At 36.0% G+C, this 144179-nt stretch overlaps 2 protein-coding genes across 2 annotated transcripts; one reads left to right on the top strand and one right to left on the bottom strand.

Moving 5' to 3' along the window:
- Positions 1-70586: 70586 nt before the first annotated feature.
- Positions 70587-74506, bottom strand: LOC143625721 (uncharacterized). Its single transcript, XM_077095982.1, has 5 exons — positions 73792-74506; positions 72540-73632; positions 71741-71975; positions 71163-71693; positions 70587-71012 (listed from the first exon to the last, which is right to left on the bottom strand). Exons 1-5 carry the CDS (start codon positions 74504-74506, stop codon positions 70587-70589), a joined length of 3000 nt encoding a protein of 999 aa, XP_076952097.1.
- A 36854-nt stretch (positions 74507-111360) lies between these two features.
- Positions 111361-123209, top strand: LOC143625716 (alcohol-forming fatty acyl-CoA reductase-like). Its single transcript, XM_077095976.1, has 10 exons — positions 111361-111461; positions 111544-111647; positions 111718-111920; positions 112013-112113; positions 121289-121481; positions 121594-121758; positions 121862-121943; positions 122090-122362; positions 122486-122613; positions 122923-123209. The coding sequence occupies exons 1-10, from the start codon at positions 111389-111391 to the stop codon at positions 123092-123094; spliced, it is 1494 nt and encodes a 497-aa protein (XP_076952091.1). The 5' UTR covers positions 111361-111388; the 3' UTR covers positions 123095-123209.
- The last annotated feature ends 20970 nt before the right edge of the window (positions 123210-144179 follow it).

The raw sequence follows: 144179 nt of genomic DNA, 5'->3' as shown, positions 1-144179 counted from the left end.
AAGCTTTAAGGTTGAACGTTAGACTTACATGCCATCCGGACGTACAAGCCTTACATTCAGGGTGTTTAAGACTTACTTGTATGCCCCACCCCTGTAGTTCCCTGGTGCCCCTTTAAGCTTTAAAACAACTTTAATTTTCTACAATTTCATATATAAAAAATATGTCTTTTTTATAGTATTTTGTCGATCAAGACACTAACAGGCTTGTGTATGACTGAGTAATTGTTTTTCTGCTTATCATTCAGAGAGATGTATCTGGGACATGCAAAAATCTTCAAAATGACTCTCCACAATAAGTTGAGCGGATTTAGTTTATATCACTTCAAACTTTTATTTATCATGTAAAGCTACCATACATATCAATGACTGTTTAAATGCCTTTTTAGCTTAATAACTTCACACGTTAGGCACACATAATCAATTTATCTATCATTTCTCAAAGGTAGGATCAGTTTTCTTTTGAAAGAATTTTAAGCTTCTAATGAGCTTTCGCTGAATAATAATATCACTTCCCAGATGATAATTTCTAAGACAATTTTCAAATTCAATCACCCCAGTCAACTTCAGTTTTTAGGTGAATGGCTATCCCATGTGTCAACAGGTAGACGATAGGACCAAACACATAATATTATATGTCCCTCAAACTTAGGTGGCCGACATAATTTTTAGTGAAAAACTTAAGAAAAACTTGATGTTCAGTCGCCCCCGTCACTTTCACTTCTAAGGTTAATGGCTATCCCGTGAGTCAAGAGTTGATAATGGGACCAAACATATGAGATATGTCCGTTGAACTTGAGTAACCAATGTAATTTTAAGCAACAGAACAAAACACATTTTTTTAAAATGACACATACATACACACACTCTTTTTGTATTTTCTTTCCCCCCCCCCCCTAAATTTGTACATAAATTAAGAGAAAATCAGAAAATATTTATGTACAAAATTTAACCTCAAAAGTATTCAGTTTTCAAAACGTAGCATCTTATGAAACCCTACAAGCATATTGAATCTGTCTATTCTGACACGTTTCGTAAATAGGTTCGCCACATTATTATCAGTGTGGACTTTTTAAAGATGAATTAACTTCCGGTCGTAACAGTCACGAATAAAATAAATTTTGATATCGATGTGCTTGGTTTTAGAATGCTAGACCAGGTTTTTAACTATGGCAATTGCAGCATCATTATCACAGAAAATAGGAGTATCAAGAAATTTCAAACCATAGTCCAGCAGTTGATGTTGCATCCATATGACCTGAGAACAACATGCAGAAGCAGCAACATATTCAGCCTCAGCAGCGCTTCTAGACACCATTTGTTGTTTCTTGCATTGCCACGAAATGAGCCGATCCCCTAAAAATTGACATCCAGCAGACGTCGATTTCCTATCAATATCATCACCTCCATAATTGCTATCAGGAAAAGCATACAGATCAAATTCTGAATTCTTGGGATACCAAAGACCGAGCTTCGCTTGCCCTTTCAGATATCTAAAAATTCATTAATCAGCAATTAAATGAGAGAGTTTAGGAGTAGCCTGGAAACAAGCACACTGATAGACTGCGAACATGATGTCAGGGCGACTGGAAGTAGGATGCATTAAGGACCCGATCATCGACCGATAGTACGTTTGATCTACGGGTTTCCCATTAGGATCTGAAGACAGAAGAGGTCTTTCAGCCATAGGAGTCGCTTCTCTTTTGGCATCCTGAAACTCAAACTTTGCCAGTATGTCCTCAACGTATTTTCCCTGATGTAGCAGAATCCCTGTCGAGCTTTGATGAACTTGCAGACCCAGAAACATTGTCATATCTCCCAACGAGTTCATCTCAAACCTTTTCTTCATCACCTATTCAAATTCAGAACAGAGAGCAGTGCTGGTAGAGCCGAAAATGATGTCATCCACATAAATCTGAACCAGGATCAAATCTTTTCCAACAGTCTTTATGAACAGTGTCTCATCAATGGTTCCACGCTTATAACCGTGCTCCAGAAGATGTGCTGTCAACGTCGCATACCATGCTCGAGGAGCCTGATGAAAGCCGTAGAGAGCCTTGTCCAACTTATAGACATTCGACGGATACTTGGAATCCACAAAACCTAGTGGCTAATCCACATAAATTTCTTCCTTCACTTTGCCATATAGAAACGTTGTCTTGACATTCATTTGATAGCTGTGAAACCCATGTACGATGCATAAGCCAAAAAGATCCGAATGGCCTCATGTTGGGACTTATATTTTAGACCGACGCATCGAATTATTATTATTATGGGTGAAAAATTATTAATATTTTTGGTCTCAACCAAGGATGGATGGCTTGAAGACCAAGACATGCTAGACTAGTATAAATAGATGTATTTGTTAATTTGTCTAGGATGAGTGTATTGTGTATTGGGTGAGATCTAAGGTTTTATCTCTTAGAGAGAGCCGCCGTCTCCAGGATGAGCTCTCCTGGAGGTGGCTGATCTTTATTGTATGTATGTGTGTATGTATGAGTGCTCTGTATGACAATCTTTTGACTAATGAAATCATACTACCACTTCTTTATTTGTGTTTCGATTACATAAATTTGTTCATCCAGTCTATTTTTCATTGTAATCGATTCAGGCTCTCTCCCAAACACCACTCATCTGTCCAAAACACTTTTCAAGAGTGAATACGATTCGATCCTAGCTCAGATCCGAGCTCCACCGTTAATAACGATCATTATTCATGCTTCCGCACCGGGGCTCGGGTCTTGTCAGTTGGTATCAGAGCAGGGTTGCCGAATCGTTCAGACTAACCATTGAATCTGATTCATTTCACTCTTGAATCCACCATGGACGTAAACCGATGAGGTTTGTTGAAAAATTTTTGGGTTTTGAAATTATTTGATGATTTGGGTAAAATTTATGTGGATTGATGTTTGGGTTGATGACTCGTTCGGAGATTCAACATCAATTTCATGTTTATTTGGTCATATCGGTCCAGATTTGATGTAACAGTGTTTTTAGCTCGTTTTGGGGCAAAACTGTTATTGAAGATGATTTTCAGATCTGTAACGGTTGTTGACAGATTGAAGATAGATGGTTGATATCGAGATGACTGGGATATTGCTACAACGATTAATTTCAGATGAAGAAGCTTGGTTCTTGATCTGAAAATTAGGGTTTTATGTGCTTGAAATTGTTCTGATATGAGTGTGCTGCTTAAACAGTAAAGGGAATATTGAAGAACATTGCTGCTGGTACAATCTGATATGTAGAAGTCAAGAATGAACAGGTATTAGGAGCAATCTAATATTTTTTGTAGCAGCAGATGGAAGATGCAAACGGAATATTCAAGAAGGTTCTGTATTGGAAAATCATTGATTGATGATGCAGAAAAGAAGTTTGGATGTCTCGAGCTTGATAAGAATGGTCTCGAGTATGTCATAAATGACTAAGTGTTGCTTCAGGCACAGCTTATCTCGAGCATATCTTATATCGAGCACATCAAGTTTGGATTCGAGCACATGAACCCTGAGCACATCCTGGTTTATCTTAGAATCTATCTTTTGGTCTTGAGCACACTTTGTTTTACTTGAGCAAACCTTCTTCGAGCACACTTTGGCTCCTGAGCAATGCCCATGAAAAGAAGAGAAATACAAGTGTTTTCGAGCACACTTTTGCTTTTGAGCATGCTCAGGAAAAGAGAAAAGGACCAAGTAATTCGAACAAGGTCTCGAGCATGGTCTTGAGCATGCTTGATGAAAGACTAAGTAATTCGAGCAAGGTCTCGAGCATGGTCTTGAGCATGCTTGATGAAAGACTAAGTATTTCGAGCAAGGTCTCGAGCATGGTCTTGAGTATGCTTGATGAAAGACTAAGTAATTCGAGCAAGGTCTCGAGCATGGTCTTGAGCATGCTTGATGAAAGACTAAGTATTTCGAGCAAGGTCTCGAGCATGCTCGAGTAAAATATATATATATATATATATATGTATATATATGTATATATATGTATATATATATATACATATATATATATACATATATATACATATATATATATATATATACATATATATACATATATATACATATATATATATATATACATATATATATATATATTGAGTGTGCTTGTGAAGGGATTTAAGGGACTTTGTCTTATGTGTGCTCGTGAACTGATAATCCATGCTCGTGAATGAACTACACTTGAGATTTTTGGTGTCGTTGACCGTTTGACCAAGCTGAGCTATATGGAAGATATATACCAAGGGTATTTTGGTAAATTTTTTCCAATCATCAACAAGCAAAAGGAAATCAAATCCTTATCAATTTTTCACAAACTTCATCAAAGAGCTTTACAAGAACAAGTGTTGACCAAGCTTACGGATTTCATCCCTTATGAGCGTCAACCAACATAATATTTTGTTTATCTTTGTTTACTACATAATCAACAATCTTGATAAGGATGGTCAAGGTTGTTTCACCCATACTTGATTTGAAGACACAAGTTTCAAAGACAATCGCAACGAAATTGGGGTAGTAAAAATTATTGAATTTCATTGCAAATTGCTTGCTTCAAATCAAGTGAAAAGACTCAAGTTAAGGATAAGTTGATCAAGATAAATAATCCAAGATTCTTTAGAGATGTTTCATTGTTTGTGAGTCTTCAGATTTCCTAGTACGGTTGAGAAGATAGAGTCATCACTAGTAACATGGTGAACGGATGATCAGTAGAGTTTAACCTCCTATGATGACAGTCACTTGACAATCAAGAACGGGTTATGGTTGACTTGAATGCTATCTTGATTCAGGGAATGGTTTGAAGATGATTTACAAGGGAAGAAACAGATTTGAAGAATGGAAGATTATTTGATGATCACATTGAGTTTATTTCTTTTTGTGATGACCTTGTTACTTGAAGTTGATCTTTGAAGTTCAAAGCCTCGTTCATATGCCCATACAAATGTATCCGAATGTGATATAAGAGAAATGATCTAAAATGAATAATGGGAGAAGCTTAACATGAGGGGGAGAATTTCAACGAAAGACAACAAGTTTTTGAGGTGATCATGGAAGAAAATTCGATGGCATCGGTCTAAGGGGGAGATTGTTGGGACTTATATTTTAGACCGACGCATCGAATTACTATTATTATAGGTGAAAAATAATTAATATTTTTGGTCTCAACCAAGGGTGGATAGCTTGAAGACCAAGACATGCTAGACTAGTATAAATAGATGTATTTGTTAATTTGTCTAGGATGAGTGTATTGTGTATTGGGTGAGATCTAGGGTTTTATCTCTTAGAGAGAGCCGCCGCCTCCAGGATGAGCTCTACTGGAGGTGGCTGATCTTTATTGTATGTATGTGTGTATGTATGAGTGCTCTGTATGACAATCTTTTGAATAATGAAATCATACTACCACTTCTTTATTTGTGTTTCGATTACAAATATTTGTTCATCCAGTCTATTGTTCATTGTAATCGATTCAGGCTCTCTCCCAAACACCACTCATCTGTCCAAAACACCTTTTAAGAGTGAATACGATTCGATCCTAGCTCAGATCCGAGCTCCACCGTTAATAACGATCATTATTCATGCTTCCGCACCGGGGCTCGGGTCTTGTCACCTCAAGACGAGCCATTGGAGCGTACACCTCAATATAGGCCAAACCCTCAACCTGATGAAAACAACGAACCACAAGCTTTGCCTTGTTTCTAACAATAACCCCCGAGTCATCCTGCTTGTTGCGAAAAAACCCATCTCGTATCTAGCGACTTCTTCCCAGCGGGTAGTTCGACTAACCTCCAAACCTTGAGTTTTTCAAACTGATTGAGTTCATCATGCATGGCGTCAACCCAGCTTGGTTCTTGTAGAGCCATGTCAATTTTCTTGGGCTTAATTTGTGAGATAAAGCAAGAATACAAGCAGTTGTTGATTGTTCCAGTCTGACTTCTGGATGAGACGCCAGCTTCAAGGGGACTGATTATACTATCAATGGGATGATCCCGTTGAATTCTTGATGGAATAGAATGATCAGGAACAGAACAGTTTGATGGTAAATTGCTTGGATTTTCACGGGGTTCTGTGAGAGGGTTTCTCCATCCCGATGTTACGGTACTATGCGAGTACGAGGTAGTGGCAATATACTCGTTTGGAATAGCATCCGGGAATAGAGTACTATCGAATATCTGACGAATGACGCTCTCCACATCAACTGGTGACATCTCTGCTGAAATGGATTCTTGTGGGGATACAGTCTCAGTGACCGTCTCTTCCAGATTCTCTGATGACGGCTGAGTGTTGTCTGAAGGTTCAGACGGGTCCACACTCAGGATAGGAAACTCTTGAGTATTAGCAGAAATATCTTCTTTATCATCAACAACAGTAGAAATTCCTCCCCTAAGTTATCTGAATCAATCACAGGAAACAGATTGAATGGCTTAAACAGCTTGTCATAGTCAAATAACCAGTCATGCTCCACGCGGGCATCTGTCTCATTTTCTTCAAGCCAACGCACATCATATGATTCTACGATCTGTTTCGATGCCTTGTTGTAGACTCTGTAGGCAGTTCGACCAGCATAACCAACAAAATAACAATCTGCTTTGGCTCCAAACTTAGGAGTCGATTCAAGATTCAACAAAGTGCAAGGACATCCAAAAGCTCGGCCCAGAAGAATAATGGTAACTTTGAATCACATAACATCGTTCTTGCAGTTTCGATCAAAGTACGGTTCCTTCTTTCAGCAACACCATTCTGCTGCGTGGTACGAGCTGAGCTTTACTGACGAAAAAAATCCCTTTTTGGCACAAAAAAGATTCTGTTTAGAGTTCTTGAACTCCGTGCCATTATCACAACGAATTCCCTTGAGCTTGAATTTCAATTGATTTTCCATAAGCACCACGAACTTCTTGATCAAGTCAGCTGTCTCACATTTATTCGATAAGAAAAACACCCAAGTGAAATGAGAGTAGTCGTCGGTGATAACCAGACAGTGATTACTACGAGACAGACTCAAGACATGAACTGGACCAAACAAGTCAATGTGAAGCAACTGAAAGACGCTGGAAATTGTATTTATCAGCTTTGTCTTGTGTGTTTTTTGATGATGCTTGCCTAACGCACAAGCCACACACTTCTCGATAGTCACAAAATCTTTAACTGGAAAACCTCGTAAAATATTGTTCTTCGCAAGACGATTTAGGGTTTTGACATTTGCATGACCAAGGTGACAATGCCAGAGCATGGAATTACGTTCCGACACTTTAGAAAACAAACATGTAATTTCGTCGGGAACGTTCTTGTTCATGTCAATCAGGGAAGCATTATCTTTCCTCTGAGATCTGACCAGGACCCGCTCCTCTGGTATAACAATACCAGTTTTCATAATCAAGCATTCTTTGTTGTTAAAGTGAGCAAATAAACCCTTGTCACAAATTTGTGACACGCTTAGCAGACTGTGCTTCAGTTCTGGAACATAGTTAACATTTTCAAACTTTAAAACCCCATTACTCACAGTAACCTTTTAGGTAATCTTCCCTTTCTCTCCTCCCGCGAAGGAAACATATCCACCGTTAAAGATTTGAATGTCACTTAGCTGAGATATATCCCCCGTCATGTGCCTGAAACAGCCACTGTAAACAAATCATGGTCTGATAATATTCCACCATAGCTGTTCCTGCACAATGTGCGAGATTAGTTAGTTTTGGGTATCCGGTTCATAGTAGTTCTGGGTAAGCCAGACTTGGTTAATCGTGTTATGGGTTGCCATGACATATCCTCATTTTTATTAAAGGTCGAGTCAGAAGACGATAAGGACTTTTTTACCGTAGACTTGGGCAACCACTTGTATTTTGGTTTTAAAACTTTGCGATTTACACAAGTGGTTGACTTAGCATCCGGTTTGCGAATATAAAACTCGATCGCCTTTGACCTTTTAAACGTTTTGGGTTTTGAGGCCCTCTTCGGCCTTGGAACCGAAATCGAGTTTCCATTCCCCCTTTGATTCACAACGGGCTTGGTTCTATGAGAATTTGACCTGTCAGCCTTGTCTCTTCGCCAATTGCCATCAGAGAGCCTTGTTATATTAGAATGAAAGTTTTTGCAAGCATTCTGATGCATGGTCCAATGATGTCGTCTACAGTAAGGGATATACAGGAGACGAGAACAGTTTCTAGCAATGTGACCGGGATTACCACGGTTGAAACAAGTCTGCCTTTTAACATAAAGGTCATTGTGCCCGATTCCCGGTCTTGCTCTGTTGTGTAAGTTTGTCTTTCCCTCATTGAACTTATCATTTGAGCTTCTACATTTATTATCACAAAAACTCTTTTCTTTTACAAACTTACGTGATAAATATTTATTATGATTTTTAAACTCATCAGATTTATTAATAGACAGATAACGGCCTTTTGAAGTTTGAAGAAAATTATTCAAACAATTGTCTTCGCTCTTAAAACCCGAGCCCACATACACATCAGTAATATCAATGTTTTAAATAGCCAAAATAGGCAAATTAGAAAGAACAGCAGAGTCAATGGGTGAGTCATCATCCTCATCGGTCCAATCCTCAACTATGACTTCATCTACACATGAGGTAGACACATTAGAATCGTTCGCCCCGGAGGTTGATTCAGATGCCAAGTCTAAACCAGCCGTACCCTTTTCAGTTGTAGGAGACTTACCATATTGCAAGTACTATTCCTTTTCTTCTTCTTCCTTGGTGAGAGGAAGACTAGTATAATTATTGTTATATGGAGGGGGAACCACGCTATATCCAATACCCACACCCTTATTTTCTTTCCTTTTCAATTTATTTTCAATCATTGACTCAACAACAGCACAAGAGACATCAAATTTTATAAAATTGAATAAAGCATTTTTGAATTTATTTGTTAGTTTTGCTATCTCCAGCTTCGATGCATCTAACTTAGTGGTTATTTCAGCAATTTTCTTTCTAGTATCTAGATGGTGACAGCATTTTATACTAAAATCCGATTGCAGTTTGGAAAAATCTTATTTTTGTGCCTCTATTTTGTCTTTTAAAGCCTTTTCAAGTTTCTTAAGTATTGAATTTTCATATTTAACACCCTCCATCTCCATGATTAAGTTACTGTTATGTATTTTATACAAGCCTACTTTATCAATGCATGATTGAGAACAAAGTACAGGACTTGCCTCAGTTGGTTTGGTGGAGGTGAAGGCCATGAAGGCATGCTGAAGATCCTTGACCTGCTCCTCAGCTTCGTTCTCCTCTTCCTCGACATCCATCTCAGCAAAATTTGCAACTTGATTATTCAAGTTCAGTGCTGCCATATGATCTTCCCAATAGAAGTTCTGAACCACCAAACCATGCTCACCCGCACTCGAACTAGCCACATTCTCTTCTCTTCCACCGTTTAACGGAACCATTTCCCTCTCTCTATTTCCTTCCTTAGCCGGATTGGTACACTCACGAGCAATATGACCTGGCTCATGACAGTTGTAGCACCTCAGAGAACTTTTGTTGAATCCCACTTTCTGATTTGCAGGCTCATTTCTGTTTTTCCTGCCTGTCCTCTTAGTTAACTTCTTGGCTCTAAAAACAGTCATGGCGATTTACCAAGAAATATCCATCTCCTCCACATCATCAGGATATATCCGATCCAGCTCAGTAGCCACAACGGGTTGTACCAGGTCACCAGCAAGAAAAGCATTATAACAGTTCATAAAACCTGCCTTTAAAGCTATGTTCTCTTGAGTCCCTTTAGAAATAATAGGAGTTTGAATAGGAGACTGGCTGGAGGTGGCCATAGAAGCTTGCGATTTCGGTGCAGGAGTTGGTTGTGGAAAGAAAACCGTAGTAGCTGGTGTAGGTTGTGGAATGGGTTAACTTTGAGATGACCTGAACATGGAGAAGGTCTGCTGAGACCGCTACGGTTGAGCTGGCTGACTTTTGAACAATGGGAAATTATCTTTTGAAACTAGAGGATTGTTAGACGTAACGCCATAACTAGCAGTATTGTAGGTACTTGCTTGATTGATAGCACGCTGCTTGTTGTCCATGTCACAAGCCTTAATAATCGTCATCACCTCAGAGAGAGTCAGTCTAGCAAGATCCTTGGTCTTCTTAATAACAGCCACATTTAAATCCCAGCTCTGTGGTAGAGAGTTGACTAGCTTGTTGTTGATCTCAGCAGGTGTGAGATTTATATTTGCAGACTTAATCTCTGTGACTAACGAGATGAGCCGGTGAAGCTGTTTTTCAAGAGACTCTCCCAAAACATAGTTGAACATGTTGAATTGTTGTCTTAGGAGATCTTGCCTACTTCTCCTCATGTCTTCATTTCCTTCAAACACTTCAATGAGAGCCTCCCAGAGTGCTTAGCATAATTCAAATCTCTAAATCCCAAGGCAATCTTAGGTGAAAGTGCCATGGTCAAAGTAGATAGAGCCTTCTCATCTTGCTCAACAATGTCAAAATCAGCATCTGTATACGACTCAACTGGGTTTGTCTTCACTTCTTCAGAACTCTCTCTTTGATATAACCTGAGGACCTCTAACTATGCTTCTCCACAGTTTCGCATCCTTTGCTTTCACGTACTTCTCAAATCTGAACTTCCGCTCAGCAAACCCTTCTGATGTCAGTAGTCGTGGTACGCAAGTGGTAGTTCCCATGATAGAATCAAGCTCTTGATGAAGAGTGACATTGGAAGATGCACTAACACCTGATTGATCCATAAAATCCCTGACCGAGAACTTGATAAAGTGACCGAAAATAGCAAAATTCTACAGAAAACAAAGAAAGTTGACCAAGAACTCTCTACAATCTCTGATAACACACCAGGTTGCCCGAGAACGACGAAATCTACCCGAGAACTTGAAGATCCTCTTGAAAACCTTGAATTCAACCCAAGAGCTGAAGAAGATTTACCGAGAACTTGGAAAGGTTTTAGATATGGTAATCCTTGAATATTTAACTAAATCCCGAGAATGATGGGATCCAAATTAAACATGAGATTTTAAAAATCTATTTCAAACAAAACTTTCACCAGCCAAAGAACACGAAGAACAATCTTCTTCAAGCTCAAAAAATCCTCAACCAAAGAAAAACACCCGCAAATCACCGGTAGAATCCTTGATATCACCAATAATCGAGTCTAGAATAGGTCTCCCGTGACGGATCTTTCAATTTGATTTCAAGATACTCAATGATTAGGCAGAAACTAATCACCAAGCCAATTTTATGTAACAAGAAAGAACACACGTAAAACAAATAAACAAGCTTCAAAACACATGTACATTATACGTCGGGTGTTTAATCCATTAACAACTTACACGGGTGAATAATACGTTGAACGAACAACACTAACTTCATTAACATACATGAATATATATTCTAGCAACTAGGCCGAAAATAAACTAAAGCCCACCAAGATCAATAGATCTCGGTTTACATACAAAAGCCCAACTAAGCCCAAAACTGAATCCAACACTACAAGAATAAACCACAAAATACGACCCAACAATCTATATGACTATCTTCAAAAAGACAGGCTGGCAGGACAACAGGGAATGACTTATCAAAATTCTTACATGAACAACAATCAAAAGGATTTCCTCAGTTAGAAAAAAAGAGAAAATGACATTATTTTGACGCTGAAAAGGTAAGGAAAGAGAAAAGATTGAGGGAAGTAAGACTTTCAGAATACTCATTTCTACAAGAAAAGAAAAAGAGGACTACAAAGAAATAAGGACCGTCATCAAGCACCAGCACACAAAAGAAAATATCTAGCTCTAGCTCAACTCAAAGAACATTAAGAGAGAGCCTTGATATGAGGAGGGAGATGTTAGTACCAAATTCACAAGTTCAAGAGAATGGAAGAATAACAAGCATCACATTCAACAAGAAAAGTGAGACTGTGTCTCTACGAAACTCTGAAGGAAATGTGATTGCTATTGTGGAGCACGATTTAGAACTACAGTTCATACACATCCAATATTTGACTGACATAATGGAGGTGGGGATACCACTGGACTCACTGGATGGTGTAGAACTAGACATGTTCAAGCAACAACAGTGCTCGGAGGCTGGAGTAAGGATAATGAACTACAAGATTTAGGCTGAAAGGGAGTATTCTTGGAATTGTTTTGTAGTCTTTATCCTTTTATGTATTTTGATTTGAATTTTTTAATTTGATAACTTTGTAATTTTTTTGTAATGCCTTAATGGCAGAATTATGTTTATGTAATGTAATGACTATTTCCTTTCATGTGATTCTTGTGATGATATTTTGACAAATGTGTAACTAAATGCAGGTATGTTTTGCTGCATCTGAGCTTTTTCCAAAAACCAAACCCGAACTAAAATTGGACTGGGCTTTTCGTTTTTGGGCCTTTAGAATCAGAATCTTGGGCCAAATGGGCCCATAAGACTTCCGATCGGCCAAGCATACCCCACCCCCATTTTTTTTATAAAACTTGTTATGTAAGCTTGTTTATTCATTTTATTTGATAAAAATTTGAGGTCCAAGCAGCTGCAACCAAAATTTCCAGAAACCTTCTAAATCCTAAGGTAAACCACTTAAATAAGCTACTTTTACACTTGTTTAACCTTATTAATACCATAAAAACATGTCTTCATTGCTAAAAATCATTCCTAATCATGTAAAAATCCCAAAAATGGTCCATAAACATGTTTTGATCATACACTTGGTAAGGAGTTTTGATAGTTTTTTGGCCATAAACACGGATTAAAGGGTTGAAACGGCATTTTTACGGTTCAAAAGTTCGTTTTTGTGCACTAGCCGAAACCCTAAGTTAAAGGCTGTTATGTTGATGAAAAATTGCTTGGTTTGTGATATAGGACATTTATCTAGACTACATAGGAGCACAAGAGCTTGAAAAGTTGATTAGAAAGGCGGAAACGAACCAAAACCGCTAAGGTAATGCCGAAACACTCGCTTACGGGCTGTTTAGGTTAAGGTTGTGATGTGCATATTATTAGGACTTGAAATTTTTCAGGAACATCAGGTACCAGGTCATTGAGCCCCTGTTCAAATTTGGTAATTTTTCGACCATCCGAGAATATTTGGCGAATTTATTACCGAATTGAGATGTTTATTTGGGAAAAATAGCTAAATTACTTCAAAAATTATGATATATTTTTGGGAACTCTGATTTGATGTATTGTGATCATATATGAATTTTGGGATCATTTGGAGAAGTCTAAAGGTGTTTTGTGTATATGCGTTCGTATGAAATTTTATAGCCGAATTTGGGTCGAAAAGAATATCGCACGACCTTTTTACATTCTGGAATTGATACAGGTTGTTTTGGGACATGATTTAAGTATTCAAGAATTTTTATGGAATTTTTGGATATTGTTTGGTGTAAACGGACGATTTTCAGGTGAAATATAGCTGATAAAATGAATTTTTATAAATTCATAAATCAGTAAATAATTCCAGAAATATTTTTATAAACATCTACATATTTTAATTGATAATTTTACAAATTTTCATAATTTAATGATTAACGGTTAATTAATTATGCTAATTTAAAGATTAAACAAATTTAGTTTTCATAAAAACCGGCAAGTTCGCGATTAACGAACTTGCGAGAATATCTAAACACCAAGAGTGATCAAAAATCATATTTTTGGACTAATTAAGTAAAAACAAACTTTTCTATGAGAAACCTGGACAATCCGGATGGATTGTGCGCGTTTCTTCTTAAATCAAACTGAATAAACGGAAACGAGCCCCGTGGCTAATCCGGGACCCCAGTATGTGATCCTTCTTTATAACTTAATCATTTTATTAACCAATACATTTACCCAAGCTTATTTTCCCATAACTGTTTTCTGAACGTGTAAACGAACAACATGGTCCAGCTGGGAAAACAGGAATCTGAGCCAAGTTCAGTTCTAAGTATTAGACATTAAACAATATCACAACCTAAGCCTATTGCCACTTTTTGGGCGTTCCAGCTATACCCAGATTAGTTATACAACCCAGTTTAGTATTGAGATTATAATAATATTAAAATATTAATATTATTATAATATTGATTATAGGGAACCGTGATTGCAAGTTATACAAACCTCGAACCGACATGCTGTTGATTATCTACTAAACAGTGAGTTTCATGACCCCACTTCTAAACTGTTTTATGAAATTTTGGGGTGAAAAGCATGTTTGATTACATATACATACCTGAAACATGTATTGATGTGAATTATCTAAGTGCTAACACACGAAAGTCCCCACGATCACAGTGATTAACTTCGAGCCGGTGGCTTGGGAATAGTACTATTAGTTTGACAAACCCAAACGGAATCGGCCTGGTTGCCGTGTCACATAGCGTCGTTTGCACAGGACCATATTTATATATACAGGCTACGTAGTGTTAGACATAGCTACCGGGGCATGTTGTGGGCGGAAGGGGAGCCACAATGGTTGAGTGAGCGTGGGAAATGGATGCACGCAGCACATACAGTCAAGGCTTCACTGTAGCTTAGCATAATTACATCATTTACATACATACATACTTATTTCATGATTACAAGTGTTAACTTGTGAATACTCATAACTGTTTTCTTGAAACTCGTGAAACTCACCAACTCTAGTAGTTGACCCGTTTTAAACTACTTTTCAGGTGTACCTAAATCGGAATGATTTGGTGATCTGTTACTTGCCCAAGGTGTGTGGTTGATGCTATGTTAATAGAAGCAAGGAAGTTAATAGTAAGATCGTATAGTTAACGAACTAGTTTGGTTTGTATCACCTGGACTGTAAAACGATGACAAAACAAGGAAATGTAATATATTGTAAATTAGTTTGTAATGTTTCTTGTTGATACCAGAGGTGTCTGTTACATTCCCGTTTTACGCTTCCGCATTGTGCTAGTCGGGGTGTGACAGAAGTTGGTATCAGAGCCATTGGTTATAAAGGATTAGGTTATCCTTTAGGGTACCAAAAATATAACTGTATGCTCGATTAACTCTGGGAAAATAATTAAATAATAAATTAATATTATATTTTGATGGATGCCGGGATGAACTTGTTGGGCAAGTGAGTTATTGTGGTCCGGAACATAATAACAGACTTGTTTGTACGAGGGAATTCGGGGAGAAGTCGCGGAACGTGTTGTTAGGTAAAAGTGGCAACATATGTGTATAAAAGGTAATGTGTAAGTATATATATATGTAACATTCATACGTGCTTATTTGGAACAAAGTGTATGAATACGTGTACGTACGATACTGTTGATGACGATAAATTTCATTATGAATATTATATTCATTTATATTCAGTATTAATTTTAATAATAATTAAAATTAAAATTTTAATAAAACTAATATTATATTCTAATATAATTAATATTAAATTTGGTTTAATTAATTAATCTTCTCAACAATAGTTAGCGCTAGCAATAGATATTATTCTTATAACTAACCTTTGTGCAGAGTCATGTCAAGAAATAACGACTACGTACCGGAAGAAGAACCGGTAATCTCTGTTGAGGAGGAGGATCCAGAGGAGGAATCAGAGGAGGACCCAGAAGAGGAATCAGAGGAGGATGAGGAAGAGGTGGAAGAAGAAGTTATTTGTAGAGAGCTACCCAGGAATGTGCCTGATTTGTCCGGCTACAGAGGCGATAGTTATCCACCTAGGTTACCACGCAGGGATCAAAACGAAGTTAACAGTCAGTATCGTTCACCTGCTAGAGTAGCCAGAACACCCACTCCACCTATTCACCTGTCGTCGACGACTTCAGCTACTGCACGAGTCCGATAGACTGCTCGTATTCGGGTAACCCTGATTGACCCTACCTCGATTCCATTTAGATCTACCCACTATCGGGGAGGACCTTCACTTCCTAGGGCAGATACTTCATCTTCCCGTTCGTTGAGTATACCAACTCCTCGCCCTGATCTCCCAAATGCAGGAAACAACTCTTGGATGGCTATCCTGACTGACCGTGTCATGGAGCACTCGATAGCCATAGCTCACATTAACCAGGAAAGGAGGGACGTGACCCAGTGCTTATCGAAGTTACAGCAGATAGTGCTGAACCTGCAGCAGTCAGATGGCTACCATCGCTGGTGTTTGGATAGGGTGACAGTTTGACTGTGGAACTGTTACTGGATGATTACAGTGTTGTTGTTTTTATGTTTGTGGTTAGTCATATCGTTTGTACGGATAGATGCAGGATGTTACAGATATATGTACGTGATCTTTTTATACTCCATGTATATATAGAGTAGTATGTTATGTTAACATGGGGCTCAATTTTGTACATTATTACAAGCACTGACCCTTATAGGGTTAAGTATAACAGTCACTTAGTGACAGATTTTGATATATACATGCAAGCACTGGCCTTTATCAGGCTAAGTCTATGTACCTTTTATTATCAATGTACAGAACAATTTGTGAAATGTCAGTATGTTATCTGGTTTACCTGTACAACATTTATTGTGATTATTATTACACAGTGCCATAGTCTGGAATTAGTATTAATTGGCTTATATTTGTTTATCATTATAGAATGGTCCCAAAGAAAGCAACCCCCATGACTGAGGCAGAAATAGCCGAGATGATTGCTCGGCAAATACAGGCAGTAATTCCACTTATTGTAACACAGGTGACTGCCGGTGTAAACGCAAATATGCAAACAAACCAACAACCGATTAATAATGCTTCTCCAACCAACACTGAAATAGTTACAAATAATAATAATCCCCCACCTAATAAAAATGCCCCTCCCAATGCAAATAATCCCCCACCGGTTACAAATAATGTCAACAACAATAATCTTCCACCGAACCCAAACAACAACAATAACAACCCTAATCCCCCTCGAAGGGAATATTCTATCAAAAACTTTATGGCCAGTAAACCAATCGAATTCAAAGGTATCGAAGGGCCAAACGGGCTGATTAAATGGATAGAAAAGACGGAATCTGTACTCAATATTAGCAATTGTCCACCCGAAAACATTGTCAAGTATGTTGCCTCTACTTTTACGGATCGTGCTTTGATGTGGTGGAACACTACAGTTCAGATAAAAGGGCAAGATACAATTAACCGCATAACATGGGCTAAACTCAAAACATTTTTGCCCAAAGAATGAAATACAAAGGTTAGAACACGAACTTTGGAGTCTGGAAATGAAAGGAGCGGATCATTTGGGATACACGAACCGCTTCAATGAATTAGCCCACTTAGTACCCTGGTTAGTAACTCCCGAGGACAAACGAATCGAACGTTATATTTGGGGTTTAGCCCTGGAAGTGAGGAGTTTGGTAAACCCCGTGGGTCACACATCGTTCGAGAATGCCGTGACTCAAGCCGGCATTGTGACTTTTGACTTGGTAAAGAGTGGAGTATTGAGAAAGGCTGGAGAATCAGTGGGTATGAAAGGAACCGACTACGGGACGAGAGCACAAGGAGGATAATCAAGCAAACATGCACGTCCAACAATAAGAAATTATGCTATAACTGGTTTAGATATCAAACAAGACAGGTATAAGGGACCCTTGCCCAAGTGCGATAAATGTAATTACCATCATATGGGAGAATGCAGACTGCCAGTATGTCAGAAATGTGGAAGAACTGGGCATTATGCCCCTAATTGCAGAGCAAGTACAAAAATTGTGAACCGATCAACCCAAACAACTCAACCTCGTCGTCCACCGCCACCCAGACCTCAGCCAATCCACCAACAACCTATCCAGCAGACTGCAGCCGCAACCACCTACCGTGCCTGCTAAGAATGTGGCAGTACAGAACATATTAGAAGAAATTGTCCTAAGCTGAATCAAAGAATGGTTGCTAGACCGAACCAAGCATCAACTTCAAGTGCGCCTTGGGGACGCGCGTTTGTTATCGGGTCTGGAGAAGCACGACAAGACCCGACCGTAGTAACAAGTACATTTGTTGTTTCTGATCAATATGCTTCTGTATTATTTGACACGGGTGCCGATAGAAGCTTTGTTTCCACTAGTTTTATGTCCCTGGGTAATATGCCAGTTAGTGAACTAACAAATCCCTATACTATAGAACTCGCTAACGGTAACTCTATAACTGTCAACCAAGTAGTCCAAAACTGTTCCATTATTCTTAATGACCTACTCCCGGTAGAGTTAGGAAGTTTTGATGTTATTGTCGGCATGGACTGATTAACCAAGAATAAAGCAGGGATTGTGTGTAACGACAAGACAGTTAAAAATCCCTTTTCGAATGGTGAAATGATTATGGTACAGGGAGAGAAGTCTGGTTCGATATTACCTCTCGTGTCTCATCTCAAAGTGTTGAAATGTTTACGCCAAGGTTGTATGGCATTTTTAGCAAACGTGACTATAAAGAACCCTGATGAGAAATGCATAGAAGAGATGCCCGTTGTATGTGATACCCCTATGTCTTTCCCGATGATCTACCTGGATTACCATCGAACCGACAAGTTGAATTCCGTATTGACTTAATTCCAGGATCAGCCCCCATTGCTAAGGCACCTTACCGATTGGCACCCTCTGAAATACAAGAATTATCTAACCAGCTACAGGAGTTGTTAGATAAGGGTTTCATTCGTCCTAGTTATTCTCCTTAGGGATCACCGATATTGTTTGTATAGAAGAAAGATGGAAGTCTTAGAATGTGCATTGATTACCGGGAATTAAACAAAGTTACCATCAAAAACCGATACCATCTTCCATGAATAGATGACTTATTTAACCAACTTCAAGGGGTAAACTATTTCTCGAAAATTGACCTTCGATCCGGTTACCATCAAGTTAAATTTCAATAGGAAGATGTGTCTAAAACGGCGTTCCGAACTCGTTATGGCCACTACGAATTCTTAGTTATGCCGTTCGGACTGACTAATGCTCCCGCAGTTTTCATGGATCTTATGAATCGAGTTTGTAAACTGTATCTCGACAAATTCGTTATTGTGTTTATTGACGACATTTTGATATATTCGAAAACCAAAGAGGACCACGAGCAGCACTTACGAACCATCTTGGAGTTGCTGAGGCAGGAAAAGTTGTATGCCAAATTATCAAAGTGTGAATTTTGGCTACAAGAGATACAATTTCTAGGGCACGTTGTTAACCGACACGGTATCCATGTAGACCTGAGTAAGATTGAAGTCATCAAAAATTGGCAAGCCCCAAAGTCACCGAAAGAAATCCGCCAATTTTTGGGTTTAGCTGGGTATTATCGGCGCTTTATTGCTAACTTTTCGAGCATAGCCTAATCTTTAACCCTTTTGACTCAAAAAGATCGTGCTTATGTTTGGGGAGAAGATCAAGAAGCGGCTTTTCAATTGCTAAAACAGAAACTATTCCAAGCTCTAATACTGAGTCTTCCAGAGGGAACTGATGATCTGGTAGTTTATTGCGACGCGTCCCAGAAAGGGTTGGGATGCGTACTAATGCAAAGAAACAAAGTCATAGCATACGCTTCTCGACAATTAAAGGTGCACGAGAAGAATTATACCACCCATGATTTGGAACTGGGCGCGGTTATTTTCGCACTTAAGATCTGGAGGCACTATTTGTATGGCACCAAATGTACAGTATACACCGACCACAAGAGCCTACAGCATATTTTCGACCAGAAAGAATTAAACATGAGGTAGAGGAGATGGGTAGAGCTATTGAACGATTATGACTGTGAGATTCGATACCATCCGGGCAAGGCTAATATAGTGGCAGATGCTTTGAGCAGAAAAGACAGGATCAAACCACTACGGGTCCGAGCACTTGGAATGATCGTCCAAACCAGTCTCACCGAACAAATTCGTATTGCTCAGAATGAAGCTCTGAAAAGAGATCACTTGGAAGATGAAAACTTACATGGGACTTAACAAAACTGTGAAGAAAGAACTGTCGAAATTTTATATTACAAAAACCGAGTTTGGATTCCCAATTTCAGCAATCTGCGTGACTTGATCATGGACGAAGCCCATAAGTCCAAATACTCCATTCACCTAGGAACAGATAAGATGTACAAGGACTTGAAGGAGTAATATTGGTGGCCCGGTATGAAGAAGGATATAGCCACATACGTCAGTAAATGTTTAACTTGTGCGAGGGTTAAGGCTGAATATCAAAAACCTTCGGGAATGTTGCACCAACCAGAAATACCACAATGGAAATGGGAACAAATTATCAAGGATTTTGTAACACACCTCCCTAAAATTTCCTAAGGAAACGATGCAATATGGGTGATAGTTGACCGATTAACCAAATCCGCACACTTCCTTCCAATCCGAACCACTTACACAACCTAAAAACTTGCTCACATTTACATAAACGAGATCGTGTCCCGACACGGCATACCCGTTTCAATTATTTCTGTTCGTGATAGCCATTTCACCTCTCGTTTCTGGCAAGCCGTACAAGAAGCTTTGTGAACCCGAATTGACCTAAGTACCGCCTACCATCCCTAAACCAACGGTCAATCTAAGTGAACCATTCAAGCCTTAGAAGATTTGCTTCGCGCTTGTGTACTAGACTTTAGTGGGAATTGGGATCAACATCTCCCACTGGTTGAATTTTCATACAACAATAGCTATCACAGTAGCATTCAAGCGGCACCATATGAAGCGTTGTACGGGCGGAAATGTAGATCACCCTTGTACTGGACTAAGGTGGGAGATACCCAAATTACACGATCAGATCTGAGTTTTACAGCAGCAAATCACAGTGAATCTTCAAGCTTCTTCACAAACCCTCAGTCCCGTGGTCTTCAGTGAGCTTACTCAAGCTCTGATACCACTTGTCAGGACTGTCCGTCGGGTGAAACCTTAGCAAAGGTTTGACAAGAACACACCGACTCAAATACTCAAAAGACCGATTGAATATCCCGGCGGAATCAGGATATTCAATGATTGAGAATGAGGAATTGTGAACAGATATCAAACACAAAACAGTAAATGATAATCAGTAAAGGCTTATTCAGAGACAAAGATTCACTATATTTAATGATACGTCAAAGGTATAGTGAATGGAATGTCTAGGGTTTTGTGTGACGGCGGCTGTTTTTCGTAATCAGTGAGTGCCTGCCAATTCCGTCTCGAAATCTGTACCCTAAAGGTACCCTAGGACCTCTATTTATAGACTCTGACTTTCCTTCTATAAGTCCTAGTTATTACATAATGAAAGATAAATCTAATACAAGTGTTTCAGTCCTCGAGCAAGGTACATACCTTGCTCGAGCAAGCTTCCTATACTAGGTGTGGTCGATGAGTGTCTTCGAGCAGACTTTACTTAGAATATATTCTCTTTCGAAGAATACATATTCCCTTCAAGTAAGCTTCATTCCTCTTGACTTGTCCATGCTTTGCTTGAACTAGTCCATCGAGCAAGCTCATTCTTCTTGATGTCTTCAGCTTTTCTTATTCAACAATATTTAGCATGCTCGGATGTAAAGCTTGCTCAGTAACTGAACTGTGCTCGAAGTCTTTGCTTAGATTCACGTGGCATCCTCTTATTGCATCCATCCTCGTCCCCATGTGCTCGATCATCCTGTGCTCGTAACACTTGGCTGGAGCATGTATGATCAAGCTGTTTGCTCTATTGGAAATCCATGCTCGATAGAAGAATACTCTTGCTCGTTGAAGTGTAGCTTGCTCGAAGCCTTCAACACTTAGAAGAATCAACCATTTAAGGTTCAGAACCTTGCTAGAAGTAGTAAAGACCATGCTCGATTGTCTGGGCTTGCTCGTATTCCATACTTAGCCGTTTTCTGAGGAAGTTGAGAAGATTCCAATCTTCCTTATCAAAAATCCGACCCAACAATCTCCCCTAGATTGGAACAAGCTTAGATGCACCAAAACATACCTGCATAGAGTTACACATGTATCAGATTTCTAGATAAATCATTTAATAACATGTCATTTCATTACATAATTGGAATTCTGCCACATGGGCATTACAAACTAAATTTTTACAACTCAAACAAAATACAAAGACAAACAGAAATAAAAATCAATCATCCATTAGCTCCATTCTGTTATCTTCTTCCTCTGTTCTTGGCTTCAGCTCTTTCTTTTAGTTTTTTCACATATGCATCTCTTTGCTTCAGCATGTCAAGTTCTGAGGAGTCAGAGGCATCACATGGAAATCTTGCACTAATTAAATCTTGTAAGTCTTGTGGATGCATATAATGCAGATCTCCATCCTCCCTTATGACTGCAATAGGTATCCTTGACTCATTTCTCAAAGTGGTCGAATCATCATTTTGATTGTATGTTATGTATGTGATTCTTCCAAATTGTTGCACTCTTGAGTTGGGTTCCTTCATCACTTATCTCGTAGCCAAGCACTCTTTTAAGATCTTCCTTTTCTGATGAGAGCTGCTTGCTAGAGTTCTTTGTTTCTTTGATTCAGAGAGGGAAAGCTCAGATACGTGAACTTCACTGATTCTCTTCCTCCTCTTCTCCTTTTCTGCTTGGCTCCTGATCTCTCTCTTCTTCTGCTGCAGAAATGGGAATCCCTTTTCTGCTTGTTCATTCAAAAACTTTGAGAGATCATTCCTCAGTTGACCAGATGGTTAACTCCTTACTTGATTGTCATATAAAGTCAGCTCATCCATCTTGGTCAGTTGTTCTGTTGTAAAGTTTCTCAAATCATCTCTGAAGATGATGAGATGTTCTGCTTCATCTTCAGTCACAACCCTTAAGGTCTTCGATCTTCTGTCAAAATAGAAATGTGTGGGCAAATTCAAGTTTCTTGGCTGCACAGGCCTCACACTCTCTGACCTCTAGGTTCTGCTTGAGCTCCCCATTTCAACTTTCTTAATCTTATCCAAACCCTCTTCAACATACCATATCTTTATTGTATCATCTGTTTGCATTAACAGTCTTGACATTTTTACTCCCTTTTTGTGGAGGGCATTCATCATTTCTGCATGAACTTCTTGTTCTGCCCTCCTTCTTTCTTCCTGCAATTTCCTCTGTGTTTCAAGATACATCATCTGCTCTCTGTGGTATATTTCCATTAGCTCAGCAAGAGGCATGTTCTGAAACTGTTCTTCTGATATCCCTTTTTCCATCACAATTTTCTTTAACATTTCCATCCTTTGAGGGTCCTCAAACCACCTCTTTGCTTCTTGATCTTTCTTTTCTTTTTCCTCCCTTTCCTTCTGTAATCTCATTTTTAACTCCTGCTCTCTTTCAAACTTTTCTCTACTTTCTTGATCTTTGTGAGAGTCTTTAATCTGTTGAATTCTTCTTTTCAGTTCTTCAGGAAAGAGATTTATCAAGAAGTTGTAGCTGTAGCCATACAGCTGAAGGAATTGATATCCTTATGTTTTGCTTTCAAGGATTCATACTCTGTTTCATCCTTTGCCTTCTTCTATGTTCTTCTCTTGCTGCTGTCAGATTCTGTAAATAACTTTTCTTTCTCTTCCTTTCTCTTAGACACCTTTCTCACATACTCAGTTAGATCCTCCATGAGAGCCCTTTTATATAAACTATCAATCTTGTCAAAGGTTTGTAAGTTCAGGAATGCAGGCTTGTGACCAGCCTTTATCAATACTTCTCTTTTTCCTTTCCTTACTCTCCAACCCTCAGCTTCTTTTGCCACATCCTCTTTTGATAGTCTTTGAACATACAGAGGATCATAACCTAAACTGATCAAATATTCAACATCTTCATTTATCTTTTCAGCTTCCTTCAATTCTTCTTCATCTTCACTTTCACCATCCAAGTCCACCACTTCTTCAAGGTTATGAAGAGCCTCAATCATTGGTTCATCATTTTGTTTGGATTGAACTCTCCTTCTTTCTTCTAGCTTGTCTCTCCTCATCTTATACACCATTTTCTTCACAGATTTTTGTCTTTTGGATTTTGGTGTCTCAATATCAGTTGTGTCTTTCCTTTTTAAACTTGATTGAGTTGGAGTGGATGTATCGGGCTGCTCCACTTCTGTTTTTGGTTCTTCAATAATTATCTCCTCATCCACAGACTCAGATTCTTCAATAACATCTTCATTTCTATGAGTTTCTTCAATTTCTTCAGTGACCTCTTGAATGATGGGTTCACTTGGTTCAACATGTTCTTTAGATCTTGATTCTCCTTTGCTCAGATTTATAAAGTCTTGTTGAGCCTTTCTTGCTGCCATCACAATCTCTGGGTGATGTCTCTCTGGATTATTCAGAATCAGTGTAAGATCCTTCATTATATTCAACTTAACCATAGTGCTTGCTGAGACTTCAATGGTTTCCTCTTCTTCATGAATAACTTTTCCCAATCCCAGTTCATCTTCATTTACTTCACCCTCTTCAGGCTCAGTGATCAAAAGCTCTGCATCTTTTTCTTGTTCATTCATTTCAGGCTCTTCAGCCACTTCAGGCTCAAATACATCTTGTTCAACTGATATGGGCTTTTGTGTATCATCATTTTGTCTTGCTTTTAGAGCCTCCATTGTAGCTTTAATAGCATCATCAGCCTCCTTTAATTTCCTCTCTTCTGCCTCTTCTTTTTCCTTCATGTTTATTTAGGCTTCTATGACTTCTTGTGGGATTTCCTCTTCTTCTTCCACCATTTCTTCCCTTTCAAGGGCCTCCAACTCTTCATTCATTAAATTAATTGTAGTTTTCACAGATTCAGCTTCAGCCATGTCTTTATCAATAACATCTTCCTTAAACAATAGATCATCAGACTGAACTGCATGCTTGGGTAAAGGATGTAAGTCATCATCTGTGTGGGCAATCCCTTTTCCCTTTTCTTTCCTCTTCAACTTTTCTTTTTCAGATTCATCTTCTCCAGTTTTCTCCCCCTCAACTTCTGACTCATCATCATAGATCTGATTGATCATGTTCAGTGCATCAGATGGTCCAATCTCCTGTTCAACATCAAGATTCTCCCCCTGTTTTGGTGCATCTGAGGTCTTTTTAACCTCAGACTGCCCCTCAAGAGTTTGAATTTTCAATAAAGCCTCCTTTAATGCAGCTTCTAGGGCCGAGTTCTTTGCAGTCAAAATGGCATTCTTCTCTCTTAGCATTATGTTCTCAAACACCAGTTTGGCATTTTCACACACAATATCATAATGACTTAGACTTGATGGTGGGGTTTCAGCAGTAGGTTTTGGAGCTGGTTCCGAGAATGGTTCAGATTCTGCGGTTTCAGGGGATGGAACGGTGTATGGTTCTGGGACTTAGGTTGGGAGAGTAGGTTCAGTTGGTGCTGTAGTAAGTGAAGGATTGATAGGTATATCTTGTTCAGTCGGCTCAGTTGTGGCAGGGGAAATACGAATGTCAGCATTATCAGTTGGCTCATGAGCTTCTTGACCAATTTCATACACAGTCGTGCGCTCCACGGGTCGCCACTGTCGATGGACAAAAACAATACAAGTTAAAGAGTCATTCAAAAGCAGGATTCAGTAAATTTTGGACGAAACTCAAGCCCCTCTCATCACCAATCCATGTCGAATGGAATAACTCGGTTACCTCATATGAATACTCGGAATATAAGCTACGACCTCGTATGTTGTTAACACAGCATTAGTTTTAGCTAATATTATGGCATCTTTTTGACAACTTTGCCCATAGTGCATAAATAGACAATGACCTCTGTTCCAACCCCATCTCTACCAGCTACAATGCATGAATCCTCTATTACCTAAATAAAAAGCGTTACAAAGAGTTAAATATAAGTCATATAATTAGAAGTAAATTACATTATTGTGTATATTATTCACCTCTATTGGAAGACGGGAAGCTTCGCTTGATTCTTTCATGTTTGTCCAAAATGAAAGAGGTTCTACTTAGAACTACAGTAATGTTTCCTTGTATCTGAATTAAAAAACAAATGACCGAATCAAACCATTAATCTAAAAAGAACAATACTGATAAGGAAAGAAGATTATTATCCTGAGTTGATTTTGAAGATTTCAATTCAATTCATCATGAATTCATAATCATAAACTACACAATAATAATAATAATAATAATAATAATAATAATAATAATAATAAGTATAATATCCATTATCATCAACAACAATCAAAGAAAAACTTAGAGCGGCAGTCCATCTATTTTGCACTCACTGAGTAACTGAAAAGCAATTCATCTGGAGATGATAAAGACCATCGGTGGGTAGTGGGTACAGAAGCGCATTCAATCGTTCGGTCCATTCATTATCGCATTCAATCGAAAACAATAGGCCCACGTTTCAATTGAAGGGGTGCTAGCAATTCTTTATTAAAAACACAGGAATTGAATGAGTAATGAATGGATTGATGAAAACCGTATTGAAAGGAGAAGGAATGGGTGAGAAGTTGGACCTGATGAACATCGCCGGGGGAAGTTGTAACTGATAGCTGACGACGGCGGTTATTAATTTTATTGGTGTCTCCAAAATTAAGTTTAGGGGTGTCTTAAATTACCATCTTGTTCATCTTATATGTTTTATAGGTTATATATATATAGATATTATTTCACAACTTATTTTTATATTTATTGTTATTTAATATTTATTATTTATTTAAACTTCCATGATAAACCATGGATATTTCAATTTATGTATTTCATCTTATTTATAACGATTTTGTGGAAATAGGAAAATCCCTTGTAATTTGTTAATACTCCAATGACCCACCTTATATTATATATAATTTTGAAGATTTATTTGGAATTGAAATATCTCGATGATACGAGAATATCTGTTTCCCAATTTAATGTTTTAACAATTTATTCGAATATGTAAATTTTTGCATTTCAATTAATGTTTCAATTACTATTTACCACTTACTTTAATATTTTAATCTTGTAAGTTGAATTTATCTCATATCAACTTCATAGTGGCAATGCTACAATTTCATATCATTTTTTCTTTAAATTTCATAAGTTCCTCGTCTAACCAAAGTTGGGATAATGTTGTGCATATGGTATTCCATTGGTGTTTTTCTTCAATAATCTGTGTTTTACGGTTTGACTTTCAAGCTTCAAGACCATTTGACTCGTGTTTTCTCATTGTTCGTATTATTTTCGGGTAAGTTGTCTACATGAAAAACGTTGGTTTTTATCTAAATAACAAAAGCCCTCAATCAATTATACTGATTGATGGGGTTTTATCGGTCAATTGATTTCCGACCAGTTTAAGGGCCTAATAGTCAAATCCTTTGACTATTCAATTTCTCTAACTTCTGGTTGGAACTAGCTTTCAGGCTAGAAGATGTTTGTTTCGAAATTTTGTATGTACTGGTCAAAACCCAACTCCCGACTTGGAGTTCGGATTCTAGACAGTACCAGATCGCTTAAGTCTTTAAAATCTCATAACTTGAGTTTTATAACTCCGTTTAACCTGATTCCATTTGCAGTGTTCTCGGTTTTAATTCTAGTTTATTGTCTCAAAGTTCTAGATTAGTTCGTGTCGGATCAGTTAGCTCGCTTAAGGCTCGGGACTCGTTTAATATCTTTATTTTATCGTGTAACTAGCCTAATTAATAAGATGGTAATCACTACCCTATTTTTACATATTTTAAACATTTTGGGGGCCTTATACATACCTTATAATACTTTTACATATCTTATTTACATCACTTGCAAATCTCAAATATTGTGTTGTTAATCAATTGAATGTTATATGCTTACTTGTTTACTTGTTTATTTTGTCGTATTCGGAGAGGTCCATCATAATCACATTAACGTATTAATGTGCTGAAAGCGGTCTTTTAAAACCTATCCTAACTAAGACACTCTAGTTTAAAATTTATAAATCTAGACTATCCTAATGCTAGACCAATAGATAGGCAAGTGTACCTATCGACTGTAGTAAAGCCTAATGAAGTCCGGAGATCGAACCCACAGGCAAGTGTACTTAAATATAATGATAAAATTGATTTTTGTGGTTTTAATTATTAACTATAAACTAAAAAAATATTTAAACTAAAACTGACACGAAAATTAGACACGAACAAATCCGGTTGAAACTTATATAGGGGAAACAACTACCTAGGCAAGGAATCCTATTAATCAACTCGTAAACTCTTGGAATTGGATTTATCATTGGTAACAGGATTCTAAAAATATGAAACTTAAATAACTAAAGTATGCTAAATCACCTCCCAGTCTCACCAAACAATACCTAAGAACCCTAAATATCATGTAAAGCTCTACGGTTTAATGGTTCGGATCACCTTCCGGTCTCACCTTACCTAACTATGCTAAGGTACCCAAAGATTAAATCATCTCCCGGTCCCTATAATCACAATATACCCTAAGACGTAAAGGGGTATTCTTATTAAATTAGATTATAATTCTGATCTGTAAGAATCTAAAGAAGTGTAGGGTAACTCACGCCCGTGCAATCACTACCCAAACCCGCAAAAGACCTAAACAGATGACACTCAATTACCTCCCAGTCTCTCAAGTGGCAGAAGGTATCTCTACACTCTCAATTACCGTTCCTATGTTAACAATAAACCATAAACTAGTTGTAAACACACAGTAAACAAACTAATACGCATTCATACATGAAAGGTGTTCCCAAAGACGCGTATGGAACAATAAGTTGATCATAAATTAATACTAAATACGCATAAGCATCATAACCAAAGACAATAAAAACTTTTACTAAAGCAAAGACCAATCAATAAACAATCCAAAACCAAAAATAAAACGAGTCTAAAAGGTATTCATCCAAACCCAGACAGTATAATAGAATAGCCGCTCATAATATTTGATGAAACAAAGATAAAATAAATATTACGGTTCATCGAAAAGGAATATAGTTGAGCTACTAGCCTGAGAGATTAAATTAATTGAGCTGTGTGGTAGGCTTCTTTAATATTTTTTACTTTCCTATGACCGTGAACTTCTTATCAGTTAGGATGTGTTTTGTTTCCTTTTCTCTAGCAGCAACCACCCTCTAAAACCTTGGTTTGAAGCCAACTGCAGTCAAACCCTCTTGCGTCACAATACGCCTACCTTTCGTAGGTTTAAAGTTTTTTTTATTATATTATATATTCCAAGCATGTCACAAGACTCATGTGGGCTGTTGACCTAAATGATGGGCCTCCAAATGTTTTTTTGTAGTAAATAATCTATTTGAACATATGAGACTAGAAATAAAAGTACTCATTAATTTCGCTGCCTATTGTTGAATCCAATTACCAATCTCAAAAGTCTTTCTTCAATTCTTGTGGCCCACAAAATTCCATGTTACGTAACTATTCAAAACAAATATAACGTTGGATTAACATATAATTTTAAAATCAAACTCAATTCATTTTTTATGTTACACGTTATTTAAGTGAGATAATTTATTAAATGTTTATAATAATAGTAATAACAATAATAAGAATCTACCATTTAATCATTCGTTTGAAGCTTAGTACAAATACTTCATTTTAACTTGTTTTTCTTGAAACCAATAAATCTAAATGTGAACCAATTAGGCCAATTGTTTAATAGAAACAACTCAAAAGTTACTCAAAAGTGTAGGAAATAGTTATAATATTTATATATAATTGAGACCATATCAAATGCCCCCAAACTTAAACTTTTTTCGTCTCTGAAAAAGTAATTTGTAATGGGATCAGAATTCAAGATCGGTCTTTAAAACATATAGGCTATCTTTTAAGCAGATAAACGCAAAAACCTTGATTGCCGATATTGTTGTCCACTTAAACCTAGCCACCAGCTTATTAAGCCCCCAATAATATTTAACAATTAATTTCAAGATATAACAATAAACTTATGGGTCTCACACCTGAAGAGTTATACATCCACCTACCCCGATCTCAAGCATAACCAAGACTAATTAAACAAGGTTGAAGCAAACTGGTTCAATCTATCATTTAAGCTAAGAACCCTTGATGGTAAGAAGAATATATATTTAGATGGAGTTTAAATGGATGAATGGTAAGATGAGGTCGTACGAGTAATTCCTAATCATAAATCTATATTTCGGATTTCGGTCCAGCATTGTGTCACCCGAGCTGCTACCCAGTATATGACGGTCTCAGGCCTGCACCCTTTATATTCCCTAATAATATTGATTGACTAAAACCTTGAACCCCAATAGTGTATCCTTAGAGCTACCATCTCCTTGGTAACACGTAAGCTCTTGACCCCCATCTAGTATGTGCCTTTTAGCCTCTTTTACTAATTATTTTTTTCTCTTTTTTACTTTTATGATAATGCTTCTTTGGCATTTTGCATTATACATAAATTTCTCTTCTTTTTTTATTTTTTTATTTTTTTTACGAAACAATTGTACTTTTTTTTTACATTTTTTTACCTTGTGCACTTAAGCATCTTTTACCCTAAAATATATAACTATTTTTTAAGCTCGTTTAAAAATTGGACATGGCGAGCCGCCGCCACTCTTTATTTACTTTCATAAAATAGAGTGGTGTGCTAGTTTTAGTGCATTTAATTTTCACCACATCAAGGTAGTCATATTACGGTAATACTCCCTATGCCTTATCGAATTTTCAGCTTCACTATCCCCCCCCTCAAGATGAGCACCCACAAGGTTTATGATTTGTTAGATATATTAATAATGTTTAAGGGAAACTATTCAAAGCTAGTTGGGCCTACCGACACATCTCAAGCTTAGTGCGTTTTCTTTATTTAATCTCATATATAATAGTAGTTTTAAAAACCCATCTCAAATTTTTCTATCACTTTCCATTATTTGCGAAAATTTTCATTAAATTTTCGGGACATTTTCAATTTTTTTTATTTTTTAAAATTTTTTTTAAAGATAAAAACGTCAGTTTCCCATCCACATTGTCCTCAATGAGACAGGAAAAAGACAAAAAATAAAGCAACCATTCAAATGTAAGTTAAGTGAAACAGACTCCTCTGGTAAATGTGACGATAGTGCCTCGCGAGTCGTGTCTCGTGCCCTCTAATTCAAACATGAACAAAACCGTAGCTTAATAAAGTCACCTCTCACGAATGAAAGCAGCGATTCATAAGTAAGCGGGAACGGCAACCCCACACTTGAATCGAACCATGTATCATCAATCAGCCAATAATATCCCTAGAGCAGCAACCTGAAAGCAAACCAAGAACTAAGCAACATAAGAAAGCAAGGAACCCAATAAAATAAAAAATTAAAACAAAAATATACTACCGGATTACCTCCCGGGAAGCGCCAAGTTTACTGAAAAGTCTTTAGTCGGACTCGCTCCTAAAATCTCAATCAAGAGGCTTTACTTTTATCCAACCCCGGTCTAACCCATTTAGTTCCACCCGTCCAACATTTTTAATCAAATAACACATAGTGAAACTAAAAATTAATTTAAAACATTCAAACGGGTCGGGCTACCAATACTTAAATTTACCTGGACCAAACTTAATGCATGGCATATAATGAGGAAAATGGTTTATCTTGCATTTCAGGTTGTCATATAACTCTTAATGCACCATATTTGAACCCTCAAAATGTGATGATCCAAGCATTTTCGCGCCCTCGTCTGTGGCTTTGCCGATTTTGGTGGCAATCCACTACCTTGTTCCTCCACAGACCCGTTAACGCTCATATGCAGTGGCGACTCAACTACCTCTAGATTCTAATCATCCTCTGCTGCCACTTCCTGTACTTTTTTGTTTGGTGCACGCTAGATTTCCATTGCTGACTTCCCCATGATTAGTGTCTCTAAGTAGATAAGATCGCCAACAGGGTTAAATTCTTCATCTTCTTCATAAACTAGTAAACCCACCAAATCATCTCCAAACTCCTCCTCCCAAGATGGTACATGCTCATCCTCTTCGTCATCTTCCATCTGGTTAAGTGACTCCTCAACAACATTTTCACTCAGATTCGTGTAATCCACTGGCTTCAATTGCATCTCCTCTATCACCCCCTCATCACATCACCCCAGAAGTCATCATCCGTTGGTTCTGCTCAATAGTTACAAAACATGGGATACTGATCGGTAGATTTAACTTCTTGCTGAACCTGAGGCGGGACTGACTTGTCCATTATCGTATCTGGTTCCAAAGTGATATCCTCACACACTACCTCATCCTCTTCATAGACGACCTGCTTCTTGTTGTTAGAAAAACTCTTAATTTGATCCTGCACTTAACTCCTCTAGCCTAGCTTCTAGTTCTTCTAATTTACGGAGTCTTTCTATTTCTATCAACTTCTCAAGCGTGACTTCCATTGCCTCTAATATTTGGAGTCTGTCTATTTCAATCAACCTATCAAGCCTGGCTTCCATTGCCTCACATTTACGAAGTCTTTCATGTTCCTCTTCTTCAGATATTTCCAACATCATCTTTTTCCAACATCTTCGATATAAAAACTCCAAAACTGATTCGTCTATTAAACATATTAACTAGACTCGATAAAATAAAACAGAAACTAAATTATCCTAAAGACGACTAGACAGGCAAAATCTATGACACGGACTAACAAGACACACCACAACTCAAGACACAAAAAGACCAATTAACCAATTAAGTTCAATCAAAGCTAGTTACACTATCGCCTAAGCGTCCCCGGCAACGGCGCCAAAAACTTGATGTGCTAAAAGCGGTCTATTAAAACCTAACCTAACTTAGACACTCTAGTTTTAAATTTACAAATTAGGCTATCCTAATGTTAGACCACTAGACAGGCAGGTGTACCTGTCGACTGTAGTAAAGCCCAATGAAGTCCGAATATCGAACCCACAGGACACTAGCGATACCTAAACTAGACTTTGACTAATAACTTAAATATACTGATTTAATTGATTTTTGTGTTTTTAATTATTAACTATAAACTAAAAAAATTACTTAAACGAAAACTAACATGAAAACTAGACACGAACAAATCGGGTTGAAACTTATATAGGGAAACAACTACCTAGGCAAGGAATCCTACTAGTAAACTCATAAACTCTTGGAATTTGATTTACGATTGGTAATCATATTCTAAAAATATGAAACTTAAGGAATAACTAAAGTATGCTAGATCACCTCCCGGTCTCACTAACAATACCTAAGAACCCTAAATATCATGTAAAGCTCAACGGTTTAATGGTTTGGATCACCTCCCAGTCTCACCTTACCTAACTATGCTAAGGTACCCAAAGATTAAATCACCTCTCAGTCACTCTAATCACAATATGCCTAACGCGTAAACGGGTATTCTTATTAAATTAGATTATAATTCTGATATGTAAGAATCTAAAGAAGTCTAGGGTAACTCACACTCGTGTAATCATTAACCAAAGCCGCAAAAGATCAAAACATACGACACTCAATTACCTCCTGGTCTTTTAAGCGGCAAAATATAAGGTATATCTAAACTCTCAATTACCGTACCTATGGAATATGTTAACAATAAACCAAAAACTAGTTGTAAACACACTGTAAACAACCTAATACGCATCCATACATGAATGACGTTTACAAAGACGCATATGAAACAATAAGTTGATCACAAATTTTTTCCAAATACCCATAAGCTTTATAACGAAAGAAAATTAAAACTTTTACCAAAGCAAAAACCAATCAATAAACAATCCAAAACCAAAAATAAAACGAGTCTAAAAAATATTCATCCAAACTCAGACAGTATAACAGACTAGCCGCTCATAATATTTGATGAAACAGAGATAAAATATATATTACGATTCATCGAAAAGGAATATAGTTAAGCTACTACCCTATGAGCTTAAACTAATTGAGTTGTGTGGTAGCTTTCAATCTTTAATTCTTTTTTTTTTCTATGACCGTGAACTTCTTAGTAGTAGGGTGTGCGTTTCGTTTCCTTTTCTCTAGCAGCCACCCACCTCTAAAGCCTCTGTTTGAAGCCAACTGCCGTCAAACCCTCTTGCGTCACAATTCCCCTACCTTTCGTAGGTTTAAAGTTTTTTTTATTATATTATACATTCCAAGCATGTCACAAGACTCATGTGGGCTGTTGACTTAAATGATGGGCATCCAAATGTTTTTTGTAGTAAATAATCTATTTGAACATATGAAACCAGAAATAAAAGTGCTCATTGATTTCGCTGCTTCTTGTTGAATCCAATTACCAATCTCAGAGTCTTTCTTCAATTATTGTGGCCCACAAAATTCCAAAACAAATATAACGTTTGATTAATATATAATATCAAAATCAAACTGAATTCATTTTTTTATGTTACACGTTAGTTAGGTGAGATAATTTATTAAGTTTTTATAATAATAGTAATAAAATAATAAGAATCTACTATTTAATCATTCGTTTCAAACTTAGTATAAATACTACATTTAAACATCTTGTTTCTTGAAACCAATAAATTCTAAATGTGAACCAATTAGGCCAATTGTTTAAAGGAAACAACTCATAATTTACTTAAAAGTGTAGGAAATAGTTATAATATTTATATATAATTAAGCCCGTATATAATATCCCCATACTTAAACCTGTTTCGTTCCTGAAAAAGTAATTTGCCATGGAATCAGAATTCAAGATCGGTCTTTAAAACATATAGGCTATCTTTTAAGCAGATAAACGCAAAAACCTCGATTGCCGATATTGTTGTCCACTTAAACCCAGCCACCAGCCTATCAAGCCCCCAATCATATTTAACAATTAATTTTAAGTTATATCAATAAACTTATGGGTCTCACATCTGAAGAGTTACACATCTACCTACCCCGATCACAAGCATAACCAAGACTAATTAAACAGGGTTGAAGCAGACTGGTTTAACCTATCACCGTAAGCTAAGAACCCTTGATGGTAAGAAGAATATACATTTAGATGGAGTTTAAATGGATGAATAGTTGGATTTCGGCCCAACATTGTTACACTCGAGCTGCTACCTAGTATATGACGCTCCCAGGCCTCCACCCTTTGTATTCCCTAAGAATATGGATTGACTAAAACCTTGAACTCCAATAGTGTATCCTCAGAGTCACCATCCCCTTGGTAACACGTTAGCTCTCGGCCCCGTCTAGTATGTGCCTTTTGTCCTCGTTTACTAATTATTTCTTTTTTTCTCTTTATTTCTTTTATGAGAATGCTTGTTTGGCATTTTGCATTTTACAAAAATTTCTGATCTTTTTTTGTTGACGAAATAATTGCACTTTTTTTTAAACATTTTTTTTACCTTGTGCACTTAGGCATCTTTTACCCTATAATATATAACTATTTTCTAAGCTCGTATAAAAAGTAGACATGGTGAGGCGCCACCACTCATTATTTACTTTTATAAAACAGAGTGGTGTGCTAGTTTTGTTGCATTTTATTATCACCACATCAAGGTAGTCATATTACGGTAATACTCCCTATGCATTATTGAATTTCCAGCTTCACTCTACCCCCTCAGGATGAGATCCCACAAGGTTTATTATTTATTTGGTATATTAATAATATTCAAGGGTAACTTTTCAAAGCTAGTTGGGACTACCGACACATCCTAGGCTTAGTGCGTTTTCTTTATTTAATCTCATATATAATAGTAGTTTTAAAAACCAATCTCAAATTTTTCTTTCATTTTTAATTATTTGCAAAATATTCGTTAAATTTTCGGGACATTTTTGAAATTTTGTTTTCCTTTTTTTTTAATTTTTAATTTTTTAAAGATAGAAACGTCAGTTTCCCATCTCCACTCTTAAATGCCACATTGTCCTCAATGAGACAAGAAAAAGACAAAAATAAAACAAGCATTCTAATATAAGTTAAGTGGAACAGACTCCCCTGGTAAATATAACGATATTGCCTTGCGAGTCGTGTCTCGTGCCGTCTAATTCGAACGTGAACAAAAGCATAGCTTAATAAAGTCATCTCTCACGAACGAAAGCAGCGATCCGTAAGTTAGCGACAACGGCATCCCCACACTTGAATCGAACCATGTATCATCAATCAGCCAATAACATCCTCGGGGCGGCAACCTGAAACCAAACCAAGAAACAAGCAGCAACAGAAAGCAAGGAGCCCAATAAAATAAAAACAAAAACAAAAATTACTACCGGGTTGCCTCCTGGGAAGCGCTAAGTTTACTGAAGAGTCTTCAGCCGGACTCGCTCCTAAAATCTCAATCCGAAGGCTTTTCTTTTATCCAACCCTTGTTTAACCCATTTAGTTCCTTCCGTCCAATATTTTTAATCAAATAACACATAGTGAAACTAAAATAATTTAAAACGTTATACTATAATAACCTATACTTAAACTTAGACGGACCAAACCTAATGCATGGCATATAATGAGGAAAATGGTTTATCTTGCATTTCAGTGTTGTCTTATAACTTTTAATGTACCATCTTTAAACCCTCAAAATGTGCCGATCCAAGCATTTTCGCGCCCTATTATGTGGCTTGGCCGATTTCGGTGGTGAACCACTATCGTGTTCCTCCACAGACCTGTTAACGCTCATATGCAGTGGCGACCAACTACCTCTAGATTCTAATCATCCTCTGCTGCCACTTCCTATTCTTTTTTGTTTGGTACACGCTTGATCTCCATTGCTGGCTTCCCCATGATTAATGTCTCCAAGTTGTAAGCTCGCCAACAGGGTCAAATTCTTCATCTTTTTCATAAACTGGTAAACCACCAACTCATCACCAAACTCCTCCTCCCAAGATGGTATATGTAAGAGCATGAAATGTCTAGTACTTAGGTCTTGTGCCGTTAGGTCAAAATAGCATGTAATGTAGCATTGTACGTTAATGTTTAGAACACAAAAAGAGACAAATTATGCAACGCATAAGTCACCAAGCAAGCCTATAAATAGGTTGCTTGGCATTTATGTTGATTTTTCCTTCTGCCCTACTGGTTGAGTTGGTCCAGTTGTACCTTAGCTTCATATTGTCAAATCTTATGTACTTATCACTACTATCATTGAATAAACAAGGAGATTAAAGAGATGCTTTCGGGTTTTTCACTTTGTTATGATTTTCGCTCATAGCATCATAGGGTAGATATTGTTATGGATGCTCGTACATGTCACTCTGAAGACCCTTCTTGGACTTTTAATTGGTATCAAAACCTTGTGGCTCATGATTTACCTAGAAAAATTCAAAAACGTTTCTTTTCTACACTTTTTTGATCATTCCAGACGATGTAGCCGTTCAAATCTCACCAAAACTTCACTTATTGTCATATACATGGTGTTGAACAACATACTCAAAATTCAGATCATTTCTACATTGTTTTCCCTGTAAATTTGTAACATCCGCTTTTCTGAGAATTATAAATAACAGAAAGTTCTATAATTAATTGTGTGTCGTTAACTTAATTGGGCGTGTTAATGTTTGGATAATAAGTGGAATTAGAAGTGTGAGTGGGTTGTGGGGCCCATAGTCCCCTATATAAACCCAACCCCTCCTTCCTTTCACCACTTTCTTCCCTTCCACCACACACGCACACTCAAGAACACACATATTTTGTCTCAAGACCCGAATCCGAATCCGGGCTAAAGCAACAAAGATCTTGTTGTTCGAGTATCTCAAACATCAAGAAAACGTCCAGATCTTCGGGGTTGTCTAGATCTGAACCGAACCCGGAGCAAAAAGGTAAGCTTCGGCCAAAGGGTTAAGTTTTATGGTTAGAATCTACATGCAAACCGATGTAATGATAGATCGGGTTGTGAAATGTAAGAAAAACATGAACTTGGTGAGTTTTAGCCTCACGGGTGTATTATAGAACAAAAAAAGGTGACGTCTGGACTATGAGAAACACGGGTATACAAAGTTGGTACAACCCAAAACCCATAAAAATAGTAGAATAGGGTCGTAAGGAGGAAACAAGAAGAAAAATGGCTTTAAAATGGTAAAAACGACGAAAGGTAGGAATTTCGCATCGCACAGCCATGCGAAGCGAAATCAATATTTTCGCATCGCATAGTCATGCGAAGCGAAATTCCATGCGAAGTGAAAAAGTCATGCGAAGCGAAATTCTTCCATGTGAAATTTCATGAAATTCATTTTCTGATGCATTTTTGTTAAAGGACTGTTAGTGAAAATAAAAATTTTTCAAGTTGACCTAGCACCTCGACCCCAGTCAGGGGCTCTGCCCCTTGGACCCTGCTAGGGGCTACCGCCCCTAGACCCTACTACCAGGGGCGTTGCCCCCGGACCCCCATTAGTTGAGGGTTTCACTAACTTAGATGTAGGAAGTAGTAGTAACGGATTATTGACACGCGTTATGTGTTGTACAGTTAGCCGTGTGCAACTAAGGAAGGGCATTACCATTAACAGCAAGAGAAACCGACTCCAGGTGAGTTCTAGCCCCTATTTTGTTATGTTTCCGGGGCTGTGTGCATACTCCTATGTAGTAGATAATACACTTACTTCATTGGTAAGTGAATGATATGTGTATAATTGTGTATTGAATGTATTGTTACATAATGATTGTATGAACGAGTACGTATATATATATTTATAACTAGAAGATATGTAAAGTATGCACGCATGATAAAGGTATGTTAAGACAAGTACTTATGTTATGTAAGAATGTTTAATATTAAGTATTATGTGAAAAGTTTTTAATTAACTTTGATTTTAGAACTGTGTTTATGAGTAAATCCAACACCAAAGTAGGGTTACCGGGGACAGGGTCGTACAAAATTTTGTCAAAAACCTTCATAACCAACTTATGCGCCACATAAGTACCTTACAACATATACGGTACATAATTCATTATTAAACCTTCATGCCGTATATATATCCTCTCCACATTACTTACATGTTGAAATGTCAACGTATAAGTATTTATCTACTTGTAAGATCATTTGGTTCATACATACTTATGCGTTGCATACTAGACTTACATGTTGATATATGAGCGTACACGTTATCGTCATTTATAAGCTATGAATACTTGTGCATTGAAGATTCTAGATCTTGAACTTGGAGAGAAGACATAGAAGTAAGTGTTTGCTCCATGTAATTGATGATTTATGGATCAAATACAATGAGTTTTAAAAGTATTATCATGCTGTATTTGCGGATTCATCATGAGTGGATATGGGAATTGGAATGAGATAGTAGTGGATTAAAGATTGTTGTGGACCTCATGAAAGATAGAGGACTTAATCTTAAAGCCGATGGGGAATAGACTTAAACTGTCAAATCTGTTGAAGATATCGCCCATGGGGAATAGTCTTAAACTATCAAATCTGTTGAAGATATAACCTTAAAAGTCAAATCATTCAAACAAGATCGGGAAAGCATAATGTCAATGGAGTCTTTTATCTTGATGATTGAGATGATGGTTGACCTAAATCTAAGCAATATCCAAGGGGGAGTTTGTTGAAGCACAAAATGTATATTTCCTTAGATTCCACAAGACAAGTACTATCCTAGGGGGAGATTATAAGAGCATGAAATGTCTAGTACTTAGGTCTTGTGTTGTTAGGTCAAGATAACATGTGATGTAGCATTGCACGCTAATGTTTAGTACACAAAAAGAGACAACTTATACAACACATAAGCTATGCAGCCAATAACTTATGTGCCGCATAACCTATGCGCCGCATAAGTCAACAAGCAAGCCTATAAATAGTTTGCTTGGCATTTGGGTTCATTTGTCCTTTTGACCTATTGGTTGAGTTGGTCCATGTTGTACCTTAGCTTCATACTGTCAAATCTTATGTACTTATCACTTCTATCATTGAATAAACAAGGAGATTAAAGAGCTGTTTTCGGGGTTTTCACTTTGTTATGATTTTCGCTCTTATCATCGTAGGTAGATCTGGTCACCAGATTGATCCCGAAGAGATGGAAATGATTGACCTCAGATGGTGCATGGCGAGTCATTCGTAGAGCTCAACGCTTTAAAGAAATCACCGACAAAATTGTGCTTGAGGATTCATTGTCAAAACTTGGCTTTAACAAGTCCAAAGCTCGTTGTTTCAGGTGTAAAAAGAAAGATCACTTTAAACGGGAAAGCACAAGTAAAATTATTGATGAAAACGGGGAGAATCCTTTCGGAAGAGACTATTACAAACAAACAATTATCATCATCCAATTGAAGCCGAATCGTCCAAGGAAAAGAAGCCAACTGAAGCATCTACTACACAACCTAAGGCAGCTACAACACAAGTAGATAAGTAGATGAGGGTTTTAACTAGAACACGGTGTTCCAAGCTAATGTGGCTGTGGTTGTTGAAGAATCAGGTTTAGAATGTGATGGACAGGTTAAGGTTAAACAGATTCAGAATGTGGAGTTGGTAGATATGGTTGTTTGTGATTAAAGTTAAGGATATATGGTTAAATGAGAAGGTGTTTGTTACTGAGAACAAACATGATGAGATGAATGAGGATGATGATCAACTTGTTGCTGATCAAGCTGATGATTTTTTGCCACGCATGTACAACAAGATTCATCCGGTTCCATCTGATTACCTTACTTCTTTATTTCCTCCTGATATTGTTAAAAGTTTTGCAGGATGGTTCAACAGTGAGGAAATACCGTTTGGCAAAATTGACTTCGGGAAGAGCACGAGGAGGAATTAGCTGCTATGGAGGAATCAGCCAATGTGGAGATCAAGGATGATCAAGGTTATGGAAAAGTTGAAGAATTGACTGATGAAGAATCTGAGTTCTCGACTGATGAAAGTTTACCAACTGAGCACACACTTGTGGCCAATCAGGTAACATCAAACTCTACTATATGTGAAAAATGTGAGTTACCTTGTGATGAGTGTGATTTCAAAGACTTAGAGATAAGAGATCTAAGAAAACACTATGGTAATGCCTTAAATATGTGAAAGAAGCATATGATAAACTTCAATCGTGTGAAAAAAAACTATGGGATAGAATCCTACAAGATGAAAAGACCATCGTAATGCTTAAACACACAGTTGAAGACAAACAAATTGCCATTAACACACACATAGATGACAATGCGGCCCTCAAAATTTAGTTGCAAACACTCAAGATTGAGACTGAAAGAGTCAATTTAAAAATGGTCAGTTAATCTGCTTCATCATATGTCCTCGATCATATCAAGCCTAAAAAGTCTTCAAAATCTGAGGATGATGTGATCGAGAACATTAACTCGTCTGTGGATTATCATGCGGTTCTGCCACCAATGTGGAATGCCTACGTTCCTAAGAAACCTAAGGGTTTCAAAAAGGCGTTGAACGTGGAAGTCAAAACTCCACTCCCCGATTCCACCGTGTCTGTTGATGAAGTTATCAATGTTTCTGAGAAAGTTGAGAATGATAGTTCTGGCTGTGATGGTTCAACTGGAATAAAAGTTTATGAGTCCGTGTTAACCGAACAACCTGCTAAGGTTCATCTGTCGGAGAATGTGAATGTTGGTAATTCTAAATGATTTTCAAAAACAAGTTTCTATAATAGGCAATCTCATAGAGTTAACAAACCGACAAAGATTAACAAGATCGTATTTGTTAAAGGAATAACTACTGAGTCCAAAAAAGAAGCTATTTTCGAAATCAAACTAATCAAGAGTTTTATCGGTTAAAAGCCGAACGTGAACATGCTGAAACAACACCTCAGATCAATAAATTTGTTGATCGGAGGCGGTGTTTCAATTGCAATGAGGTTAGGCATATATTCCATGCTTGTCCAAATAGGTTGAGGCACGATCGCGTTCAGCCTCGAAAAGTTGTTTATAAGAAACTGGGCCTAGGACATGTTGAGAAACCATTAGTTGTTTTAAAATCCGAGCCGGTTAGGATTTTAAAACGAGAAGAGATTGTAAATAGTGAGTGTGACAAATCTGAAAGTTCTAAGCTTACAACATCCACTTTTTATATCAAGAAACAGAATGTTGGTCAAAACTGGGTGACCAAAACTATGTTACATGAAAAGCCACCATGTTTGAAGAGGACAAGAAATCTGTAACTTATTCACATATATCTATTGTGATTTATTGTTAAGTGAATTAGATATAGAAGATGTCAAATTGTTAAGAAGTTTAAACCATCCAAGACCAAGAAGGCTTGGGTTTCCTTGTTTCACTAAATAGTTAGTTGTTGGTGCAGGGGCTTCCAAGATCCCAAGACTCACGTTGGATAATGGATAGTGGAGCACATGACAGGTACCCTACACCTACTTGAGAACGTTAGATCTATTCGTGGTGGGTATGTAGGTTTTGCTGGTAATCAAGGATGTTAGATTGTGGGTGAAGGCACGTTGACTAATGGAAAAGTAATGTTCGACAATGTAAACTACATTTCGGAGTTGGAGAACAATTTACTCAGCATATCACAAATCTATGATAAAAGCTTCTCGACTCACTTTGCCGACAAGGAATGCCTTATTTTGAAACCGGGTTTCAAAATTCCCGACGAGTGGATATTGATGCGTCACCTCACGAGAATGATCTTCACGTTCTCAACATGTGTACTGCCTGATTGTCTTCATCAAATGCTCAATGTTTTATTTCAAAAGCGTCGGAGCGGGAGTCTATCTTGTGGCATCGTCGGATGGGACACAAAAACGTGAGGAAGATGAACCACCTGGTTCACAATAATCTGGTCGAGGGGGTTAACTTGAGGAGTTTCCGTTTGAATGAAGAATTCTTAGATTGCAAAAAGGGGAAGCAAACAAAAAAACCTCATCCGAAGAAACTCGTCAATTCCATCAACTTACCATTTAAGCGTTTGCACATGGATCTATTCTGTCACGTGAATGCCAAGAGTGTCACGGGTGAACTCTATTGCCTAGTGGTCACCGATGATTATTCCAGCGATTCTCCTGGGTTATGTTCTTGGATACAAAATATGAGACGTTTGATTCCCTAGTGGTTTTGTTCAAGAAACTCGAGACATTTTACAATTTGCCGATTCGACGAATTCGAAGAGACAACGGGGCTGAGTTCAAGAACAATCGAATGCTGGAGTATTGTAATGAACGAGGGATTCTTCATGAGTTTAGCGCACCTTATACTCCACAACAGAACGGGGTCGCTGAATGAAAGAATCGGAGTTTATTTGAGACAGCTCGGACCATGCTTGCTGATTCAAAATTACCGGTTAATTTTTGGACTGAAGCTGTGGCGTCGGCTTGTTATACTCTTAACCGTGTTCTTACTGTGATGAAGTTGGGGAAAACGTGTTTTGATCTGCTTAACAGACGAAAACCAAATCTCATGTGGCTTGAACCGTTTGGATCGACATGTACCGTTCTTGAACAGTTTGAACCATTTGGATCGACATGTACCGTTCTTGAACCCAATGGCAAATTTGGTCCCATGTCCGTTGAAGGATTCATTGTGGGGTATGCTAGTCCTTTAAGACGTGTCTATATTCCTAGCCTCCACAGAATCGTGCAAGTATAAAATGTTGATTGTCAGCGTTACAATCCGCCAACTCAATGACCTGGAGATTCTCGGTTGTTCGATTATGATAGCTTTTGAGAGTTTCAACCTCCCTAAGGAGACTTTATCTTAAGTTACTATTACCATGTTATATCAACAAGAGTTATCTAAAGATTTAGTCAATGTATCAACACCAGAAGCTCCTACTACTACAGTTCCTCAAAGTGTTCCATATCCCATCCCGACCGATACTGTACCTGAGACAACACCTGTTTTTGATAATGATGGTGAAACAGATGAGGAATTAATTGAAGCTATTTCTCCATAATCAAGTGAAATGTCGGTTGACGAGAATGTCAATAATCTCCAAACTGATGTGTCAGTTTCCACCAATGTCATGCCTAGAACGTTGTCTTATCATCCAAAAGATAATATAATCGATGATTTAACACGGGGGTCCAAACTCGACGTCAAATCGATCAGAGCCTTCAGTGTTTCTACACAAGCGTATCACCGTTAAAAAGCTAGTTCTCATTCAAATGTTTTATCTCCCAAATAGAACCGAAGACATATAAGAAGCCTTTACCGAAGAGTGCTGGGTAAATGCAATGCAAGAAGAATTAATGCAATTTAAAGAGCTCGGGGTCTGGAAGCTCTTTGACTTGTCGGAAAACAAGAAACAAATCAACACGATGTGGGTGTTTAAGTGCAAGAGGGACGAGAATGGGATTACTATGAGAAACAAGGCTAGATTGGTTGTTTTTGGGTTTAATCAAAGAGAGGGTATTGACTACAATGAGGTTTATGCACCAGTTGCAAGGCTAGAGGCTACTCGGATCTTTCTGGCATTCGCTTCTTGGAAGGGCTTTAAGGTTTATCAGTTAGAAGTCAAGTCTGCATTTCTCAATAGGAAGATAAGTGAGGAAGTCTAGGTGGGACAACCATCGGGGTTTGTCGATCCGATCCACAAGGACAAGGCGTGCCTCCTTGATAAAGCCTTATACGGTCTCCATCAGGTCCTGAGAGCCTGGTATGAGGCATTGTCCCAATATCTCTTGGACAATGGCTTTATTAAAGGAACTGTCGATTGCACACTCTTCACGAAGCAGGTGGACGGACATCTACTGATTGTGCAGATTTATGTAGACGATATCATCTTTGGGTCGACAAACGATGATTTGTGCAAGCAGTTCGAGGAGGTGATGAAGGAGAAGTTCGAAATGAGAACCATGGGGGAGATGAAGTTTTTCGAAATGAGAACCATGAAAGCAGTTACCCGACGATATTTTTATTCACCACACGAAATACATCAATGATGTCCTGACGAAATTCAACATGACTGATGCGTCGGCTATCAGTACTCCTCTACCCCTGAATCATGGGATTGGTCCTGATCCCAACGGGGAGAGGGTTGATCAAACGCTTAAACGATCCATGATAGGATCGCTTATGTACCTCACTGCATCACGGACAGACATCATGTATGCCACATGTTTGTGTGCCCGATATCAGTCTAATCCGAAAGTATCACATCTCATAATCTTCAGGGGCATCTTACGATATCTAAAGGGATGTCCGGGGGTCGGTCTCTGGTATCCAAAGGATGATGAGTTTGTGCTGAGGGCATACTTAGACTCGGATTATGAGAGCTGCAAGCTGAATGCAAAATCTACAACAGCGGGGTGCCAATTCTTTGGCAAAAGGCTGGTTACATGGCAGTGTAAAAAGCAAACCACGGTGTCACTGTCTACCTGTGAGGCTGAATACGTAGCTGCTTCCAGTTGCTGTTCTCAGGTTCTATGGATCCAACAACAGATGCGATACTACGGTTTTTAATTGTCTAACTACTCCTATCTTTGTAGATAATTCTGCAGCAATATCTCAACTAAGAATCTGGCAAATCACTCAAAAACTAAACATATAGAATACGATATTACTTCATTCGTGATTGCTACGAAAAGAAGTTGATCACCGTACACAAAATTCACACCGATGAGCAAAAAGCAGATATTTTTACCAAAGCTTTTGATAAAACACGTTTTTCATACTTATTAAAGCTAAATGGTATAAGACTTTTGGGCGGTGGGGATAAGAGTGTTACCGAGATACTCGATGAGTCAGATATCCCATGAACCTAAGCATCGGAGTCAAATTTTGATTTTGTAAACATTTTTCATATGGTTTTTGATTTTATGGGGAGAAAGTTTCAGAAAAACCAAAAACATTGGTAAATTTGAAAAACTCAAAAACAATAAAAAATTCAAAAAGTCAAAAACATTAAAAAAATGTCGCTCCTCAGAAAATGAGTTTTTGAAGCAAAAAGGGAAGATGATATTATATTGATCATTTGGTCCAAAATCCAGTAAAAAGTAGGCATAAAAGGATGTGTGCTTAACTGCATTAGTGTCACACCCCATTAAGCGATTTGCGGAAGCGTAAAACGGAAATGTAACAGATACAACTGGTATCAAATACATTGTTCATAAAGAAACATTACTAACTAATTTACCATATATTACATCGTTCTAACATCTTTTACAAACTAGATGATACAATCAAAACTAGTCCATTAACTACTTCACTTCATACTCGAATGCTCACAGCATCAATCACAATCCAAACATGTAACACGTAAGCAATCTACTCTATTTTTCTGATTACCTAAAAAGCACGTTAAAACAGGTCAACTACGAATAGTTGGTGAGTTTCATAAGTTTTAACGAAAATAGTTCTGCATACCACACAATCATAGTTTGTATGCACGCGCGTATGTAAGAAAATGTATTTACGTTTATATATGTACATCTATGTCTTTGTATAAACATATGTATGTGTATAAGTTTTTGATAAAGTTTGAAATTAATATAAAATCGTCACTGTTCGTTCGTACTACGTGCCTTCATTTTCCACGTAAAATAAACCACTGTGGTCCCCCTTCCGCCCACAACGGTTCCATGTAAAATCAACCACTATGGCCCTCTTCCGCACATAATGGTTCAACATAAACTCAAACATTACACAGTGTGTACACAAATAATTAGTATTTTCTACACATAATATTTCCTACGCCTATCCACATAGTATGTATATATATATATATATATATATATATATATATGTATACACACACACACATATAGTACTTATCACGTATCACCAATCACTGTGCCCCCCCTTCCGCCCACAATATGTATAATCTCAATATTTTCTTGGCATTCATGTCATAATCAAGTTACTCTGTTTTGTTGTAGTAGAACTTCGCTCATAGGCCATACTCAACTTTAGTTTAGTAAGTTGCAGCAGAACTTGGCTCATAGGCCATACACAACTTTAGTTTAGTAAGTTGTAGCAGAACTTGGCTCATAGGCCATACTCAACTTTAGTTTGTTACTATTGAGCCCCCCTTCCGCTCACAATAGCCCCATGATCATCACATACCACGTTATCCCCGTGGCCATTACAGACCATGTTATCCCCATGGCCATTACAGACCACGTTATTTCCCAAATTAGTTATGTTTAACATTACATAACGTGTTTGTATAAACATGTTGTCACGTGTAATTTCATTATGTTTCGTTATTCGTACTATCTCCATTTGATATATCAATCAACAATACTAATCACCTTTCATCAGCACGTAGTCAATCATTATGTTTGTAGGGACTTTTCATATATAAAGTTCAGATAATATATATCCTGAACCGTTTTCGGATAGATAACGTATATAAACATGCTTTCCACCCCAAAAGTTCGTAAAACCAGTTTCAAAGTGGGGTCATGAAACTCAAGGTTTTGTAGGCACACAGTGCGAGGTCAGCTCGGGGTTCGTTTCCCTTGCTATCATTAGTCCCTATACTCCATATTATAATAGTATTAATATATTAAAACTATTATAATCTTTATACTAAGCTGGGCTGTATAGCTAGTCTGGGTGTGACTGCAACACCTAGAAAGTGACAATAGGTTTAGATTGTGATGTTGTTCAAGGTCTGATTTTTAAAATCGAACTTGGCTCAGTTTCCCCGTTTCACTAGCTGGGCTAAGTTGCTCGTTTACGCGTTTGGAAAACAGTTATGGGGATGTAAACTTGGGTAAACGTGTTGGTTGATAAAATGATTAAGTTATAAAGAAAGATGATTAAGTTATAAAGAAAGATCACAAATTAGGGGTCTGGATTTGCTACGAGGCTCGTTTCCATTTATTCAATTTGGTTTGAAGAAAAACGCGCACAATCTATCCAAATTGTTCGGATTTCTCACTAACAGTTCGATTTTACTTAATTAGTCCAAAAATATGGTTTTGATCACTCTTGATGTTCGGATATTCCAACAGGTTCGTTAATCACGAACTTGTCGGTTTTTTTTTTCAGAAATGAATTTGTTTAATCTTCAGATTAGCACAATTAATTATCCGTTAATTATTAAATTATTAAAATTTAGCCACTTATCAATTAAAATATGCATATTTTTATAAAAATATTTCTGGAATTATTTACCGATTTATTAATTTATAAAAATTCAATTTATATGCTATATGTAGCCCGAAAATTGTTCGTTTATACCAAATGATTTTCGAAAAATCCGCCAAAATTCCTGAGTGATCAAAACACTTACCAAAATAACCTGTAGCAATTCCAGAAGATACAATCTTGCTAAATAACATTTACGAGCAAAAAACGATCATGAAAATTCAAATAAACGTGAACGCATAAAACTTAGTGTTTTCCAAATTATCCTAAATTTTACATGTGATCATATTATACCAAATCTGAGTTCCCACAAAATTTCATAATTTTTCAAGCATTTTACCTATTTTTCCCGAATAAATGTCCATATTCGGTAATAAATTCGCCAAATATTCTCGGATGGTTGAAAAATTACCAAATTTAGACAAGGACTCAATAATATGGTCCCTACAAAAATTTTATGAGCTAAAAATATACACATCACAACCTTAGCCAAAAAAGTCCGTAATCGAGCATTTTCGGCATTACCTTTGCAGTTGTTGCCCGTTTTCGCTCTCTTATTCCAATTTCTAGGTTCTAGTGCTTCTATATAAGCTAGGTATAACTCTATATCACAAACAAGGCATGTATCATCAAGATATCGGCCATGATAGTTAAGGTTTCGGTTAGGGTTTTAAACCGAACTTTTGAACCGTAAAAACATCGTTTAAACCCTCTAATTCGTGTTTATCGCAAATAAACTTATCGATTCAGATTCATAGACTTGTTTAACATCAAACTCTGTTTTTACATGATTTTGAGATGTTTTTCATGGATAGATAGAATTTTCCTTACTCAAACTCACTTTTAATGATTAAAACTTGTTAAAAACAACTTGAAAACATAGATTACCTTGGTGTTTTTGGGCAAAATCATGGAGAATCAGCTGGAGCAGGTCTGGGATCAGTTTGTTTTGGCTAAGGAATGTGCTAGAAGATGTAGGAAATAAAATATCTAAGCGGGGTGGGGTCCCCACCTTGTGGCCGCAAATATTAGGGCCCTCTTGGGCCTTATGTTGTCCCAATGGCCTCGATTTTCATGTCCGAGCGTGAAATCCCGACTTCAAATTTATTTCGGGTTCTGTTTTTGGAGAGAAAAATATTTCGGGTACGAAACGGTGCGAAAACGAGTGTTTTTTGGCTAGTTTATTGTAAATTTAGAGAAACATACTATTTGTTTGTAAAAATCTAAAATATTTTCACTGATTGCTTAAAACATCCCTAACAAGTGTTTGGTAGATCTTTTTTGGCTTAACGGATGATACAATGCTTGTTTCGGAACTATCTTTCGCGTTTAAATCCATAGCGGGAAGTTTAACGAGCATGTTTTCGTTTAACTGGTTTGCTATCGAACTAAGGCCATAATACTACAATTTGTTGTCTTATATTCAATGTATATCACTTATAGAGGCCCCCCCGGGATATCCGGGTCATAACCAGACCCGTTCGGTTATTCATTCATTCTGTTCTCCCACTGTAGTAGAGTACTTATCCCAATTCATGCTTAACGTACTCTAAAAGAAAATGGTTAAGTAATTTGAGAAATGTTCATTTATGAATTGCTCGAAAACCAGTGTACTCGAGAAAAGTACTTTGAAAAAATCTTTTCTAGGAGATTTCTCAATTGTGCTCGAGTAAACTCGTGCTCGAGTCCTTAACCAAATTTCACAGTAATCAAGCAAAGTGAACATTCACATGCTCGAGTATAGGATCATACTCAAGATTATCTCAGTTATGCAACACAATTCAACTAAGCAAGTCAGTATGCTCGTGAGAAACAGTATGCTCGAAAACACTTGAAAAGTTTTTCATTTTCACCAAATTTATCCTGTGCTCGAAGTACTTAAGAGAAATAATAAGTCAAACATTCATACTCGAAACACTCTCATAGCATCAACTCTACGCGAACAAACTTAAAACAGAATTATCATGTCTTTTCCTATGCTCGTAGAGTCTATTTATGCTCGAAAACACTTAAAGAAATTTAATCATGTTAAATCTTGTGCTCGAATAGGCAAAATTCAAATTTCAAGCACACACACATACTCGAAAACACTTGCATCAATTCAAATTGCATTTCAAACAAAATATCATTTGTCTAGTAAGCTAGACAATTTTCACACACAAACCTTGCTCAAGTTGTCAACATATATATCACTGTAAACCACTTTTGTGACTCAAGCACAAGTTTAAGGTGAATAAGAGATCAAAATTCAGTTGATGGGTCATTCTGGAACAATTTTATTGAAAGATCTCAACATGGCATCATATTGTTCAAAACATTCACACCATATCATAGTCAGCCTTAGTATGACTTAGGTCAGGCTGACAATGGGTATTGGCACTTAGCATGATTATCATGACTTTTGTGATATACTTAGAGTTCAATTGATGCTTAAAGTTAGAATGGTCAACATTATGGACTTCATGTTGTCCCTAATCTCTTCTCGAAGCTTATTTAGTTTTCTCCAAGTCACCTCAATTTGACTTCAACCCCTTTATGCCTTGGTCAAAATAGTTTTAGTATTTGGGCAGTTTTATTTAAACAGACTTCAAGGTTGAACGTTGGACTTACTTGCCATCCGGACTTACATGCCTTACATTCGGGGTGTTTAGGACTTATTTGAATGCCCCACCCTTGTAGTTCGCTTGGTACCCCTTTAAGTCTGAAAAATATTTAAATTTATGATATATAAATAATTTTTTTTGTAAGTTATTATATAGTAATGGTTTCTATATTACTGCTCAGTTACTTTGTAAAATAATTTTGTGTGACTAAGACTACAACAGGCTCGTGTATGACTGGAGAATTGCCTTTCTACCTATCATTCGGAGAGATGTGTAAGGGAACATACCTTGGTCTTCAAATGTGTCATCACATCCTTCTTAGCATGATCATTATATTTGTATCACTTAGGTCACTACACTCATGAGAAGATATCATACAAATTGTCAATGACTGAACAGAAACCCTTTAGGCTTATAATCAATGGGTTAGGAGATTCAACAATGTACTACCATTTCCCATAAGGTTGGATACAATTTCTATAAAAAGACATGTTAAGCTTCTTCAGAGCTTGTAACTGAATAGTCTTATCATTTCTCCTATCTTTTCACCAAAAAATGTTTGTTAAGTCAAAAATCATATTACTTGTTTCAAAAATCATTTTCTTTGAAGAATTCCTTTTGCCTCTGACTTTGAAAAGCAATTTGTCATTCAAGACCATACGACTTAGACTCTTGAATTATTTTTCACTCGAGCATATAGGAAACCTGTCGAGCAAACTTAAAATCTATCGTTTCAATGCATGTGCTCGAAATACTTCATGAAAGTTCAAAACTTAACTTGTGCTCGAGTAACAGACTTGTGCTCGAAATACTTGAGGTTTTCCAAGACATTTGTCCGTGCTCGAATAGCAGAGACATGTTGCCTGTGCTCGAAATACTTAGACAAGTCTTCAAGTAGTATTGTTTATGCTCGAAGAGCAGCAAAAGAAATATCAAGCACAGATCCACACTCGAAGCACTTAAATCACTCAAAATAGATCAAGTATGCAAATATTCAAGAACTAAGGACATGAACAGCAAATATATGTTATATTTCACACAAACAGATCACCAAGCATGATTCATTCAATCAAAATGGTCAGTTCAACATCTAGCAACAAATCATGCATTTAATCACAGTGAGCAACAAATAGATAGTCATTAAGCATCTCATTTAAGCACACATCATCAATCAGATTTCATCAGCATTTATCATTCCTAGGCATTTTAACATAAAATGAAACCTGGTTTTGTCTAAGGGTTTGGTGAATAAGTCAGCCAAGTTATCAGATGTATCTACCCTTTTCATTTCTATTAAGCCTTTTTCACTACAGTCTCAATTGAAGTGATGCCAAATTTCAATGTGCTTAGTCTTAGAGTGATGAACAGGATTTTTGACAATAAACATGGCAGCCGTATTATCAATTAATATAGTGTCAGGACCGTGAGTTGGGTGCAAACCTAGGTAAGGTTGAGAAGAACACACCAACCCTATAACCCAAAGGCCTATTGAATATCCCGGCGGAATCAGGATATCCAATGGATGGGAACGAAGGTGTGATATGATAACAAACGAAACAACAATAAATATTCAGTGCAAGCAAATACAAAGACAAAGATTTACTGTAATAAATGCATCATTCAATGAAACAGTAAAGGAATGCTTAGGGTTTCGTGAAGGTGGCGGCGGCTATACGAGGAAACAGAAAGAATATTCTTTTAGAATGTTTCTCGTATTCCGTGCGTGCCAACCTTACCCTAAAATGAAACCTAGAACCCTATTTATAGACCCTGACATTCCTTCTAGCATCCCTATCTATTACATAATGAAAGACAAAAACAAATACAAGTGTAAGAGTCCTCGAGCAAGGTAAGAATCTTGCTCGAGCAGGCACTATGCTAGGTATGCTCGATGAGTGTCTTCGAGTATACATTACTTAGAATATCTTTAGTGATGATATTCTCTTCCAGCAAGCTTCATTCCTCTTGACCAATCCTTTCTTTACTCAAACTAGTCCATCGAGCAAGCTCATTCTTCTTGATGTCTTCAGACTTGTCCTTTTGAGACTTATTGAACAACCTTAGCATGCTTGGATGTAAATCTTGCTCGGGGAACTGAACCATGCTCGAAGTCCTTGCTTTGAGCACATGACATCTTCTTATTGCATCCATGCTTGTCCCCATGTGCTTGAACATCTTGTGCTCGTAACACTTGGTTAAAACTTGTATGATCAAGCTGTTTGCCCAATTGACAATCCATGCTCGATAGAAGAATACTCTTGCTCGTTGAAGTGTAGCTTGCTCGAAGCTTTAACACTTAGAAGAATTAACCACCTAAGGTTCTGAAGACCTTGCTCAAAGTAGTAAAATCATGCTCGATAGTCTAAGCTTGCTCGAAGTCCATACTTAGCCGTTTCTAGAGGAGGTTGAGAAGATTCCAATCTTCCTTATAAAAAATCCGACCCTAAAATCTCCGCCTAGATTGGAACTAGCTCAGATGCACCATAACACACCTGCATAGAGTTACACATGTATCAGATATCAAAGTTAAATCATTTAAGAACATGTCATTTCATTACATAACAAGGAATTCTGCCTCTTGGGCATTACATATTAAAAATATTTTACATATCAAAAAACAAAAGAAAAATACATAGATAGAACATGATAAATAAATAGCCACTAAGCTCCATCTTCTTCTATCTATTCCTTTGGCTCCTGTCCAGTGCTCTTTCTTTCTTTAGTTTGACGTAGGCAGCCTTTTGCTTTATCATATCGAGTTCCACTGCATCAAAGGAATCAATAGGAAATTCTGCGTCCACAATGTCTTGAAGATCTTGAGGATGTATGAATTGGAGATCTTCGTCATGTCTTACTACTACGATTGTTCCTCCTAACGCATTTCTTAAGGATACCGAGTCATTGTGTTTGTTATAAGAGATATAAGCAATTCTTCCATTTTGTTGCACAATAGAATTGGGCTCCAGCATTTCTTGCCTCATTTCTATGCACTCCCTTAAAGTCTTTCTTTTCTCGTGTGAGCTGCTAGCTTGAGTTTTTCTTTTCTTGGTTTCAAAGAGGGAGAGTTCTAAGGTATGCACTTCATTAATTCTTTTTTTTCTTCTCTCTTTCTCAGCCTGGTTGTGTATCTCTCTTTTCTTCTGCTTTAGAAATGGAAATTCCCTTTCTGATTGTTCTTTAATAAACCTGGAGAGGTCATTTCTTTGTTGTCCAGCCTTTTGGCTTCTGTTTTGATTATCATACAACTCCAACTCAGCCATCTTCTTCAACTGTTCTTCTAAAAAATCTCTCAAATCATCCCTGAAGATGATTAGAGTTTCTTTAGCGTCTTCAGTTACTACCCTCAAGGTCTTGGATCTCTTGTCATAATAGAGATTTGTAGGCAAGTTTAAATTTCTTGGTGGTTCAGGCCTTACAATCTCTGACCATGGCCTTTGGCTTGAAGTAGCTTGTTTCTTCTTTTTAGCTTCTTCTATTTCAGAATCTTTAAACCATCTCTTTATAGTATCATCAGTCTATACAATAAGTCTTCCCATTTTTGCACCCCTTTTGTGCAACGCACTCATCATTTATGCTCTAACCACCTCATCCATTCTCCTTTTATCTTTTTCCAATTTTCTCTAGGTCTCTAGATACATTCTCTGCTCTCTTTTGTATATATCCAGAAGTTGAGCATGAGGCATTTCATTAAATTCTTCCTCAGTCATGCCCTTGTTCAGAACTAATTTCTTCAACGTTTGTACTCTCTCAGGAACTTGGAACCATTCTTTAGCCTCAGCTTCTTTCCTTTTAGACTCTTCCTTCTCTTTTTCCTTCTGCATCTTCAACTTCTTTTCTCTTTCAAGATTATCTGCACTCTTTTAACTTTTATGAGAGTCTTTAACACTTTGTACTTTTCTTTTCAATTCTTCCAAAGAAAGCTTGATCAATGAATTGTATTCAAATCCATGTACTTACAGAAATTGTATGTCTTTGTGTTTGGCCTTCATAGACTCATACTCAGCATCATCACATATCCTCTTTCTTTTGTTTGCTTTTTCCACCAAATTAGCAATGTCATCTACAAGAGCTCTCTTGTAGATTTTGTCAATAGATTCAAATGGTTGGAGATTTAGGAAAGCAGGCTTGTGTCCAGCCTTGATTAGAAATTCTCACCTTGTTTCCCTCTTCCTCCATCCTTTAGCTTCCTTGGCAATGTCTTCTTTTGATAATCTTTGAAGATATTTCAAGTCATAGTCAAGACTTATCAAATAAGCTTTATCTTCATCCTCCTTCTCAACATCTTTCGATCCTTCTTCATCCACATTTTCATCAAACTGTTAATCCAGATTGTGAAGTGCCCCAATTAGGTTCAGTGGTCTTATATACAAACTTGGATTTCTGACCTCTTTTGTACACAGATTTGTGTCTTTTGGCCTTGGGATATTCAACTTCAGATGTTTCTTTTCTTTTCAACGAATCCCTTGCTTCAGTTTCATGCTCTGTTGGTTCAGTGACAATTGGTTCTTCATTCATAGTCTTCTGAACTTCATCAACAGATTCTGTGATTATTGGCTTATTTGATTGTGTTGCAGGTTCCTCATCAAAAATCTCTTCAACAATCAGTTCTTTCACAGGAGTATCTTCATCAAGAACCTCATTAAATGTTGGTTCAGGTTTGTCTTTCAATAGCAGTTGGCTTCTCTTCCAATGTTCTTGTCTTTGTTCTTCATGAGCCCTCCTGGCACTAGCCACAGCTTCTAGTGTATACTCATCAGGATGTAAGAGAATACAACAATTTGTCCTGATCATAACCAACTGAGGATGAATTTTACATACACATTCCATGGCATCTTTGGCTCTTCATCCCTCTTAGGTTCTTCTCTGACTCCCAGACTAAGTTCTGTTTCATCTTCATGTACATTCTCCGGCTGTGTAATTTCAGTTTCTGGATTTGCATGCTCAGGTTCAGTTTGTACAGGCTCTACAGGCTCAGATAATACTTGCTCAGATTGTGTAGGCTCTTGTTCATTATCATCATGTTTTGCTTTTATTGCTTCTAATGTAGCCTTAATAGCCTCATCTGCCTCCTTTCTTAATCTTACTTCTTCGTCCTCCTTTCTCCTCATTTCCATCAGTGCTTCAAGCACTTCCTGGTCAATTTCATCATCTTCTTCTTGAGCCTTTTGATTTATTGTATCCAAATCTTCATTCATGAGTCTTATGACTGTTTTGACTGATTCGACTTCAGCCATGTCTGGATCAATCACATTGTCTTCTAAAGTATGTCATCACCAGATTGCACATTATGTAGGGACTTGGATGTAGGTCATCATCTGTGTATGCAATCCCTTTCCCTTTATGTTTTCTTCTTAGTTTTTCTTCCTCAGTTTCATCTTTATCATCATGCTCCCCCTCATCATTAGCATCTCCCTCATACTCTTGATTAATCATATTTAAAGCATTTGAGGGTCCAGCTTCTGCAATTTCCTCATCAGAGCTGGCATATAAATCTTCAATTAATTTCAACACCCCTGAATCTTCAGTATTCTCCCCCTGTTTTGGTGCATCTAAGGTCTTCTCAACCTCAGAGTGTCCCTCAAGGGTTTGAATCTTCATTAACGCCTATTGCAAAGCTGTTTCAAGTGCTTTATTCCTTAGTGTCAACACAACATTCCTTTCTTTTAACAAAATGTTTTCAAATTCAAGCTCTGCATTTTCAACAACAATGTCATAGAGACTTGGCCTGGATGGTGGAGTTTCTTGGGTAGGGTTAAAGTCAGGCTCCATCCTTCTTGTTTCTAAAGACCCATTTTGTACCAATTGCATACTTGCCTCTGGGCTTGTCCACTAAGTCCCACACATGTAAGTCTCTGAACTGAGCTAATTCCTCCTGCATAGCTTCCACCTAGCTGTTGTCCTTTAAAGCTTGATTGATATTCTTTGGTTCAACTTGGGATAGAAAACAGGCATACAGGCAGATATTTGCTCTTTCAGATGCACTTCTGGTAACTCTTTCATGTAAATCTCCAATGATGTTCTCTGCAGGGTGATTTCTTTCAACAGAGGTAGTTTGAACAATTGGTGGTACAAACACTTCTGCTTCTAGATTTGTCATATTCATCTCAGCAGATTCATCTTCAGATCTGTCTTGATTTTCAGCAGAGGTTTGAACATGATTGAGTCCTGATGTAGATGCCTCATTTCCTCCTAGCTGCAATGAGTCAAACAGGGTCTACAACTGAGACATTTCTTCAGTCTGAGAGGGTTGTTGACTTTGGATGGGTCACTTTCAATAACACTTGGACCTTCATTTGAAATTTCAACTGTAGCCTCTTGTCCAACTCTCTCTACTTCATCTTCTTCTTGGATGTTTCTTCCAAAGTCAAAACCATTTGCTTCAGGAGCAACTGAGGTCCATAGTTTGTTCAGATCAATGTGTTTTGCTTTTTCTTTTTCTTCAAAGCTGGTTCTGTACATACTATCATCCATGTCTTCACTATAGATTTTAAATGATTTGATCATTTTCTCAAGATCAAATAGCCATTTTGGACCATCAGTATTGTTGAACTGGTTTTCATTGAAGATGATGTCAGATGATTCAATGACCACCATGTGCTCTTTCATATAAACTCTATAAGCTTTTGAATGAGATGAGTAGCCCACAAAGAAACATTCCAGTGATTTGGACTGGAATTAGTTCAAGTAGTCCTTTGTGTTCAAGAGTGAGCATTTACATCCAAAAGGCTTCAAGAACTTCACATAAGGCTTTCTCTGGTAGAGAATTTCATATGGTGTCTTGTTTTGAGCCTTGTTAAGTAGAACCTTGTTCTGCATATAACATGCAGTATTTATTGCTTCTGCCCAGAAGGTAACAGGAAGGTTGGCATCTGCAATCATGGTTCTTGCAGCTTTAATTAAAGTTCTATTTCTCCTTTCTGCAACACCATTTTGTTCAGGGGTTCTAGGAGTACTATACTGCTGGAAAATACCCTTAGGAGTGCAGAATTCACTCATAGTGTCATTCTTGAATTCTGACCCATTGTCACTCCTAATTACCTTCACTTTCCTGTCAAGTTGATTTTCCATCTTGAGTACACAAGATTTGATCAAATTTAGGGTTTCATCCTTGGTGCCCATGAAATATACCCAAGTGAATCTTGAAAAATCATCAGTTATCACTAGGCAGTATCTCTTCTTCCCAACACTTGGAACACTCACTGGACCAAACAAGTCCATGTGAAGTAATTCCAAGACCTCATCTATTGTGTTTATCAGTTTGCTCTTGTGTGAGGATTTGGGTTGTTTTCCTTTTAGGCAAGATGTGCATTTTTCTTCTAGCTTGAACTCTCTTGTAGGAAGGCCAACAACATGTTCACCTTTCACTAGTTTGTTCATGTTCTTCAAATTTACATGACACATCTTCCTATGCCATAGCACTCTTTCATTCTTAGTTGCCTTTGATACAAAGCATGAACCACCTCTTGAAGTTGCAGTATTCATTCTCAGTTCATAGAGGTTGCCATTTCTTGGAGCCATCATCATAATCATTTTGGTTGGAATCACAAACTCTGGCTTCAAAATCAGGCAATGCTCATCATTGAAGGCAACCTTGTATCCCTTGTCACACACTTGAGAAATGCTCAGCAAATTGTACTGTAGTCCTTCAACATGTAGAACATTCTCAAAGGATACTTTGCCATATGTGAGTGTTCCCTTTCCAACAATTTTTCCTCTATTTTCATCACTCCCAAATGCAACTGGTCCCTCATACTTCTTCACATAATTAATCAGTGCAGTCTTGTCACATGTCATGTGTCTTGAACATCCACTGTCCATATACCATAGATCATTGCTACTCATGGACTGTTCCTGCACACACACAAAAGGAATCAGTTTGATTCTGAGTTACAAACTTCATCAGTTTGTATTTCAGAGATAGTGGAGGATGCATCAGAAGTTTGGATTGGAACAGGTGGTGGATCTTCATATACGACTTCACAATCTTCATCAGTGTCGTATTCTGATCCAAAGTGCAATGCTGACACTTTAATGCAACTATCAACTTCCTCAATCACCTTATTCTTCTCTTTTTCTACTTCCTTCTTTGCCTTCCACTTGAATCCTCTTGGTTCAAATCCTTGTTTCAAAAGGAACTTCTCTTCACCATTTAGAACACCTGGTCTCCTCTTTGCTTTTTCTTCATTTGGTGACCTTTTGTTCTTGTTTGTTGTTGTCAGGATTTGGTCATCTTCTTTGATCTTCAAAGTTGTTTGAGTCTTTGTTCCAACATAGGCTGATGGTTCTTATCTTCAGATGGGTTTTTATTTCCATTCAAGTATCTCTCATACATTTCTTTGTAACTTTTCATGTCATAGCCACTAACCACATCTGGAATTTCAAAAATACCCTCAAGAACCCAGCAAGAGTCAGTGTGATGCCCATATGCATCACATTTCGTGTAGAACACTTTAGCAAAGCATCCCAAATCTTCAAGAAGTTTCTTGTTCTTGAACTTGTCACTTGGTTTAGGGAAGTCAAATCCTAAAGATGTCTTTGGATTCAAAGTGTTGGAGAAATCCATCTTGATTGGCTTGCGGAGATCAATTGCTTGTGGATATTTTTCTTTGACAAAAACAATTTTCTTCAGCTTGGATGGCATTCTTAAAGAGCTTCCCTCTTCTTCTTTTGAATGTCTTCTTCTTGGAGTATAATCCACATCACCAACATCAAACAATTCATGATTAGAAAAGACTGGGTAGATTGGTGGATGACTGTGATCATAAGAAGATTTCCTTGGTTGTTCATTTTTCTTCTTTATGACTGGCTGTGGTTCTTTTCTCTTCTTGATGACTGGCTGTGTTCTAGCACATATATCAAATGGAACATGCTCTCTTCTCATTCTTTCGTGGTGCTTTCTTACCTGTGATGTCAAAGGTGGAAGAAGAGGAATTTTGTCACTTTTCTTCTTCTTCCCTTTTGATGACTTAGAGCTTCCAGAGCTACAATTACTTTCTTCACTGGAGTATTCACTCCACTTCTTTTTCACTCCTTGAGGCTGTTCATCAATCACAGTTTCCAACTTATCAGTCTTTTTCTTCACAAATTCTCCATCCTGATCCACACTCACATCATTATACTGCTTGATAAATTCAGGCTTATCATCAAACACATTTTTGAACTGTTAGAGATACTCACTTCTGCTCTCTTTATCAACCTTCTAAGGATAACTGTCACAAAAAGGTGGTGGTACCTTCTTGTACTTCTCTTCTTCTCTCATTTTGTCAACATGACCAATAATGTTTCCTGTAGAGACAAGATTTTTCAAAAACTCCATTTCAATCAACAATTCTGCATTCTTGAGTTTTTCATCAGCAAACATCTTCTTTAGTCCTTCTATCTCAATTCTCATTCTGGATTGAACTTGATATGATACCATACAATCATCCTCCAATCCCTTTATTTGACTTTCATATGTAGCTTCACTATCCGCATACACATTCAGAAAGACATCCTTCCTTCCACATTCAGTTTTCCATTTTCCAACCTCCTGATTTAATTCATCAATTTTAGCAAGAAGATCAGAAATAGAAGTGTCATAATTTACCTGAGTGTTGGAGGATTCAGCCTTGTCATTTATTTTGGCCATGAATGCGACATTTGCCCTTTCCATCTCAGCAGCATGATTGCTCCAATCAAACTCCCCATCCTGAGCCACCCTTGCAACAGCTACATTCCCTTGATCCCTTTGCTGGTTCGCACCATTTTGAGATGGTCTGTTTTGATTTGTGTGAACCTGCATTTAGTTATTTCTCTAAGGTTGAAATGTTTGTTGCTGGGTTTTATTCTGATTTTGATAGGAATTTTGGTTGGGCATTTGATTCCTTTGCTGCTAAAAGTTTTGGTTCTGATTCTGATAGAACTGATTCTGGTTAACTTGATTCCCAGACTGCCTTGGCATGTTGCATTCCCTTGCAAAGTGTTCCGGTTGCTGACAGTTATAACAGATGGCTTTGGATTTGTCAAATCCAATCCTTTCATTTGGTCCATTGAAACTGGTTTTGCCAGTTCTGTTATACAACCTTTTGCTTCTTACTGCCAACATAACAGCTTGTCATTTGATGTCCATATCTTCTAAATCATCAGCATCTATCTGTTCTAAGTCTTCTTGCACGATGCTTGTGTTTATCAGATTCTTGGCCACAAAGGCAAGGTAAGACTCAGTGAACATTAAGAATAATGCCTGATAATCTGTTCCTTGAGTTGGATTATGTTGTGTGAAAGTAGACTGCCTATTTCCAGTAGATTGATTTTCATCTTCAATCAGCTGCACCTTGAATCTTGACTGACTATTACAAGATGAGTTTGCTTCTAAAGGTTCCTCAATGATAGGCTGTTGATTCTTGACTGAGAGATTGCCCATGGGTGCCACAAGAGCATTGTTCATTTGAAAGCTTGGCTTGTCCTCTCGAATCATATGGTTTTCAATCATTTCATGTTCAGCAGCCTTGAGGAAAGCTATCACATCATCTAACTTGAAGTTAGAGTAGTTGGCCTTCTCTTTGATGAACTTGCTGGTAGTATACCACTCGCCAGATAGAGATGACAAAAGCTTCTTGTTAAGCTCAAAATCGGAAATCTGCAAATCAGTGGTCCTAATTTCATTTACAATGGTCATGAACCTTTGTATCACTGACTTCAACCTTTCTCCTTCTTTAAACTTACATCTATCTAACTGTTGCTTCAGTCGGTCTTTCTTAATATCTCTCAACTCAGTTTTTCCTTCAAACATTTCAATCACTGCATCATACATATCCTTTGCATTTTTATGATGATTTACAGTGGTTAAAATTTCCCATGAAAGCCCCAACTTTAGCATTGACAATGCTTTATCATCCCTCTTTTTCATTCTCAAATCAACCGCAGCATTGTTGTTTGGAGCTGCTGAAGGAGTATAGTTCCCTTCAGTGATAGCCATCCAAAGTTCTAGATCGTTGTAGTTCACTGCAACTTCAAATAGCACCTTCCATTTTATGAAATTCTATTGTCCAAGCAACCTTGGAATCTTGTTGGTTGACACTTCCTGGTCTTCCATTTCACCAGATCTGAGTTTTACAGTAGCAAATCACAGTGAATCTTCAAGCTTCTTCACAAACCCTCAGTCCCGTGGTCTTCAGTGAGCTTACTCAAGCTCTGATACCACTTGTCAAGACCGTCCGTCGGGTGAAACCTTAGCAAAGGTTTGACAAGAACACACCGACTCAAATACTCAAAAGACCGATTGAATATCCAGGCGGAATCAGGATATTCAATGATTGAGAATGAGGAATTGTGAACAGATATCAAACACAAAACAGTAAATGATAATCAGTAAAGGCATATTCAGAGACAAAGATTCACTATATTTAATGATACGTCAAAGGTACAGTGAATGGAATGTCTAGGGTTTTGTGTGACGGCGGCTGTTTTTCGTAATCAGTGAGTGCCTGCCAATTCCCTCTCGAAATCTGTACACTAAAGGTACCCTAGGACCTCTATTTATAGACTCTGACTTTCCTTCTATAAGTCCTAGTCATTACATAATGAAAGATAAATCAAATACAAGTGTTTCAGTCCTCGCGCAAGGTACATACCTTGCTCGAGCAAACTTCTTATACTAGGTGTGCTCGATGAGTGTCTTCGAGCAGACTTTACTTAGAATATACTCTTTCGAAGAATACATATTCCCTTCAAGTAAGCTTCATTCCTCTTGACTTGTCCATGCTTTCCTCGAACTAGTCCATCGAGCAAGCTCATTCTTCTTGATGTCTTCAGCTTTTCTTATTCAACAATCTTTAGCATGCTCGGATGTAAATCTTGCTCGGTAACTGAACTGTGCTCGATGTCTTTGCTTAGATTCATGTGAGATCCTCTTATTGCATCCATGCTCGTCCCCATGTGCTCGATCATCCTGTGCTCGTAACACTTGGCTGGAGCATGTTTTATCAAGTTGTTTGCTCGATTGGCAATCCATGCTCGATAGAAAAATACTCTTGCTCATTGAAGTGTAGCTTGCTCGAAGCCTTCAACACTTAGAAGAATCAACCATTTAAGGTTCAGAACCTTGCTCGAAGTAGTAAAGACCATGCTCGATCGTCTGGGCTTGCTCGTATTCCATACTTAGCCGTTTTCTGAGGAGGTTGAGAAGATTTCAATCTTCCCTATCAAAAATCCAACCCAACATATGTCTTTCATGTTTCGAATCTGAAAAAGTGCCTTACTGACGAAACCGAAATTGTGCCATTAAAAGACTTGAACATAAACGAAAAAATGAATTTTGTTGAAGAACCGGTGGAAATATTAGAGGAAAAAATAAAACAATTAAAACACAACAAAATCTCTCTAGTCAAAGTTCGATGGAATTCAGAACGGGGACCCGAATTCACGTGGGAACAGAAATCCGAATTTAAAAAGAAATACCCGCATCTGTTTCCAAATAAAGACAAGGTTGAATAATCAAATTTCGGGGATGAAATTTTTTAACGGGGGGAGAATTTGACATTTGAGTCAAAACAAGGTACACCTCAGTACGTATTTATCGATTAAGCAAATAAACGCTTTTTGCGTAACAAACGAACGATTAACCGAACGGGTCGGGTTATGACCCAGATATTCCGGGGGGGCGTCTATAAGTGATATACGTTTAATACAAGCTAAAATATTAGTAATACGGCCTTAGTTTGATAGAAAACAAGTTAAACGAAAATACGCTCGTTTAACTACCCGCTATAGATTTAAACGCGAAAGATAGTTCAAACCAAGCATTGTATCATCCGTTAAGCCGAAAAAGACATACCAAACACCTATTTGAAATGTTTTAAGCATCTGTGAAAATATTTTTGATTTTTACAAACATATAGTATGTTTTTATAAATTTACACAAAATTAGCCCAAAAACACTCGTTTTCACCCAGTTTGTCGCACCCGATAAGTTTTTCGTGCCAAAAACCAAACCCAAAGTAAATTTGGACTGGGCTTTTCTTTTTTAGGCCATTAAAATCAAAAACTTGGGCCAAAATGGGCCCATAAGACTTCCGATCGGCCAAGCATACCCCACCCCCATTTTTTTTATAAAACTTGTTATGTAAGCTTGTTTATTCATTTTATTTGATAAAAAGTTGAGGTCCAAGCAGCTTCAACCAAAATTTCCAGAAACCTTCTAAACCCTAAGGTAAACCACTTAAATAAACTACTTTTACACTTGTTTAACCTTATTAATACCATAAAAACATGTCTTAATTGCTAAAAATCATTCCTTACCATGTAAGAATCCCAAAAATGGTCCATAAACATGTTTTTATCATACACATGGTAAGGAACCTGTTTTGATAGTTTTTTTGGCCATAAACACGGATTAAAGGGTTGAAATGGCATTTTTACGGTTCAAAAGTTCATTTTTGTGCACTAGCCGAAACCCTAAGTTAAACGCTGTTATGTTGATGAAAAATTGCTTGGTTTATGATATAGGAGTTGTATCTAACCTACATAGGAGCAAAAGATCTTGAAAAGTTGATTAGAAAGGCGGAAACGAACCAAAACCGCTAAGGTAATGCCGAAACACTCGCTTACGGGCTGTTTAGGTTAAGGTTGTGATGTGCATAATATTAGGCCTTGAAATTTTGTAGGAACATCAGGTACCATGTCATTGAGTCCCTGTTCAAATTTGGTAATTTTTTGACCATCCGAGAATATTTGGCGAATTTATTACCGAATTGGGACGTTTATTTGGGAAAAATAGCTACAATACTTCAAATATTATGAAATTTTTCTGGAAACTAATATTTGATGTATTTTGATCACATATGAATTTTTGGATCATTTGGAGAAGCCTAAAGGTGTTTTGTGTATATGCGTTCGGGTGAAATTTTATAGCCGAATTTGGGTCGAAAAGAATATCGCACGAGCTTTTTACGTTCTGGAATTGATACAGGTTGTTTTGGGACATGATTTGAGTATTCAGGAATTTTTGTGGAATTTTTGGAAATTTTTTGGGGTAAACGGACGATTTTCAGGCGAAATATCGCTGATAAAATGAATTTTTATAAATTAATAAATCAGTAAATAATTCCAGAAATATTTTTATAAAAATCTACATATTTTTAATTGATAAGTGGCTAAATTTTCATAATTTAATGATTAACGATTATCCAGCAGCAATAACGGAAGCGGCAGAAATCAGTGCATTCATGATAAGTTCCTCGTACCAAAAAAAAATGCTAATTTGAAGATTAAACAAATTTAGTTTTCATAAAAACCGGCAAGTTAGCGATTAACGAACCTGCGGGAATATCAAAACACCAAGAGTGATCAAAAATCATATTTTTGGACTAATTAAGTAAAAACGAACTTTTGTAGGAGAAACCTGGACAATCCGGATAGATTGTGCGTGTTTCTTCTTAAATCAAACTGAATAAACGGAAACGGGCCCCGTGGCTAATCCGGGACCCCAGTATGTGATCCTTCTTTATAACTTAATCATTTTATTAACCAATACATTTACCCAAGCTTATTTTCCCATAACTGTTTTCTAAACGTGTAAACGAACAACTTGGCCCAGCTGGGAAAACGGGAATCTGAGCCAAGTTCAGTTCTAAGTATTAGACATTGAACAACATCACAACCTAAGCCTATTGCCACTTTCTGGGCGTTCCAGCTATACCCAGATTAGTTATACAGCCTAGTTTAGTATTGAGATTAAAATAATATTAAAATATTAATATTATTATAATATTGATTATAGGGAACCGTGATTGCAAGTTATACAAACATCGAACCGACGTGCTACTGATTATCTACTAAACAGTGAGTTTCATGACCCAACTTCTAAACTGTTTTACGAACTTTTGGGGTGAAAAGCATGTTTGATTACATATACATACCTGAAACATGTATTGATGTGAATTATCTAAGTGCTAACACACGAAAGTCCCCACGATCACAGTGATTAACTTCGAACCGGTGGCTTGTGAATAGTACTATTAGTTTGACAAACCCAAACGGAATCGGCCTGGTTGTCGTGTCACATAGCGCCGTTTGCACATGACCATATTTATATATACAGGCTATGTAGTGTTAGACATAGCTACCGGGGCATGTTGTGGGCGGAAGGGGAGCCACAGTGGTTGAGTGAGCGTGGGAAATGAATGCACGCAGCACATACAGTCAAGGCTTCACTGTAGCTTAGCATAATTACATCATTTACATACATACATACTTATTTCATGATTACAAGTGTTAACTTGTGAATACTCATAACTGTTTTCTTGAAACTCGTGAAACTCACCAACTCTAGTAGTTGACCCGTTTTAAACTGCTTTTCAGGTGTACCTAAATCAGAATGATTTGGTGATCTGTTACTTGCCCAAGGTGTGTGGTTGATGCTATGTGAATAGAAGCAAGGAAGTTAGTAGTAAGATCGTATAGTTAACGAACTAGTTTGGTTTGTATCACCTGGACTGTAAAACGATGACAAAACAAGGAAATGTAATATATTGTAAATTAGTTTGTAATGTTTCTTCATAAACAATGTGTTGATACCAGAGGTGTCTGTTACATTCCCGTTTTACGCTTCCGCATTGTGCTAGTCAGGGTGTGACAATTAAACATATATCACTTATAGATTCCCCTCCCCCCTCGAGATATCTAGGTCATAACCAGATCCGTTTGGTTAATCGTTTGTTTGATATGCAATAAGAGCCCTATAACAGGCACAGATAAAGCAACATCTTGATTTGAAGGCAATTAAATCGACAACATGTGAGTAACGGTAGAGAAAATCCTGGACTGCGTCAAGATCGTATAAATGATAGTCTTCAATGTTCAGCAATGATAGTCTTCAATGTCCGTTAGATCAAGATCAAGCACCACCTTCATATTATTAGCTGCAGTGAACCTTCGGTTATAAACACCATCTCCACCTTCACCACCAGCACTACATGCAACAACAACTTCAGCCATATATGCACAAAACAAACCAAGTTAGTAAGAAAACATAGAGTTAAGAAGTTAGGTCAGCGTAATTTATCAAGTGAAGTTAGCTAACTTTGTCTTCATCAGCATCTTCTCTTTATGAAACTGTAAGTCGGTGATTATATATTTTGAATTTTTAAGCTTGAAATTTCGAATTGGTGGTGGAAGAGAGATCGATATGGGCCGATAAACACCTTTAATAAAAAACATTAGTGTAAAATCACATTAGATAAGTTAAAAATCCCGAAGTTGAAGAAGTGTGGTTTTCGGCCCGTATCTCTTAAATTGGAGGTGGAGAATCGTGCAAATTTTATATCATTGTGAACGATAAATGATTTTACACTTTTTAATAATGAAGAAAAACTGGTTTAGCCACTTAGATTTTGAGTGAGTTCTCCGACAAGTTCGTCGGTTTCGTATAGGGATGAGCTCGGTACCGTATTGGTACCGACCGATACCGGTAACGAAAATACCGATCCCGAAACACACTAAATCTTGGTACCGGTACCGGTACGATACCAAGAATGTACCGGTATTGAAGGTAAAAATTCGGGAAATACCGGTATCGACCGGTACCGGTACCGTACCGATCCCGAAACATAAAAATTTGGTACCGATTCGGTACCGGTATCGAATTTGCTTATCCCTAGTTTCGTAAAAGTGTTTTTTGACCAATTTTGACCTAACTCTCGAAACCATTTCCAACAGATAGTCGGATAAAGTCTTATACCCTGCCCTAGGTGCCTGGTGTAATCCGTAAAGTACTTTACTCAACATATACACATGTTCAGGATGATCAGGATCAGGAAACCACGTGGTTGTTCAACATACACTAGCTCGTCAACTTTACCATTTAGTAAGGCACTCATAACATCTAGTTGGGACACCTCGAAGCCTTTAAATGATGCAAAGGCCAAAAATAGACATATTGCTTCCAACCTTGCCACTACTGCAAACACTTCATTGTATTCAATACCCTCTTGTTGATTGAAGCCTTTCACCATTAATGTGGCTTTATTTTTTATCATGATGCCTTTCTCATCTCTCTTGCATTTAAAAACCCACTTTGTTCCAATAAGAGTACTCCCTTTGGTTTCTCCACCAATTTTTAGACTTCCAAATTTCTGAATAGGGCAATTTCCTCTTACATTACTTCAACCCATGAACTATCTTTCAGTTTCACTTCACAATTTTTCATATTTATTCGTGATATGAAATATGTGTAAAGGCATTCATTTATTCTCCCAGTTTCATTGATCTCAACATATGTGCGTACTTTCTGCGTTGCTTCTTCTTGTTTAAATCAATACATGTGGATCACTTATGATGTTGTTGATAGGGTGATCTTTGTGCACTCTTGAAGATTAAATTAGATCTACCACCTAGTCATTTCTCAAATTTGATTCACCCTCCACCTAATTGACTTGATTATGAAAGAGATTATAAAATTCATCTTCTAACTCTTCATGTGTGGTAGACGTGTTGGTGCCTCAGTATCAAATCTCGTTGTGTCACTTCTTCTTGGATCAGCGGTTATATCGTCATCATTCAGCATTTGTATTACAACATGCTCCTCTGTATCTGCATCATCAAGACCAGGAATGTTAAATGAATTATAAATTTAAACATAGTCAAAAGTCCCTTTGATGGTTGGGTAAAAGTTAGTTAGTTTTATATATTAATTAGTTATATTTAGGTTAATAAACGAATGAACATTGGTACTTCAAGCGTTGTTTGCGTGTTTCAGGACATTTGAGGCTATGGAGATTAACAAGGATATTTACGGGTTTGGAACGAATATCAAGAAGTGAAAGATTGTAAGTGCACGCATCACGAGGCATTCAAGAAAAGAAAAAAATAAAATCTGAAGTTTTACATCTTCGCGATACGCGAAGATGCAAAAGAAGGGCAACTTCGCAATTCGCGAAGTTGCATAATGGCGGCTGCGACTATTTTGTCCTTCGCGATACGCGAAGCAGCATAAATGGACATCTTTGTAATACGCGAAGATGTTTATGTTGGTCAAAAATTTAGTTTTACCCTATATAAACCCCTTAACCTCCCCATTCGGTTATCAACGACTTCCAGAGGCAAAAAAGGTGTTCTAGGGAGACTTTCATCCATCCCGAAGCTTCCGGTTTGTCCTATGATCGTATGTTCATCAAGATAAGTGCTTTAACGATTATATCGATGTCCGGCTAGTCGTGTGTGTTCGTTCTAGGCTAAGGTTTTGTGTGAAATACTATTATGATCAGATTCTTGTGCTTAATGAATATAGCTTGATTGATTTTATATGATTTGTCTTGCTTACTTACTTATTTGGGTGATTAAAGTTTGTGTTTGCGATTATTGATTTGTGTAACGTTTGTTTTGTTGTTAATCAACATTTAGGGTTTAAGCTCTTGTGTCATTGGACTAGAATCATCAAATCTTATCATTGAGTTAGTTGTTCTAGACATAGATTTGACAATTGTGGAGTCTGGGTTCATTTGTGTCAACAATTCGGTTGAGTTATCGTTTGTCATCATAAATCAAACCATAGGACTAGAAATTATTATAAAACCAAAGACTAGAGAATCTGTGATTGACGTATGGAACACATAACCCGAACCTAGAATGAATACTTTTAATTAATATTGTTTACAAATCTTTTTAAGTAATCATTAGTTTTAATTAAATCTTTTTCTAAAACCGCTTGACATCGTCTGTCTGCTTAGATTAAATAATTAGTTATAAATTAAATAAACTTGCGCTTTCCTTGAGTCCCTGTGGAGATGACCTTACTTACCCGTACTAGTTATAGGTATTTAAGTCTTTAATTAATTGTTTTTTAGTAGGCCGCGACAGCCAACGTCAAAAATGGCGCCGTTGCCGGGGACTCAACGCGCTTAGTGCTAGTTTAGTTTAGTTTAAATTAGCGTAATTTAATTTAGTTTAGTTTAATATAGCTTAATTTCTTTTCTTCGTTGATTTTACGTGGGGTGTGCTTGTGTGTAGTGTGCAGTTAATCTTTCAGGTTGATGCATACGAGGTTTGCTCGAGACAAGGAGGTGTTACAGTTTGATCCCGAGATTGAGAAAGCCGCAAGAAGAAACCGAGCAATACAAAGAAGGGGTTAAACTTCAAGACCGAAAGAAGAAGACATGGACCATCAAGAGGATAACCCCTACCCGGTTCCACCTGTGTTTCAACCCGAAGACCTTAACTCACCGCACAATCGAGAACAACCCATTCCATAAAATATCCCTCAAAACCTTCCACAAAACCCACCACTCAATGACTTACCACCAAACCCACCACTTCACCAACACAATCACGAAACCAAAACCGCCGAGCTCAGAGACAGTACAACATGAGAGATGATCGTTCTATACGGTCTGAGCCACCAAAAAATAGGGTCGAGTTCGAGTACAATCGGCAAAGAGTATTTGACGAGTTTGAGGATGAAGAAGAGATGGAGGATGATCGGGGGGATCCGTATTATAGAAGACCACAGCAACAACCCCCTCCCGTTCAACAACCGAGAAATCGCCGAGCCCAAAGAAGACAAGAGATTCTCGAGCCACAGTTTCCTGAGTATGAATTTGACGATGGAGTCCCAAGGGCATTCGTTCCACTGCCCATTCGGGGGGTTCAAAGCCACTTCATTCCACAAGTGGCCACGAACCCACTCCCCATTGTAATCTCGGTCCGAGAAGGAAGAACGTTTTCAGTAAGGCAAAGTAACTTGACCGGGATGCCTACTTTTCATGGAAAAGCATCTGAAGAGCCATACTTGCACTTAAGCGAGTTTAATGCAATTTGTGCCACCATCTCGAGTCAATTGTTCACTGCTGATGAAGTCAAGCTAGTTGTGTTTCAGTTCAGCCTTAAAGATCTAGCGAAGCAGTGGTTCTTATCTTTACCGTCAGCAAGTATCTATGTGTGGCAAGATCTGGCCCAGCAATTCTTAGACGAGTATTATACACCGCAAAGAACTTCCGAGGCCCGAACTTCCATCAGAAATTTTCATCTAAGTTCGGGTGAGACTTTTCATGAAGAATTTACGAGGTTCAAGAGGTTGTTAAGAACTTGCCCGCATCACGGGATTGCGTTGTGGGAGTTGATCAAGGCGTTTCATGACGGGTTATCGAGTGATGATGTGTGTGATCTTCAGTCGACCACAAATGGGTCGTTTTTGACTAATGACGAGAATGAAGATTGGCAGCATTTGGAGAGACATGCAATGAATTCAAAAAGGCAAGCACAGTCGAATCGCATGGTAAAAAAGGCGGTTGTGAAAGCCGTGGATAGAAGTGAGTCTTTATATGCGAATGCACACTCATAAGCCTCATCTCTTAATTCCTCCAACTCACATATATTCAACTTTTTTTACCTGCACACTCAGAATCTAGGTTAACATTCTTAACGCCCATAACGCACGATGGGCTAGCTCAACAGGTAAATGACAACCCTTCCCATAAACCAACCGGTAAGGAGTGGTTCCAATAGGCGTGTTGTAAGCGGTCCGGTAAGCCCATAAAGCATCGTTTAATTTAATTGACCAATCCTTTCGATCGGGCCTTACCGTCTTTTGTAAAATCACTTTGATTTGCCTATTAGAAACCTCCACTTGCCCACTCGTTTGAGGGTGATATGGAGTGGCAATGCGGTGGTTTACGCCATACCGTTTGAGTAGTTTGCCAAAATTGAAGTTTTTGAAAATGTGAACCCCCATCGCTAATGATAACGCGGGGAACACCAAAACGTGAAAAAATATTAGATTGGACAAACTTACAAACAACGATATGGTCATTCGTCTTTGTGGCGATTGCTTCTACCCATTTAGACACATAATCGACTGCCACCAAGATATATAGATTACCAAATGAATTAGGAAATGGACCCATGAAATCAATCCCCCAAACATCAAAGATGTCGACAACGAGGATTGGTTGCATGGGCATCTCATCCCCTTTTGAAATACCCCCCATCTATTGGAAACACAATATTTCACAAAAGCTGCTGCATCCTTAAATATAGTAGGCCAATAGAATCCACATGCGAGCACTCGATGTCCCGTCTTCTGGCCGCTGAAATGGCCTCCACAAGGTGAAGAGTGGGCATGATACAACACACTTCGCATCTCCTCCTCCGGCATGCACCGCCTCATTACTTGATTCGCTCCAACTTTAAACAAATCCGGATCTTCCCATGCATAGTGCTTTGCTTGCGAGAGAAAATGTTGCTTCTTCTTCTTTGGCCAAAACTCCGGGATCGTATCTGCAACAAGAAAATTAATAATGTCAGCATACCATGGCAAAGTTGAAACAGAAAACAATTGTTCATCCGGGAAAGACTCATTGATAGCCTTCTCGTCTTTCTCCTCTTCTTCTTGTCCCACAAGTCTCGACAAATGATCCGCCACCACATTTTCGCTTCCTTTCTTGTCACGGATCTCTACATCAAATTCTTGGAACAATAAAATCCACCTGATCAAGCATGGCTTCGTATCTTTCTTTTCCATCAAATACTTGACTGCACTATGATCTGAAAAACAATTACCTTGCTCCCCCAAATGTAAGATCGAAACTTATCAAGTGCATATACTACCACGAGCAACTCCATTTCCGTAGTGGTATAATTAATTTGAGCATCGGAAAGGGTTTTGCTTGCGTAGTATATGGCAACGGGCTTCTTATCCACCCGTTGACCCAACACTGCCCCAACCGCATAGTCACTTGCGTCACACATGATTTCAAATGGAAGTGACCAATTAGGTACAACAAGACCGGGGCTTCTACCAATTTGTTTTTAGGACATTAAATGCATTGAGACACTCTTCGTTAAAAAAAATGGCACATCTTTTAATAACAAATTACACAACGGTTTAGATATGACACTAAAATTCTTAATGAACCGTCGGTAAAAACCGGCATAACCCAAAAATGCCCTTATCCCTTTTATATTAGTAGGCGGTGGTAAATTAGATATGACTTGGATTTTTGCCCGGTCAACCTCAATCCCCCTACTTGAGATGACATGTCCCAAAACCGTTCCTTCTTGAACCATAAAGTGGCTCTTTTCCAAACTTAAGACCAAGTTCGTTTCCACGCATCTTTTTAAAACTTTAGTTAATTCGGTTAAACATTTTTCAAAAGATGATCCGAAAATCGAAAAATCGTCCAAAAAAATTTCAAGTGAATCCCCGACCATATCTGAAAAGATACTCATCATACACCTTTGAAAGGTGGCCGGGGCATTACACAAACCAAAAGGCATTCGCCTAAATGCGAAAGTACCGTATGGACACGTGAAAGTGGTCTTATGTTGGTCATCGGTGTGAATAGCAATCTGATTATACCCCGAATAGCCATCTAGGAAACAGTAAAACTTATGACCTGCAAGTTTCTCGATGATTTGGTCAATGAACGGCAATGGAAAATGGTCCTTAGATGTTGCCGCATTCAGCTTCCTATAATCAACACAAATCCGCCACCCAGTTACCGGTCGGGTGGCGATTTTCTCACCTTTCTCATTACAGGTTATTTGAATACCCGCCTTCTTTGGAACTGTTTGTGTTGGACTTACCCACGTGCTATCTGAGATCAGGAAAATGATACCTGCATCCAGCCACTTCAAAACCTCCTTCTTCACTACCTCCCGCATATTTGGATTCAACCTTCTTTGTGCATCATGAGCGGGTTTTGCTTTGGGATCGGTGATGATTTTGTGCATGACAATGGATGGTCTAATCTCTCTCAAATCCGCTATCGTCCAACCAATCGCCGCCTTATGCTCTTTCAGGACTTCCACCAATGCCTTCTTTTGCTCGTCTTCCAAATTTGCTGCGATGATGGCCGGTAAAGTCTCTCCTTCCCCCAAAAACACGTATTTCAGGTGTTTCGGAAGCTCCTTAAATTCAACAGTCGGCGGACTCTCCAATGACGGTTTTAACTTTGAATCGATCGTATCGGGTAACCGTTCCACTTGTTGAGACCATGGCGGTTTCCCAATACTTGCCGCATATAACTCCACTTCTCTTTCTTCATCTTGTAACTGCAAGACATGCTCAACTGTTTTCCTGTAATAAATAGCACACTCCTCTGTGGCCTCATCCTCACTCCTGTGAGGGTTCAACCCGTCAATGACTTCAGCCGTGAAGCATTCGTCACTCACTAGAGGGTTAGACACGTTTGAAAACACATTAAGCCGAAGATTCTTATTACCAAAAGCCATGTCCACTACCCCGGTTCTACAGTTTATCAAAGCATTTGCGGTGGCCAAAAAGGGCCGATCGAGAATTACATTCGGTTGTCGTTTCGGGTCAATCTTCACGTAGTGTAGAACCAGGAAGTCAACCGGGTAATAAAAATCTTCTATCATCACAATCACATCGGTCACGATTCCCCTATGAAGCTTGAGTGTCAAGTCGGCCAACACCACGGTGGTGTCGGCTTTTCAAAGTGGACCAAAGTCGTACCGGTCATACAAGCTTCCTGGGAGAATACTCACCCCGGCCCCAAGATCTAACAACGCTCTAGTCATTTTAAAATCGCCCACTTGAATGGGTATAATCGACGTTCCCGGATCTTGTAGCTTGGGTGGGAGGATACCTTTCAAAACCGAACTCATATTTGCAGTTAAGTCAACTTGTTTGGGAAACTTGTGAGTTCGTTTTTGAGTACACAAGTCTTTTAAATATTTAGCATACGCGAGGACTTGTTTGATTGCATCTATGAGGGGTAAATTAATTTTTACTTGTTTAAATATTTCCCACATTTCATCCTGTTGTAGGCCCCTCTTTCTAAGTGTCGATGAGGTCTCGGGATTCACCAATGCCCGAGGAAATGGAATGGTTTTACTTGTTGAACCCGTCTCCTTGGCGGTTGGTGGTCCCTTTTTAGTTATTGGTTCAATTTTATTTTTATTTATTTGATTAGATTTAGTTTTCGGTTCAATTTCAGCCTCATCGTCACTTTTCCCATCTTCCCCCAAGTCCTCCACCACACGTTCTACGAAAGGTGGTGGGGCTACCCCGTTATTGTATACCTTTCCGCTTCTGAGGGTACTTACCTGATTGACTTGGGCACTTTTTCCACTCGAAGAGCTGCTACTCTGATGGCCTGGGTTCTTCAAGGTATCACTCGGCAATTTGGATGGATTTCGTTTCAAACTCGCCACCTCCTCCGCTAGCTGGCTCACCTGTTTTTCCCGGGTAAATTGAAGAGCAAGTGGACGGGGCCCTATCAAGTCAAGAGAATTGGAAAGTTTGGAGAGGTCGAGATTGAAGATTTTGATGATCATCTGAGGCAAGTGGTGAATGGTCATCGATTGAAGCCTTACTTGGAGGATGCGGATTTGAACAAAGAGATACACGAGTCGGAAGTTTGCTTTTTGGCCGACGAGGCGACATACTCGGTTGATTAAAGAACCAAGGAATGTCGAGCTGTAGACATTCAATTCAGCGCTTACCAGGAGGCAACCCGGCATTTGTAAGTTTTATTTTTGTATATTGAGTTTGTTTATCCACCACTTATCAAAAATCCTGCCACCACCACCCGTGTCACCACCGTCGCCGGTTGCCACCGTCACCATCGTCAATTTCATTGTCTTTTTTCATCAAGTACATTTAGCCCGATTGAAAGGTATGTGTTTACATTTGTTTGCAATTGGTTTGTTTCTGGTTTGAATCGGGTATTACAGAGATTGTTTATGGGTATGGAATGCATGTTAGTGGGTTGATGTTTAGACGGGATTTGCGGGTATGGTTAAAATTTACGGGAAATTGACGAATTTTTTTGATTGTGTTTATCGGATTGTATGAAGTTTGGTCAGAATTATATATGTTATTCATGTTTTTGGGATTGTTAGAGATGTGTTTTTGTCACCGGAATAATTTTCCAGTGAATTTTCAAGTTGAGGTTTGAAAAATTTTATCAAAAGTTTGTGAGTTTGGGATGATATTTTGCTAAGTTATGAATGATGTCGGTGTTTTTGGATAATGGAAGGTTTTTCCGACAAAGTGAGAATGTAAAAAAGTTTTTGAAAGTGACTCGTACTTGTCGGTTTGTTGGGTATTGTGTCGGGAATGAAATTGGTTAAGTTGTGTCTTTGCATGTGCAAGTTTTGAGAAATTTAGGGTGTCTATTTTGTTAAAAAAAAAATAAAAAAAAATATTTTTAAGTTGCCCAGACTTACTTGGTATATTTATTTGCAGATGTCGAGGAAACGGTCGAAGCAACAACAAGTGTTTGACAACACTTCTCAGCAGTACACGCGCGCCGAGATTAGATATGCCGTTCACGAGATCGAGGTTTTTGGGGCTGCGGTCGAGGATATTACTGGGGGAGAAGATGAGGACCACATTATTTTACGGTTTCTCCCTAGTACCCCTGAGTATGAGTTATTTCAGCAGATTAGAGATTTGGAGATATTCCGGCACCGGATGTTTGATTGGGAGGCGTTGGATACTATTGGTCAGGTTCCGAGGCTTAATAGATTGTTACCGGGACGTTGGAGGGATATATTAAGTTTTGAGCAGAAACAGTAAGAGGAGTTGGTGTACGAGTTCTACTCCACTTTCAGGTATAACTCAAAGGATTTTGACGAGCCCTACGCGGTTAGTTTTGCGTTGGGACGAGAGTTATTCCCGTTCTCGGTGCCTCAGTTTGCGGTAGTTGCGGGTCTGTATACGCCTCATGAGGTTGAGGCTCCCGAGTTTCGGGAGAGTATTAGGGGGTTTACCACAGGATCGACTGCTTCTCGGCATCATTGGATTTCGATGAACGAATTGGCGACGTTTTGGAGTACTATCGGGGATGGTGCTCATTCGAGCAGTGTTGTGGCTTCGTAGATTTAGGACCCACTGCACTGGTATCTTCACAGGGTGGTCACGTCAACATTCAAGGGGCGACATTCGGGAAAGGACAAATGTAACAATCTTGATTTAATATGTTTGATGTCTATGATTGGAGGTGTGAATGTGAATTTGGCCACATTATTATTGAGTTCATTTAGTAGAGGTGGTCGGAGAGCGAGTGCGGCCACGACTCAGTTGGCGTTAGGGCCCATGATTATGAGGATCGCTCAATCATTGGGGGTATTTGGACGTTATATGGAGGAGTATTTAACAGAGGGGCCGGATACTGATGTGGTGATGCTTGATGATGCCCAAAAGGCGGGCATCGTGAATTATGGTGATCCACAGCACATGGCGGATGCGTGAACAGAGAGCATTTGGAGAGGGCACTGTGTGGAGAGGCCACTTGCCCAGTCACGTCAGCGACGACAGCCGAGTCCACCAGCGGCACAGCACCCGCAGCCCATGACATTGGACTACATGTTCGAGCAACAACTACAGATGCAGGACGAATTGCATGGGTATCGAGATGAGTTCAGAGAGTATAGAGATGAGTCGCGGGGTTACTTCAGAACCATGTTTGATCACTTGTGAGAACTGAGCTCCGATGCGAAAGCGTGAACAGTCGGTATTAACGGAGGAGCTCGGATCTGAGCTAGGATCGAATCAACAACATGTATTCACTCTTGAACAATAATATTGGACGGGTGTGGAGAGTTCGATTCGATTAACAATCAATAACAGGATGAACAATTGTAATCGAAACACAAATAGATAGATGTAGTGGTATTATTTCATTAACCAAAAGATTGTCACAAAGAACACTCATACATACATACATACATACATAATCATAAACACTCGCCAACCAGGGAGAGCTCTTCCCCGGGTGAAAACTCTCAATACAAACACACGCACAATGAAACACATGACCTAATCGTCTATTTATAGTGGTCTTGTGCCTTGGTCTTCACTCCATCCGCCTCTTGGATAAGACCAATAATATAAATATATTTTTCACCCATAACAATAATAATTCGATGCGTCGGTATAAAATATAAGTCCCAACAATCTCCCCCTTAGACCGATGCCATCGAATTTCTTTCATGATCACCTCAAAAACCATTGTCTTTCGTTGAAATTCTCCCCCTCAAGTTAAGCTTCTCCCATTGTTCATTTCAATTTATCACTCTTATATCACTTTTGGATATAGTTGTATGGGCATATGAACGAGGCTTTGAGCTTCAAAGATCAACTTCAAGTAACAAGGTCATCACAAAAAGAAATAAACTCAATGTGATCATCAAATAATCTTCCATTCTTCAAATCTGTTTCTTCCCTTGTAAATCATCTTCAACCCGTACTAGGAAATCTGAAGACTCATGCTCGAGGAATAGATAAGATACCTTTCGGGTAAACATATCGATGCTCGAACAGCAATCATTCCGTTGTGTTCGAAGGACTTCATTAAAGTTCAGGACTTGTCTACTGTGCTCGCGCAATAGATAAGATACCTTTCAGGTAAACATATTGATGCTCAAACAACAGAAACATTTCCTTGTGCTCGTAATACTTCATGAAAGACTTGTCCATTGTGCTCGTGCAACAGATAGGATACCTTTCGGGTAAACATATCGATGCTCAAACAACAAACATCTCTAAAGAATCTTGGATTATTGATTTTGATCAACTTTTCCTTAACTTGAGTCTTTTCACTTGATTTGAAGCAAGCAATTTGCAATGAAATTCAAGAATTTTTACTCCCCCAATTTCGTTGCAATTGTCTTTAACGAATGTGTCTTCAAATCAAGTGCGGGTGAAAACATAAAACTCTTTAATTCCAACAATCTTGACCATCCTTTTGTGGTTGATAGTTGACATTTGACTTGGTCAACTCATGAAATGATCCAGAAAATCAACCATCTTGATCTTGTAAGCACCTTGTTGAAGTCGTGAAGTTTTGGTGAATTTTGCCCAATTTTTGCTCAAAAAGTCTTTAAAAATGACCAAAATGCCCTCGTTGACCCGACACGGTCAACAGCTGAGTTGACCAGAAAATTACTTCCAAACGGTCACTCATACTTGGGCAAACATTTTTCGTTAAGAACACATGGTCAAAAAGTCAACGGGTAAGCCAATATTAGTCTTTTCTCCATCTTAGCCCGTTTAACTTTAGAAAGTCAACTGCATTAGTCATGTCCCAAAAATCTTCCAACACTTGAAATATTTCACTTACACAAACTTTGTTTACGAGCACACATATTTCCTTTAAGTCCCTTCTCGAGCATGCCCAAATAAAGATATGCTCTTGAGTAAAGGTGTGCTCGAGGGTAAAAAGATACGCTTAGTGAGTGATCATTAATGTTTTCTCTCGTGAGCAAGGTGTGCTTGAGACACAAACTTAATATTACTCCTTTCGAGCATGTATGCTTAGAATATTAAATTCTAATTGTTCATGACAAAACAAAAGTGTGCTCGAGAAGTAATATGCTCGAATAAAAACAAGATGTACTCGATAAAGTATTATATGCTTAAGGTAAAGACTTAACTTTTTCTGCACGCATACTACTCGTTTCAGCTTCAAAATCATCAATTTCAGCACTAAGGTAAGCATTTTTAGCACCAAAATCAGCAACATCAACACTAAAATCAGCATTTCAGCACTAAAATCAGCAGCATCAACATCTCGTTAACAGCACTTTATAATCAGCAAACAATCAGCTCGTTAACAACATGTTTTAATCAGCAATTTTGGCCCATTAACAGCACTTTTAACAGCAATTTTGGCATGTTTTGACAGCAAATTCAGCACATTTTCCAGCAAATAATCTGCTCATTAACAGCACGTTTATTCAGCAAGTAATCAGCTCATTAACGACATGTTTTAATCAGCAATAATGGCCCGTTAACAGCAAATTTCAGCAACAGCAAACAGCCTAAAATACCCCAGTATAAAACTCATTTTAATTGTTCGTTAAATAGTGCAGCAGCTACAACCTGACCATTTTACCCCTGCCACATTCATATCAGCAGCTGCAGCTGTTTAAACTCAGTACGAATCAGCAGCGAAATGTACCAAAATACCCTTGAAATTAGTTGCAAATTTACCAAACAGCCCTTGTCTAAATAGTGCAGCAACAACAGTAAACTAACATAATTGTTCAGGAATAATTCATCAGAATTTAAGTTGCAGCCACACAAAACCAACTCGTGCAAATAATTCAGCTACAGCAACTGTTTAAAGCATTATCATATCAGCAACAATGCTTGTACCTTTTCGAAGTTCATATCAGCAACTTAACTACTTAATTGCCCTTGCTGCACTTTTGCAGCGGCAACAACTTGATCACTTAAATTCATATCAGCAGCTGATTGTCTATTCTGCTCTTAACTGTCTGTGACATATAAATTCAGCCGGCAAATGAGTACTTGAACACAACATTATGCAACTAACAGCTTTAGCAGCAAAATTGCTATAGTACACATGCAGCCCTTGTTAATTGCCATTCTGCCCCTGCACCAGAAACTAAATTAACTGCTCGTTTATAATAATGTTCGTGAATCAGAGAACCCAAACAGCATCAATCGTTTGAGACATGAATCTGCAAACTGTACCAACTGCATATCACTTTGTACCGGATATGAATTGACAGAAATATCACTACAGTTCAGCTTAGCAACAGTTCAAATATCAGTAGTATATTTGATGCAAAACAATATAAGTCCCAACATCACTAGCATATTCCACTGCCAAGTACTTTGCAGCCGCCGCCGCCTGCTACTAGTGCTTTTGACATGGGCGGTTCTAGGTTTGGTGCTGGACATGAGTATGGAGGAGGATATGGTGGATCTGGTGGATATGGAGCTGGTGTTGGAGGATCTGGGTATGGTAGTTATGGTCAGTATGGGTCGAGTGATTTTTATTATGCAGGTACTGGAGGAGCTGGTGCTGGAGGATCGGGAGCTGGTGGTGATGCTGATGATCAGGAATATAATGATGATGAGGAGTAGGAGTTGATGGAAGTAGCTGTCCTGGTCCATATTTTGGGTGTTTATTTTATTTTATTATGTTTTCATTATCATATGGGTTGTACTGATATTATTATTATGCTTATGGGTAGTATGGGTGGTTCGGTTGGGACATTTGATGGAATTTGTTCTTGTGGGTGGTTGCTTGTGTATATTTTGTAGTTGAACTTTGTGGGTGTAGTTCACTATAAACCCTCACGAGACCATACTCGTCCACCCGGGCTACCGGGGGGTTTAAAGGGCTTGTTGCATACGCTAAATGCAACCGTGATTCCTATGAAAGTGAGTTAGGTCTTTTAACATTTTTACTCATTTAACAAATTTGGTTATGAAATTTATTAATCTCGGTTGGTAATTTAAAATTAATGGTTTTGAAAACGGTTTAAAAGACCTATATTTTTAACATTTGTGAGAAGCGTGCTTCTACATGTTTGAGAGTTTGCAGATTTTGATTTGAGAATTGAGGATGTAAGGTTCACCGAGAGATCACCGACGGCACGAGAGTTGCACATAAGAATTTTCTTTTCTATCAGGTGATTTCGTTTTCATAACCTTATTTGTTTTATTAGTTTTTTGGTTAAAAGTGTAATTGTATAAACGTATAATAGGTAACCACCATCACATTAGGCCCGGTTTTTTAAATTGTCGAAGTGAATTTTAACCCGTCCCTATTTTGTGTCTTAAATTTTAAACATTGAGGACAATGTTTGCCTCAAGTGTGGGGATGGGGGAGAAATTAAAAATTTTAAAGTTTTTATGTCTCTTGAATTAAGATTTTTTGCAAAATAATGGAAAATGATAGAAAAATCAGGAATTATTTTTCAAAATTATTATATAATAAGAGATAAATAAAACGGGAACACACGTAATTTGAGATGTATTGGTAGGCTCAGCCATGAGAATGAAAGGATAATTTGGTTGTAGACTTAATTGAACTTTAAATGCTTGATTTTTAGTGGGAAACGCCTTCAGGGTTTTGTTTGTTTAGCTAAGCCTGTGTAAAGACTGGAATGAAAGATTAGGCCATACTCAAGCCTTACTATTAGATTTGATCACCAAAAATATATTTTAATATGAATAGTCTATAGTACAATGGTTGGATAGGCTTAACATTAGAGTATGCTAAATGGCTTGTAATATAAACATAAATGAAAAAACTGTTAGTTAAGTGGCTAACACTTCATAGGCGTATGGTTTTATGGCCTTAAATCCTTATTGATTGGATGCTCCGGGGTTCGGAGACCATGGGTCGGTATGCGGTTTATCATCTGGTATGCGTAAATCCTAAGTGGATTTATTCATATTTAAAAAAAAAAAAAGCTTAAAAAGAGCAAACCCGCAGTTTATCTGCCAATTCATAAGTCAATAAACATGATCACAAAAAGTGCTTTAAAAGTACAAATTCACTACTGACTTGATCATCCACGCTGTTAGTCATATGGGGTCCCCGTGCTCGCGTCTTATTACCATTAAGAAACGGACCACACGGGACACGTCATATGTAAGCCCTACAGATGAATTCGTGCCTACTCACGTATGGTGATGGACTTCAGGGTATTGCTTGATAACGGGGGTATGTCATGTAGTGGGGGCTATTTACTAGTTGGTTACCTAATTGTACCTTAATCGTATCTAATGGCCATTTTGGTAGACTTTAATACTTAAGTTTTGGGTTTTGGTTCGATAAAAATATCCAAGATTGTCTTAGCTATTACATATGGGCTTGAAAAATTGTACAAATGTGCAAAATTTTGATCGTTTAATCTTAAGGTTTAAGTCAAGTTGGGGTGGTCTGCTTCGGTAAAACTATAATGAAGCATGGTAAGGCGGCTTCAGGGCTTTGAGGTGTGGGTTCCATTTTAATCATATGAACTAATAAAACAGTCACACATTATTTTTCCCGGTAAGTATTAAGGCATGGGTTTAAAGGGACAGCAATATCGCAATCGGGGTTTTTTGTGTTCTTGGTGCTTAATTGAGATAATCTATGAAGTATTTTGAAAATAATCTCTGATTCTGATTCCATTGCACAATTTTTTTTTCAGGACGAAAAAGGATAAGTGTGGGGATGTGATGGTTGGGTAAAAGTTAGTTAGTTTTATATATTAATTAGTTATATTTTGGTTAATAAACGAATGAACATTGGTACTTCAAGCATTGTTTACGTGTTTCAGGACATTTGAGGCTATGGAGATTAACGAGGATATTTACGGGTTTGGAACGAAGATCAAGAAATGAAAGATTGTAAGTGCACGCATCACGAGGCATTCAAGAAAAGAAAAAAAAATAAAATCTGAAGTTTTACATCTTCGCGATACGCGAAGATGCAAAGAAGGGCAACTTCGGGATACACGAAGTTGCATAATGGCGGCTGCGACTATTTTGTCCTTCGCGATACACGAAGTAACATAACTGGACATCTTCGTGATACGCGAAGATGCCTATGTCGGCCAAAAATTTAGTTTTTCCCTATATAAACCCCTTAACCTCCCCATTCGGTTATCAACGACTTCCAGAGGCAGAAGAGGTGTTCTAGGGCTACTTTCATTCATCCCGAAGCTTCCGGTTTGTCCTATGATCGTATGTTCATCAAGATTAGTGCTTTAATGATTATTTCGATGTCCGGCTAGTCGTGTGTTCGTTCTAGGCTAAGGTTTTGTGTGAAATACTATTATGATCAGATTCTTGTGCTTAATGAATATAGCTTGATTGATTTTATATGATTTGTCTTGCTTACTTAGTTACTTGGGTGATTAAAGTTTGTGTTTGCGATTATTGATTCGTGTAACGTTTGTTTGGTTGTTCATCAACATTTAGGTTTAAGCTCTTGTGTCATTGGACTAGAATCATCAAATCTTATCATTGAGTTAGTTGTTCTAGACATAGATTTAACAATTGTGGAGTCCGGGTTCATTTGTGTCAACAATTCGGTTGAGTTATCGTTTGTCATCATAAATCAAACCATAGGACTAGCAATTATTATAAAACCAAAGACTAGAGAATCTGTGATTGACATATGGAACACATAACCCGAACCTAGAATGAATACTTTTAATTAATATTGTTTACAAATATTTTTAAGTAATCATTAGTTTTAATTAAATCTTTTTCTAAAAACCGCTTGACATTGTTTGTCTGCTTAGATTAAATAATTAGTTATAAATTAAATAAACTTGCACTTTCCTTGAGTCCCTGTGGAAACGACCTTACTTACCCGTACTAGTTATAGGTATTTAAGTCTTTAATTAATTTTTTTTGAGTAGGCCGCGACAGCCTACGTCACCCTTCGAGTTATGAACTTGGTATAGGTGACGAGTAACTGTTGATATCAATTTTGTACGCCACTTCTATTTTGTTACTTGGTATATTAAAAACACATTTACTAGGTGGCCCTACCACATAGCCAAGGAAAAATCCTTTGTCGGCCACTTCACCAAATTTAGTACCTTTTTTTTAAATAGCGCACGATGACCAAAAAGGTTCAATCTCTTCTGTTTATAGACCCTGACATTCCTTCTTGAAGTTCCTAATCATTACATAATGAAATACAAAATAATACAAGTGTTGAGTCCTCAAGCAAGATAACAATCTTGCTCGAGCAGACTTCATCCTTCTTGACTGGTCCATGCTTTGCTCGAACTAGTCCATTAAGCAAGCTCATTCTTCTTGATGTCTTCAGTTATACTTATTCAACAATCTTTAACATGTTCGGATGTAAATCTTGCTCGGGAACTGAACTGTGCTCGAAGTCCTTGCTTTGATCACGTGACATCTTCTTATTGCATCCATGCTTGTCCCCATGTGCTCGATCATCCTGTGCTCGTAACACTTGGTTAAAACTTGTATGATCAAGCTGTTTGCTCGATTGGCAATCCATGCTCGATAGAAGAATACTCTTGCTCCTTGAAGTGTAGCTTGCTCAAAGCCTTAACACTTAGAAGAATTAACCATTTAAGGTTCTGAAGACCTTGCTCGAAATAGTAAAACCATGCTCGATCTTCTGCCTCTTGGGCATTATAAATTAAAGTTTTCATGCATTAAAAACAATAACAAAAATTATAAAGATAAACAGAAATAAAATCAAACATCAATTAGCTCCATTTTGTTATCTTCTTCCTCTGCTCCTTGTATCAGATCTTTCCTTTAACCGCTTCACAAGGGTTGCCCTTTGTTTAATCATGTCTAGCTCGACGGCATCTGAGGAGTCATTTGGAAACCTTGCATCAATTAAGTCTTGTAAGTCTTGAGGATGCATGAATTTGAGATCCTCATCATGTCTTATCACCGCAATTGGTATGCCGGACTCATTTCTTAGTGAAATAGAATCGCTGTGCTGATTGTACGTTATGTTTGTGATTCTTCCGAATTGTTGCACCTCTGAGTTTGGTTCCTGCATCACTTCCCTCATCGACAAGCACTCTTTCAAGGTCTTCCTTTTGTGGTGTGAGCTGCTTGCTTCAGACTTTCGTTTCATGGATTCAAAGAGGGAGAGCTCATATGTGTGTACTTCGTTTATCCTCCTGTTCCGCTTATCCCTTTCTGTCTGACTTCTGATCTCTCTCTTCTTTTGCTGCAAGAATGGGAATCCCATTTCTGCTTGTACTTTTATGAATTTCGAGAGATCATTTCTTTTTTGACCAGATGGCTAATCTCTGATTTGATTGTCATGCAAAGTTAATTCAGCCATCCTGGTCAACTGTTCTTTTGTGAAATTTTCAAATCATCCCTAAAGATGATGAGATGTTCTTCCTTATCTTCAGTAATGACTCTCAAGGTCTTTGATCGTCTATCGAAGAAGAGATGTGTAGGCAAATTTACAATACGTGGTGATTCATGCCTCACAACCTCTGACCTTGGAGTCTGGCTTGTGCTTCCTTGCTGAGTTTTCTTTTGTGCATCAAGCCCTTCTTCCTCATACCATCTCTTGATAGTCTCATCAGTTTGTGAAATCAATCTTCCCATACCAACTCCTTTCCTGTGCAATGCACTCATCATTTCTGCTCTCACTAGATCATCCATCTTCCTTCTTTCTTCCTGCAACTTTCTTTCAGTCTCTATATACATTCTTTGCTCCGTTTTGTATATCTCTAGTAGTTGAGCATGGGGCATTCTATTGAATTCCTCTTCAGTCATACCCTTGTCCGTTACTAGATCTTTTAAAGTTTAGACTCTCTAAGGGTCTTCAAACCATTCTTTTGCTTCTTGATTTTTCTTTTCAACTTCATCTCTTTCCTTTTGTAACCTCATCTTTAACTCCTATTCTCTCTCAAATCTTTCTCTCTTTGCCTGATCTTTGTGAGAGTCCTTTATCTGTTGCATTCTTCTTTTCAATTCTTCAGGAGAAAGATTTATCAAATAGTTATAACTGTAGCCATACAGTTGAAGAAATTTATTATCTTTATGTTTAGCATTTATCATTTCATAATCTGCTTCATCCGTTGCTTTCCTTTCAGTTCTACTGTCAGACTCTTTGAGTACCTTTTCACCCTCTACCTTCTTTGCTACCTTCTTCACATATTCTGAGATATCATCTAGAAGAGCCTTTCTGCAGAGTCTGTCAATCTTATCAAATGGTTGCAGGTTAAGGAATGCAGGCTTGTGACCAGCCTTCATCAACAGTTCTCTTTAGGTCTTTCTTATTCTCCACCCCTCAGCTTCCTTTGCAATTTCTTCTTTTGATAGTCTTTGAAGATATATTGGATCATATCTCAAGCTGATCAAATAGTCTTTATCTTCATTTTACTTTTCAGTTTCCTTTAACCCTTCCTCATCTTCATTTTCATCCTCCAAATCTATAACATCTTCAAGATTATGAAGAGCCTCAATCATTGGTTCTTCAATATTTGCAGATTGAGCCCTCCTTCTTTCTTCTAACTTTTCTAATCTTAATTTGTACACCATTTTCTTTACTGATTTCTGTCTTTTTGGTTTTGGTGTCTCAACTTCAGATGTAGCTTTTCTTTTCAACGATGATTGAGTTGGAGTGGATGTGCCAGGTTGCTCTAGTTCAGTTTCTGGTTCTTCAATTATGATTTCCTCATCCACTGACTCAGATTTTTCAGTAACAGTTTCATCTATATGAGTCTCTTCAGATTCTTCAGTAACTTCTTGAACAATGGGCTCATTTGGTCCAACATGCTCTTCAACTCTTGGTTCTCCTTCTTTACTCAAATTAATGAAGTCTTGTTGAGCCTTTCTTGCTGCTATCACTATCTCTAGATGATGTCTCTCTGGGTTATTCAGAATGAGTGTAAGATCCTTCATTATGACCAATTTACCCATAGTACTTGCTGAGACTACAATGGTTTCATCTTCTTCATGGATAACTGGTCCCCAGCCAAGTTCTTGTTCCTTTTCAGGATTATCAGGTTCAGTATCAGATTATTCTGGTTCATTAGTTATTGACTCTTCAGGCTCGGTAATAACTGGCTCTTCAGTCTTTGTAGGTTCTTATTCAACTTCATTTGATTCATTTGAGAGTTTCAATTGTGGCTTTAATGGCATCATCTGCCTCTTTCTTCATCCTCTCATCCTCCTCTTCCTTCTCTTTCATGTTTATTAACGCTTCAATGATTTCCTGAAGGATTTCCTCATCCTCTTCATTCTCCAAAACCTCCAACTCTTCATTCATTAATTTTATTACAGTTTTCACAGACTCAGCTTCTGCCACATCTGGATCAACTACATTTTCTTTGTACAAGACATCATCAGATTGAGTTGTATGTTGGGTAGGGGATGTAGAGCACCATTAGTAAGTGCAACCCCCTTTCCCTTTGCTTTTCTTTTTAAGAGTTCTTCTTCGGTTTCTTCTTCTTCTTTATCCTCCCCCTCATCCTCCGATTCTCCATCATCATATGCTTGATTTAGCATGTTTAAATCATTTGATGGTTCAACCTCCACCACTTCCTCTTCAGAACTTTCATATAATTCACCAATTTTTCTTAGACTATCTGCACCTTCAGTATTCTCCCCCTGTTTGGTTCATCTGAGGTCTTCTCAACCTCAGAATGCCCCTCTAGGGTGCTTTGATACCACTTGTCAGGACCGTGAATCGGGTGAAACCTAAAAAGGTTGACAAGAACACACCGAGTCGATTACTCAAAGGCCTGTTGAATATCCCGGCGGAATTAAGATATCCAACGAGTGGGAACGAACGAGTGTGAATAATAAACACAAAACAGTAATAGATGGTCAATAAAAACTCATTCAATTGACAAAGATTCACTGTAATAAATACATCATTAATGGAACAGTGAATGGAATGTCTAGGATTTTGTGTGACGGTGGCGGCGATTGCACGAGAAAACAAAGAGAATATTCTTTGGAATGTTTTTCGTATTCAGTGTGTGCCAGCCTGTATTCCGTCTGGAAATCCGTGTCTTGAAAGGTATCCTAGGACCCCTATTTATAGACCCTGACATTCCTTCTAGAAGTTCCAAATCATTACATAATGAAATACAAAATATTACAAGTGTTGAGTCCTCGAGCAAGCTCACTATGCTAGGTATGCTCGATGTATTTCCTCGAGCATACTTTACTTAGAATATCTTCAGTGAAGATGTTCCCTTCCAGCAGACTTCATCCTTCTTGACTAGTCCATGCTTTGCTCGAACTAGTCCATCGAGCAAGCTCATTCTTCTTGATGTCTTCAGTTATACTTATTCAGCAATCTTTAGCATGCTCGGATGTAAATCTTGCTCGGGAACTTTACTGTGCTTGAAGTCCTTGCTTTGATCATGTGACATCTTCTTATTGCATCCATGCTTGTCCCCATGTGCTCGATCATTCTGTGCTCATAACACTTGGTTAAAACTTGTATGATCAAGTTGTTTGCTTGATTGGCAATCCATGCTCGATAGAAGAATACTCTTGCCCATTGAAGTGTAGCTTGCTCGAAGCCTTAACACTTTGAAAAATTAACTATTTAAGGTTCTGAAGACCTTGCTCGAAGTAGTAAAACCATGTTCGATCGTCTAGGCTTGCTCGAAGTCCATACTTAGCCGTTTTCTGAGGATGTTAAGAAGATTCCAATCTTCCTTATCATAAATACAACCCAACAAACCACATAATTTCGAGCGAATGCTTTGATACCAATTGTAGGTCCCTTGAATAGATCGATAACCAGATTGTCACAAACTCTAAGGGTGCAGAATCCCCTTAGTCTACGTTTAGGTGTGTAACAAATTATTAAACTAGTAGAAATACTTGGTTAAGGAAAAAGCTTCTTCTATTGAATAGTAACTCTGTAAACAATCAATACACTAAACAAGACACGGCATACGCGAAGAAACGAACAACTAAATCCTAATCATGAAGTTGTGTCTATATACTACAAAACTTCACTGGTTACAACTCTGGCGAACTTAGTAACTTCGCTAGTTACTATCTTCGCCTTCTACTATACTTCGCTCTAGCCAACAACATATAAAAACATAAATGCACAAACATACATCCACAAAACATATTGTTCATTATAGAGTTGATTATAGATATAAACCTATGAACTACCGGCACAAACATACACGAACAATCGATACTATTTAAAAATCATTTTTATATAAAATAAGGGAAAAACTATTGTTTTCACAAAAAGGTTGATTAGTGTAAACTACTGATCAATGAATTTTAAAAGGACTAACCAGTATAAACTAATAATCAAAGAATTTTGAAAAAGACTATTTTCCAAAAGAACTATCGGTAACTAAAGTAAACAAATGGTTAAAGCATTTTTTTAATCAAACTACTAACTCACATCAGTACTTTCAAAAACACTGATCTTTAGTTCCAACCTACTGCTCAATGACATCAATAGTTGTTTTATTTATCAACATTTGTTTTGTTTTCTACTCATTGGAGGTGAATGTAAAAGTTTTTAACGGTAAATTTTAACCGACCTTACCAATAAAACATCTCTAACCTCTCAATCTACATCTTTTTACCACACATTCAATATATGCATGCCAAAGAAACCTCTTGTAACACCCCGTAACCGCAGCGGAAACGTAAACGGGATGCGACGGACACCTCTGATATCAACCACATTGTTTATAAAGAAAACCGAATGCATTAATATACTTCAAAATTACATTATCTCATCTTTCATTACCGTCTAGGTGATACACACATCATACAATGCGGTTCATAATTCTATCTGTTATAATGTATCCTAACGTCCAGCACGCAAACCTTACACACATCAAGCACTTAGCACGTAATCAATCATTTTATCTTAGTTGTACCTGAAAAGCATGTGAGAAAACGGGTCAACTACGAATAGTTGGTGAGTTTCACAATTTTAGTAAACCGTGATAAATCCATATCATAATATAATATTATCTGGGGACACTGTTAACCCAGAAACGCATTTAATAACCTCTGGGGACACTGTTAACCCAGAAACACATTTAATAACCTCTGGGGACACTGTTAACCCAGAAATACATTCAATAACCTCTGGGGACACTGTTAACCCAGAAATACATTTAATAGCCTCTGGGGACACTGTTAACCCAGAAATACATTTAATAACCTCTGGGGACACTGTTAACCCAGAACACTGTTTCGGGCCTTACAATATTAGCAACTCAGACAATTACCATCTTAATACATTACCGTACGATTCCCGTACAATAAACATTATATAATACATTCATTTCCATGCGATCGGCATGTACTTAAACACTTTGATAAAAACATGCTTTCCGCCCCGGGAAAATATCTAAAACAGTTCAATAAAAAGGGGCTCGTGAAACTCACCTTAGCACATGCAAGCAGGTAACAACAATCATTATCAATTAACACGTCCAATCTGTAATATGATCCCTACGATCGTTATTATACAATTATTGTTTATATAATCTTTAACCTTATCAATCGGTACATCTGGGGACACTGTTAACCCAGTACTGTACCTGTTCCGGGGGCAATGTTAACCCAGAAATACTTCTCCGGACTCAGATTGTGATGTCGTTTAGAGTTCCATGGTCACAATTTCTATTAGTCGTTTTCTCGTTTTGCGTGCCTAGCACGAATATCCGTTTTATGTTTCAAAAATGAGTTTGGTCACACACGACCCGAAAATAGTGGTTGTATGATAATTTGATTTAAAATGTGAAATTATAGCTCGGTTTAGACGTCCCGATTGGCCGCGGGACTCGTTTCCGTCTTTGGCGTACCGGAAACCGTTAAAATCGGTTAAAAATACCCAAATCATCCGACTTATTTTCGGATGATTCATTTTTACTTGTTTAACTCAATTATATGAAAATAGTCCATTTTTAATGTTTTTATACACCAGTCAGCTCGCTTAAGCGAACTTCACCGGTTTACGAGTTTTAACTTTAAAAGTTTAATAATCAGCACGATTAATTATCCGTTTACTCTCGGATCTTGAAATTTTGCACAAATCACTTTTTAATAGTGGGGAGTTTTATAAAAATATTTCCAGAATTAATTCTTATATTTAAAATTTATTTATCTATCTTTAAACACCATTTAGACACTAAATATGTCGTAAATACCAAACGACCTTAGAAAAATCCCAAATTTTTCCTGGATGTCCCCTGCCATCCACATAGTCCCCTGTAATTTTTCCAGAACCAAAACCTTCTTTTACATGCCCTTTTTCCAAAACCGAGCTAGAAATCCCTAGAACTCGTTTAACCGAAAAGCCTACTTAGACTTCTCCAACGGACCTCAAATTTTGTGTGTGACTTATACATGATATGAAAAGCTTATCTGAAATTTTCCAGAATTTTTCATGATATTTAACTATTTTTCACCATTTTTGGCCAAAACCGAGCATTAAATTCACCAAATATTCATCCTTTATCCAAAAATTACCAAAAATTCACAGAACTCATATTTTCATGTGTTTAACACCTCTATAAAATTTCATGACCAAACTCTAAAGCATCAACAATCTGTCCAAATTTCCCAAAACCGAACATAACCGAATATACCTTTCGTTTTCCGCCACTACAAGCTACAAACTCATCTTTCCGCCTTATCTACCACTAAATACAGAGCCTACAAACAACATACCACAATACCAAGCAAGTTACACTCACGATCAAGCCATTTCTTTCATGGTTACGGTTATGATACTAAAAACAAAGATTTAACCGTAAAAATTCGTTTTTGATTCGTCTAACTCATTTCTTGGACCAAGATCCCTTGTATAACCCGTATACATCACTTGATCATGCAAGAATCGGTTTTCATCTTTGAAACCTCATTTTCTTGCAAACAAACTCAAGAAACGAAGATGGAAACGTGATTAACTCGATTCTTTACCTTGTTTTCTTGCTAATTATCTCGGGTTTTGGATCATGATCTTGAGAGGATTGATGAATCTTTGAGAGAGTTGATTGAAAAAAAAAAAAAAGAAAATGAGGGCCATGGAGCCGATCGGAAATGGTAATGGGGTGGGGTGGGACCCACAAGTTCATTCTTGGCCACAAACTTGGATTTCCGAAATCTGGATAATGTTTTGGATAATCTGGTTCAGTTCGTTTCTCGGTTAAATGTTTAATTCGGCTTAAAACGAGGCTAAAACGGTCGTTTTTGGTCTAATAATTGAAATTTATATAAAACCGATTTAAAAACTTAATCAATGACATTTATTAACTTAAAACGTCATATTATTAGTTATTACGCATCTTTTTCGGCTTGATCGATCGTCTCTTGCTCGGTTTGGTATTAAAGGTTTCGTTTAACGTACCGACGTACTATTAAATCGAAATCCTTTTTCTGTGCTTTAATCCACTTATCCCGAAGTTTTAATACTTCGTAACATCACTAAATATCATATATCTCGTCTATAATTGAACCCTCGATTCATTCGGGTTTCAATAACTATCGATCGTTTGATCGCATATTCAATACGGTGAATTATATATTCACGTACAATCAATACAATGAACTATGTATTCTCGTATAATTACCATGGTAACTCTTGTACCCGACATTACATATGACGTAACTAACTTCTACCGGTTAGGGTATACCTGGTTTCGTCGGAATCGTTACATTCTCCCCCCGTTAAGAAATTTCGTCCTCGAAATTTTACACGCCCACTCTCTCCTTTCGAGAGAAAGGTGGGGGGTTTTTCCTTCAGAATTCACCCTCGCGTTACCAAGTATAATCTGGTCCTCGCTGTGAATTTCCACTTAATCTTAATTAATAACGCTTGGTATGTCCAAACTGTTTAGTTTTCCCGTCTACTATCTCTACGGAATTAGTTATGATATCAAACATGTTTTCTATGAGTACCTCTATTACTAGTACTTTCGTTGCCTCATCGCTTAGGCACTTTTCAATCCGTATACATGGCAAAATATCATGTATAGTACTTAGCCCCTGGAATACTTTAATCAATAAACTAAGTGACCAATCATGGAGATAATCTCATGAGGTCCAATATATTAAGGAGCTATTTTCGGTTTTGGCAAACCTCATATCACCTTTCTAAGGTGATGCCTTTAAAAATGCCTTGTCACCTCTTTCCAATGACAATGGTTTCCTATGAATGTTGGCATAAATCCTTTGCCAATCTCGCGATGCTTTCAACTCATCTTAAATATTATAAATCCGATTGGTTGTTTCTCGAATCAATTCAAATCTTATGGCTTGATTGACGCCCATTTTCAATTTACAAATTGGTGATAATTACTTCACCCATAGAAAGCTTCAAGCTCTCGATGCTTCCTTCCCCACCTTCCAATAATGGAAGTAGGATGACTATTTTGATCTGAGATCATTGAAAATGGTACTCCACGACGAGATACCATTTCACCATCAGGAATTTGGGCAAGAATTCATTGTAATATATTCCCACTATCATTGGCGAATTTCTGTCGTCGTGGCGTTCCCTAGGGTTTTCGGTGTGCAGCCTTATCTCTGGCATAACTCAATATTCACCAACACACGTAACCATATCTTTCTCCAAACTCGGCCATTAATAAAAATCCTTTCAGATATCCGTATCATCAATAGTCAATTCCGATCCCGGATGTATGGATTATTTCGATCTATGCACTTCGTCAATGATTAATTCACGAAGGTCATGGAGGGTCGGGATCCAAACCCGATTTTTGAAGTAGAGAATTTAGGTCCACGCACTGTTCGAAATTCTCCTCATTGCCGTAAGGTTCCTTCTTTTCCAATTGTTCCTCTTTCAACGCCTCACGTTGAGCGACTCGAATCAGGTTCGAAGGTTCGACTGGACTATCATCCCCAGCACTTGCACTCGCAATGGCTTAACCCGATCTTTCTTACTCAAGGCATCGGCTACGACGTTAGCCTTGCCAGGGTGATAACGGATGTCACAGTCATAATCGCTTAACAACTCGACCCATCTTCGTTGCCTCATATTCAGTTCCTTCTAATCAAATATGTGCTGCAAACTTTTATGATCGGTGAAGATGGTGCACTTCGTATCGTAGAGATAATGTCTCCACATTTTAAGTGCGAAGATAACCGCTCCCAGTTCTAAGTCGTGAGTAGTGAAATCTTACTCGTGTATTTTTAACTGTCGGGAAGTATAGGCTATGACCTTATTATACTGCGTCAACACGCATCCTAACCCTCTACGCGACGCGTCACAATACGCGACAAAACCATCGTCTCCATCGAGGAGACTTAAAATCGGCGCTTGGCACAATTTTAACGGTTTCTATCTTATTTGGATCTTTGAGTAATCCTTGTTGCTTTACAACATGACCAAGGGATTATGCCTTCTTTATTCAAAATCACATTTCGAAAACTTCGCGTGTAGCTCATCTTGCTTTAACACTTCCACAATTTTCCTTAACCGTCGATCGTGCTCTTCCTTACGTTGCAAATATATCAAAATATTATCAATGAATGCTATGACAAATTTGTCAAAATAAAGTTTACAGACTCGATTCATGAGTTCTATGAATACTGCCTGCGCATTTGTTAACCCGAAAGGCATAACTAAGAATTCAAAATGGCCGTAGTGAGTCCGAAACGCTGTTGTTGCAACGTCCTCCTCTCGGATTTTTCATTTGGCGATAACTATATCTAAGACCAATTTTCTAAAAACAAATCGCCCTCTGCAGTTGGTTTAACGGATCATTTACTTCGAAGAAGTGAATACCTATTCTTGATCGTCACTTTATTCAATTCTCCCTAATCAACACATATCCTAACACTTCCGTCCTTCATTTCCCAATTAAAACTGGTGCACCCCATGGTGACTAACTGGGTCGTATAAAGTCTTATCCAACAGTTCTTGTAACTGATTGGATAATTCATGCATCTCGGACGGTGCAATTCGGTAGGGTGCTTTAGCAACAGGTCCAGCTTGAGACATTCATTCGATTCTGAATTCGACCTGTCGGTTTGGCGGTAATCCAGGAAGTTTTTCTGGGAAAAATTGTGGAATTCGCGTACCATCGGGATATCTTCTATATGTTTTCTTTTAAATACTTTGGCAATCGCGTTTGTTAAGTATACCACGTCTTCTTGTCGTAAATATTATAACACCTCAAGGTGAGATTAGAGTGGTAACATAATGCCGTACACTTTTCTCTGTATGTTATATATTTCTCTGTACCCAACACATATATATTTCTATATATATGTGTTTCTCCTTCTAATCATCTTCTTTTCATATTTGATTTCATCTTCATGTTGAGTTAGCCAATCCATGTTAACTATCACGTCACAACTTCTTAACTTTACGGGTTGTAGGTCAATAAAGAAAGGTTAATCGTTCAGGATAATAGGACAATTCCGAACCATTTAGTTAACCCTTAGGGATTCGCCGTTAGCAAATCTACAGTATAGGGTTCTATAGTTTCACTAATCGGTATCTTTCCAAAGGGTAGGAGGTTAGCAGGAACTAACTTCTATCGACAACCGTAAAAGTATCACTGAAGCCAATTGATTTAAAACTACAACGTACTTAATACCCCTTTTGGACCATGACGTGCTTTATTTGAATTACTCATAAAAGCACGGTTCCTTGCTTGATCAGAGGTTGATGCTTGTCATGAGGTTCATCTTCCACAACACCTTGGTTCAACTTTGGGCAATCTCTCTTGAAACGTTCTGTACTGCCACATTCATAGCAAGTACAACTGTTTGGCATAATTTGATTTCTTCGGATGGATTGTTATTGAAGTTGTTGGGTTCGGAGTGGTTGTACACGAATGGGTTGGGGTTGTCGGTTCACCTGGCTTCAATTGGTTCTACAATTAGGGCATTACGTTCATCTTTACCACACCTGTGGCCTACTATCACTCGACATTCTTCTTCCTGCCGATAACCATATTTTCCACATTTAGGGAAGGACCCTTCATGTGGTTCATGTTTCACACCAGAACTAGTCTCAGTATAATTCTGGGTTGTAGGACATACCTACTTATTCAAAGGCCTATCTTGCACTATGCCTTTATCACTTCTCTTCTGTAACACTCAACGTCTCACCTAACGTCCTTCCAGTCCACTTCTCATAGAGTCAAATATATCAATGCTGGCTTGTGACACAACCCTTCCAAAGGTTGTATATTTTACAGGATTGACTATACTCCTTATCGATGGAGTTAGTCCCCAATATTGCGCTTACTTCGCTTAGTTTCACAAGTAATTAGCCATGTTACCAGACATGACAATTCCTTTAAACGATTAGCGCGTTCTAAGTGATCAGCACACAACATTTCTATCTTTCATAGCTCAGTTTCAAATCTCTGAACTCAATTACTCGAATAAAAGTGCTCTAGCACAAGAATTTTAAATTCTGACCATATTATCTGAACAAAAATTTTCTAACTATAATTTTGTACCATCGTGTTCCATCACGATACAACATAATCTCTCAACATATCTGTAGCATATTTCACTACACAATGTTCTAGACTCTTACCAATATCCTTAACCATTTCGATCTTTTCTATCCACTCGCTATTCTATTCCTCCCTTTACCAACAGTAAACCATTAATAATCCCCTTAACACAACTAATAAACACGTCCTTCATACCGGATCTAATTCATTACGACTACCATTCATGTTTAGTTTATAACTAATACTTGTAGTCATAATAGTATTTGGTGGGACATTAACACTCTTAGTAATAACACTAAGAATTGAAATATTCATAATCATGTGATTGCTTGATCTATAATTCTGTGATCACATTTGCATCAACACTAGCAGTGATCTGTGATACGACGTTCGGTATCATCATCTGCTATCTTTGAGCAATCAACTGAATCATATCAATCTCCATCATTGGAGTAACTCTTTTTATGTCATTCTGCCGTACTCATCCCGTACGCAGTAATCAATACTAATCTCACCGTATAGCTCGTTGCCAGCTCAATCATAACAACAGGTACACATACACACCAAATATTATCATATATATTACACATACCGGCATCTAGCATATATATGTCCCATAAATATAATAACATACGGACTTAACCTGACGTCGGTTAATGTTTAAATATGCTTCATAACCCTTGTCACCAACTGACATATAGATTTTTCTCAACAAAGATTATCGTTTAATATACTTGATTTCAATATCCTTCTGCATATCAGCATAACCGATACATGCTCACCGTGAGCACCAAACGATTACATACCACGGAGTTATAATATCCGTGTTTATTCGTATATCCGGCATACACAGTATACCTCCTACGAACGAACAACCAACTATGCTATAATGATTCCAACACTTCTTTGTGTATAGGTAATCATTCTATTCGAGCATACATGGGTGTAAACATTTAACGGATGTAAAGATAACATAGGGAGTTGCAAGGTTCAAGGTAATTGTGCAACATGGGTTGCCTTCAAATATTATTAATTACTATTATGGGAAACTCTACACTCGCTCAGTCAATGTCCTCAGGCGTTCTAGGTTTGCTAAAATCGGTAATTCTCGATCTGAAGTTGGTCCGTCTCATATGTTTGTGAGTGAGCAATACATATATATATATATTTCAATATATTATTTTATTTTATTTTATTTATTTACTCCTTTACTTTAATGAAATAAGAATGGGTTCAGGTACGGATCCGTTCGTACGTGAGGGTCGACGGTTCGGGTGAACATCTGGGGTTATTAGGATATACGGTACCGATGTTGGTAGGGTAAGGGATTCATCAATTTTGGTTGGGAGTGACGGTTACTAGATATTTCTGGTTAATGTCAAACGGGAGATCTAACTTGGTACTATCATAACTATGGCCCGATAAGTCAGACTTATCATCAACCGATGCTCTAGAAATTTCGGCATCCTCGGTACTTTTTATTATTTCCTTCCCCGGTTCCTTATCCGGGTCCCATTTCTCAATACATGTACCCACAAGATATGTACATATATATATATATATATATATATATATATATATATATATATATATATACATATTAGCACGTATAAATAATATTATATACTTTACACATATGTTGCCATTTTTACCTATTAATGTACCCCGTGACTTCCCCTGAATTCCCTCGTGCGGACAAGTCTGTTATTATGTTCCGGACCATAATAACTCACTTGTCCATCCAAGTTCATCCAGACCTCGTCACTATAAATTATTAGTTAATATTCAGATCCTATAATACTTGAGCTACTAGTTATATTTTAGGTATCTTTTAATGACATCCTAATTCTATTATAACCAATGGCTCTGATACCAAGTTCTGTAACACCCCGTAACCACAGCGGAAACGTAAACGGGATGCGACAGACACCTCTGATATCAACCACATTGTTTATAAAGAAAACCGAATGCATTAATATACTTCAAAATTACATTATCTCATCTTTCATTACCGTCTAGGTGATACACACATCATACAATACAGTTCATAATTCTATCTGTTATAATGTATCCTAACGTCCAGCACGCAAACCTTACACACATTAAGTACTTAGCACGTAATCAATCACTTTATCTTAGTTGTACCTGAAAAGCATGTGAGAAAACGGGTCAACTACGAATAGTTGGTGAGTTTCACAATTTTAGTAAACCGTGATAAATCCATATCATAATATAATATTATCTGGGGACACTGTTAACCCAGAAACGCATTTAATAACCTCTGGGGACACTGTTAACCCAGAAACACATTTAATAACCTCTGGGGACACTGTTAACCCAGAAATACATTCAATAACCTCTGGGGACACTGTTAACCCAGAAATACATTTAATAGCCTCTGGGGACACTGTTAACCCAGAAATACATTTAATAACCTCTGGGGACACTGTTAACCCAGAACACTGTTTCGGGCCTTACAATATTAGCAACTCAGACAATTACCATCTTAATACATTACCGTACGATTCCCGTACAATAAACATTATATAATACATTCATTTCCATGCGATCGGCATGTACTTAAACACTTTGATAAAAACATGCTTTCCGCCCCGGGAAAATATCTAAAACAGTTCAATAAAAAGGGGCTCGTGAAACTCACCTTAGCACATGCAAGCAGGTAACAACAATCATTATCAATTAACACGTCCAATCTGTAATATGATCCCTACGATCGTTATTATACAATTATTGTTTATATAATCTTTAACTTATCAATCGGTACATCTGGGGACACTGTTAACCCAGTACTGTACCTGTTCCGGGGGCAATGTTAACCCAGAAATACTTCTCCGGACTCAGATTGTGATGTCGTTTAGAGTTCCATGGTCACAATTTCTATTAGTCGTTTTCTCGTTTTGCGTGCCTAGCACGAATATCCGTTTTATGTTTCAAAAATGAGTTTGGTCACACACGACCCGAAAATAGTGGTTGTCTGATAATTTGATTTAAAATGTGAAATTATAGCTCGGTTTAGACGTCCCGATTGGCCGCGGGACTCGTTTCCGTCTTTGGCGTACCGGAAACCGTTAAAATCGGTTAAAAATACCCAAATCATCCGACTTATTTTCGGATGATTTATTTTTACTTGTTTAACTCAATTATATGAAAATAGTCCATTTTTAATGTTTTTATACACCAGTCAGCTCGCTTAAGCGAACTTCACCGGTTTACGCATTTTAACTTTAAAAGTTTGATAATCAGCACGATTAATTATCCGTTTACTCTCGGATCTTGAAATTTTGCACAAATCACTTTTTAATAGTGGGGAATTTTATAAAAATATTTCCAGAATTAATTCTTATATTTAAAATTTATTTATCTATTTTTAAACACCATTTAGACACTAAATATGTCGTAAATACCAAACGACCTTAGAAAAATCCCAAATTTTTCCTGGATGTCCCCTGCCATCCACATAGTCCCCTGTAATTTTTCCAGAACCAAAACCTTCTTTTACATGCCCTTTTTCCAAAACCGAGCTAGAAATCCCTAGAACTCGTTTAACCGAAAAGCCTACTTAGACTTCTCCAACGGACCTCAAATTTTGTGTGTGACTTATACATGATATGAAAAGCTTATCTGAAATTTTCCAGAATTTTTCATGATATTTAACTATTTTTCACCATTTTTGGCCAAAGCCGAGCATTAAATTCACCAAATATTCATCCTTTATCCAAAAATTACCAAAAATTCACAGAACTCATCTTTTCTTGTGTTTAACACCTCTGTAAAATTTCATGACCTAACTCTAAAGCATCAACAATCTGTCCAAATTTCCCAAAACCGAATATAACCGAATATACCTTTCGTTTTCCGCCACTACAAGCTACAAACTCATCTTTCCGCCTTATCTACCACTAAATACAGAGCCTACAAACAACATACCACAATACCAAGCAAGTTACACTCACGATCAAGCCATTTCTTTCATGGTTACGGTTATGATACTAAAAACAAAGATTTAACCGTAAAAATTCGTTTTTGATTCGTTTAACTCATTTCTTGGACCAAGATCCCTTGTATAACCCGTATACATCACTTGATCATGCAAGAATCGGTTTTCATCTTTGAAACCTCATTTTCTTGCAAACAAACTCAAGAAACGAAGATGGAAACGTGATTAACTCGATTCTTTACCTTGTTTTCTTGCTAATTATCTCGGGTTTTGGATCATGATCTTGAGAGGATTGATGAATCTTTGAGAGAGTTGATTGAAAAAAGAAAAAAAAGAAAATGAAGGCCATGGAGCCGATCGGAAATGGTAATAGGGTAGGGTGGGACCCACAAGTTCATTCTTGGCCACAAACTTGGATTTCCGAAATCTGGATAATGTTTTGGATAATCTGGTTCAGTTCGTTTCTCGGTTAAATGTTTAATTCGGCTTAAAACGAGGCTAAAACGGTCGTTTTTGGTCTAAAAATTGAAATTTATATAAAACCGATTTAAAAACTTAATCCGTGCATTTATTAACTTAAAACGTCATATTATTAGTTATTACGCATCTTTTTCGGCTTGATCGATCGTCTCTTGCTCGGTTTGGTATTAAAGGTTTCGTTTAACGTACCGACGTGCTATTAAATCGAAATCCTTTTTCTGTGCTTTAATCCACTTATCCCGAAGCTTTAATACTTCGTAACATCACTAAATATCATATATCTCGTCTATATTGAACCCTCGATTCATTCGGGTTTCAATAACTATCGATCGTTTGATCGCATATTCAATACGGTGAATTATATATTCGCGTACAATCAATACAATGAACTATGTATTCTCGTATAATTACCATGGTAACTCTTGTACCCGACATTACATATGACGTAACTAACGTCTACCGGTTAGGGTATACCTGGTTTCGTCGGAATCGTTACACCTCTTCAAATCAAAAAGCAAGTTCCTTTCCTCTTATACTCAACAATGGCGCAAACCCCTCATCCTCTTCAAATCAAACATCAAAATATGTTATCGTGCCTCGTACTAAACAAAACCTATCTAGAATATGACGAGAGCATTAGAATTATTTCTACTAGCCCATACTACAATATTATGGCCATCAATTCGGACATCAACCCTCATGCTTTGAATAAATTTTGGAAGAATGCAAGGATTCAATACGATGTTAATGGCAAAGCGCCCTTGCTCATCCTAACAAAGATTGCTGATACTGAGGTATTTGTTAATTTTGAGCATATCTCTCTACACTTAGAGCTGAATGATGACGATGCTACAAAAAAAATGTTTACTTCACAAACTCTAAAAGCAGTTCATTGGGGTATTTGGCCTCAACAGAAATAACCAGTCTTTATAAAAACTTTTTCCTCCTTCAATAAAATTTCTTTTCCATACTTTTCTTCAGCATATGTCATGTAAATCCACAATTTGGAATGAGTAGCCCCTAAATATTTAAAATCTAATACACTCAGTTCTGACCATGAAAATTACTACTTTTAAAAATCATTTTCAAATTTTTAATTTCAAATGTAAAAGGAATGATTGCTACAAAAGAAAAACCATTTTTTTATGTTTCCTAGGTTCCTCGTGGTGTACCTAATAAAGGTATTACCTAAAAATTATTTGTAACAAGACCATCCATCCATCCAAACCAAAAGTCTTAGTGATGATATTTTTGCAAGGATGAAAGATTTAGGGGTGTGCAGGTTACGGGTTAAAGCCGTGAAACCTGTGAACCCAGTTTACAGAACACGTTTAGAAGACCCGGTATATGGAAGTATGTCTAGTTTTGCTTTTGTATTTCATGTTCAAACTGTTCGGTCCGGGTATGTAACGGGTTAAACCCGCGAAACCCGTGAACCCGGTTTAGAAACATACTTGTTTAATTTTGGAAAATTAATGTAGAATCATGATTGATTTTACAGTTAATGAAATGTCTATTTTTGTGGAAAATTGGTCCATTTTTATCAGTAAATCACTAAACACCATAATAGTTGTTAATCTCCATCTTCATCAATAAATAACTAAATACAAATAATTGTCAATCTCAACCAAATTCTACCAAATCATCGTGCATCTTCATCAATAGATACCAAAATCATTGTCAATCACCAACAATTTATACCAAAATCATCATTGATCTCCATCTATAGATACCTTCATCATCGTCGTTCTTTATCAATCATCATCATCGGCATCACGAGTTCGCTACTCTGATCATCTTCAACAATCAGCATCAACGTTCATCTTCATATTAATAATCAATCATGGTAGTGAGAACCCGTTTGGATTATTGAATTATTTGCTAGAAACGCAAACAGTGTAAACCAGTTCCACAAACTCATTTAAAACCCAGTAGAAAACTTGCATTAGCCGTTGTTGAAGCTGTTCACAAAAGATGCATGAAAACCACCAACTCGTCCCATAAAACCCGTTTCAAAACCCGGACCGACTCATTTGTATACGATCCAGTTTTGGGTTTGGAAATTCCATGTAAACGGTTCTGGTTCTAGTTCCAGTTCGGGTTTGACCCATTGCACACCCTTAGAAAGATTCCAAGTCATCAACTTTGTTTGATGAAAAGGAAACTACTACTGCAACTGTTGTTGCAGTAGAGACTAAAACTACTGAGCCCAATGCTCAAAGTGACCAAGGTGTACAATCCAACATTTTGCAACCCACACTTTCCACTAAAAGAAAACAACTCAAAAGAAAATCCAAAGCCAAATTCCACACTTAAAAGCCTAAAAAGGTGATTCATTATGTTAAGGTGCCTGAAGAGCCTATGGTAACACAAACAACACAAATCCAAAAGACTATTGTTACTTCCTCACAACATGTCTCACCTCCACCTAGCCAAATTCCTTAGTTATCCTCACAAAAGGATACTATTGTAAGCACAAGGTAACCACAACAAAGAGTTAAAGGGCAAGTTTGCTCGCATACTCTAATTCCTCACTCAGAGCTTCATCCTCAACACCACCTCATTTGGATCATGTAGATGACTTCTTCCTCTCATCAGATCCAAGTGAAAAAATAGCTCAAGATTTTTTTCTAAAAATTACATAAATGCCTAACACACTATAGCAAATAAGCCAAGAAAGCACATGGTTGGCCAAAGGAACCAATTAGCATCTATTTTCGGAATAGCTCCCAGCACCTCGGTTCCCAAAACAGGTTGAAGCTTTTGTTGATGCCAAAAAAAGGAAGAATATCATGGAAGCTTCTCAAAAGGTTATAGAGAAGAGACCAGATGAGTCTTCAAACAAAGCTGCTCAAGAAAAAGACTCGTCTCAAAAAATGCTAAAGTGGGATAAGGATGCAAAGATGAAGGTTATGGTTACGAACTAAAAATCAAACCAGATTAAACAGGTCCCTCACACTCAAAGAGAATTAAGAGCATGGCTCAAAGGCCTTCAAAAGGGAAGAAAACAAGACCAATAGTTAAATTTCTGATGAATAAACAAGACCAACAGTTTCGCAAACTGCTGATGAACATACAAGACTAATTTTCTAACCAACAGTTGAAGTACCTTAAACTACCGGTGCACCGCAAGAACCAACACTTGTTTCAAAAACTAATTGTCTAACCAACAGTCAATTGCCTCCTTCTTCAAAAGGGAAGAAAACCTTTTATTCCATTAAAAGGCATGCCACCTACTCAGAGACCAAAGAATATCGCTAAATTGATCTCTCATCAAGAAAAGGAGGATGCCAGATTCTTCAGAAAGCCTCTCACAACTGAGTCACTTAAATTTTTTCAAAGAGATCTTCAAAAAACAAGGAGAACAAAACAATTGGATTATGAAAATAGTCAAATTGATTAAAAAACAATAGATGAAAAAGAGCTATTGATGGAAGCGAAGAAAAATGCTCTTATATAGCTTCAAGAGAATGCAAAATACCAAGTCACTTTCTATAAGTTCAGAGGGTGGGCCTATGAAGAACTTCAAAAGGAATGTGGAAGAATTGAGAAGTTCATTGAACAAGACCCTTATCAGGATCACCTTGAGCCTGATTAGGATGTTGTAAAGAATAGATTAGAGGATGAAAAACAAAAAGAAATCTTGAAGATGAAGATGGATATTGATGAAACCAAGTTCTACAACAAGAAAGAGACTGCATATCGAGTATTGAAAAGCTAAGGAATGATTACAGGAGACTTGTATAATAAAGAAAGAAGGGTCCAAGTAAGCTTCCTATACCAAAAGCTTTGCCAAATCAATCCATCCAAAAGGCAAAGAAAATCACAAAGTATTGTTGTCGTGCTACTACTACAAGTGACAGGGCAAGGAATCTTGCCATCAATGTAAAAAGGGGGTAATTGACCATTGAAGAGTAGCAATAGACGGAACTACTGATATATGGTGAAATTAAAAGAAGCCAAATATTTAATGTTCAGGTTTCTGCAAGTCAATCCTCTTAAACAACACCTTTTTCAACCCTTGATCAAAGTATCTCAAACCTAGGATAATGGGTGGTCTCATCAAAGGTACAAGACCCATGCGATCATCAAATTGGAAAATGGAAAGACCATGGATGTTCATCTGTATTATGTCATACTTGAAGATGAAGAAGACCTCAAAGTGCTGATAAACTCTCCATTAGAGATGGAATATGATGACAAATTAGGATCTGACTTTGTTTAACAATTCAGAATCTCAACAAATAAACAGTTGTCAAGAAACAATAGAATAAAATAAACAAATGGTTATGGAATCATCAGTATAGGGGAGATTGTTGAATATGTCCGATGAGTAATGGCCATAAAACAAACAACTAATCAATATCAGTTGTTCTCCATCATGGTAAAAGAACAAAGTACTGCTCCCCAATTGCTAACAAAATTCAACTGTTCCAGATAGCTAAAGATGAAACAACTGAAGATGGAAACTACTGAAGATCAAAATATTGAAGTGTAACAACTAATGCATCAAACATCAATTATTTCAAGATAGATCGGTAGTTTTAGATTTAAATGTATTTATGAGTTGTTTAGTTATAATAGTTAGTGGCTTGTAACAATTTACGTTGAATGCCACTATCAGCCTTGGCTCATCAACACTTACACACGTATATAATTTAGAAGAGAGTCTATTTTTCATTAACACTTTTTCAAACAATATTCTACTTGATAATAGTACTCTTTGTAATACAAAATCAGAAAAATATGATGAGCTAATGAAAAATTATTCTTTCGTATGATTCCTTCCAAAAGCTTATCAAATATGTTCACTTTCGCCGCAACTTACTTTAGTAACTTAAATTGACTCATAACTCAATATGAATTCAGTTAATGTAAATATAATTTGTTCAAATTATTAGATAAGTTGTTTATTGTTTCTTTAACTAAGTTTTCAAACTTGATATTATATATATATATATATATATATATATATATGTAGGATTAGGTTCATTTCAGAAGTGTTTTTTATTACGAGAAGTGCGAGAAGAGATTCTAACCAATCACATCATTCCTTTTTTATTTTTTGATTATTTATATGCAAGGATATATTAGTGAAATATAAAGTATTTTTTTATTTTGTAACTCATGCTCATTAATGGTTTAATAAATAATGATAAGTTACTAGCAAATGGTAAGTTACAAACTACTACTACTACTACTACTTTTATTATTATTTATTTCATATAAAATTTGAATCATTGGAATCTATTTGATCTAAAATCATTTTATTCTAAAAATGGATTATTATTATCATCATCATCATCATCATCATCATTTGTGTAGCTACGTAATGTGGTGTAAGCACACTTTAACATGTTGGTGTAGTTATAATTAGTGTAGTGTAGGCACACTTTTAATGTTGTGTAGTCATAGTTAATGTAGCGTTGACATATCTAATGTAGTGTAGGCATATCTAATGTAGTGTAGACAAAACTAATTTTGTATAGGTAAAACTAACATAGTGTAGGCAAAACTAATGTTGGGTAGACATATCTAATTTAGTGTAGACAAAACTAATATTGTGTAGGTACACTTTCAAATGGTTGTGTAGTCATAACTAGCGTAGAATAGACATATCTAATGTGGCGTAAGTAAATAAATGTGGTGGACGGACACTTTTCAATGTTGTGTAACTAATGTAGTATCTAATATAGTGTAAGCAAAACTAATGCTATGTAGGAATCAATTTGTTTATATAATAAAGTGTTTGCAAAACAAATAAAAATAGGCTTATTTCAATACATTGTATGTATATATAAACAAATCCGTAAAATACAATGTAATGTTGCAAAATTTATGTGTTTTATGAACCAATTCTATAAATAAATAAACAACTTACACAACGATAAAAAAAATCATAATTTTAATCAAAAAAATAAAATAGTATTAATCTTCTAATGAGCATTAAATGGCACCAAAAAGTAACTTAAAGCATTAAAATCTGGTTTAATAAGGCATGCACCATAAAAGACACATATAACCTTTTTATTAAATTATATGTCATAAATATGCGTTTTTAATTACGAATTTGCCATTTATAATATAGACCACTGATTAAACAAAATCAATTGATAAGATTCACTTCTCGCTGTAATATAACTTCTCGCAAGATCCATCCCCTATATATATATATATATATATATATATATATATATATATGTGTGTGTGTGTGTGTGTGTGTAAATATATAATATTAATTTTTATAGCAAGAGCGTTAAGATGCAACCCCGGTTCTGTCCATATATTCATCTTGTTATATCGGTGTGGGCTAATATGAGCAGCATTAATAATTTGAATGTGGTGATTTATGTTTTTGAAAAGAGATTGTCCTTGTGGAGAGCTCACACTTTATCTATTGGGGGTCGAGTTATCTTAATTAAATCGGTTCTTTAAAGCCTCCCGGTCTAGTAATTCTCCTTTCTTTTCAAGGAGCCAACCAAAGTAGTGGAATCCCTTTGAAAGAATCATTAAAAGGTTTTTATGGGACCGTTCCACAGAGTCTAACAAAGTTTATTCGGTGGCTTGGGATCGAATGGCCCTCCTTAAAGATAAAGGACGGCTGGTAATTTCAAGAGTTATAGACGTCAATCAATCTCTATTCGCTAAGTGGGCATGGTAAAAAAAAAGGTTGTGGAAACGTGTGATCAAGGCAATTCTTTAGAAAATATTGGTTTGCCTGTTAGTCCTGGTTAATAGAAATGTCATAGGAGTTTGGAAAGATGTCAACTCTGAAAGATGAGGGATCAAAGATAATAACCCAATTATGTTATGAAGTGGTACAAGTGAGTCTCGGCTAAGTGTAATGTTCACGCTTTGAGAAAGGATAGAATTCCGGTGAAGTCAGTGCTAAGGAATAGAAATATACGTCTTCCAGACCTACTTTATATGTTATACAAGTTCGACCTTGAGTCTCCTGATCATTTATTTACATGTTGTTTAGCTTCGATAGTGATTTGGAACGCAATTAGCTCATCGTGTAAGGTTCCGGCACTATGTGTTCTCTCGGTTAGAGGCATCTTGGAGTTTCACTTTAACGCGGGTCTAGGGCAATGTAAAAGGTGGTTTTTCATGGGTTAACGATTATTACTTGTTGGGGAATTTGGAAGACTAGAAATGATAAATACATAGACGGCAAGGAAGTAGAAGTTGGAGGTATATAATAAATGATATAAAGTCTTTGTGTTTTCCTTGGTTAAAAAATAGATCAAAATATAAGCTCTTAAGTTGGTCTAAACGGATAAATTTTTGCTTCTTTTAATTTGTTTTGGTGTTTGGTTCCCTTCGATTTGTGGAGGGGGCTTTCAGCTTCGGGCTTTGTTTATAGAAGTTTAGTGTTTGAAAATTCGTATTCTTATTATTATTATGAATGTTATTTATGCTTATTTTAGTTCTTCTATTATTATTTATTATGTATTAACTGTGGAGTTTTGAAATTCGTGTCATGAATTTTCATAATTACTCCTTAAGTTTCATTAGTTACATAATTAACCCAAACTTGTTTAATATGATGATTTTAAAGTTTAATTAAGTTATATATACAACCCCACAAATTTTTAATTTGATAACCCAAGTTTTTAATATGCATCAAAGCTATAACGACCGAAATCCTATCGTATCACTGTCGCTATACGTTGGTTTTTCTTTCACTCTACATGCAATCTTCCGCCGCAAGACGCGGGCATAAAGAAATAGCTAATCTTATACATGCATGACCTTTTAATAACTATTTTTACTTTTATTTTATATATTTTATGTGATACACTAATTTCTAAGACATAAATTCTTATACACATTAACTTACACTTAGTATGCAAAATTAAGGAAACAAATATTTTACACACATGTTACGAATTAATTTCTTGTTTTACATATTAATTTTCATTTTCATTACTTTATTACTATTTTTATCTTTTTAGTTTCTAAGGCGAAGGGTGTTCAAATAGGGGCGGCGTTGCTCGAATCTTACTCGAACAAAGTTCGCTTGAAATTAACTCATTTACGAAACGAGCTAGCATGTCTAAAATCACTTACAAGTATATAACCCTGGCTTAATAGGCTTGTTTACAAACTGAGCTAACGTGACCGGACTCGAATTATTCACACACACACACACACACATATATATATATATATATATATATATATATATATATATATATATACGTGTGTGTATGTATGCATGCATGCATGGACGGATGGATTTGTTTTACTTCGATACACACATGACCTTCCCAACGAATCATGAAAAATTTTTATTTAAAGTTTGTTAAATTTGGGCATTAAGTATAAAGGTTTTTTTTTTAACAGTTAAATTTTTAAATGGGCATGTTGTTTTTGATTTGGGCAGTACAAATATTCTTTTTGTATAAAAATGGGTTTAAATGAATTAGGTAATGAAAACTGCTCTTAAAAATGGGTTTAAACGAATAGGGCTGTGCAAATATATATACATTAAAAATACGTATTTTTAACACACATACACACACACATATATATATAAGGGAGGGTTCAAATGAAAACTGCTCTAAAAAAACTTAAGAACTTTAAAAGAATTGTTTTTAACTTTTTTTTAAAATTATTTTTTCATTTTCTTTCTTATTATATGTTTATATTGTTCAAAACAAAATCTCGTCGGTGTAATGTATATGTGTAATAGTGTGTATTGCATATATACAAAATTATTGTATTGCATAAAATACAACACTTTTGCATATAAAGATGGCAAAATAAACCCAAATGGGTTGTTTTGGATAAATTTGGATAACTTTTAAAATTGAGATGGGTCAGGATGGATCAAAAGAATTTTGTAAGAAGGTCAAGATGGGTTGGGAAAATACTAGTGACTTTTGGTTATATGTTAGAATGGGTTTGTTTATGGGTTAGAATGAACTAAAACAAGCTTTATCCAATTTTATTTTAAACAAAACCCACGGAACCGAATAGAAATCGAGAAATCGAAACCGAACATATACCGAAATCAACCGGAATGGAAAAAACAAAACCGAAGCGGAAAAAAACTGAAACAACCGAACCTGAACCGAGACAAAACCGAGTTTTTTTTTTTAATGAGTGAGGAAGACGGGGGGGAAACAATTTAATTATTTTACTTTTGCATTTTGGATTTATATTTTGAGTTATTATTTTTTTATTAATTTTTTTGAATATTTTTTTGAGGGATTTTTAAAACCCTGTGTATTTTAACTTTTACATAGTTCAAGATGAATTAAGTTTACTAATATTGACCCATACCCATTCTAAGCCGAATGAAACCGAGAAATCGAAAGCGAACAAAAACCGAAAACATTTAAACCGAATGGATACCGAAACCGAAAAAAACAAAAATGAACCGAAAAAAGCCAAACCTAACCTAGAAAAAACCGAGTTTTTTTTTCTAATGAACGAGGACGATGAGAGAGACATTTTAGCTATTTTACTTTTTACATTTTTATTTATCTTTTGAGTTATTAAATTTTTTGAATATCTTTTTGAGGGGTTTTTAAAACCCTTTGCATTTTAATCTTTACTTGGGTTAAGATGAATTAACTTTACCCATCTTGACCCATACCCGTCCTAACCCTCTATTTTAAAAAATCCATCCTGACCCAAATTCATTCTAACACATCATTCAAATCCAACCCAACCCACTCATATTGCCACCTCTAATTATACATATTTGATACACACTATTGTATATATGCAATATATGACTATTGCATACATCGAATATACATTAGTGCGTATATATAATACAACACTAATGCACATATGCACTACATCGACTTTATTTATTTATTTATTTTTGTATATAATACAACACTATTGCACATATACAATACACACTATTGAATATATGCAATTAAATGCTATTGAGCATATGAAATACACACTATTGGGCATATGTAATACAACAGTCTTACACAGTACTATATATGTGCATTACATCGAGTTTTTATTTATTTATTTATTTTTTCTGGTGAATTGTAACAAAGTATAAGTAGGATGAAAGAAAAAAAAATTAAAAATATTTTTTTATTTTTAATTATATATATATATATATATATATATATATATATATATATATAAAATTTAAAAAAAAAAGACTAGGCTTACTGAGAGTGATCAAGCCAGATGCGATTGTGCTCCCCACCATTGACAGTGGATATGCAATATCAGCTGTTGCCCACTTACCAGCAATAAGTTAATACATGTGTAAATAATTTTTGGCTTGAAAGTCGTTTGGAAAGAAAAAAGAAAAAGAAAACCTAACTTGAAATCCGCAAGTTTACTAAGAGAGCTAACTAATAATATTAATAGTTTATGGCTCTGATCTAAGCATGAGCATCGCTAGGCTGGGTTCGCCTCGTAAACAACTCAAACCATGTCTAAGCGTATACCACGCTAATAATATTAATACTAAAAAATATATATTATAATACTAGTAGGGAATGGAGGGAGTGGTTTAGGCATTGTAAATGGAGAAAAAAAATACTGAATTTTTTTGTATATTTGAAAAACCATTATTTATACCCTATAATTTTTTAATAGTTTTTGAACGTGTATTTTTGTAAAGGAAAGAGAAAATGTAATAATAAAATTATAAAAAAATATAATTTAATTAATAAAAAAAAATTATAGTGATTTTTATTTGAATCTTCTTATTTGATATATTACAGGGAGTTATAAAATAAAAAGAATAGAAGTATTAATTTGTCAATAAATATAATGGAATGAAAGTAACAAAAACTATCTTAGTTTTCAAACCAACTAGTACACGTATATTTACCAAACGGCCTCTGGCCTAAGGTATATATAACGTTAAAAGTAATATAATACCTAGTACTAATATTGACTATGATAGTTACAACAATATATACAAAAATGTAGAAAATAAAAGATAAACATTTAATACTTTTTATTTTATATATAGGGAGAATATAAAACAAACAAAAGGTTGTTAAGTGACTATATATATATAGTGCAAGTAATATTTGGAAGCCATTCATACAGCCTTGTGGTAATCTTTCAGGGAAATGGAAAGCATTATAGGCTATTTTGAAAATAAATCTATCTTAGTCACCGGAGCTACTGGATTTCTGGGAAAAAGTATGTTTTTCTTCCATGCCACTTAATCTAACAAAGAATTTTTATTGAACATAATTTTGATTCTTAAGTACATATGCTGCAGTTTTTGTAGAGAAGATACTAAGGCTACAACCAAACATAAAAAAACTCTATGTACTTATAAGAGCTTCAGATTCAAACTCGGCTTTGCAACGGTTGCACTCAGAGGTAGGTGCATGTAATATGCGCGCATGGCTGTTTCTGAATCATAAGTGATGTGGTTAACCTGTTTACATAGGTTATTGGAAAAGACCTATTTAGGGTCATAACACAAAAACATGGTACAAATATACATATATTCATATCTGAAAAGATAACACCAGTGGCTGGCGATATCGGGTTGGAAGATTTTGGAGTAACAAACATGGAGTTGTTAAATGAGATTCGTAGTCAAGTGGATATTGTTGTTAACTCTGCTGCTACTACAAATTTTGATGAAAGGTATGCCTTACTCACTTATGATAAAGTTAGTGGTTTTATGTTCAAGGTAATTATGATAATTTGCTATTTATGTTCAATGAATATGATTGTAGGTATGACGTAGCATTCACAATTAACACACTTGGAGCTAAGAATGTTTCCAAGTTTGTCAATGAATGCAGTAACATAAAGCTACTACTTCATGTATCGACAGGTATATATTAACACACATGCAGTTTGACACTTTTAATGCAATATTGATTCATCAAGGTCTAAAACCGTTTCACTATGGTAAATAATATAGGGCCTTTCATGCATAGGTGCACAACACGGGTTAGGGTTTAAACCCAAACCGGGTTAAGTTGTTGTAGGAAACAGTCAAACCGGGTTGGATTAAATCTGGGTCGAGGGTCTACAAAACTAAACCATTTGAAACTGATTTGGGTTCGATTTATTAAAATATTATATTAGAAACTCATGTACTATTCACGCTGAATAAAATTAAAATTAAAATAAACAATAATTAAAATTTATGAATTATGAAACGGTTTTTGGATAAGATATGATTGAAATTATATATAAATGATAAAGCAATAATACTGAAAATAAAAGTAGACTGTCATAAATTACCAAAACTAAAAGAATGAGTCTCGTTAGAATTAATAAACAACAAAACATTAAAATAAAGAAAAAGAATCATATGAGTTGTTGAACCTAAAGATTTGACAATATATTAGCACTGGTGTAGTTTAATCATTACTTTTAAAAAATAAACCCTTATAAAATTAGATTATTAACTTATTTTCTAATGCTATTCAAGAAATTTTATTCACTATCGTATTTTCTTGATTATATCGTTGAGACTTCATTTTGTTAAATAACCAGGCGCATCTCGAATTTCTCACTTCAAAATTTTAAAACAGATAATAACTTCACTTGATAAATATTTTTAGTTACAATGACAAAAACTATTTCGTAAACATGTACGTTGAAAAATTAAGGTACGTGCAGGGTTTTTAGTTAATTAAGTTTATATCTTGGAAATAGTCATTTCTCAAGTTTTAATTAAATTAAGTATGTGTATTTGCGCTTTGTGGCGGAAAAAATGTATATATATATATATATATAAATTTTTATGCGAACTTACAAATATATTATTAAAATATAATTATATACTTTTAGTTATAATAACAAAAACTATTAAATAAATATGGACGTTGACAAATTAAGGTATGTGCTGCTTTTAAATTAACTAAGTTTTTAACATGGAAATAGTTATTTCTCAAGTTTTTATTAGATTAAGGATCTGCATTTGTGCGTCGTGCCGGAAAATTTATATATATCTTTTAAGCGAATTTATATATATATATATATATATATATATATAGGCTAAGTATAAAATGAAAAATCCACTTGAGTTGTAAAAACTCTAGAAACCCATTCTCAACCACATGTTTTTAATTAATGTTTAAATCTTGTGGTACACAAATGAAGTGAATAAAAAATGTAAATATAAATATAACTTTTCCTCTCTTCTGAAAACATATATAAAAATTAGTAAAAATATGTTTAAAAATAGCAAAACATTTTTTTTGATGTTTTGATGTTTTGTATTATTGTTACAACATATATTACATATAACAAAAAAAAACAATGTTACATAGGGTTTTCACAACTCAAGTGGGTTTTCATTTTAACCTTATATATATATATATATATATATATATATATATATATAGGGTTAGTTTCATTTGAGAACTCAGAAAAAGTTAATAACTTTTAGGAACTCTTAAAAACCAAATATTTTTTTCACTTTTTTTATATATTAACATTATATGAGACTTTTTTTATCATATTTATAAAAAAAAATTGATTACATATATAAATCACAAGTTACACATGTGAAAAATTTATGTAATAAAAATTTACATATGTGTAAAAAAACATAGATATGCGGAAAAAAAACTAATTTTCATAATTGTAATCGTAATCGTAAATATAGATGTCAAAACTGATAAAACTTTTTTTTATATAAGGTTTTCATTTTAACCTTATATATATATATATATATATATATATATATATATATATATGGTTAGTTTCATTTGAGAACTCAAAAAAAGTTAATAACTTTTAGGAACTCTTAAAAACCAAATATTTTTTTCACTTTTTTTATATATTAACATTATATGAGACTTGTTTTATCATATTTATAAAAAAAAAATTGATTACATATATAAATCACAAGTTACACATGTGAAAAATTTATGTAATAAAAATTTACATATGTGTAAAAAAACATAGATATGCGGAAAAAAAACTAATTTTCATAATTGTAATCGTAATCGTAAATATAGATGTCAAAACTGATAAAACTACACTTAAATAACATCAACATACAAAAATTTTTATAAAAAATGTTAGTTATTAAAAGTTCCTTCAAGTTCTTAAATGATACTAATCCTATATATATATATAATTAAGTTAATTCAATTGCTTCTACGACCTTTAGTAAGAGATTATGTAGGATGAATGGTCAACCCGGCGCAGGTTACTCTCTTTTAAAAAATATAAATTTCACTAAAATTGTTTAAAGATAAATAAATTAATTTTTAAAATACAAGAAAGAAAGTTTATTTTTGTAACTATACTCTTTTAATATGTTTTCTAAATTATTTTAAAACATAAATACTTAAAATTAGTAATTAAAAAAAATGAAAGCATGAATAATTAAAACGTAAATACCAACGCAAGTTTTTCAAAGGTTGGGTATATATTGTAACAAAAAAAAAATTCAGATTGGTTAATTTTGTGATTTTCTCTACATAAAACGAGGGAGGGAGGGAGGGAGAGAGATGGAGGAAACAAATTCTTTAAGGTGTACGAAGCTCGCTTGTGACCTCTCCTTTGTTTTTTTTTTCTTTTAATTGCAATAAAGAAAATTTCAGAATATTTATAAAATAGAATGTGTAGCACTAGCATTCCTTCCATCATCTCTAAATCCAAAATTTCATTAAAAACACTATATTTTCTCTCATTTTTTAATTAAATATAATACTTTTTTGATACCTTTATCATTACCCATTCTCTCACTTTCACTCAAAACCATTTTCAACAAATATTAAATATTATAAGGGAATGAATAATAATTTTTCAAATGCACAAATAAGTCTCTGTATTTTTTCTTTCATCTAATCACAAAACCCTAAACCAATCCCTAAATTATAAAACATGACTCATAAAATTTAATGGTTAGAATTTGAATGCTCTATGAAAATTGTAAGTTATGTGTGAAGTATTCTTTCGAAATTACAAATTTAAAATCATAATTTATTAAAGAAAAGGTTTGCTTGTATTTAAAAAAGTATTTGAACAGAAAAGGATACAAACAAATAAATGTAGTCTTTGATGTAAGAATATTTACTAGAGCCCCTAAATAATTTTCCATGTTTTTGTATGGTATGCAGATAGAGTCCGTATGATATGCATGTGGTTAAAAAATAATAAAAAAGTTAAATTTAGTAATATACATGATGACATATATTATATATTAATAAGATATTAATAATAATAAACAAAATTTTACAATTATAAATCTCTAAAAGCCTCTTTAAATACAACATTGGATGCTGACTTAAATGTTTAATGACTTTCTAGTGTTAAATATAAGTGAATTAACAATTTATCATTTATAAGTCAAGATATCCAATACAATAACTACTTAAGTGGAGTTGGTAAGCATATTTAAATTGAAACATTAGAGTAGTGTTTAGTATGAAGTAATAATAGGTGGAAATGGAAAAGACCATTCCAAAGGAATGAAAGAAAATAAGTTTGGTTGTCATTCATCAATGGAATGAATCATTCCTAACGAATGCAATTCCTTCCATATATAGCATTTTTGAATCCTTAGTAAAATGTGGTTTCTTTCATTCCTTCAAGGAATTGAATGAAAAACGATCAACAATTATTATTATTATTATTATTAATATTATTATTATTATTATTATTATCATCATTATTATTATTTTATTATAGTATAACTATTATTAAATTATAATAATTATTATATTTTTATTATTATATCGTATTATGTTATTACCGTTCCATTAATTGACAAAAATATTATGTGTGTATAGTTTACTATTTAATAAAAAAATTATAATAGAGTTACGATTCATTTAATTCCTTTGTCCATTCAATTCCCTCGTCCATTCTATTCTTCCATTAATTCCATTACCCTATACCAAACAGACCCTAGGTCTTGGGTTCAAGACTTGTATCACACAATAATTTATTTTTCAAAACTTTATAAAGTGTTACTGCCCCCATATTGGGTTTCAAAGAAGATACGATAAATAAGAAATTATTCGCATGACATCCTATGTAAAAACCCTATAATGATGCCATGCGAAAAATCATCTTGTTGTAATAGTATAGTTAGATAGTTGATAAAATATAATAGTATTAAAATTATGGGAAAAGTTAAAATGTAAACGGAGATAAAAACGAAAAGTGTGGGAAAAATTTGTGACCATATAAAAAACCTATAAGAAAATTAAAAGCAAATAATAAAAATTTTAAAAACTAAAATATTTACCCCGTCTTTTGAGTTCATAAAAAAGAAAAACACAATGACGAAAATAAACAAAAAACACTATAGATCGTAAAATATAATAAAATAACAAGCAGAATATAACATAATTCTTAGTAATATAACACAATATAAAAAAGGACACAATGTCAAGAAAAAAAATACAATCAATGACTAAAATAAACAAAACACAATGATAAACAAAAAGACATAATAAATTTTTTTCCTCAACATTTTTTTAGAACGAGAAAAACAGAAGAAACATTTTTGTTTTTTTTTGTTTTTACTTTTTTAGTTTTCAGTTACGAAATTTTTATTATTTTTTGAGAGTTTTTTTGTGGCCACAAATTCTTCTCATCTTTCTCATATTTATTCCCTTTTTTTGTAGAATAACCTGGCCCAATAAAGAAAAGGTAAAAATACAAAGAGAGACAAAAATGAGAAGTTTGAGAAAAATTTTTAGCAAAAAAAAATCAAAAAAATTCAAGAAAAATAATAAAAATAATCACAACTCCATATATAAAAGAAAACTAAAACATTTCCTCGTCTTGTCGTTAAAGAGAGAGAGAGAGAGAGAGAGAGAGTATGACGAAAATAGGCAAAAAAAAAACACATTGATAAATTAAAAAAAGACACATTATACCGCAAAATATAGCACAATGCCAAGCAAAATGTAATAAAATGTTGAGTAATATAACACAATATTAAAGAAAAAAAGAAACAATCAATCACGGAAATAAAAATAAAACACAATGATAAGTAAAAAGATATAATGATATTTTGTCCTCAACGTGTCTTTTTTTTTTTACCGAGGAAGACAAGGGAAACATTTTAGATTTTGTATTTTTATCATTTTTTTATTGTAAGTTTTGATTTTTTTTTAATCTTTTATTAGTTTTTAGGAGATTTTTTTTCCATAAATCGTTATCGTACTTTTCTTTTTCTCAGTTTATAAAATGAGTTGACCCGTGCAAGTAATACGTGTAAAATATTCTTTCAAAATTAGAATTTACATATGGAACATATGTAATTGATGAATATCTTACAAAAAAGTATATATCACACGTAGGCACACGCTTGGAATATTTTTATTAGGCATTAAAAACATCAACCGTTTAGGCCGGAGGTGCATAAATCGGTTTAAAACTCAAAACTAGTTTGGGTTTAAACTGGTTCGGTTTGGTTAACGAAAGTCAAAACCAGTTTATGATTGGTTTCGGCTCGGGTTGAAACCGGTTTCTTATCATGATACGATCGGTTTAGGTTCGGGTTTTGATCGTTTTCGGTTCGGGCTTTGACTTGTTTTTGCTCGGTTTCGGTTCGGTTAACCGGTCTGGAACCGGTTTTGGTGGAGAAAACTACAAACCGATTCCGAACCTACGGTTTCAATAGGTTCCAAATCGGTTTCAAGCCGGTTCGGTTTCGGTTCAGTTTTTGGGTCGGTTCGGTTAACAAGTTTATTTGCCCACCTCTAGTTTAGGCCATGAGGCCATGAGGTATACATTAAAAACACCACCTATTTTACCCAATTTCACTCCACCTCACCTTAAGAAAATTGTTTAACCCCCGTTTACCCTCCCTTTATTTAATGCTAAATTGTTTCTTAAATTATTGTGGCTGTGTGTGAAGAGGATTTTAAGGCCCATTAACGATTTAACCAATCTTGCATTTAAAGTCCTTAACCCATGAAGGGAGTGGTATGCCACTCGTTAACCTTGTCAACTCAACTTTAACGCCTTTGTCACACACTGGATGATCCAAATTATAAAATTAGACAAATAATTACATAGCGTATATGAAAAAATGTATTATATATATGCTTGTATCTATACTATGTGTGTATAAATTAATTTTGTTTATATCACAAAATGATTTTTTTTAAACGAACTTAATAAAAAAAATGCATGTGCAGAAATGTACCTGAGAACACTCTTTCTATTGAAAATTTTATTTTCAGTGTCATATATGTATAACTAAAAGAATTTTGGTTATAAACCAATTTCGGGAATAAGACTTCTCATATAATAATAGTTATAATCACTCAGCCTAAATATAGAATAAATGTGATTTTTATTAATATATTTATCAATTTACTACCCATCGAAGGAAATGAGAACATTAAATTATAACGACAGATGTTCTTCAAGAACTATGTTTTTCTAAGCTACACCATGAAAAAGATTTTGATAAGTTTTAAGGAGCTTCTCGACTTTGTCATAATGACAATATAAAAAATAGCATGTTAACTCATTCAATTTTGTGAATATTTTGTTTCAATTGAGCATAGTTTTGCATGACATACTTCTCATACAATATTCTGATCACCACTGAAGGAAAAGTTAATGATTATACAAATATTTCAAATTTGATAAAAATTATAAGTATTGATAGGCCTATGGGCGGCATGTCGAAGGTGTTCGCAATCTTTTCTTAAATTTTAATAGTCGGGGGAAAAATAGTCAATTTGCCAAATCTCGAACCTTTTGATTATTTTCAAAATTGCCCTTCAAAAATATTTTGAAACCCGAATCATGTTTAAAAGTCTAACTTTCATTCGTTTGACATTTTCAAGTCAATACTTTGAACCCACAACAAATTTGATGTTAAATTTATTTGCATTATCAAACTTTTAGAAATACTCAGATTTCTCATTTTTTACGAGTAACAAATTTTGATCTAAATGTAGTTAACTTGTACCAAACAATCTATTTACCAACTTTTGACACAAATCAAATTTAAGTTCCACAGAAAACTGTAAACAATCCTTGATAAAGAAAACTAAGAAATTAAATATGATAAACTTTGTTATGTTTGAAAGTGATTGACATAATCTATCTTTACATTTTAACATATATATAGTTTACTAAATTAACCGAAAAATAAATGGATAGATTTAAAGCGTAAATTTATAATTTATAAATTATATGACAATTTACAATAATAATAATAATAATAATAATAATAGATAAATTGATTGATTTTAAAAAAAATGATCGACTTTTAAGTATATATTTATATTCAAGTCTTGTTTTTCTTTACAATTTTCTACAATATACATACTACAATATGTTAATGATAACATTTGAAATTATATTCTATTCAATATTTGACAAACATAATTTGTTGTTGATTTTTGGATTCACCAAGTATTTTTGGAATATATAGTAAAACAATATGTTAATATTTATTTTTATAAAAATGTATAGATATAATATAAAAGAATATAAAAGGAAAGTGAATAATTATTGATCTATTACATATACTAGGGTCAATTAAGATTTTAGTTTTGGAGGGAAAAGAATTGTGAGATTTAACCAAAATATGACAAGTGTTCACAATTATTTTACTTTACTAGAATAGGTAGATACAGTTTTCTTTTGAAATGCTAATATTGGTTCGATATTTAGGTCAGGTATTGTAAAGAGGGTTTAAACTTAAAGTGAAAGGGTCATATCTCTTTCACATAATAAATACTTTTAAAAAAACATTCTCTACCACCTAGTTGTGGTATAAAGCATTGTTGCATGTTAACTTAAATTATATATTTTAATCTTTTAAAAATTAAACACACCATAAAATGTAAATCAAAATATAAAACTAGTTATATTAGCGTATTAAAATTAAACAAACTACTAAATAATCACAGTTATTTTAGTCACAGCCACCATTCTCGTGGCTACTCCAAAGATGTTCTATCAAACGGATTGAAGATTATGATTTGTCTACCTCATTCGTGCTTTTAAAAACATAGCTAGTTTCTTATAATTGTTTAGTGTTGAGATCGGTGCTTAAACATCGTTGTACTCGCCATGATAACTAGCTTTGCCCGAGTCTTCTAACATCATGTTATGCAAGATAATGCATGTATATATTATGCAAGGACACCCCGCCGCTTATTTAAAACCTTGAATGCCCTTGTAACATCCTTTCTTGCCTAGTTTGTGTAATCAAAGCTTACAAACATCATGGGAAAAACATGTACTTGTTGATGGACCGTGTATACTTTTTTGTATGCAATCAAAGATCGGCTTCCTCAAATACCTCTTACCATATAGCTCAATGATACATGAAAGTTATAAAATTAAAAATTTAAAGTGAAAATAATAATAACATTAACAATTATAATTATAATGATAATAATAAATATAATACCTTCGCAAAAAGTGTGAAGACTTTCTTAATCACCAACAATTCTTAAAAACTAATTGATGACTCATTTGAAAACGGCGACGGAATTTTTCCAAATTATAAACCAGGTCATGAATAAAAATAATCTTTCTAGTCAACCCACTTTGGTAAAAAAAACCTTCATGAAGCTAATTCAATAATTAGGGCAGTAAGGTATAACAGGAACTAGAGTCGGTTGGGAAAATTTATGTTACTCTAGTTTTAAACAACAAAACTAGATAGGTTTGCTAGTAGATGGGATGGGAATTTAATATGATACGGTGGGGTTATATATATGTTTTCTTGCACTTGGGTCTTGGATCAAAAGTATAGATTGGTTCAAACCCGGTAGGCAAACCAATTCTGATGGGTGGGTTACAAATAGCCGGGTTGAAACCGACGTGGCTGAGAAACATTCAAACCAAGTACTACCCTACAGGTTTTAAAATGGTTCAAACGGGTTGGCTATACATCAGGTTAAACACACATTTAGGTCAGGTAGGGTTGCTTAGTGCGGTTTCTAAACCAGTTTAGGGTTGCAACTCTAATTTCTTGTATAACTAAAAGGCATTTTTAACTTCTTCAAGTGATTCAGTTGTTGTTAAATGGGAACTCGGTCTTATTTCAGCTTATGTTTGGGGAGAAAAGTCTGGAATCATACTGGAAACTCCATTTAAAATTGGTGAGACACTTAATGGCGAAAACAATCTCAACATTAAAGAGGAACAAAGAAAGATACTCGAAAGACACAGTGAGCTCGTCATTGAGAAAGCTAACGAGAAAGCCATTTCATCTTTCATGAAGGATTTTGGTATTCAAAGGTTTATCTCTATTTCTTTCAATTCGACAAAGCATTGTTTTACTTACTCAAAATAGTCCATGCAAATTCCGCCAAACATTAACATAGCTTGTGTTTTATTTCGTTATTTGAAGGGCAAATTTGCATGGATGGCCAAATACTTATTCATTCACGAAGGCGATGGGAGAAATGCTGTTGCTCGAGGAACTAAGAGAAGACGTGCCACTAGTCGTACTACGACCTACCATCATCACTAGTACCTATAAAGAACCTTTTCCTGGATGGATTGAGGGCGTCAAGTAATATACATATATGCTATTCTATTTGGTTTAGATATGGATTTAGCTAACAAATGAATTGTTATTCTTAACATGAACATTAAACCCAATATACATTTTCCAGAACCATTGATAGCTTCATTGTGGCATATGGTAAAGGCAGGACTTCAACCTTTCTTGGTGAACCTTCTAATGTACTTGATTTGGTAAGTCCCCTTGCCATCAAGTGTGGTGTTTTTAACATCGTGATATCAAAGCAAACAATACAATAATTTCGACTAGTTTATCAGAAATTTTGAATGTAATGTAAAATGAAAACCAACTCTAATTTTATTAATGGTTTTACTAATAGATTCCAGCAGACATGGTTATAAATGCTATGTTGGTGGCGATTGTAATTCGACGTCATGAACCTTACTCGAGGACAGTTTATCATGTGGGATCATCAATGTCTAATCCTTTGAAAATTGCTAGCATCTGGAAATACATATTTGGTTACTTTGCGACACATCCATTAATAAATCGGCAAGGAAACCCAATTCAAACAACTGGAAAGGTTTTGATGTTGAGGTCCATGTCTAGCTTCAACAGATATATGTCAATCAGATACCTGATCCCTTTAAAGGTATTCTCTTCACTTTTTTTTAACAACATTCTTCTTGGAAACATTTTCTCATGGTCTCAGATTTATTTTGTGAAAAAAAGGCCACATAAGGTTTTTGTTAACGTTTTTCTTGCCCGTTTGAAGGTTGCCGAATATGCAAACAAAATTCTTCTTGGGGCTTTTAATGCTTGGTATTTTAAGGCTGACCGAGAGATTAAAATCATACTTCGATTAGCATTTCTTTATAAACCATATGGTCTCGTCAATATGATGTAAGTATATTACTCTTTCAAGCATGCTATATTTAGCAAAATTTGGAGACGGCAAGTTCTACCCATATATTAGGTGTAATGGTGTGTGGTTATAATTAATAATGATGAAGAAGGTGTGGGTCTAAAACAAATTATGAAAAAACAGAACACAAATATAAAATTCTTCAAGTTTCAATTAGTAGTCCTTCTCTTACAAAGATGTAAACCATACTTTCTTGTGGTGGAACTTACCTTTTCTAAAGGCTTAACTAATTGTTTGTTTACGGATAAATGTTCTTTTTGATTAATGATGTGTTTCTTAATTTATAGTTTTGATGATGCCAATCTCATTAAATTGCTTTATATAATCAAAGAATATTTCAAAGATGAGATGGAGACATTCTTCTTAGATACCAAGTCAATCGACTGGGAATGCTACTTTATGAATATACATATTCCAGGCTTGGTGAAACATGTCTTAAGCACTCGTGTCCAGAAGTAATTAAGACTGCTGCCAACAATGTCAAACAGAATATATGAATGTATTTCTTCTTGTACAAGCAATGCTTACATTACGTGGAAAGTTAAGAATAAGTGACGTTTCTTCTCTTGTAAGGAGCAGGAAATTTATAATAATCATAGTTACTATGTGAAACTTGATTTGTTTAGATTTGGTGTGTGTATTGTTAGAATGTTTAATATTAATGTTCATGTCAACTTTCAAATGAACTTGAGTTTGCACCCATGAATGATTATCTATCCAATTATAGAACGTGATATAATTACACAAAATGGTGTGTTACATTTCCTATATAACTCTGCTATCACATGTCTTTTTAAAAAAAAAACTCGATGTGTCACATTTGTTTTCTTTAATTACAAAAAGTACCCCCAAATTTAGTATTATGTGATGAGTAAATATGAAATTGTTGATAAACTTTTAGGCTAATATAACCAATAGTATGCGTAATTATATCAGATTTAATATATATATATACCTTGATATAAAGCCTTTCTAGTTTGATATCTAATCTAACCATCTATGTCTATTATAAAATCCTACGTGTCGTTCATACGTCGCTCCCCACCCCCTCAAGAGTTACCAGATTGTTTAATGATTTCTGAATAAAGGCCTCTCATTGATTGTTGGGACTTATATTTTAGACCGACGCATCGAATTATTATTATTATTATGGGTGAAAAATAGTTAATATTTTGGTCTCAACCAAGGGTGGATGGATTGAAGACCAAGACATGCTAGAATAGTATAAATAGATGTATTTGTTAACTTTTCTAGCATGAGTGTATTGTGTATTGTGTGAGATCTAGGGTTTTATCTCTTAGAGAGAGTCGCCGCCTCCAGGATGAGCTCTCCTGGAGGTGGCTGATCTTTACTGTATGTATGTGTGTATGTATAAGTGCTTTGTATGACAATCTTTTGACTAATGAAATCATACTACCACTTCTTTATTTGTGTTTCGATTACATAAATTTGTTCATCCAGTCTATTTTTCATTGTAATCGATTCAGGCTCTCTCCCAAACACCACTCATCCGTCCAAAACACCTTTCAAGAGTGAATACGATTCTATCCTAGCTCAGATCCGAGCTCCACCGTTAATAACGACCATTATTCACGCTTCCGCACCGGGGCTCGGGTCTTGTCAGTTGGTATCAGAGCAGGGTTGCCGAATCGTTCAGACTAACCGTTGAATCTGATTCATCTCGCTCTTGAATCCACCATGGACGTAAACCGATGAGGTTTGTTGAAAAATTTTTGGGTTTTGAAATTATTTGATGATTTGGGTAAAATTTATGTGGATTGATGTTTGGGTTGATGACTCGTTCGGAGATTCAACATCAATTTCATGTTTATTTGGTCATATCGGTCCAGATCTGATGTGACAGTGTTTTAGCTCGGTTTGGGGCAAAACTGTTATTGAAGATGATTTTCAGATCTGTAACGGCTGTTGATAGATTGAAGATAGATGGTTGATATCGAGATGACTGGGATATTGCTACAACGATTAATTTCAGATGAAGAAGCTTGGTTCTTGATCTGAAAATTAGGGTTTTATAGGCTCATAATTGTTTCCGATATGAGTGTGCTGCTTGAACAGTAAAGGGAATATTGAAGAACATTGCTGCTGGTACAATCTGATATGCAGAAGTCAAGAATGAACAGGTACTAGGAGCAATCTAATCATTGTTCATAGCAGCAGATGAAAAATGCAGGGGGAATATTCAAGCAGGTTCTGTATTGGAAAATCATTGATTGATGATGCGGAAGAAAGGTCTGTTGTTCGAGCATCGATATGTGTACCCGAAAGGTATCTTATCTATTGCTCGAGCATAATGGACAAGACTGTCATGAAGTATTTTACGAGCACAAGGAAATGTTTCTGTTGTTTTAGCGTCGATATGTTTACCCGAAAGGTATCTTATCTATTGCTCGAGCACAGTGGACAAGTCCTGAACTTTCATGTAGTCTTTCGAGCATAATGGAATGATTCTGCTGTTCGAGCATCGAAATGTTTACTCGAAAGGTAGCTTATCAATTGCTCGAGCATGCAAAGTCGAGCACATCAAGTTTGGATTCGAGCACATGAACCCCGAGCACATCCTTGTTTATCTCAACAATCTATCTTTTGGTGTCGAGCACACTTTGTTCTACTTGAGCAAACCTTCTTCGAGCACACTTTGGCTCCTGAGCATGCCCATGAAAAGAGAAGAAAAAAATACAAGTGTTTTCGAGCACACTTTTGTTTTTTAGCATGATCAGGAAAAGACAGAAAAAGACTAAGTATTTTTGAGCAAGGTCTCGAGCATGGTCTCGAGCATACTCGATGACAGACAGAACAAGACTAAGTATTTTCGAGCAAGGTCTCGAGCATGGTCTCGAGCAAGCTCGAGTAAAGACAAGCATGCTCGAGACCATGCTCGAGACCTTGCTCGAAAATACTTAGTCTTGTTCTGTCTGTCATCGAGTATGCTCGAGACCTTGCTCGAAAATACTTAGTCTTTTTCTGTCTTTTCCTGATCATGCTAAAAAGCAAAAGTGTGCTCGAAAACACTTGTATTTTTTTCTTCTCTTTTCATGGGCATGTTCATGAGCCAAAGTGTGCTCGAAGAAGGTTTGCTCAAGTAGAACAAAGTGTGCTCGACACCAAAAGATAGATTGTTGAGATAAACAAGGATGTGCTCGGGGTTCATGGGCCGAAAAGGGGCAATGATTTAAAAGAAAAATCAATCATCTTGAGATTTCGGTCATTTGGGCCAAACTCACACACAAAAAATTAATGGGCTTGATCATCAACAGAAACATAACGGGCTATCATAAAATATTAATCCATTCAATTTTGTTTGAAGCCAGTTCCCACGAAATACTCGTTTCAATTTCAAAGTCATAAAAGTAATAGAAATAAAACTAAAAACAAACTAAACACAAAAACTATACTTCTAAAACAAAACAAAACTCAATTTTATTCTTTAAACAAAGTTGGGATAAAAAATCGTTCTAGGACTAATCAAGGAACATTTTTCAGCACACACATACTTTACTAGATCAGTCCATTGTGGATATTATTTTCCACTTAAATCCATGTCCATCATACTTACCTTTAGCGACAAGACCAGACATAATTTAGGTTATTAGGATCTAGTGGGACCCACACTTAAAAGTCATGAAAATTTTTTACCATGCTTCATTATAGTTTTACCGGATCAAACCACCCCAACTTGACTTATATCTTAAAATCAGCAGATCAAAATGATGGCACAATTAATACACATATTTAATGATTTAGAATTAGCTTAGACGATCAACGATATTAGTGTCTGCCTAAACCTAAGCATGCAAGTCTACCAGAAAACCATTAGATATGATTTAGGTATATTAAAGCAACTAACCAGCAAGTGTTCCTTACTACAAGTCATACCCCCGTTATCAAGAAATACCACGAGGTCCATCCCCATGGATGAGTATGCACGACTTCATCTGTAGGGTTTGCATACATCGTGTCCCTTGTGGTCCGTTTCTTAATGGTATTAGGATGCAAGCAAGAGGACCATGTATGACTAACTATGCGGTTGATCAGGTCAGTAGTGTATTTGTACTTTGAAGTACGATGTGATCAATTTATTGACTTATTTGGCATATAGACTACAGGATTGCTCTTTGAGCTCATTTAATATTTATCCAAGAGAAATTAAAACCCAGATGATAAAACGCATAAAGACCTAATGATGTCTGGACCCAGAAGCATCATATGTCTACCAATTCTTATTTCTATAAAAATTGGTTTCTTAGTGATCTAATTGACTCAAGGTTTGAGTATGGCTCGACCTTTCATTCTAGTCCTAACGCAGGTAGATTAAAAATAATGATAAAACCTTATGATATGTCCCACATAGAACATGCTCATTAATTTTAGACAAGTCACCGGTCAAACCGACGTTTCATTCTTAAGGGCCGAATCTACCGACACCTGGATTACAGAGTCTAGGCGTTTCAGCTACAGTACGTTACATGTGTTGATCTTACCGTTAACACTAATATTCGTATCATCTCCCTAAAAAATGCAACAAATAAGACTCTATTTTGAATTTTTGAATTTTGAATTTTTTTTTACTTCAAATAAAACACATAAACTCTTTTTGTATTTTTTTTTTTTAATTTTCTCCCCCTAAAACGCAAAACACACCCACTATTTTTGTATTTTTAAATTCTCCACCCCCCTAAATTTGTACAAAAAATTTCAGCGCGTATTTTCTAAGAATTTCAGCTATTACAATTATGTAACATCTCGGATTTTTCGTATTTGAATTCGTTTATGTTTAACGCAATTCGGGATTTTATTCGGATATTTCATTATCATTAAAAAGCGCATTTAGTTAGTAATTATTGGTGGTAAATTCATTATATATTAATATGTCTTTTAATCATGTCAAGCAACCTTTAAACATCGGTTAAAACGGCTAAAAATAGCGTTTATCGAAGCGCATGGACTAATTTGGCCAAATCTTTCCAATTTTCGACTAAATTAACGAAACTTAAATTCCAAAAAATGTTATAGCAGGTCCAAACTCGTTTTATTGTTGTTAGAGTCGAAATCCCTAGGTTATTATACATGATTTTGTCATTAATTGATTATTCGGTTTCATTAAACAAACTATTAACAAATAAACAATTTTGGTGTATTATACTTAATCAAAATTCATTCCTAAACCCTAAAATAATCTGCAAACATCAGCCTCCATCTCAATTTCATGCATATGGTATTCCATTGGTGTTCTTTTTCAATAATCTGTCTTTTACGGTTTAACTTTCAAGCTTCAAGACCCTTTGACTCGTGTTTTCTCATTGTTCTGTAATGTTTCCGGGTAAGTTGTCTGCATGAAAAACGTTGGTTTTTTTTATCTAAATAATAAAAGCCCTCAAACAATTTTATGAATTGATGGGGTTTTGTTGGTCAATTGCTTTCCGACCCGTTTAAGGGTATAATAGTCAAATCCTTTAACTATTCAATTTCTCTAACTTCTGGTCGGAACTAGCTTTCAAGCCAGAATATGTTTGTTTTGAAATTTTGAATGTACTGGTCAAAGCCCGACTCCCGACTCGCTGTTCGGATTCTGAACAGTACCAGCTCGCTTATGTCTTTAATATCTCATAACTTGAGTTTTATAACTCTGTTTAACCTGATTCCAATTGCGGTGCTCTCGGTTTTAATTATAGTTTGTTGTCTCAAAGTTCCAGGCCAGTTCATGTCGGATCAATCAGCTCGCTTAAGGCTCGGGACTCGTTTAATATCTTTATTTTATCGTGTAACTAGCCGAATTAATAAGGTGAGTAATCACTCCCCTATTTTACAGATTTTAAATATTTTGGGGACGTTGTGCGTACTTTATAATACTTTTATATATCTTATTTACATTACTTGAAAATCTCAAATATTGTGTTGTTGATCAATTGAATGTTATATGCTATTTGCTAATTTGTTACTTGTTTATTTTATCGCATTCGAAAAGGTCCATCATAATCACATTATAGTATGACCATACAACTGTCATAGTAGCCATAGCCTTTGTTCGTGAGGCATGGTCAACCGACACCATTATTTGTATTTATTTCGTCTTAGTAGCCATCGACTGTGTTCGTGAGTCATGGCCAACCGACACCAATTACTTGCTTTCATTTAATTGTTGATACTCATGATATCGATTTGCATATTTATTATATACTATATTATTAGTGTTAAAATTTGATGATTGCTTACTTAACATATGTTTGTCTATTTTTACGCATATTGCATGATTTTTATCTTGGATTGTTGAAGTTATTAAAGAACCTAGTTATGGCTTTTAAGATATTTAAATAAACAAGAGTATTTGATTTATTCAGTTATTTGTAAATTCTTTTGAATATTATGTACATGATTTGAATTTAATAAAATAATTAAATATTGTCACTAATATTTTATGTTAGTGCCTTGTGAGCTGTGAACCAACATGTTGCTCCCCGGCATTCCGCCGTAGGTTGTGGTGTGACAGATTGGTATCAAAGACGAAGGCTATAATATAGATCGTTATAAATGTCCTAGTAACATGCTTAGGACCCTATACGTGCCTACTTGGTTGCCTTATGTGTTTATTTAAATGGTTTACTTCTTATTAGTATTTATTTATTTTATTATTTAATCACATGCTTACTTGGTTGCCTTATGTGTTTATTTAAATGTCTCACTCTCAAAATATTTTCTCTTCTAAATTTTTTATAAAAAAACCTAGATTTTTATTATTCTTTTATTTATGGGAAATTCCTTAAGAATTCCCTTATTTTGTTTTTCCCTTCACCTTAAATCAAGGGAGTATGACAAGTTCTCGAAGTAACTGCAAGGGGAGAGAGCTATGAGTCGTGTATTGGCAAAACGATTTCGAGAATCAAAGGGAAGATACCATTCCTTTTCTGGAGAATAACCCGACCACAGTACTCGATCTTATAGCAAAGCGGAACATATGTCATACAACCGAAACTTTAAGCGGTCAACATAACCAATGTGACGGTTACCTTCCTTAAATTATCAAACCGAATTCACGGTGATTTCGTGAGTGAATTCGGAAATTCCAAATTATTAAATTGTTACTATTTTTAAATCTTTAGTTGCGGATCCATGGATACTCCAACTATTCATTTGTTAGCCTGTTTTGTTGTTAACATTTTTTTGGAGTGTTATCATTGTGGTGGTTCATGAGATGCTTCAACTACCCATATTGGATTTTGTTAACTCGCTATTTAGTTGGAGCAGTTAAAATGCCATGGAACCATGGGCCGACCAACTCAATTTTTTTGATAATTCGTTAATTTGTTGGGCCATTTAAAATGCCATGGAACGCTCATTGGAGGCGCAACTCACAAATCGATGTTATGTTATTTAGCTGGGCCAATAGAATGCCATGAAAAGCTCATGGGAAGCACAACTCACAAATTTATTTATTTTAGTATGCTAGCAAGTTGGGACAATAAAATGCCATGAAAGGCTTATAGAAAGGCCAAACTATCGAGGGATATTTGTTTATGCATTTATATAATTGATTTTACTTAATCAAAATTTCATGATGTGATTTATTCACTTTACTTCAATTAATCAAAGTATTTTAATTCATATGATCCGACACAATCCTCTAGTTATCAAGACACATTTATCACGATTTAAATTATTAACATTTTAGTACTTCTTGTTTTCATTAATCTCGTGTTACTTCTCATTTTTTTACAACTTATCTTCCATACTATAAGTCTTTATTATTAAAATTCAATTATGTAAATTTTTATTATTAAATTGAGTTTTCCATCATTTAAATTTAATTTCTACTATTAAATTAAATCTTCCATTAATTAATTTAATTCTTATTGTTAAATTGACTTTTTCCTTCTTGATTGAATTTCGATGGAGATCCATGTATAACTCAATCACCATTTCATTTATTGACATTTTCATGATTATTGTTGAAAACTTGCAGTGGTTCGTGGGTATCTCAACAATATGTTAAAATTTTTGTTAAATTTCATTATGTAGTTGAAATTACACGGTGGTTCATAGATATTTCAACGCCATACTTTGATTTTTGTGTATTTTGAGAATGGATGTTTCAATGATAACTTCGCTAGTTTGTTTGAATAGTCATGGTAATTCATGCATTTCTAACCCCACATTTTCTTTTATTCTATTACTAGCATAAGAGCCCGAGCGTTGCGGCGGGGAAAATGAAGCGAATCTTCTTTTGAATTAACCAGAAGCATCAGCGATACAATAGGTGACCATATTACACAATTTGACTATTAAAAAGTCAAAATAGGTTTAACCCGTTTTTTTTTAATCTTAAAAAGCCCCTGTTTACCCGTATGCAACAGATATGTAGCACACATGAAATTATCCTTAATTCCATATATAACCTTGTAGCTTGAATCTGTTGCATATAGTAAACATGGTTTTTTTATTTGTACACAAAAAAAAAAAAAGATGAAAAAACCCAGGTAAAGGTATGTTGTCATTTTATTAGTCAAAGTGTGTATTATGGTCTGCTATTGTTTCAGGGCTGGTTCAGGTTAATTCAAAAGAAGATTCGGTTCATTTATATAACGGGGCACGCGCGTTAGTTCGGATCAGAGTGATTGCAGGCTTGTTTGGTGAAAAACAATTCGTATCGTTTACCACAGTAGCCTACAGCATTAGTTTGTTCCGTTGATGAAAACACGTCGATGATATACTGCATACATTAATTGTAGTAGATATAACAATAAAGATTGTAGCATAATAATATTGATCATAAAGTGAATCTCATCTTTACTTTTTAAACAAGGTTATTTTTAGGCTTTAGCTCGTTTTCACCAGGCTCAAAAAGCAAGCGGATCTCAAGTAGCTCATGAATGGGTTGGCTCGTTTACACTCCAAACAAATATTGCTTTTACTAACCTCGATAGGCCAATAATTCCCACCTGCAATTTTGACAATATAGACAAATATATACTGTTTGTAACCGTATCATCTAGGGGTGTGCATGGTGCGCTTTGGTGCGAATTTGGGCTAAAACCAACCTAAAAACCAAAATTTCAGTTTTTAGATTTTTTAAACCATTCGGTTTCGTTTTTTATCGGTTTTGATTTTTGTTTTGGTTTCGGTTCGTTTTTAACATTTGAAGTTGAAAATTTTAGGCTAAAAAGAAAGTTGTCCAAAGATAATGAGTATCATCATCATCATCATCATCATCATCATCATCATCATCATCATCATCGTACTCAGTATATCCCACCAATAGCAATGCTATGGTAGGGTCTGAGGAGGGTAAGATGTAGACAGCCTTACCTCTATCCCATAGGGATATAGAGACTGCTTCCGGTGAGACCCCCGGCTCGATAGTAGTTTTGCATCAAGCCTTGGACATAAGGCACATAGCACTCAATCATCGGGACACCGGCTGATTGGTGCATGTGCCCTTGTCTTTCGGCTATCAACGCCACCACATGATGCCTGATTAACCTTCCGCCACTTTTAACGTTATTTTCATGAGATTAGTAAAATAATGTCAAAATTAGTGCAATTTTACTTTTGCCCACCTGAGGGTTCACGCATATAATGAGTATAAGTATACTTAATTTTATTGATTGTTAATCTAATAGAGTATTATACATATTGTTAAAAGTATTTGAGTTACATATTTATTTAATTCTTTCAAATTTCGTAAAATAAAAGTAAAGAAATTTGGTTTGGTTCGGTTTTTTTGGTTTTTATTACATGCAAAACCAAAACCGAACAGCTATTTTGGTTTTTACAAAAACATAAAATCGATCCGTTGGTTTTTTGTTTCGGTTGATTTTTTGGTCTTTTTGTTTTGGATTTGTTTTTTGGTTTCTTGCACGCCCTTACGAGTTCTATCCATAAGAAAAGTTTTAAAATGTGTTAGATTCTTGTAATACTTCCCAAATGACTATTGCCAGAAGTGATGCTAACATCTTGAAGACTCCCAATAATACCCAAAATGCCGTTCGAGTATTTGCCATAAAGAAAGAAAGTTGTATTACCTGTGCAAGGCAGTACATGTATGGAAGTGCAAGAAAGTTTCTTGAGTTGATCCCATCTGCAATGTTATTAGTTGTAAAAAACGCAGCAGCGCGATGGTTAATGTCAGCAGCCTAAAAAAGTCACAGGTACTCAGCAATCAATAATTCCAAAAGGTAAACAAATAAAAGGTGTCATTTTACATATTAATACCTGTAAGATAAACGAACCAACCGTTTAACATAAGGGGTGTAAATAACTAAATGAGTTGACTGAAGCCTAGGCTCAAGTGCTATATTTCTAGAGCTCATATTCATCTCATGTATATTTTCAGACCTGATCTCGGGTTGGGCGATTTATAATAAATAAAAAGAAAATGGGTAACTTATATCATAAGTGATTATGATTTGCTTGCCAATTATCATACGTTCAAAAATGTTGATGTAGGAAAGAAAGTCAATAGATCAGCTAACTATCTGCAATTAACAAATGACTGCAAATTTAGAGCATAATGACTTGGTTCAATGCTCATAACACTACCTATACACAGTTTATATGACCTAGATGACCAAACACCAAACCATAAACAGTACAGGTAAGCGCCTATTTGCAACCTATATTTGAACCAAAAAAAAATCAGGCTGGTACTTTTTTGTATTAAAAGTACATCAAACACGTGGCTCTTTCGAACCCATTTGTGGTTTGAATAATTTTCTAAAACCAGCTGCCACAATAGCGACAAAACAGCCCATGAATGCAGCTACGTGTCAGTGAATAGATTCAAGATAAAAAATCGTTAATATCCGTATTACCCTTAGACCTCGAAGTGACCCACTTAAAACATATGACCGATTACCCCTGGACCTCAAATTGAAAAAGAAAAGTGAAAAAAAAAAAACAGTTGGATTAGTGGACTAAAAGATTCTGATTGTCCCATTCAAAATGTATGACCGATTACCCTTGGACCTCCAATTTTTTTTAAAAAGTTGTCATATGAGTTAAATTTCTTAATTTACCCCTGTACGTCCAAATAAGCGGAAAAAAGTGTTTCAATCAATTTGGTTTCTGCCTACAACTTCATGCCAAAATAATAAACATTTAAAAATAAAAAATAAAACTTGGGACAACAACAAATTTGAAACCATAGCATTTAAAGGATTCCATGGTTTTAAACCAAACTGTAACACGAACATTCAATCTAACATATGATAGTGTCACTTGGAACACGAAAAAATTAAAATAAAACATTTTGGAGCATATGCCTATTATATGAACCTCCACATCAAATAATTATTATATTACAATGGTGATTTGTAAATCAAAATTTATGAAACAAGATGTTACCTGTAGGCTCGTCTCTAAATATCCAACGCTTTTATGGCTTAATGTCTTGGCATCTCAACCAAAGCTAGGCGTATGATAAAACATGATTTCCAAGAGCTGCTACTTCAGGCTGCACAAAAGTAACTTGCATATTATTATAGTATATTAATGTTTTTGTGATGACGTTGCAAACATAAATGTTTATAAAAAAGTTTTAAAAATGATCAAAATAGTGGTTGCAGTTAGACAACCTGTACCGTCACTATCCACAACAAAAAATCCATTTTAACTTGAACTCATTACCTAATCCACCAACCCGGTGACCTGCCACCTATGACAGAGAAGGTAAACGACCTTGCAGGCCATAAGGCGGTATAATAGTTGCTATAAAGATGGCAACAGCTCAGATTGTTTTTGATTATCCAAATTGTGTGTTATGCTATGACCCTGCAAATTATAAGTAAGCATGTGCTACAAGTAAACATAAAAGATTAAACTTATAAATTTATAATTTAACTAATAAAATTTGGTTTTTTGGGCATAATAGTAAATTCACAAGCACCAAAGTGTCTGTTGGGACAAATACCACCCATGGTACTTCTTCGCTTATGTAGTCACTCCTCCATGGTCACAAGAAAAACTTGTGGAGGCCATAAAAGTTTAAATTACCAAAGGTCTATCGATAACATGCTCCCTGATAATATTACTATTAGATCTAGTCCAAATTTCACACAACTCAAGATTAATAGCAACAAGTTACATGATAACAACTGTACCATCCAATTGCAGGGAATTTGACCTGAAGACCAATTGGGATATGAATTGGTTTTACACACTGAATTGCAGTTTTTTTTCATGTTGAAATAACAACAAAAGCAGCCCATTAATGCACAACTACATTGTTGCGATAGTACACGCGATTTTGACATAAAATCTCTAGTAACAAACAAAATTGCGCCATATACCCATCTATTGCAGTAGGCATGCAATCTCTGGTACGAAACAGAATATTTGCTAAATATACTACCTTACCTAACACAATTTGATATGAAAGCCCCATGAGGTTTCAAGACCCTACAAACACCTTAAAGCATTGCTAATGCTTTGTCTAAAGTCTCAAGTCATGCGCTCCACGGGTCGCCACTGTCGATGGACAAAAACAATACAAGTTAAAGAGTCATTCAAAAGCAGGATTCAGTAAATTTTGGACGAAACTCAAGCCCCTCTCATCACCAATCCATGTCGAATGGAATAACTCGGTTACCTCATATGAATACTCGGAATATAAGCTACGACCTCGTATGTTGTTAACACAGCATTAGTTTTAGCTACTATTATGGCATCTTTTTGACAACTTTGCCCATAGTGCATAAATAGACAATGACCTCTGTTCCAACCCCATCTCTACCAGCTACAATGCATGAATCCTCTATTACCTAAATAAAAAGCGTTACAAAGAGTCAAATATAAGTCATATAATTAGAAGTAAATTACATTATTGTGTATATTATTCACCTCTATTGGAAGACGGGAAGCTTCGCTTGATTCTTTCATGTTTGTCCAAAATGAAAGAGGTTCTACTTAGAACTACAGTAATGTTTCCTTGTATCTGAATTAAAAAATAAATGACCAAATCAAACCATTAATCTAAAAAGAACAATACTGATAAGGAAAGAAGATTATTATCCTGAGTTGATTTTGAAGATTTCAATTCAATTCATCATGAATTCATAATCATAAACTACACAATAATAATAATAATAATAATAATAATAATAATAAGTATAATATCCATTATCATCAACAACAATCAAAGAAAAACTTAGAGATGGCAATGCTACAAAATTAATTTTTTAATTTTGTAAGTTGAATTTATCTCATATCAACTTCATAGTGGCAATGCTACAATTTCATATCAATTTTTCTTTAAATTTCATAAGTTCCTCGTCTAACCAAAGTTGAGATAATGTTGTGCATATGGTATTCCATTGGTGTTTTTCTTCAATAATCTGTGTTTTACGGTTTGACTTTCAAGCTTCAAGACCATTTGACTCGTGTTTTCTCATTGTTCGTATTATTTTCGGGTAAGTTGTCTACATGAAAAACGTTGGTTTTTATCTAAATAACAAAAGCCCTCAATCAATTATACTGATTGATGGGGTTTTATCGGTCAATTGATTTCCGACCAGTTTAAGGGCCTAATAGTCAAATCCTTTGACTATTCAATTTCTCTAACTTCTGGTTGGAACTAGCTTTCAGGCTAGAAGATGTTTGTTTCGAAATTTTGAATGTACTTGTCAAAACCCAACTCCCGACTTGGAGTTCGGATTCTAGACAGTACCAGATCGCTTAAGTCTTTAAAATCTCATAACTTGAGTTTTATAACTCCGTTTAACCTGATTCCATTTGCGGTGTTCTCGGTTTTAATTATAGTTTATTGTCTCAAAGTTCTAGATTAGTTCTTGTCGGATCAGTTAGCTCGCTTAAGGCTCGGAACTCGTTTAATATCTTTATTTTATCGTGTAACTAGCCTAATTAATAAGCTGAGTAATCACTACCCTATTTTTACATATTTTAAACATTTTGGGGGCCTTATACATACCTTATAATACTTTTACATATCTTATTTACATCACTTGCAAATCTCAAATATTGTGTTGTTAATCAATTGAATGTTATATGCTTACTTGTTTACTTGTTTATTTTGTCGTATTCGGAGAGGTCCATCATAATCACATTAACGTATTAATGTGCTGAAAGAGGTCTTTTAAAACCTATCCTAACTAAGACACTCTAGTTTAAAATTTATAAATCTAGACTATCCTAATGCTAGACCAATAGATAGGCAAGTGTACCTATCGACTGTAGTAAAGCCTAATGAAGTCCGGAGATCGAACCCACAGGCAAGTGTACTTAAATATAATGATATAATTGATTTTTGTGGTTTTAATTATTAACTATAAACTAAAAAAATATTTAAACTAAAACTGACACGAAAATTAGACACGAACAAATCCTGTTGAAACTTATATAGGGGAAACAACTACCTAGGCAAGGAATCCTATTAATCAACTCGTAAACTCTTGGAATTGGATTTATCATTGGTAACAGGATTCTAAAAATATGAAACTTAAATAACTAAAGTATGCTAGATCACCTCCCAGTCTCACCAAACAATACCTAAGAACCCTAAATATCATGTAAAGCTCTACGGTTTAATGGTTCGGATCACCTTCCGGTCTCACCTTACCTAACTATGCTAAGGTACCCAAAGATTAAATCATCTCCCGGTCCCTATAATCACAATATACCCTAAGACGTAAAGGGGTATTCTTATTAAATTAGATTATAATTCTGATCTGTAAGAATCTAAAGAAGTGTAGGGTAACTCACGCCCGTGCAATCACTACCCAAACCCGCAAAAGACCTAAACAGATGACACTCAATTACCTCCCAGTCTCTCAAGTGGCAGAATATAAGGTATCTCTACACTCTCAATTACCGTTCCTATGTTAACAATAAACCATAAACTAGTTGTAAACACACAGTAAACAAACTAATACGCATCCATACATGAAAGGTGTTCCCAAAGACGCGTATGGAACAATAAGTTGATCATAAATTAATACTAAATACGCATAAGCATCATAACCAAAGACAATAAAAACTTTTACTAAAGCAAAGACCAATCAATAAACAATCCAAAACCAAAAATAAAACGAGTCTAAAAGGTATTCATCCAAACCTAGACAGTATAATAGAATAGCCGCTCATAATATTTGATGAAACAAAGATAAAATAAATATTACGGTTCATCGAAAAGGAATATAGTTGAGCTACTAGCCTGGGAGCTTAAATTAATTGAGCTGTGTGGTAGGCTTCTTTAATATTTTTTACTTTCCTATGACCGTGAACTTCTTATCAGTTAGGATGTGTGTTTTGTTTCCTTTTCTCTAGCAGCAACCACCCTCTAAAACCTTGGTTTGAAGCCAGCTGCAGTCAAAACCTCTTGCGTCACAATACGCCTACCTTTCGTAGGTTTAAAGTTTTTTTTATTATATTATATATTCCAAGCATGTCACAAGACTCATGTGGGCTGTTGACCTAAATGATGGGCCTCCAAATGTTTTTTTGTAGTAAATAATCTATTTGAACATATGAGACTAGAAATAAAAGTACTCATTAATTTCGCTGCCTATTGTTGAATCCAATTACCAATCTCAAAAGTCTTTCTTCAATTCTTGTGGCCCACAAAATTCCATGTTACGTAACTATTCAAAACAAATATAACGTTGGATTAACATATAATTTTAAAATCAAACTCAATTCATTTTTTATGTTACACGTTATTTAAGTGAGATAATTTATTAAATGTTTATAATAATAGTAATAACAATAATAAGAATCTACCATTTAATCATTCGTTTGAAGCTTAGTACAAATACTTCATTTTAACTTGTTTTTCTTGAAACCAATAAATCTAAATGTGAACCAATTAGGCCAATTGTTTAATAGAAACAACTCAAAAGTTACTCAAAAGTGTAGGAAATATTTATAATATTTATATATAATTGAGACCATATCAAATGCCCCCAAACTTAAACTTTTTTCGTCTCTGAAAAAGTAATTTGTAATGGGATCAGAATTCAAGATCTGTCTTTAAAACATATAGGCTATCTTTTAAGCAGATAAACGCAAAAACCTTGATTGCCGATATTGTTGTCCACTTAAACCTAGCCACCAGCTTATTAAGCCCCCAATCATATTTAACAATTAATTTCAAGATATATCAATAAACTTATGGGTCTCACACCTGAAGAGTTATACATCCACCTACCCCGATCTCAAGCATAACCAAGACTAATTAAACAAGGTTGAAGCAAACTGGTTCAACCTATCATTTAAGCTAAGAACCCTTGATCGTAAGAAGAATATATATTTAGATGGAGTTTAAATGGATGAATGGTAAGATGAGGTCGTACGAGTAATTCCTAATCCTAAATCTATATTTCGGATTTCGGTCCAGCATTGTGTCACCCGTGCTGCTACCCAGTATATGATGGTCTCAGGCCTCCACCCTTTATATTCCCTAATAATATTGATTGACTAAAACCTTGAACCCCAATAGTGTATCCTTAGAGCTACCATCCCCTTGGTAACACGTAAGCTCTTGACCCCCATCTAGTATGTGCCTTTTAGCCTCTTTTACTAATTATTTTTTTCTCTTTTTTACTTTTATGATAATGCTTCTTTGGCATTTTGCATTATACATAAATTTCTCTTCTTTTTTTATTTTTTTATTTTTTTTATTTTTTTTACGAAACAATTGTACTTTTTTTTTACATTTTTTTACCTTGTGCACTTAAGCATCTTTTACCCTAAAATATATAACTATTTTTTAAGCTCGTTTAAAAATTGGACATGGCGAGCCGCCGCCACTCATTATTTACTTTCATAAAATAGAGTGGTGTGCTAGTTTTAGTGCATTTAATTTTCACCACATCAAGGTAGTCATATTAAGGTAATACTCCCTATGCCTTATCGAATTTTCAGCTTCACTATCCCCCCCTCAAGATGAGCACCCACAAGGTTTATGATTTGTTAGATATATTAATAATGTTTAAGGGAAACTATTCAAAGCTAGTTGGGCCTACCGACACATCTCAAGCTTAGTGCGTTTTCTTTATTTAATCTCATATATAATAGTAGTTTTAAAAACCCATCTCAAATTTTTCTATCACTTTCCATTATTTGCGAAAATTTTCATTAAATTTTCGGGACATTTTCAATTTTTTTTATTTTTTTATTTTTTTTTTAAAGATAAAAACGTTAGTTTACCATCCACATTGTCCTCAATGAGACAGGAAAAAGACAAAAAATAAAGCAACCATTCAAATGTAAGTTAAGTGAAAGAGACTCCTCTGGTAAATGTGACGATAGTGCCTCGCGAGTCGTGTCTTGTGCCCTCTAATTCAAACATGAACAAAACCGTAGCTTAATAAAGTCACCTCTCACGAATGAAAGCAGCGATCCATAAGTAAGCGGGAACGGCAACCATGTATCATCAATCAGCCAATAATATCCCTAGAGCAGCAACCTGAAAGCAAACCAAGAACTAAGCAACATAAGAAAGCAAGGAACCCAATAAAATAAAAAATTAAAACAAAAATATACTACCGGATTGCCTCCCGGGAAGCGCCAAGTTTACAGAATAGTCTTTAGTCGGACTCGCTCCTAAAATCTCAATCAAGAGGCTTTACTTTTATCCAACCCCGGTCTAACCCATTTAGTTCCACCCGTCCAACATTTTTAATCAAATAACACATAGTGAAACTAAAAATTAATTTAAAACATTCAAACGGGTCGGTCTACCAATACTTAAACTTACCTGGACCAAACTTAATGCATGGCATATAATGAGGAAAATTGTTTATCTTGCATTTCAGGTTGTCATATAACTCTTAATGCACCATATTTGAACCCTCAAAATGTGATGATCCAAGCATTTTCGCGCCCTCGTCTGTGGCTTCGCCGATTTTGGTGGCAATCCACTACCTTGTTCCTCCACAGACCCGTTAACGCTCATATGCAGTGGCGACTCAACTACCTCTAGATTCTAATCATCCTCTGCTGCCACTTCCTGTACTTTTTTGTTTGGTGCACGCTAGATTTCCATTGCTGACTTCCCCATGATTAGTGTCTCTAAGTAGATAAGATCGCCAACAGGGTTAAATTCTTCATCTTCTTCATAAACTAGTAAACCCACTAAATCATCTCCAAACTCCTCCTCCCAAGATGGTACATGCTCATCCTCTTCGTCATCTTCCATCTGGTTAAGTGACTCCTCAACAACATTTTCACTCAGATTCGTGTAATCCACTGGCTTCAATTGCATCTCCTCTATCACCCCCTCATCACATCACCCCAGAAGTCATCATCCGCTGGTTCTGCTCAATAGCTACAAAACATGGGATACTGATCGGTAGATTTAACTTCTTGCTGAACCCGAGGCGGGACTGACTCGTCCATTATCGTATCTGGTTCCAAAGTGATATCCTCACACACTACCTCATCCTCTTCATAGAAGACCTGCTTCTTGTTGTTAGAAAAACTCTGAATTTGATCCTGCACTTAACTCCTCTAGCCTAGCTTCTAGTTCTTCTAATTTACGGAGTCTTTCTATTTCTATCAACTTCTCAAGCGTGATTTCCATTGCCTCTAATTTTTGGAGTCTGTCTATTTCAATCAACCTATCAAGCCTGGCTTCCATTGCCTCACATTTACGAAGTCTTTCATGTTCCTCTTCTTCAGATATTTCCAACATCATCTTTTTCCAACATCTTCGATATAAACACTCCAAAACTGACTCGTCTATTAAACATATTAACTAGACTCGATAAAATAAAACAGAAACTAAATTATCCTAAAGACGACTAGACAGGCTAAATCTATGACACGGACTAACAAGACACACCACAACTCAAGACACAAAAAGACCAATTAACCAATTAAGTTCAATCAAAGCTAGTTACACTATCGCCTAAGCGTCCCCGGCAACGGCGCCAAAAACTTGATGTGCTAAAAGCGGTCTATTAAAACCTAACCTAACTTAGACACTCTAGTTTTAAATTTACAAATTAGGCTATCCTAATGCTAGACCACTAGACAGGCAGGTGTACCTGTCGACTGTAGTAAAGCCTAATGAAGTCCGAATATCGAACCCACAGGACACTAGCGATACCTAAACTAGACTTTGACTAATAACTTAAATATACTGATTTAATTGATTTTTGTGTTTTTAATTATTAACTATAAACTAAAAAATTACTTAAACGAAAACTAACATGAAAACTAGACACGAACAAATCGGGTTGAAACTTATATAGGGAAACAACTACCTAGGCAAGGAATCCTACTAGTAAACTCATAAACTCTTGGAATTTGATTTACGATTGGTAATCATATTCTAAAAATATGAAACTTAAGGAATAACTAAAGTATGCTAGATTACCTCCCGGTCTCACTAACAATACCTAAGAACCCTAAATATCATGTAAAGCTCAACGGTTTAATGGTTTGGATCACCTCCCAGTCTCACCTTACCTAACTATGCTAAGGTACCCAAAGATTAAATCACCCCTCAGTCACTCTAATCACATAACGCGTAAACGGGTATTCTTATTAAATTAGATTATAATTCTGATATGTAAGAATCTAAAGAAGTCTAGGGTAACTCACACTCGTGTAATCATTAACCAAAGCCGCAAAAGATCAAAACAGACGACACTCAATTACCTCCTGGTCTTTTAAGCGGCAAAATATAAGGTATATCTAAACTCTCAATTACCGTACCTATGGAATATGTTAACAATAAACCAAAAACTAGTTGTAAACACACTGTAAACAACCTAATACGCATCCATACATAATGACGTTTACAAAGACGCATATGAAACAATAAGTTGATCACAAATTTATTCCAAATACCCATAAGCTTCATAATGAAAGAAAATTAAAACTTTTACCAAAGCAAAAACCAATCAATAAACAATCCAAAACCAAAAATAAAACGAGTCTAAAAAATATTCATCCAAACTCAGACAGTATAACAGACTAGCCACTCATAATATTTGATGAAACAGAGATAAAATATATATTACGATCATCGAAAAGGAATATAGTTAAGCTACTACCCTATGAGCTTAAACTAATTGAGTTGTGTGGTAGCTTTCAATCTTTAATTCTTTTTTTTTCTATGACCGTGAACTTCTTAGTAGTAGGGTGTGCGTTTCGTTTCCTTTTCTCTAGCAGCCACCCACCTCTAAAGCCTCTGTTTGAAGCCAACTGCCGTCAAACCCTCTTGCGTCACAATTCCCCTACCTTTCGTAGGTTTAAAGTTTTTTTTATTGTATTATATATTCCAAGCATGTCACAAGACTCATGTGGGCTGTTGACTTAAATGATGGGCATCCAAATGTTTTTTGTAGTAAATAATCTATTTGAACATATGAAACCAGAAATAAAAGTACCCATTGATTTCGCTGCTTCTTGTTGAATCCAATTACCAATCTCAGAGTCTTTCTTCAATTCTTGTGGCCCACAAAATTCCATGTTACGTAACTATCCAAAACAAATATAACGTTGGATTAATATATAATATCAAAATCAAACTGAATTCATTTTTTTATGTTACACGTTAGTTAAGTGAGATAATTTATTAAGTTTTTATAATAATAGTAATAAAATAATTAGAATCTACTATTTAATCATTCGTTTCAAACTTAGTATAAATACTTCATTTAAACTTCTTGTTTCTTGAAACCAATAAATTCTAAATGTGAACCAATTAGGCCAATTGTTTAATGGAAACAACTCAAAATTTACTTAAAAGTGTAGGAAATAGTTATAATATTTATATATAATTAAGCCCGTATATAATATCCCCATACTTAAACCTGTTTCGTTCCTGAAAAAGTAATTTGCCATGGAATCAGAATTCAAGATCGGTCTTTAAAACATATAGGTTATCTTTTAAGCAGATAAACGCAAAAACCTCGATTGCTGATATTGTTGTCCACTTAAACCCAGCCACCAGCCTATCAAGCCCCCAATCATATTTAACAATTAATTTTAAGTTATATCAATAAACTTATGGGTCTCACATCTGAAGAGTTACACATCTACCTACCCCGATCACAAGCATAACCAAGACTAATTAAACAGGGTTGAAGCAGACTGGTTTAACCTATCACCGTAAGCCAAGAACCCTTGATGGTAAGAAGAATATACATTTAGATGGAGTTTAAATGGATGAATAGTTGGATTTCGGCCCTACATTGTTACACTCGAGCTGCTACCTAGTATATGACGCTCCCAGGCCTCCACCCTTTGTATTCCCTAAGAATATTGATTGACTAAAACCTTGAACTCCAATAGTGTATCCTCAGAGTCACCATCCCCTTGGTAACACATTAGCTCTCGGCCCCGTCTAGTATGTGCCTTTTGTCCTCTTTTACTAATTATTTCTTTTTTTCTCTTTATTTCTTTTATGAGAATGCTTGTTTGGCATTTTGCATTTTACATAAATTTCTGATCTTTTTTTGTTGACGAAATAATTGCACTTTTTTTTTAAACATTTTTTTTACCTTGTGCACTTAGGCATCTTTTACCCTATAATATATAACTATTTTCTAAGCTCGTATAAAAAGTA

The sequence above is a fragment of the Bidens hawaiensis genome, unplaced genomic scaffold, assembly GCF_021521415.1.
Source record: "Bidens hawaiensis isolate Kalapana, Puna unplaced genomic scaffold, B.hawaiensis_p1.1 tig00004199_1, whole genome shotgun sequence".
In the NCBI taxonomy this organism is placed as follows: Eukaryota; Viridiplantae; Streptophyta; class Magnoliopsida; order Asterales; family Asteraceae; genus Bidens; species Bidens hawaiensis.
This window is presented reverse-complemented; position numbering and strand designations above follow the sequence as displayed.

Excerpts from the sequence above, each read along its gene's own strand:
- LOC143625716 (XM_077095976.1), top strand. The coding sequence starts at position 111,389 with ATGGAAAGCATTATAGGCTATTTTGAAAATAAATCTATCTTAGTCACC. Across the intron at positions 111,921-112,012 it reads ACTACAAATTTTGATGAAAG|GTATGACGTAGCATTCACAA; the intron begins GTATGCCTTACT and ends ATATGATTGTAG. Across the intron at positions 121,944-122,089 it reads CTTCTAATGTACTTGATTTG|ATTCCAGCAGACATGGTTAT; the intron begins GTAAGTCCCCTT and ends TTTTACTAATAG.
- LOC143625721 (XM_077095982.1), bottom strand. The coding sequence starts at position 74,506 with ATGACCATTCACCACTTGCCTCAGATGATCATCAAAATCTTCAATCTC. Across the intron at positions 73,633-73,791 it reads TATGAGTTCGGTTTTGAAAG|CCGACACCACCGTGGTGTTG; the intron begins GTATCCTCCCAC and ends CACTTTGAAAAG. Across the intron at positions 71,976-72,539 it reads TTCCTAGATGGCTATTCGGG|AAGCCCCGGTCTTGTTGTAC; the intron begins GTATAATCAGAT and ends ACAAATTGGTAG.